The sequence below is a fragment of the Pantherophis guttatus genome, chromosome 2 (assembly GCF_059756535.1).
Source record: "Pantherophis guttatus breed Tessera chromosome 2, ASM5975653v1, whole genome shotgun sequence".
Classification (NCBI taxonomy): Eukaryota; Metazoa; Chordata; class Lepidosauria; order Squamata; family Colubridae; genus Pantherophis; species Pantherophis guttatus.
The window spans coordinates 100,587,480-100,731,658 of NC_142064.1; the positions used below are offsets into that span (position 1 = coordinate 100,587,480).

The 144,179-nt window shown below is 40.4% G+C and overlaps 1 protein-coding gene, 2 long non-coding RNA genes and 1 pseudogene across 4 annotated transcripts; 2 read left to right on the forward strand and 2 right to left on the reverse strand.

Moving 5' to 3' along the window:
* The first annotated feature begins 44,366 nt into the window (after window positions 1–44,366).
* On the forward strand, window positions 44,367–51,596 carry LOC148115220 (uncharacterized). The gene is made up of 2 exons (XR_015732326.1): window positions 44,367–44,601; window positions 50,133–51,596. It is a non-coding gene; the product is annotated as an uncharacterized LOC148115220 (long non-coding RNA).
* A 1,450-nt stretch (window positions 51,597–53,046) lies between these two features.
* KEL (Kell metallo-endopeptidase (Kell blood group)) lies at window positions 53,047–105,890 on the reverse strand. Its single transcript, XM_034410902.3, has 18 exons — window positions 105,465–105,890; window positions 94,581–94,713; window positions 90,888–91,091; window positions 88,420–88,544; window positions 79,458–79,604; window positions 78,484–78,549; window positions 66,578–66,766; window positions 65,318–65,463; window positions 64,481–64,604; window positions 63,445–63,555; window positions 62,916–63,014; window positions 62,317–62,394; window positions 61,303–61,406; window positions 60,076–60,186; window positions 59,340–59,407; window positions 56,949–57,115; window positions 54,794–54,889; window positions 53,047–54,083 (listed from the first exon to the last, which is right to left on the reverse strand). The coding sequence occupies exons 1-18, from the start codon at window positions 105,480–105,482 to the stop codon at window positions 53,907–53,909; spliced, it is 2,163 nt and encodes a 720-aa protein (XP_034266793.2). The 5' UTR covers window positions 105,483–105,890; the 3' UTR covers window positions 53,047–53,906.
* Window positions 105,891–119,086: 13,196 nt separating this feature from the next.
* LOC117661778 (large ribosomal subunit protein eL21 pseudogene) lies at window positions 119,087–119,651 on the forward strand (annotated as a pseudogene). The gene has a single exon (XR_015732327.1). The product of XR_015732327.1 is annotated as a large ribosomal subunit protein eL21 pseudogene (transcript).
* Window positions 119,652–122,572: 2,921 nt separating this feature from the next.
* Window positions 122,573–126,025, reverse strand: LOC148115221 (uncharacterized). Its single transcript, XR_015732328.1, has 2 exons — window positions 123,296–126,025; window positions 122,573–123,017 (listed from the first exon to the last, which is right to left on the reverse strand). It is a non-coding gene; the product is annotated as an uncharacterized LOC148115221 (long non-coding RNA).
* Between the last annotated feature and the right edge of the window lie 18,154 nt (window positions 126,026–144,179).

Genomic DNA, 144,179 nt, shown 5'->3' on the forward strand with positions numbered 1-144,179 from the left:
ATATTTCCCCAATCCAGAAACCATCAATTTGATCTTTTCGCCTTTCAACAAAAAGTTTTCCAGTCTTTAAAAAACAAAATCTCTCCCTCGCTGCAGACTGGTCAGTCATTTCTGCATGTTCACTTAATTTTATAATCCAATCTTCCACAGTAACAGAAGATGCTGTTGATAACTAAAGAATGAGCAGGAGGTAGAAATAGTTCTTGGTTAGGCAATTGCAAAGTTTGAAGATAAGATAAGTTGTTGCTAATGAAGGTTAACCTGCCAGGTGAATTTATCTCTTTTTGAACAACCTAAATATGGTCTCTCTCTCTTTCTTGTCTTTTGTTTTGCTGTCTATTTAGGTCTTCTCTTGCCTCATTTCTTTCCCCTTCTTTTTCTTTTCCAGTCAACACTCCATTTTCCCCATCTCATCTTCAGCGTGTCCTTTTTTTCTTTCCTGCTGTTTTTGTTGGAACAGAGGACAAAAATGGACAAGGGTACCTTACTGTACTTCTGTGTAAGAGTAAGAATGGTTGTATATGTGGATAGATGATCAAATAAATATTGACAGAACCTTATTTTACAGCCAATTAGACTGGTTTCACCTAAAACTGGAATGCTAGGTAGACAAAGTGCAGAAAGTAGACCTTACACAGGACTATTGCCTATTTAGAAAATTATAATTATATACACAGTGATGTGAAAATAACAGTTCTTTAACTGGTGTTGGCCTTCATCTCCATTGCGTTCTTCCCAAGAACCTAGGATGTCATAATGCATTGGCACAGTACATTTGCAGATCCAAGTTCTGTGACCTTTTGTAGTTGGCAGATGGAAATTTTGTCAATGCTTATGACATTTTTTCGTATGGCATCCAGTGTGCTGATGGAACCACCACAGCTGGTTTATGCCATAATCTTCCAACTTCACTGTTCAGTTCTTGATCCTTTGTGATCTTCACCAATTCTTTGTCTTCTAATCTACCACATCAATCTTCTAATCCTGCCACATCAATTTTGCACACTTTCTTCTTTTCAACCATAGTTAAAGTTGATGTATTACAAGCCAAGACATTAGCAGTTTGTATTTGGAAATCCCACAATATTTTAACATGGTTATTCTCAAATACTTTTTCAACTATAAGTTCCTACCAATTTTTTACTACTGACACGTAATTATTTTAGGGATGTTCCAGTGAATCATTATGGTCACTGTGTTATATTATTGTTTATAATCAGTTTGTGCAATCGCATGGGGAGTGCCGCAAGGGTCGGTCCTCTCGCCCCTTCTGTTCAACATTTATGTGAAGCCGCTGGGTGAGATCATCCGTGGTTTTGGGGTGAAGTGTCATCTGTACGCTGATGATACTCAGCTGTACATCTCTACCCCAGACCACCCCAACGATGCCCTTGATGTGATGTCTCACTGCCTGGAGGCCGTGCGGGTCTGGATGGGGAGGAACAGTCTCAGACTCAACCCTTCCAAGACCGAGTGAGTGTGGCTTCCGGCGTCCCGATATAGTCAGCAGGTGCCATTGCTAACTATTGGGGGTGAATCTTTGCCCCCCACAGAGAGGGCTCGCAATCTGGGTGTCCTCCTGGATGCACGGCTGTCTTTAGAAGAGCATATGACGGCCATGGCCAGGGGGGCCTTTTATCAGGTTCGCCTGATTCGCCAGTTGCAGCCCTTTCTGGACCGGGACGCCTTGCACACGGTCACTCACGCCCTTGTCACCTCCCGGCTGGACTATTGTAATGCTCTCTACCTGGGGCTCCCCTTGAAGAGCACTCGGAGGCTCCAACTGGTCCCGAATGCGGCTGCGCGGGTGGTTATGGGTGCAACTTGTGCCCACGTGACACCCCTCCTGCGCGAGCTACACTGGCTCCCAGTGGTCTTCCGAGTGCAATTCAAGGTGTTGGTCACCACCTTTAAAGCGCTCCATGGCATAGGACCCGGGTACCTTCGAGACCGACTTCTGCCACCAATAGCCTCCCACCGGCCAGTTCGCTCCCACAGAGAGGGTCTCCTAGGGTGCCATCGGCCAAGTTATGTCGGCTGGCGACACCCAGCGGGAGGGCCTTCTTTGTGGGAGCCCCAGCCCTGTGGAATGAACTGCCCCCGGAAATACATAAGATCTCTGACCTCCGGGTATTTCGCTGTGCATTGAAGACCCTGTTGTTCCGCCAGGCCGGGCTATCAATGTAATATTTTAAATTGGGGTATTTTAAATTTTTTGGGGTTTTAAATTGAGCCGAATTTATTTAATAATTTTAAATTTTTAATTGATGTTTGTCTTGTGTTTTTAAATAGGCTGTACACCACCCTGAGTCCTTCGGGAGAAGGGCGGTATAGAAATAAAATTTTATATATATATATATATATATATATATATATATATATATATATGTATATGTATATGTATATGTATATGTATATGTATATGTATATGTATATATATATATATATATATATATGTAGGTCTCTGGTTATTCGGGTCTTCTCCCACGTAAAATTGGAAGTGTCTTGGCGACGTTTCGACGAAGTCTCATTCGTCATCTTCAGGCTGGTGTTCTCGGCTTCGTGCTTCCAGGAGCAATGTGAGATTGCAGCCGAGAACACCAGCCTGAAGATGACGAATGAGACTTCGTCGAAACGTCGCCAAGACACTTCCAATTTTACGTGGGAGAAGACCCGAATAACCAGAGACCTACATACAAACACCCGCGAAAACCTGAGAAAACATATATATATATATATATATATATATATATATATATATATATGTGTGTGTGTGTGTGTGTGTGTGTGTGTGTGTGTGTGTGTGTGTGTATATATATATATATATATATATATATTATTGCACAAGCTGAGGGTACAAGCTATAATTTCCATTTTCCCTCTGATCATTGGTAGAAAGTGACCATATAATGCTTACGATTATTATGATTTGTTGCACAGTTAGCCAGATGTTTAGGCTGGATTTGGCATTTTTATCCACCTATCAAGTTCTTCCAAAGGACTTGAGTGGTATATAGACAAATGTTATTTGATGGTGTTAAAGGTGTTGTCACAGAATGTAAACTGTTCTAAGTATTGCTGCCTTTTGCAATTGACTGATGATGATTTTGTCAATGCCAAAGGTGTTCAAGTGATTGCCCCTAAGGCACCTATTGCTATTGGCACTATATCTGCTTTCTTTTGTCACAGTTCTATTTCTATTTGCAGGTTTTGTATTTTGTGATTTTCTCTAGTTTTTTTCTATTTATTATGGATTGCTTAAATTTGAAATTGCACTTCTTTTGAAATAAATAAGACAATGTTTAAATTGTTTTCATTGTTTAAATTGGAAGGACATGATAAGCCAATCAGAATCAAGCTGTCATCAAAAATGGCAATTTCCCATATTTTTTGTGGAAGATATTTTTTAAAAAATGATAAAGAAAATCTATTGTGATCAAAAGAGATATAATGGCATTAATGTGCCTATGTGTTTTTCTAGGATAATTTGAGCCTGCGATAATGGTGCATACACTTAAAGGAATAAAATCAACCCTGAGTGTTCATTCAAGGCACACATGATCAGGGTCAAATGTTCCTCTTTTGGTCACTTTATCTGAAATCCTTGTTTTCTGGAGAAGACTCTAATGCTGGGAAAAGGGCAAGGAAAGAAAAGAATAGGATGACCAAAAGCAAGGTGGCTGGACTCAATTACAATGGCAATGAGTGTGCTGTGGAAAGAGTTGAAAGACCATGTTAGGGATAGATTGTCATAGGTAAAATCCACCTACATGGCCACTAAGGTTCTACAATGACTGATGATGGTGCATAATCATCATCATAAAGGACTTTTTTAAAAAAGTTGACTCATATTATTGAAAGATCTATTTACTGAATATTTATAAGGCTACTTTAAGGACCATCTCCAGACTACTTGAAGGGTATCATCCCCTGGGATTGGCCTTCCCCAATGTGCCAGTAGAGGATGCATGCTTTGGGTCCTATCGGCCAGGGTATTCTGGCTGGAGGGGGGCCCAGGAGAAGACCCTTCTCTGCCATTGCACTTACTCTTTAGAACATTTTATCCTCCCCCTCCCGAGTGAGGTCGGCTCCAGTCCTCCTTACCTTTAGTAAGTCCTGGTTCTGTCAGTTGGCTTAGGGCTCCAACAGCGGGATTTCACATTGGGGGTAGTTGATAAAGTAAGAACAGATCCCATCCCTCCCCTTCTCATTATAGTCCCTCCATCCCTCTCCAACTTTTTAGCTGGGTTGATGTTTATAGTACTGCATTTACTGCATACCATTAGGTTTTGTACAGTTTTATCTTTTAATATTGTAAGTCACTCAGCATTACCGTGTGGTAATATGGGCGACTAATAAATTTTAGAAGAGATTGGACAACCTTTTTTTTAAGTTTCCTGCTTAAGTAAGGTTAGACTAGAAGACCTCCAAGGTCCCTTCCAATTCTGTTATTTTGTTAAAAACCCACTCAGCAAAAATCAAACAATAGGTTTATGCTTAAACTACACATGTTTCATTTATGGGAGATTATAGGAAAATTTCTATATAATGATAGGTCATGTACAATTAAAGCACAATATTATGTTGAAAATTCTTTGCCTGAGGACACATAGACTGTGCTCTATTGCACTTTCTTGCTATAACAGTACAGCAGAGATGGTTCAGCCATTCCTAATGTGCAGCTATTAACATTATTATATGTTATGTGTAATTTAATCATGTCCAGTATGCCACTCATCATGTCACCTTGCCCTCATTATTATGAGACTGCTGGTAAACTTTGTTTATATTGTCTCATTCAGTCTTCATCCATAGCACACATTCTGTCAAGTTAAAAATGTATAGCTGCAATAAAACAAGACATTTGCAATTGGGCCTAAAGCAGTGTTTGGTTCTTGAGATCAGTCTTTCCTTAAGCTCCTTCCAAAGACCCATCCAAATAATCAATGAGGCCTCACTGCCCACAACTTTACCAACAGGATCACTTGTTATGAATTGCAAATTATGCCACAAAGGAAAAACATAACAGAAAATGTAGTAAGTACTCACTGTCAGCCTGACCCTGGGCTGTGTGGATTAAACTTTGAGCTTCTCAGCCCTAAGGTGGATTTTTAAATTATTTTGTCACTTCACATTTGTACTTCAACATCATGAATTCCTCAAAAGAAGAGCAAGAGCCATAAGTACATGTTACCCAGAAGTCATTCATGTTTCCTTTTTTGGATAGATTAATAAATCCTTTGCCCTTTACAAAATAGGAATATAATTTAATGAAATTTTTGCTGTGTTTCTAGCTATATGTCAGAAATACAATGTTTTGGTTTCATTTGATTCTGGACAAATAGTATGAGAAACTGTATTAGCCTTTTCAATGTACAATTGGTCAAAATTGGCAGTCCATTTGTCATTTTCTTTAATTATAATTTCTTCTGACATTTCTCCTGTTTATCTGATCTTCGGTATTCTGCAACTTAAGTCATTTAAAGAGCCTTGGTGGTGCAGCAGACTAAAGCACTGTTAAGTAATACCAGCTGCCTGCAATTACTGCAAGTTTAAATCTCACCAGGCTCAAGGTTGACTCAGCCTTCCATCCTTTCGAGGTAGGTAAAATGAGGACCCGGTTTGTGGGGGCAATAAGCTGACTTTGTATAAAAAAGAACACTGCTTAGGGGGGGCCCGAAAGCCCTACTAAGCAGGTATATACATGAAGGCTATTGTTTAACACATTGTAAGCCGCCCTGAGTCTCCAGAAAAGGGCGGCATATAAATCGAACCAAATAAATAAATAAATTTATCTGAGAAGGACAGACAGGAAAGAAAGAGTTATTAGATCACACTTTTTGTCCAAAATTTGCCTTAGGGACGACTTCATATTTCTTTTTTTTTTATTAAAAAGTTTTATTAGGTATTACAACAGTTTTTCCCATCCCTCGTCCCCCCCCATCCCTCCTCCACCTTCCCTCCTCCACCCACCCCCCATCCCTCATCCCCCCTCTCCCTCCAACCCCCCTCCCCCCACCCCCACCCCGGACTTCCCAGAGCAAATACAGGGTATAACATTTAACAGACATAAACTAAAATATGCTAACTTTCTGTAGACTGCAAACTCCCTCTTGCTCTTTAACTCCCCTTTCAACTAGCAAAACATAATTCAAAAAGAAAATTTTTGTTTCATTCATAAGCTATGAAACTTTTTAGTCCAATATTTGTTTTGAATATAGTCAATCCATCTTCTTCATTCCGATATATATCTTTCATTTAAATGGTCCTTCAAGTATGGCAAAATTTTTGCCATCTCTGCTAAATTCACTACTTTTAATGTCCATTCTTCAATAGTAGGTAAGTCTTCCTTCTTCCAATACTACACCACCAAAGTCTGGCTGCTGTTATTAAATTTAAAATCAATTTAGTCTCTATGACCATACAATCTGTAATTATACCCAACAGAAAGAACTGTGGAATAAATTTTATCTTCTTTTTGAGAATGTTTTGGATAATCCACCATATTTTTATCCAAAATGCCTTAATTTTTTTACATGTCCACCATATATGATAACATGTGGCATCATCACATTCGCATCTCCAACACTTAGGTTGCAAACTTGGATACATACAGGCTAGCTTTTTAGGATCCAGATGCCATCTATAAAACATTTTATAAAAATTCTCTCTTTAAGTTTTGGGCTTGCGTAAACTTTACATTTCTAACCCGTATTTTTTCCCACGTTTCCATCATTATTGGTTCTTCAATATTTTGTGCCCACTTTATCATACAGTCCTTAACTAATTCTGTTTCTGAATCTATTTCTACCAATGCATTATACAACCTTTTTATATGCATTTGACTTTGGTCTCTAATTTGTTTTACCAAGTTCTCCTCATTTTGCAAGATACCAATTTTCTGATCTTCTCTCCATCTAGCTTGCAGCTGTCCATACTGAAACCATGTTCGAATTATCCTTTCTTCTCTTAATTGATTCAAAGATTTTAGTTGTAGTATACCTCTTTCCTTGTTAAGAAGCTCTTTATAAGTAGTCACATCTTGTTTTTGCTCTACACTTATATTCTCTATCGCGTGTCTGGGTATTGCCCACATTGGTAACTTATCGTTTAATTTATACTGATACTTTTTCCAGACACGCAGTAAAGCATTCCTTAATATGTGACTTTTAAAAGTCTTATCCACTTTCTTATCATATAATAAATAAGCATGCCAACCGTAAACCAAATCATATCCCTCAATATTCAATATTCTTTCTTCTGTTGAATTCATCCAGTCACTAATTGCTGATAGAGCAGCTGCCTCATAATATAATCTTAAATTGGGTATTTTGAGACCTCCTCTTTCACGTATATCCTGCATTATTTTTTGCTTTATTCTCGGTCTCTTTCCTGCCCAGACAAAATTATTAATACCCTTCTGCCATATCTTCAAATTTTCATCTTTTTAAAGTATTGGTATCATTTGAAAAAAAAATAAAAACTTAGGCAAAACATTCATTTTTACTGCTGCTATTCTTCCCAACAGATAATTGTAATATTTTCCAATTTTCCCTCTCTCTCTGTATTTTTTGCCACAACGGATCATAATTATGCTTAAATAATTTCGCATTTGATACAAGAAATGGATGGCCTAAAAATTTTATCCTTAAATGTTAATGGCTTAAACGATCATAAAAAAAGAAAGATAATTTTATCAAAACTGGTAAAACAGAACCCAGACATAATTTGTTTACAGGAGGTTCATATAAAAAAAGATGAGGCAAATTGTCTAGAATTTATTAAATTTGGCAAACTATTTGTGTCATTAGCAGAGAAAAAGAAAAGGGGTGTGGTGATATATGTGAAAAAAGGAATTGAGGCAGAATTAAAGTACAAAGATACTAAAGGGAGAATTCTAATGGTAGAAATTAGGAGAGGAAATGCAAAAATGATGTTGGTGGGAGTATATGCCCCGAATGAGAAACAGGGACAATTTTACAAAAAATTACACGAACAATTAGGGAGTCGGGCCCATGCTGAAATATGTATGTTAGGCGATTTTAATGGTATTGTTAACCCAGAGAAAGATTATAAAAGTGGGAGAGAAAAAGAAATAAAAGATTACCTCTGCCAAAAAGCTTCTTTGATCTGGTGGACGAAATTAACCTAATTGATATGTGGCGTACTTTACACCCGCACGACTCCCAATACACCTTTTTCTCAAATCCACAGAATTCTTGGTCCAGAATTGACATGGTATGGACTACTAGAAAATTAGGTCTAGAAATTAAGAAAGTGGATATAAGTTTAAATACTTGGACAGATCATAAACTTCTCGAAGTAAATTGGCACTATATTAACAAGAGAAGGCAACAAAGATGGAGTCTAAGGTCCAACCTCTTGAATGAAAAAGAGTTTATAATAAAATTAAATGAAGAAATTAAGCGCTTCTTCATCGAGAATGGCAAGCAAGGCACGGCGAAGGAAATTGTATGGGATACCATGAAAGCGTATTTGAGAGGAGTAGCGATATCGTACACGGCGTTCAAAAATAAGGAAGAAAGGAAAGTTAGAGAGGATTATAATAGGAAACTAGAAGAAGCGGATAGCAAATTACAACAAAACCCGGGAGACGAGATGGCCAAACAAAAGTGGATGATGGCAAGGCATAATCTTAACATTCTGGATCAGGAAGAGTTGGCGCAAAAAATCAAGAGAACAAAACACTACCACTTTGAGAACGCCAACAAGTCGGGAAGATGGCCGGAATACAGATTAAAAAAAGAACAGGAAAAAAATCAAATTCTCACACTAGAAGACTCCAATGGTGATATCTTGACAAAAGAAGTGGATAAGTTAGAAAGAGCGAGAGAATTTTACGAACCTTTATATAAAGAGGAAGCGATTGATCCAGATAAAATTGTACAATATCTGATGGAAGCTAACTTGCCACAGATAACGGAAGAAGAGAGAGAAATGTTAAACAACAAAATCACAGTGAAAGAACTCAAATTGGCTCTTGCCAAAATCAAAAAAAAAACAAAACACCAGGCCCAGATGGTCTCCCAGGGGAAATTTATGCAAAATTTGAGGAAGAATTACAATTAGAACTGTTACATATATTTAATGAGGTATTAGTTGGTATAAGAATCCCAGATTCCTGGAAAGAAACTTATATTACACTCATATTGAAAGAAGGTGCTGACCCGAAACAGATAGCAAATTATAGGCCGATTTCTTTGTTAAATTCAGATTACAAATTATTTACAAGTATAATTGTGGAAAGACTAAAAAAAATCCTAAATGGCTGGATCCACAATGATCAGAAAGGATTCCTCCCAGGGAGGCAAATGAGGGATAACGTGAGGACTGTAATAAATGTCATAGAATATTATGAACAGCACCCGGAAAAACAGCTGGCGTTAGTGTTCTTGGACGCCCAAAAGGCGTTCGACAACTTAAATTGGAAATTTATGATCAACCAAATTGATTTAATGGGATTTGGGACAAATTTTAGAAAGATGATTGAAAATATTTACCATAAACAGAGGGCAAGCATTTTAATAAATGGGGACAAGACGCGGATATTTTGGATACAAAAGGGAGTTAGACAGGGATGCCCCCTGTCCCCTCTACTCTTTATAATGGCGCTGGAAATCCTACTCAGAAAGATCAGAGATAACAAAGAAATCAAAGGACTACAAATTAAGAAAGAAATTTTTAAAACACAAGCCTTCGCAGATGACGTGGCCGTAATAATGGAAGATCCCTTGAAATCTGGCCCCAAATTACTCCAGGAAGTACAACAGTATGGAGAAGTCGCTGGCTTCAAGCTTAATAAAACCGAAACTAAAATTTTAGCAAGAAATATGACAGAGACAAACAAGAAAGAGCTAGAAAAGTCCTTAGAACTTCAGATAGCGAAGAAAATAAAATATTTGGGAATATGGATCACTGCAAGATATTCCTCTTTAAAGGAGGATAACTACAGTCCACTACTACAAAAAATAAAGCAGGATATAGACAGATGGAAGAAGTTAAAATTGTCTTTTACAGATAAGATCTCAGCAATTAAAATGAATATTCTCTCCAAGATTATATTTTTATTCCAAACTATACCAGTGAATATTGATAAAAAATATTTCCTAGATCTGGAAAAGAAGGTGCGAGAATTTTTATGGGAAGGGAAGAAGGCAAGGATTGCATATAAAACACTGCAAGGGAAAAGAAACATGGGTGGCTTTGGATTACCCGATTGGGAAGCATATCAGAAGGCGGCCAAATTAGTATGGATCAAAGAATGGGTTACATTACAAAACAAGAGAATTCTGACGTTAGAAGGCCACGATCTACAGGCAGGCTGGCACGCTTATTTATGGGGCCTAAAGAATAAAAATAACTCATATTTCCACAAACACAAATTAAGGGAGACCCTGATTCAAACATGGGAAGAAATTAGACAAAGATTTTACACTAAAGTACCAATCTGGCTCTCAATTATGGAGGCTCTGACTGCCTCTAATAAAAGGGATATCTTGAAATTTGGCACGTACAAAGACATATTAAATGATAATGGTATTCTTAAATCACGAGAAATATTAAGTAATCAAGGTTTCAATTTAGATTGGTGGAGCTGCCTACAGATAAGCTCAAGATATCAAAAAGATAGGGATAGGGAAAGGAGGTTGGCACTTTCTTTCATATGTGGTGGTCCTGCCCGGAGACAAAAAAGTTTTGGACAAAAATACGAATCTGGCTACGAAAAATAGTGGAAGAAGATATAAAACTTTCCCCCGAAATCTTCTTATTAGGAATGATGGGAGATGGACTCTCTAAGGACAAGATACAATTAATTATACATGTTATAACAGCGGCCAGATTAACCTTTGCAAAATACTGGAAGGACAAACAAACCCCTCCAGAGATGACAATAATAAATAAAATCCTAGAATGCGCAGAAATGGCAAAATTAACAAGTGCTCTTAAAGATGATGAAAATTCAAAATTTAAGGCAGTATGGGAAAGGTAGTACAAATGGTGGAATAATAGAACGAGATTATAAGGATATGTCTATTTCTAATAATGGTAGATTTGAAGATACTTGATATGTACATAATGTAAATATGTAACCGCACGACACCTCAGATGTTAATGGAGATTTGATGTTTTCTTTTTTAAAATTTTTTTTTAAAAAATCAATAAAGTATTATTAAAAAAAAAATTCGCATTTGATGTCGTAATATAAACCCCTAAATACTTAACTTTTTTTACTATTTCAAATCCTGTTAGTCTTTCTAATTCTTCTTTTTGATTTGTAGTCATGTTTTTAGTTATTATCTTCGTTTTCCCTGCATTTATTTTAAATCCAGATACTTGCCCATATTGATTAATTATATCCATTAAACCTACAACCGACTCTAATGGTTGGGTTAAAGTAACAACCAAGTCGTCTGCAAATGCTCATAAACTGTAGTCATACTGCCTAATTTTAATTCCATTTATTTTATCCGACCCACGTATTTTACTCAACAAAAATTCCAAAGTCAAAATAAACAATAATGGAGACAAGGGACATCCTTGTCTTGTTCCTTTTTCTATATTAAAAGTATCTGTTAAACTACCATTATTTATTATTTGCGCTGTTTGTTTCTGATATATTGCCTTAATAGATTGTGTAAAATATTCTCCAAACTGCATCTTTTCTATTATTTGCAATAAGAAATGCCAATTCAATCGATCGAATGCTTTCTCCGCATCAAGAAATATTAGCACCGCAGGGATTTGGTTGTTTTTCCCCAAATACTCTATTAGGTTAACAACTTGCCTTACATTACTCTTCATTTGTCTACCATTTATAAAACCAGTTTGATCATTATGAATCATTTGTTGCATGATTGTCATTAACCTATTTGCTAGTATTTTAGCAAAAATCTTATAATTTGTATTTAAAAGTGATATAGGCCTATAATTTTTTGGCTGGGTGTGGTCTTGATCCTCCTTTGGAATCACAGAAATAAAAGCTGTCCTCCAGGATGGGGGTACGTCTCCTCCAGATCGTATATTAGTAAATAATTCCTTAAGTGGTCCCACCATTTCTAACTGCAAGTGTTTATAATAACAGCTGTCAAACCATCCGTCCCAGGGGCTTTACCCACTTTCAACTGCTTAATTGCAAACATAATTTCCTCAGAGGTTATCGGTTGATTTAAACCCTCCCTTTGCTCTTTTGTAATTATAGGAATATTCTCTTTCTGTAAATATCTATCTATATCTAAACTTTGAATTTTATCACTAGCATACAACCTCGTATAAAATTCTAAGAATGCTTTTTTAATCATATTTTGCTGATAAACCGCTTTACCTTTATATTCTATTTTCTCTATAGTCCGTGACTTTTGTTTTTTCCTTAACAGATATGCTAACTATCTCTCTGGTTTGTTAGCATTGCAAAAAGTATTGTGTTTAGCATATTGCAAGTTAGTTGCAACTTGGTCTGCCATTAACATATTAAATTGCCCTCGCAGTAAGTTAATTGCCTCTTTTATTTTCTTGCCTGCTGGGTTCAATATCAAAGCTTGTTCTTTTTTTTTAATTTCCTCTTCTAAGTCCTTCCTTTTTTTTTCCTGTTTATGTCTATGTTTATTATTCAAATATATCAAAATACCTCTCATATATGCTTTACTTGCATCCCAAACCATTTCCATAGATGTATCCTTATGCATATTCATAATGAAAAATTCTTTCATAAATTTTTTACATTCTTTTACATTTTCCTCATATCTAAACAGATTTTCATTTAACCTCCAAGACCTCTTAAATCCCTTTCCATACTCTAATTCCATCCAAACTGGACTATGATCCATTAAAACTCTTGGACAGATCTTGGTCTTCTTCACCCTAGAAAAGAGATCATTAGTAATTAATATGAAATCAATCCTAGAGAAAGATTGATGTTTATCAGAAAAAAAAGTAAAATCTTTTCCTCAGAGTTCCTCTCTCGCCAGATATCTCTCAACTCCATATCATCCATCATTTCAAAAAACGATTTTGGCAATCTGGCACGCGTTGAGATATTTTGCAAGAGCCCCTTCTTATCTTTTTTAGTGTCCAAAACTCCATTCCAATCACCCAATAAAATGCATGATTTATAATCTCATTGTAGTAACTTGGAATGTAAAAGCTTGTAAAATTTTTCCTGTTGTTGGTTCGGTGCATATACTCCAATTAAAAGTATTTTTCCCCTTTTATTAAAAGTTCAATTGCTATGAATCTTCCTTGATCATCTGCTTCAATTAGTTAGCAATTAAGTCTTTTTTTAGGTATATAACTATACCATTCTTCTTCTCAGGAGCAGATGCAACAAAATGTGTACCTAACCTTGCATTTATTAAATATTTTTGATCTTTCCTTCTAATATGAGTCTCTTGTAGACAAATTACTTCATTTTTAAACTGTTTCAGATAATGAAATATTTTTCTCCTCTTTTGTGGTGAATTTAGGCCATTAACATTCCAAGTCAGAAATCTAGTTGCCATTCTTGGCACCCTGAAGCTTCCGGAGCATCTGCTAGAAATCTCCATGCATTTTGCTTTTTGGCCTTGCTCCTCCCACTGCTTCTGTTTTTGTAGTTTCTTGAGTTGTCATCTGGAGTTGCTGCACTCTTAATTCTTCTTGACGCTTGGCTGCCGCACGGGTCTGTCTTTGATCCTTAGGTTCTTCTATTTTTTTGAATACCTCCAAAGCTTGAGCAGTAGTCGAAAGCTGTATTAAATCTTCTTGAATAATCAAAGCTCCCCTTTGGGCCTGTACCAACGATTCTTCCTTCTCCCCCTTTCTTGCCCCCTCTGCTTCCATCTTCCTTCTAGCTTCTGGGGACTGTGGGCATCCAGCCTTTAGTACATTGGTGTAAAAATCTCTTGCCTTCCACACCGAATTAAGATGATATCTTTCTCCTGAATAATTCACCACTAGTCCAGCTGTTTATTTTTAAAAGTGGCTTGTAAAATTTCATTGCATATTCTCCTTGTAATAAAATAGACTACAATGTCTCTTGGTAAATGTTTCTGTCTGGTGACCCATGAATTGACACGGTAAATTTTGTCAATTTGCCATTCAAGATTTGCTTTTTGTTCTCCCATTATCTGTGCAAATGCTTCTGAAAAAATCTCTCTCAAATTCTGTTGCTTATTTTCCTTCAGGCCTCTTATTCTCAAAGCAAATTCCATATGTCTATATTGTATCATTGTTACATCGGCCTCTGCTCTTTCCATCTTATTCTGAACCTCTCCCATTTTATTTTCCAAATTCACATTAGACTGCTTAATTTCTTCCACTTTTTCATCTAATGATTCAATATGGCCTGCCAGACCTTGGACTGCCATAACAATATCTTCTCTAATTTCCTGATTTTGAATTTGAATAAACTCTTTAATTTGAGCCATCTCATCAGCGACATCTCGAATTTTATCCTCAAACACCAAAGTAATTTTTTTTTCTGTAACAGAGGCTTGTGTTTTAAGGGCTTCCTGCAACATTTCAAGTGTTAATATTGGTGGTTCCGTTGGAACAGAGAGAGATTGCAATTTGGATGTTTGAGCTGGCGAGCTCCCAGCGCTTTTAGAGGCAACAGTCTTTATTTGTTTTGAAGCCATTTTTAGTTTCCAATTTGAATTTATTCAGCAACCAGAACAACAAATCCACCAGGTCCAAAATTTTCCAGTCCTTAAATAATATAAATCATTTTGTAAAAACTATAGTCTTTTTAGCTTTTAATCTTCTTTCTTTCAAAGCAAAGATCTCTAGTTTTATACAGGGGCTGCCAGCGCTAAATGAAACTTTCCTTTTAACTTTCAATTTCACGCCCCATTAGAGCCCAATTGCCATCTTGGTTTCACTTTCTTCCCTTAATAACTCAGAAGGAAGTAATACACATTTAGAGTTAAAGTTTAGTACTTGCAAATCTGATCTCTCCCAGCTTTGCTCAGCCTGCTTCCAAATCCAATGTTTTATTCCAAGCGTTGTTTGCAGGGGTGGTCACGGCATCTTGTTCTGCTTATAGCAGAAACATCCCGGATCCAGAGCTCTGTCGGGCTTCCAGGGAGCTCTCACCCTTCGAGCCCCAGAATTGTTCCTGGGGCTTCTTGGGGAGCTCTACCTGCACCCGTTCGCTCTCTTCCTCCCCTTTTTCCAGGGAGAAAGTTTCCAAGCCGCTAGACAGCTGATTTGCGCTGTTCTAGTGGCTTTACACGATCGCGGGGCTGGCGCTCACGAAGGAGCGTCTTCAACGCCTACGGTGCCACCGGAAGTCAAGATCACACTTTTTGTCCAAAATTTGCCTTAGGGATGACTTCATATTTCTTCAAAGTGAAGAGAAATGTTTCATAAGCATTTTGTGGTAAAAAAAATTACAGAGGAGAATCAGTCCTGCTGAATTTTTTTATCCTTGATGGAGGAGATGATCTGTGTTTGATTTTAGGTGAAAACCTTTTACAGGGTTGATAAATAATAGCAATAGCATTTAGACACACATCTACCTCTTAGTGCTTTGCAGCACTCTCTGGGCGGTTTATAAGATCAGCATTATTTGCATATTACTTCCAACAGTCTGGGTCCTTATTTTACCAATTTCGGAAAGATGTAAGGCCAAGTCAACTTTGAGCCCTGGCAGGATTGAACTCTAGGCTAGGGGCAGAGTTTGCCTGTAATACCGCATTCTAACCACTGCACCACCAAGGCTCCTTATGTGATATCAAGATGGCGTTTATTCATAGTGACCATCTGGATACATTTTCTCCAGAAAGATCTATCTCAACTTTCAAGGGTCCTTCCAATGTACTCATCACTGCTACAATTGAGTCTATCCACTTTGCTCTGGGTCATCCACTTATCCTTCCTTGCATCTTTCCCAGCACTTTTTAGGGTTAGGATTTAAAATCTCAAGCAGTAAAAGACATATTCTATAACTAAGAATGTGCCCCCTTTAAAAAAAAAAGACTACTTTATCATTCCAGAAGAATGAAGACAGACGAGATAAATTTTTATGTTGTTTTAAAGTAAAGTGTTTTAATGTTACATAACAAAGGACAGTCCTCTATTACAAAGGCTGTCACGAGACAATTTTTTGTCTTTTCCTCAGTCTCTTTTGATGATGTGCTTGTACCAAAAATATGTTTTTAAAGCAATTAAAATGTTTAACCTTAAAATTAAAATGATTGCATCTATCAATTCTTGCACTATTTATAAACAGTTCAGTAATGAAACATAGTTGAAAAAAGTGAATCTCAAAACCTGAGAGTTAAGCTACTGGTAGTATGTTTGATACCAGGTCTGGCAGCCTGTTTTCTTTCCAAGTAAAAATAGCAAACTTGTATATATGCTCATAAAAAAAAAAAAAACATGCATAAGCTAATAAGCCGTGTGTCTCTTAGATTTTTTATATTCAGTTTTTTCCTCAGCTAGAAAATACAGCAGAAAATCAATCCGTCTAACAACAGTATGCTAAGGGAGTATATATTGGCAGCAAATCTCCTACAATTCACAGAGCACTTAGTACTATTAGAGATGCTAGAAATTCAAACTGGGGCTTCCTGCAGGCAAATATTGCCCTCTAAACCTCAGGCCTTTTCAACAAGGCAAGTAGACTCTACTGCCCATTGTTCCTTTATCAAGAGATCTTCAGAATCAAATGACTATAAAAGAAAATGATGACATCAAGAACCATTCATTGGTTCTTGGTGTCATCACTTCTTGATGAATGTATTTGGTGTCATCACTTCTTGATAAATATATTTTTTCTCCTCTCTTTTTTTCTTTTTTTTTCTTTTATGTACTTTGAGAGCATATGCACCAGTGGTGGGTTGCTCCTGGTTCGGTCCGGTACTTGCGAACTGGTAGTAATGGCGACTGGAGGCTCCGCCCACTCACCCAGACATCATCATGAACGATCTGCGCATGCGCAGAAGCGCACACATGCTCCCATTGTGAACTGGTAGCGGAGGTAAGTAGAATCCACCCCTGATATGCACCCAAGACAAATTCCTTGTGTGTTCAACCACAGTTGGCCAATAAAAAATTCTATTCTATTCTATTCTATTCTATTCTATTCTATTCTATTCTATTCTATTCTATTCTATTCCCAATCCTTCTTTGTTCTCCTGAGTCTAAAAATTTCACTGGGCTCATATAGAACATCCAGGGAGAATGCTAAATTACTTTCCAAAGAGCAAAGCTCCTTGCTTAATGAGAAACTTAAAATCCAAGGTTTTTAAGGAGTTGAATGGAAGAAACATGGATGGGTAAATTTTCTATAGAATTTTGTACAAAATTATGGAATTAATCTAGATATAAGAGATTAGTGAAATATATTAGCATTCTTATGCATCACTTTCTTAAGTAGCTCATGGTTTGGTTCTTGATAGTAAATGAAAACTATTTCTAGGTATTTCCAAGTAAGGAAATAATTTATATTTTCCACTGTCCAAAAATGTATTTCAGCAAATGTCAAACATTTTTTAGAATTATTTCTAAAAGACAGACTGATATAGTTACAATGTTGAGATATACTCTATTTCCAATTAATATTTCTGCTAATTAATTTGTACACATTTAATTGTGTTTATTTTATGACAGTCTATATCCGCTTTTGTCACCCTGTTTTGGTGAACTATACTTTTAGCAGTGTACAAATACCTTTCCTACATTTTCCCAATATTCCTATAGACAACAAAATCATTCTAGCGGTAGATAACTTGAAATCATTGATTTTTCCATTTCAAAATGCAAAAATAACAGCCTGAGGTTTAGGTTACAAAGCACCAAAGAAGTCATTTCCTGCAAAGACTGTATTAGTTGTAGAAATAGAGCACGCAAAATTGAAGCCAGAGCCTGGGGCATTCAAATATATTGAACTGAGATTCCAGGAATGTCACCCAATGTGTTATTATCTGTCTTCCCTTCAAAAATGTGTTATCTTAAAAAGACCTATTGGTTTACTAGATGGGTGCACTGGGGTTATTTGTCCACCAGCGAAAACTCAACTACCTCTGAAAGAGGAAAAGGAATCAAGGAACAGATTGGGTCAACTGTTGTAAATTTAAAATGAGTTTGCAATGGAAGCAGCTTTTTGTTACCTTCCAAAAATGTTATAACTATGTTCCTCACCAGATGGCTATTAAATTGGGACATCTGGAGGGCACCACCCAATATTTGAAGGACACCAGCTTGAAGGAGGCTGGTTTATAAGTAAACGTCTTCATGCTTTAAAAAAAAAAATAATAACCCACAACTACCAAAGTATAACTTGTTCACTAAACTTCAGAATAACAAAATAACAGAGTTGGAAGGGACCTTGGAGTCTTTTAGTCCAACACCCTGAGACCCTATACTATTCTGGAGAAATGGCTTAAGCGGGGGATATTGTTTTTTAATTTATTTATTTTTCCTGGATTTTTTTTTTTTGTTTGTTTGTTTGTAAGATGCCTAGAGTTGCTGTGAGTGAATAGGCAGCTACATAAATTTTCAAAAAAAATAAAATTAAAATAAATAAATAAATAAATAAAAACCTCCAGTGATGGTGCATCCAACAACTTCTGGAGGCAAGTTGTTCCACTGATTAATTGTTCTAACTGACAGGAAATTTCTCCTTAGTTCTAGGTTGCGTCTGTCCTTGATTAGTTTCCATCCATTGCTTCTTGTCCTGCCTTCAGGTGCTTTGGAGAATAGCTTTGACTCTCTCTTCTTTGTCACAGCCCTCAAATATTTGGAACACTATTACCATGTCAGTGTTCAAAATCTCAATGTCTTCTGTGAGTTTTTTAAGCATGTTTATTTTTCATAGGATCAAAGGCATTTTTATCATATACCTTTTACCAAAATAGAAGCAAATTGTTTTATTGACATAATATTGAAAGAACTATACAATCAGACACTGTCTCCAGTTTCAATTTGGGCATTATACAATAAACTCCCAGTCCCACAGTTTGATGCTGATAACATGGATCACATTTTTTATGATCCCCAACCCACACTGGAATAATCATCTCATACTAGTAAGGAATGATCACTTTCTGTAAGATGACATCTGACATTAACCTGGCCCTTTAGATCTTCTAGTAAACCCTTTAATCAAGCCCATCTACCATATTATGGGTCTCTTCTCTTTCTTTCCAACTTTCTCAGCATTACTAGCCTCAAAAAAGCTGGAGCTTTATGTGTCCAAAATATGATACTTTGGGCTTAGTCATGCATGCCTCAAGTAAGAACACTTGATTAATTTGTTTTTTGATAGCTATAACATTTGTTTGTTTTGATAGCTATACATAATATATGGAAGAATCTTCTCCAACACTATAGTTTAAAGGCACTAATACTCTTCCTAGCCTGCTTTTTCAAAGTCTAGCTTCTGCTTCCATAGTGCATCATTACCTATTACTTATATAATTCTGATTTTTGCAGGTATAGACATATAATGACCTCTGAACATATTTTCCAAAGGCTTTTATTACTGCCCTTGCATATGCTAGTCTGCAGTGTATTTCTTAACTGCCAGTTCCTTTAGTACTTTTCTTTTCTTCTGCTCAATCATGTCTGATTCTCAGAGCAACAGACAAGTCCCTGCAGTTTTCTAGGCGAGGTTTTTCAGAATTGATTTGCCATTGCCTCCTTCCTAGGGCTGAGAGAGATGAACCGGCCCAAGATTACCCAGCTGGCTTTGTGTCTAAGGCAGGATTAGAACCCATGGGTCTCCCAGTTTCTAGCCAGATGCCTTAAACACTACACCAAACTGGCTCTCAGTTAAGGACTGATCATCATAAAAGTAAAAGTTATCCACTACCTTATTGTCAACTCAAAGGCTGGTTATTAAATCCGCTATCATTAGATTGGTCCTTTATATTTACTTATAATCCTGTTTTTTTCACTTGCTTGTTGACTTTGATTAGTAGACATTGAAAATTGTTTACAGATATCAAAACAACGTCAACAGCATAGCATGGGTTTTATTGCTTCCTCCTCCAGTTTAAAATACACCTTTCTTCTTCCAATCAGTTTCCTTCAATATAATAATAATTCAGCATACAGTTGAATGAATGAGAGAGCAAACAGCCTTTTCTCAGTCCGTGGCCGTGTTCCACCCAGATTGTGGCATCCTGTCTTGTGCATAGGCTTCACAAATGATCAATGAGATGTTCTGGGGTTCCATTTTCCTAAACACATTCTAAGCCATTTCTACAGTCAATGAAACATTTAATGACTTCTTTAGTTTCTCAATTATCCAGTGTACATCAGCACTAATATATCTTGTTCCTCTACTTTTTTCTAAAAACTACCTTAAACATCTGACATTCACCCCTAATTTTTGTGGATTCTAACCTCCATTGGGTGATTCTAAACAAATATTTTGCCAGCATGTAATATTAAGGCCATTGTGCAATACTTGGAATGCTCTTAAGTCTTCTTTCTTTGGTACCAGCATGTAGATTGATATATTGCATTTTGATGGCCACTGTTTAATTTTCCACATTTACTGACATTGATTAAAATCCCACTGATTCTTCTTTTGCTAGCCATATTTCTATAGATATTCTATTGATTTCTGTACCTTGCAATAATAACCAGAGTGCTAATTAAACAGCATATCAATTAAAGATTAAAATCTTATTCACAGATTTTTTTTGAAACCTTTCTTTGTTTTTCCAGTGCTATTTTCGTCTTCAGCCTCATAATACTGCTTCTTGTTTCTTCTAATACTATTTATTATTCTTTATTAGTTCCTTCTTATGATCTTTGTCTTTTTTTATTTTAATTAATAAGCACAGAAATTTCATACAGGTAGTCCTTGATTTACAACAATTTATTTAGTGACCATTCAAAGTTACAGTGGCACTGAAAAAAGTGAATTATAACCATTGTTCACACTTATGACCATTGCAGGATCTCCAAGCAAAGACAATGAGGAAGTACATTCACTTAACAACCATGTTACTAACTTAACAAGTGCAGTGATTCACTTAAGAACTGTAGCAAGAAAGGTTAAGAAAACTCACGTAACAGCCATTTCACTGAGCAAGAGAAATTTTGGGCTCAATCGTGGTTGTAAATTGAGGATTACCTGTAATTCTGTGAAGAAAGGAGTGTTACTCTTTTGTTCTGGATGACTGAAAATGGCAGAGGTTTTCTTGGAAGCAGTATTAACCTGTAGTTGCAGAAATGTATTTTTCTGGGAACTGAGTTAGTCTGTCTGTCTGCCTGTCTCTATTTATTCACAGTATCTGCTACTTCTAATTAGTGCCTGTAATTCTAATCTAGATATCCTTTAAAGAGGCGGTGGGGAGGCCTCTCCTCAAGAAGCCTTCCCTGGACCTGGCAGTGTTGTCTAATTATCGTCCGGTCTCCAACCTTCGCTTTGTGGCGAAGGTTGTTGAGAGTGTGGTTGCATGACAGCTTCCCCAGCACCTGGATGAAATGGCGTATCTGGATCCGTTCCAGTCGGGCTTCAGGCCTGGGTACAGCATGGAAACGGCATTGGTCGCGTTGGTGGATAATCTCTGGAGGGCTCGGGACAGGGGTTGCTCCTCTGTCCTGGTCCTATTAGATCTCTCAGCGGCTTTTGATACCATCAACCATGGTATCATGCTACACCGGTTGGAAGAGTTGGGGGTGGGAGGCACCGTGTTGCAGTGGTTCTCCTCCTTTCTCTCCAACCGGTCGCAGTCTGTGTTGGCAGGGGGACAGAGGTCGACTCCGAGGCGCCTCATATGTGGGGTGCCACAAGGGTCGGTCCTCTCGTCCCTTCTGTTCAACATTTATGTAAAGCTGCTGGGTGAGATCATCCGTGGTTTCAGGGTGAAGTACCACCAGTACGCTGATGATACTCAGCTGTACATCTCCACCCCAGACCACTCCAACGATGCCCTTGAAGTGATGTCCCGGTGCCTGGAGGCCGTGCGGATCTGGATGGGAAGGAACAGGCTCAGGGTCAACCCATCCAAGACTGAGTGGCTGTGGTTTCTGACGTCCCGATATAGTCAGTTGATGCCATCGCTGACTATTGGGGGCGAATCACTGGCCCCCACGGAGAGGGCTCGCAACTTGGGCGTCCTCCTGGAATCACGGCTGTCTTTAGAAGAGCACTTGAGGGCCGTGACCGGGAGGATTTTCCATCAGGTCCGCCTGATTTGCCAGTTGCGTCCCTTTCTGGATTGGGACTCCTTAAACACGGTCACTCATGCCCTCGTCACTTCCCGCCTGGACTACTATAACACTCTCTACATGGGGCTCCCCTTGAGGAGCATCCGGAGGCGCAGAGTGCGGCCGCGCAGGTGGTTATGGGAGCATCGTGGCGCTCCCATGTAACACCTCTCCTGCGCGAGCTGCAGGTGGTCTTCTGGGTGCGCTTCAAGGTTTTGGTTACTACCTTTAGAGCGCTCCATGGCTTAGGGCCTGGTTATTTACGGGACCGCCTGCTGCCGCAAACGGCCTCCCACCGGCCAGTACACTCTCACAGAGAGGGACTCCTCTGGGTGCCATTGGCCAAACAATGTCGGCTGGCGGCCCCCAGGGGGAGAGCCTTCTCTGTGGGGACACCTACTATCTGGAATGAGCTCCCCCCGGAGATACAGAGGATCCTGGATCTACGCACCTTCCGCTGCGCTCTCAAGACCTTTTTATTTCACCAGGCTGGTCTGGCCTAACCTCTCCCATTCTCTTTTTAATGTACATTTTAATTTGTTCTTAACCTGGGGTTTTAAATTGGTCTTGGGCTAAATTGATTTAATTTGATTTTACTTCTGCTCTTAAATTTTTGTATTCTATGTGTTTTATCTTGTGCCTGTTCACTGCCCTGAGTCCTTCGGGAGTAGGGCGGTATATAAATCAAATAAAATGAAATGAAAAAAAAATCAGCTATCACCTCCATATACCAAAAAGTAGGGGAAATATTGTAGACTTTCCTCTCTGTGTTCTCCTGAAGTTGCTGGCATCAGGTTTGATTTCTACCACCGTGATTTTTTCACTAAGTACATGAAGATGTAATGTTTTCTTGGCAATATGGATGCCCTTCTTGTGAGCTTCTTTTTCAGCTTCTCTGCCTAGTTTATAGGCCTGGAATATCTTGATTTCCTCTCCAACTATCAATCAGCTCTGACTTTGTTTATCTTTTTAAGTTCATCAAGGCTATCTAGGTGATGCTGCTATTTTATGGCTGCTTTCTTGTTACAGTTTTTTCCCGTGCATGTAAAGTTTTGCTAGTTGCCTCTAACAGAAATGTCCCTACTTGACCCTTCTTTGTTATGGGAGCAGATCACAGCCCTAGGTCCTGGGGAGTGAATGGAAAATGCAATAATGTCATGTACCACTGTACAACTGTGCCTAGCCATCTATTTCAATGCATTTTACTAAGTACTGGTGCCCTCTAGTGTAATATGCACTACCTCCTAACCAGCAAATTCAACACCCAGAGAAGCAGGGATTACCACCAGGATTACCACCAGACAAATAATCCAGTAGAAAACAACAACCTAATGAAGAAAGTACCAAGAAGAAAACAACACTCCCACCAACACTTTCAGGGCAAGCTAACAGAGAACAATCTCCACTGCCTTCAAGCACCAAAGATGCTAGGAAGATGCACTACCTAGTCAGGTAACAAAATGTCTGCAAGCAAACAACTAAGCTCAGAGAGCGTCAAGGACTCCATACTGTTTTGTGTGTTTTTTTCACTGAAAGAATCATCAAGAACTCATGAGAATACGAGAGGGCATTTAAGGGGGAGAGGGAGGGAGGATGGTTAGAGAATGAGCACCGATTATCTGAGTTTTGTCTAAGTTTTGTTTTGTTTTACCCTGATCGAACACATAAACTGGGTTATCTATCTGTCTGTCTGTCTGTCTGTCTGTCTGTCTGTCTGTCTGTCTGTCTATCTATCTATCTATCTATCTATCGATCTATCTATCGATCTATCTATCGATCTATCGATCTATCTATCTATCTATCTATCTATCTATCTACTTTTGACAAAGTGGAATTAACAAAGAATCTTTGCTGCTTTGTTTTTAATCATCTTCCAGATAATTAGTTGGCCTTGATTGGCTTGACAGAAAAAGAATGGGTTATGTCGTTATCCTAAACATTGCTGTAATTATCAATAGATTTTAGGAAATGTACATTATCTAGATCAGTGCTTCTCTATCTCAGCAACTTTAAGATATGAGGATGTTCCTTCCCAGAATTCCCCAGCCAGCATTGATGTTCGTACATCTGAGGTTGAGAAACACTAGATTCACTTACTGTAGTATACTAAATAATTGTGGAATAGGTACCAGAAATGGTAAGGGAAGAAAATCATTATCATTTTCTTTTTCTGGCACCCGACCTATGTACTTCCTTGGCAATAACGGTGGGGGGAACGGGACGGGGGGGACTTTACTTGCCAATTTCTATGTATCAGGTAAAAGAATGGGCATTAACAATTTGGTACATCTAATTAAGCTATATATATTAAATTATGCAATTTTACCACAGCTATGGTTTATGTTTTTCTATAAACCATTAAACCATTATTAATACGTATGACTAATAATGGGGGAAATCTTCAAATTATAGAGGATTATCTAGTTTAATGGTATTAAAATGGGGTAACTAAACCATACATAAGGATCCTTGTGGGCCACACATTGACTTAGAAAACCACATGTTTATCTATTTCTTTGGGTGAGTTCCCATTCCTTGCCCCAGCTCCTGCCTACCTAGCAATTTGAAAGCATGCAAATACGAGTAGATAAATAGATATCACTTCAGTGGGTCACTGGCCACATGACCATGGAAATGTTTTCGGACAATGCTGACTCCCTCGGCCAAGAAAGAAGTCGTGTCCCCTAAAGTCGGATATGACTGGATAGGGGGAAACTTTATCTTTACCTTTTGTCTAATAATCCATCAACACATTAAAATAAGATAGGAATAAGATGTAACTAATTCATAAATAAGAAATATTATTATGAATTTGGCTGTTCTTTTTAATATTTATGCATATTTATATTTATTTATTACATATATACAGGAAACTTATAGATAGGAACTAGTTATAGATAAAAAGAAGCATATACCTTTATGTTTTAATACAAAATTCAAAAATTGTTATAAAACATATCACAAGACAATTCCAAGTTAATTTAATATTGTTTGTTAGAAAATTGGCTTCTCTTGCCACAAAGTATTTTATCCAAAACATTATTCAGAAATGTAGATGGATTCACCCCTCTCTTTCATTTCTCTGAACTTATGTAAACTTTTAAATTATCATTAATTTAAAAACTAATAGAGATTGCAATGTACATAGCCTTTAGCAGAATGCCATTAAGCAAATGATACACATATACATACATAAAGTGATCTCGCATTCTCTATTAACAAATATTGTGATACAAGTACAGCGCACTTTTGAACACCAAGGAAAAATTTAACTGTTTTTGAACAATTTGCTGAATTGTATATTGTTATAATTAATTGAGTATTCTTTAAATGTCTGCTTCAGCATGTACATAACAATCTTCACAGAAATGTATAGGATGCCAAAAATATCTCTGACCTTACAATAGCATTTATTAAAGTCCTTATTAAAGCCCTTATTAAAGCAAAAAAAAAAAAGGAGCCATGGTGATGCAGTGGTTAGAATACAGTATGGCAAGCAAACTCTGCCCACTGTCCGAAGTTCAATCCTAATGGAGTTCAAGGTTGATTCAGCCTTCCATCTTTCTGAGGTCAGTAAAATGAGGACCCAGATTGTTGGGGTTAATATGCTGACATTGCCCAGAAAGTTCTGTAAAGCGCTTTGGATTGGTATATAAGTCTAAATGCTATTGCTATTGCTATTGCTATTGCTATTTCTTCTGTGCCACTATTAAAGGGAAGAAGAAGTCATGTTGACTAGCCTTTCATGCAGATGTTCAGTACAAAGCAAGCAGCCCTGCAGAGTCAAGGGAGATTTCTCAGTATGAGTGTTTATTATTTTGTAGATGATGGATGGAAAGTTTGGTTTTTTTTAAAGTTCAGCTAGTTCAGAATAGGAACCAGAAATATATACTATGTCAGCTGATCAACTCATTTTGCATACTTTATGCATGTTCCATAATGTGTAAATCAAAAAAAAAAAAAGTCTCCCAATAGCATTATAAACAAAAAGGTGGATAAGGTCAGGTCAAAACACACTCTATACTTGGAACAATGTTTGCCTCAGTAATAATAGTGTTTTTTTTCCACCTGAACATCCTTGGTTGACCCAAAGGCATTTTCCATGCTAAATCTTTTAATGTCATTGGTTTTATTTTGAGAAACATCACTAGCTGCTTTTATTCAGCCGACCTTCTTCCACCCCCAATATGACCAATTACAAACCTACCATTGTAGGCCACCCAATTGGAAGAATGGAAGAATTAAGAAGAACAGAACTACAAAGCACCAGAAGGCAAGACAAGAAACAATGGATGGAAACTAATCAAGGAGAGAAGCAACCTAGAACTAAGGAGAAATTCCCTGACAGTTAGAACAATTAATCAGTGGAACAACTTGCTTCCAGAAGTTGTGAATGCTCCAACACTGGAAATTTTTAAAAAGAGATTGGACCATCATCTGTCTGAAATGGTATAGGGTTGGACTAGAAGACCATCAAGGTCCCTTCCAACTCTATTTTGAATTGAACTTCACATGAGAATATTACCTAAAACCTCATAGGAAATCAGTGTCTTCTAAACACCATTTTGGGTGGAATGATTGGACATCAATGGTGCAGATACCATTGGTGGGGCTCAGTATGTTTCTTCTGACAAAAAAAGGTCTAAGCCACATTTTCACAAATGTGGAGACAATGAGTACGAATGGATATCATTCCTTCTTGAAATTTCATATTACTTCCAATCATTTGCCCCAAGTGATGGGTTCCTATACAGAGAGCAAAACATATGAGGTGTTTCCAGTTAGTAAGAAAAAAAGCAAGTCTGGTAGCATTTCTCAGAGAGATTGAACATGCCACTGAAAGCCCTGAAGCAATACTTGAGGTAACATTTTTCCCCAAAGGAAGCCCATTTCAATAAGATCAGCAACATTTACCGGTATGGCTTTGCACATCCTTATTGTATCCTTCAGCACTGTTAAAAAGGATATTGAAAGCTGAAGACTAAGAGGAAATCCAGTGTAGCTAATTAACTGACAGGTTCAAGGACAATTGGACAGAAAAATGGGGCTACTTAAGAGAATTGTATGCTGCTGTTATGTTGCACCAAAGTACTCACTCTGAAAGATAATAATTTCTAAAATGTTAAAGAAATTAATATCCTATATCTGTGCATGTTATCATTAGTTGAGCAACAGCTAGGTGAGTTTTCAAATTTATGGGGAGATAAAGAATTCAAACTGGCAATATTTGACTATCAGTTGGGGGATTATCTAAAGACTCACAATCCCAAGAGGTTCAGTGTGGATCTAAGGTGCATTCAACCAAGTATTGGCCATGAACAAAGCTTGCCTGGAAAGCTTAGTTATTAGTAATAAACAAGATGAAACTAATAGATCAGTTCAATTTTATCCTGAAAATATTCCTAGATATTTATTTAACTGAAAAAAGTGAAGGAAGAAAGTTTGTACAGTGATACAGTACAGATAGCAATGTTCTAATATTTGAGGGACTGCCACAAAGAAGAGGAGGTCAAATAGTCAAACTATTTTCCAAAGCACCAGAAAGCAAAACAGGAAACAGTGGATGGAAACTAGTCAAAGAGAGAAGCAACCTAAAGCTAAGGATAAATTTCTTGACAGTGAGAACAATCAACCAGTGGAACAACTTGCCTTCAGAAGTTGTGGGTGCTTCATCACTGGAGGCTTTTAAGAAGAGACTTAAGAAGAGCAGTTTGTCTAAAATGGTATAGGGCAGGGATCTCCAACCGTAGCAACTTTAAGACTTGTGGACTTTCTATCCCAGTGGCTCTTCTGTCATCAATAAATAAGAGGGATCGGCATTCCATATTGATTTGGGGTTTCTATCCCCCCCCCTTTTAAAAAACACTTCTGCACATGCATATTCTATAGCTCTACCAACGTTGTTTGTGTTTGTTTGGCCCTGAAAATTGTTTGGCTTTTAATATCAAATTTAAATGCAATTGTTTTCAAGGGTAGAATTTGTATGAAAGCTTTCAACATTGCAGTCATTTCACTAGGGGATGTGCATTTAAATTTAAAACTATTATCTAGCCATAACATCAGGCAGAGCCTTATATGTTTTCATTCAATTATGAAATATGAATTTCGAAGCTCAGAAAGTGTTACTCTATGAACCTTCTGAAAAGATGACATTCTGGAGAAATTGCTGTTTCTTACGTATAATAGTGGGCTCCTTTTTCCATCTAAAATAACTCCCCAGAATAGAGGTTGAAATAGTGTTCAGCACCTTTGGAAACAGCCTTTCTAAGCCGAAACTGAAACATATCTACATCCAAATAATGAGGGTGAACTAATTGGCACCCAAAAAACATTTGGCCTTGTGGGAAAAGTGCATTAATTCTTTATTATATATGTAGGGAAGTTTGGAGGCCAAAGGACTAGGAAGCACTCACTGAAAATATTGTTTGCTCCCTTCTCTACTAAATTTGAGCCTTCCAGGATTTCTATTGCTGCTATTGGCTAGTTAGAACATAAAATAACAGAGTTGGAAGTTCTCATTCACCCTTGCCATCATCATGGAAATCACTGCTTCTCAAGCACTCCTTTTTGGTCATACTGGTCTCTCGGTATATCGCTGTAAATTGGACGTACAGCAATTTGGCAAACCTACCAGGAACCCAGTTCTAAGTCCTGTAACAGAGAAGCTTCATTCCGCTCCCTTCTGTGGCATGTTTCCTGCTAGGAAGACAGTTTAGATCCCCATCTTTCTGACTTTGCAGAGAGACTCATCCTCTGTGCCACAGGAAAAAATACTGCCCCTTCCACAACCTACAACTACAAGGTGAAAGTTGAACATATCCAGGGAAAAAAGCAGATGTATACCTAATTGAAATGCAGGCTTACGATTGCACTTTTATTAAGTATTTGAATGTGAACATATAACACTTATAAAATATGAGTGTAAACCAATGTTCACGTCTCCAAAAGAGAAAAGATGGAATAGGTGCACTTATGACATGTGATTGTGCCTTTATGCATGCTCACAACATATTCTCCAGTGCATAAGCTTGTGCTCAACTTGTTTATGCCTTCACTGTTATATTTTACTCCTTCTGCTGATGTTTTATTATGATGCCTTCAGAAAGACCAAAACTGTTGCACATGTATATGTATAATTTGCCAGCCTCGACGAATTCATCTGGTAGCAATATTTGGAAAATTTAAGAGAAAGTGACCCAGCTGTCTCTTTGAAGAAAAATGTTGTTTTGCTTGCCAGCATTCAATAGAGGATTTTATGTACTGTAAACCTCAGGTGGATGGATGTGAGAAGACTGGGTTTGGAGCTGTTTCACTGATAAAATAGCTCATTAAAAAAAAAGTTTGATTTTCTGGAATTGTTAATATTTATTATAATATTTAATATTAATATTTGTTAACATCTTGCTCCATGGAACCACAGAGAGAGCTTACTTTCAGAACTTCCACTCTGGATTTCAGGGCCATTTTGGGGGAATTAATGCTTTGATCAAATCAGAGGGGTGGATATAGGACACAAGTTCATGCTCTCCTTCCAGGTTGAATGAGCAAATGCCTGAGCATATCCCGTAAAACAGTATAGCTGTCTGGTGCACTGAAGCACAGAGCCATTAAAGAGTGAAATGTTATCACTTTCTTCATCAGATCGCTGCCCATATCAAGCTCATTAGCAGAAAGTGCAAGGAGACAGGCAAGGTAGGAGCTCATTCCCAGAAGGGGCCTGCAGACCTTCAGGCAAGAAGGAGCAAGTGGAGGGAAGAAGGAAATTGGAATGAAAGATCATAATCAGCGAGGTGGCTGTGCTCAGAATTGGCTCCTCATTGAACAGGAGGGAGTTGGGCCAAGAAAGGGTCTTTCCACTGTCCAGAGAAGAAGGGCAAAGGAAGGACAACGCTGCTACAAATGAGTCACACACAAGCACCATTCACCTGATCTTCTTCTGCTGTTTGAGTGAGAAGGGTAACTTAAGATGGAGCTCTTACTAATCAGATATTCATATAATGCAGAACTCATACACTCCTCTACCATATTACTACAATGGACTGGTTGCAGCTTTTGTGGAATGCCTGAAAAGCTCTGATTGTTATTGTTGCTTCTGTGGGGGTATCATATACCATTTATGGAGAAATTGCATAATGTTGCAATAATGTTAAATCTTGTGTTTATTGCTTCTTCTATTTTTCTCCACATTGGACAATCTCTCAATTTGTTACATGGGCTTTTTCATTTACTGTTACATACCAGATTGGCTCAAATTAAAGCTCATACATATAACTTAATCCTATAGAACAGAGTTGATCAGATATGCCTACTGAAGCTTGGAAGAGTGAACAGCTAAAATTACTGAAGTATTCTGTCTTCCATCAGCATAATATTTCATTGCACTGTAAGCTGCCCAGAGTTGCTTTTGATGGTGAGATGGGCGTCATATAAATTAAATAAATATATAAGTAAACAAATAAATAAATAATCTTGACATTACTGGTGACAGTGGAGCATTGTTTCAACTTCTAAATTTCTTCTCCCTTTCTAGACTATAAGAGTGTCAACATTAAAAATTTGTATTGAGTGTTGGATGTCAGATAGACTAGTGAAAGATTCTGGTATTGTATGTTTTATCTTGTTTCTTGGCCATTTCCCTAAGGGCTTCAAATCTGGAACTGAAGACTCCCAGAATGTGTCATCCCACATACAGTAGGTAAACCAGACAGGAAACAGGTCTAGATGAACTAATTTTACTTTAGGCTACATTAGCAGAATCCTGCAAATCTGAAGGCACAAACTTCCCACTGCCACTTTTAACTGCTTGATCCATTAGGGCAGGTCCTCCTAACTTCCTTTGTCTGACTATTAAGCCACTGGGGGCTCCTGCCTCTCTTGTCTGATTGTTTCCTAGGCATTTTCCCCCTCTTTCTCCATTCACACATTCAATTAAAGAATGTTAGTCCTGGTGAAACTCCTGCTAGGGCCATTGGCCATCCAAGTATGCCTCAAGATTACATGGATGCAGTAATAAATAGGGAATTATCAGTCATTCATTGCAGTCATTAACCAAAGACTAGTAACAGCATATCATCTGAGTTTGGGGTCTTCTTAGTTTTCTTAGTTGGGAAAGCAGCTAATAATCTGTAAGTGGGAGCAGGGCTCATATGTGAACCCTCACTCATTTGAATAATCTTTTTCTTCAAATCCTGGTCTCAAAAGAGTTTTTTAGCATATACTGTTTGGTATTGTTCCTTGATTTATTATTGTCACTGGAAGTAGAATTGCCCTCCTCATCTCAATTCAACAATCTAATCTAGACCGAGATAAAGTGCCATTTACACCTTCTGTGCTAATCCCTAGTTTGGGCAATATATTATTTTGTTCCTGGGGCTAACTCTGAAGAAGGTGTGGAATCTTCTTATTTTAAATTAGAACTATCAAGTTAATTATCAGGGCTAGCCAATAAGATGTCTTAATGTCTAAATGACATAATCTTCAAGAACATTCACTCTATTTACAAACCCACTTCCAAGGAGTTTTATGTATATATTGTATCTGTATATGTATCTGTTGCAATATTATCTTCAGATTCTCTCCTTTTGGTGCCCTTAAATTACCTTACTGACATGGAACAGCTTATTGGAAAGAATGCATACGTCTATGCCATGACTCTTGATGTAAGAGACGTGCAAAAATGATTCAGCAATGAAAAAAATATGTATCTTCATATCAGTCCCTATCCATTCAGCCTGCAACAGCATATATGTCGTTAAAGTCTGTAAATGGACATTATGGAGATAGGTATAGTATGTATAGAAGTCAAAACTGCGCAAATAGCTCTGTACTTCCTCATCTTTTCTCTCATCAACTAGTCAAGGTAGGCCAGATTGAGCAAAAAGCAACTGGCTTAAGATCATCCAGTGAGCTTCAGGATTAATAAAGGATTTGAATCAAGATTTTCCAGATGTACAGGTAGTCCTCACATAACAACCAGATTTTTTTACAAATGTTCAAAATTACAACACCCAGGGAACAGGTGCTTTAATCCTAGCCCCAAATAGCACCCCCAGCCATAAAAAATGTCATACCCTGCCCTCTCAAGATCATGTGACTACTTGTCGACAGGTTAGCTTTATGACCTGTTTTGGTATTCCACAGTCAGGTGACTGCAATTCACATTCATTTGAACTCCCTTTCAAATGAATGGGTTCACTTAACGACTTCAGCATTCATTTAACAATCATGGCATTCACTTAATGACCAATACTAAACATACTGGAGAACCGCTTAGAGAGGGCTATAAAAGCACTATGAAGCGGTATATAAGTCTAAGTGCTATTGGTATTGCCACTGGAAAGCTACTTCATGTGAGTTCCTCGACCTATGACCACAATGACTTACAACTGTAATTCTAGGCTCAGTTACGGTTGTAAGTTAAGGACTGCCTGTATTGTGATTTTCACTTGTGGCAGCTATTCAAAAAATGTCCTTGTCAGAGGTGGGATGTTTCTGGAAGGTAAAAAAGGACAAAACATACCAGGACATTATTTGCAATTGACACCAAAGTTACCACCAAAGTGTACAGGAAGAATAGCACAAAATAATTATAAACTATGATGGATGCAACAGCCTGAAGCAATACAACTGTTTCCATGTCACCAAGTGCACGATGAGGTCTTTGCGTCCATTCCTCCTGAGGCAAGCAGTCCCTCACATTTCTTTGTGTTGCATATTATTGAAGAGTTACATATTCTGTACTATTTTAATGCCTGCCGTGAGCCTTTTATGCCTCACCAAACATGTTGCCTTCTCCTTGTTGCCTTCAAGAGAGAACTTGGCTTTCTCCAGGCCATTTCAACATTAATGGGTTCCTTAAAGAAGGTTGAGTGGCTGTTTGATAGCCATGCCTCATTTATTTTATTTTGGAAATGTCCAATGTCCACATCCCTACTGAACACTCATCTAAATAATGATTTGAGGGATAAGAATGGTTATCCCTCAAATCATTATCTAGATTATCTGGAACTATGTAGTTTTAAAATACAACATAATAATACACACTCACACCTTCATGATTCAAGTAGCTAATGATCTGCCATGGTCAATTCAAGTTTTAATGCCTCTCTTCCTTCCTCTTACTACTTCTGGATCACCTCCATGTGCTTCTTTTCTTGAAAATTTTCATATCTGGGGATATTGACTCCTATAGAGGATTGTCCTTACTTCTTGTTGCCCTATTTCACTTAAATGATATTTTTCCTGATTTTTAGATTATTCCAAATCCTCTTTTTACATCTGTGTTTCAATTTGTTTAGTGCAATGGTGAATGCATCAGGCTAGAAACAAGGGGACCATGAGTTCAGAATGGGACAACTTGCCACAGACAACTTGCTGTGGCCAACTCATTATGGCCAGCTCACCACAACCAACTTGAAATGGCCATCTCACCATGGCCAACTCACTGCAGGACACCTCACCATGGCCAACTTGCTGTGGGACAACTCACTGTAGGACAATATAACAATTCTATTTAATTATTTAAAATAAATTTTAAAACATTTTAATTTTTGCCATTCACGTTTCATTCTATCCCTCCTTTTTTATTTTTTTTAATGATTCTATTCTACTATTTCTTTGATATAGTGTAACTCTTGCCCCATAGTGAATTGTCCTGTGGCAAGCTAGCTGTGGCGAGTTGTCCCACAGCAAGTTGGCCACAGCAAGTTGGCCATGACAAGTTGGCCATGGAGAATTGTTGTAGACCCCCATGAGTTCTAGTCCTGTTTTAGGCACAAAGTCAGCAGAGTGACCTTGGGCAAGTCCCTCTCTCTCAACTAGCTACTCTATGCATTCGAGGAGGTGAGCTACATTATGGAAGCTTAGGCATTAAAAAAAGTTTGTTAGTTGGAATCTGCTACCAGATTCATGATTTTTTATTACCATAGATGAATTGAGTGTCTCCTACTACAATGTGTTCAGGACTTATTTAGAAAATATTGCTATTTCCTGCCTAATAGTTTTCAGCTGCACTAATAAAACTCTGGCCCTTCCAAATTGGCAAATCAGAGGGCTGTGAATAATTCTATGTTGTTGCTTCACTATTTATCAGTGCTATTCCTCCAGAATCATGCCATTATTTTAATATTTAATGTTGGCATTTATTGTTTGTTCCTGGAAAGGCTGCCTTAAGATTTTATGTCTTAAAATAATCCTGAATTTAAAGTACTTCTCTACCCCTCCAGAGTAAGAGTAGACACACAGAAAAATCAATAAACAAAAATCCTGTTCAATGCCCACTGTCTTTACCTTGTTAATCTAGAATTGCCACCTCTAGCTGAAACCAAAACTCCTTTTTTTTATTCTAGATCAGAAGAAACCTTCTAAAAAAGGACATGGCCAAGACCATAACAAGAAAGAGTTAAACTTCTAGCTATGCTTTACTTCTTCTATAGCTTTTTCTTCCTCAGATATAGTCTTTGCAAAATTGTGAACTCTGTTGACATTTCTTTTCATTTTAGTTGGGCCTTTTCCAGAACTGAGTGTAACATTCAGTGATTTGTTTGATAAAGCATAAGCAGCACTAATGGAATAGCTTTCAGGCAATAATAAGTGCTTGGCTGATCAACAGCAAAAAATGCAAAGTTTAAAATGGATGGCAGGGAGAAAAGTGATAGGGGGCTTATATGCTTTTGAATTTGCTCCTGTGAATCACAAAATAGAGTGATCATCAAGTCAAAACTTATTTAAAAGACCAACATTCAACAACTATAAAAAGATATTCTAAAATATCAAATTATCAACTAACAATTCATTGTAAAAGGGAAGAAGCAGGTGGCTTCTTTGATATTGATCTTTGAAGCTTTCTTAAAGGTTTTTGAAAAGTGGTCACACAAGAAAAGAGTAATGGCAATCGGAGTTATTAACAATTGGAGGCATCAAACCAGATCTTGTTGGGTATATAATGGACATTTTAATAAGCAGGCAGATTCTGCTTCTGAGTTTGAACAGAAACAATTCCGGCTTTCATATGTGATGTTTATATATCTACTAAAGTTATTGTCCTAATAGGTGGTGCTTTAACTCAAGCCAAAATAAATAATCTCCAATTAAGAACATATGAGATGTTATAGAACAGTGATGGTGAACCTTTTCAACATGGAGTGCTGAAAAGGGAGCGTGCGCGGGGGTCACCAAGTGCCAAAAAGGAAGCACAATATACCAAGTACCAAAAGGGGGGCACTTCGTGCTTGTGCTTGTCAGGGCCGGTTTCTGCTGTGCATGCCTTCCGGTTACTGCCATGCATGCGCACGCACTGATCACCTGGCCGGCGTGCATGCTCACGCCGGAAAACGGAAGACCATGGTTTCCGGCACTGCTGCATGCACAAAGGCCAGCTGCTCATTGCGCATGCATGCATGCCAGAAACCCAGAAGAGGAATGGGCAACACTGCATGTGCCAGGCGACATGGCTTTGTGTGCCACTTTGGGCACGCATGCCATTGGTTCGCCATCACGGTTATAGAAATACAGTATGTAGGGACAGATCACGAAAAAAGAATAATTGTGCAAGGTCAGCCTCTCTGGGACAGAAGCCAGCTTTTTATCAGTATCTTTACCACCAAAGATATGCTTGGCAGAGGACCCAGATTCAAAAGGTAGCAGCAGAGGCTTAATTGTCATATCTTTGAAAACCTGATTAAGAGAGATCTGTAAGGTAGCCAAGTAGTTCCTCATCTTAATCAGGACTGATAGAATTAGGCAAGTGTTAAATTATAAAGATCCTATTGGCATCCCTATCACTTGGAAAGATATTCCATTGAATCCATGTCCACCTGGGAAATCGGGATATGTAGCAGCAAAATCAAGGAGAGTGCTATTTTCTTGAAAGTATCCCCTTTATGAATAATCATGATATTGTAAATGGTAACCATCAGATTAGCTGATTGTATAATATATTATAAAGTTTTTGAGGTTGCTTCAAGATTCATCCCAAGACAGGTTATTTGGTCTGGTAAAGAACCTTTTGAGAAATATTTTTTTCTCAAATATTTAAATCTGTGGTGGAGAGTCCCATTTTTCACTGTTGTTTAATCCTGAACCGATCTGCAACAATTAAACATTGATTTGCCATTAACACACTCTGAGAGGGGCCAATTAGTACAGGAGATATAGCTATTGTTATTTTTTAGGCCTTCTGTTTGCTGTTTTGACAAGGGAGATTCCTGTAGAATATAGTGTAGTAAGTAGTACGCTGACATGTCCTGGTTGCTCACAACATCTGCCTCTGCCTCTGAAATTGTCTCCCATCATGGGTCAGTCAAGGAACTGAAGGGATTACTTAGAATAAATACATCTGTAACACTTTTTGGCATGCAGTCAAGTTCATTGACCAGCTCATCAATTCTTAGCTGCTTCGAGGATTTTCTTGGACTTTTATGTCTCACATTTAATCGAGTCCTCTTCTTCTTTCTCCCCATTAAGATTAAAAGAAGGTACTCAGATAAAAGAAAACCAAACAAAGCTGGACACACACGTTAATAAGATAAAAACTGGGAATTAAAAAAGTTAAAGTTAAAGAAAGTTAAATAAATGAGTAAAAAGTTAGGGGAGCTAAAAGAAATACATTAACATTAAAAAATGTTGTAGTTTAGAGTGATTTAATAACAAGATAACAGAGTTAGAAAGGACCATAGAACTCTTCTGGTGCAACCCCCTATTCAAGCCTATACCATTCCAGACAAGTGGCTGTCCAGTCTCTTCTTAAAAACCTCCAGTGATGAAGCATCCAAAGCTTCTGAAGGCAAGCCATTCCATTGGTTAATTGTTCTCGCTGTTAGGAAATTTCTCCTTAGTTTTAGGTTGCTTCTCTCCTTGATTAGTTTTCATCCACTGTTTCTTGTCTTGCCTTCTAGTGTTTTAGAAAATAAGTTTGACCCCCCTCTTCTTTGTGGCAGCCTCTCAAAAGTCGTAACAATTCATAACAAAGAATGAATGTATTGAAAAAAAACAACACTTCCCAAAATCCGAGTCTTTCAGAAGAATCTTACTTCTACCATGAGCTTCTTTATATTATAATCAGGCTGGTCTCTTGACCTCGACATTTCTGGTAATGCAAATGCAATTGTATTTTATGCTGTGAAAAGGGCATTGGGGCATTGTTTCCAAGGCATCACTTGTGATAGGCAAGGAAATCATTGTTGTGGCCTGCCAGTGGCCTGCGCAGATTGTGGCTGATCCCAACGATGAGGAGGCTGGTGTGGTGTCGCGCCAGCAGCCTGTGCAGCCGGCACTCGAGTCAGACAGTGAGGAGGCTGAAGAGGATGTGGTGCCAGAGACTCAGCCAGGGCCTTCAGAACCTCCAGAGGCTCCTTCAAGTGAAGAGAGTGAAGTGGAGGAGCCTCTTCTCAATGCTCGAGCACGCAGGGCTGCCAAAAGGCGGGAGTGGCTACTCAGGAGGAGGTCTCCTCGAGAGTAAGGCTTGGGGTTAATTAGCCACTCCCTTAGATTATTTAAGTTCGCACACAGATAGCAAATGTTGCTGGAAACAATGTTTGGTCCTATGCAGAGCATTTTGAGAATGAGTTTTTTGTTACAACTTGGTTTCTGGGCTGATTGCCAACCCTCGTTGGACTTTGTTTAATCTCTGTAATTCATAGCAGGCTGATAAGGACATTTGTGGTTAAAGCCTGCATTTTGAAAGGGGTCTGTTTGTATTAAACAGAGTTTTTGGAGCGCTGTGTGTGTGCTACACTTCTTGGGACCCGTAGCTGGCCAGAACTATCATGCCAGGACATGAAAGGGAAGTCTTTCACTAGGTAAATAAACTATGATTTTCTATCTGTATAGCATAGTGCTCTCATTCACATTCTGAATAAGTAGACATGCCATATTCAAAATAGCCCTTCCCTGTGACCCTAATATGGCTTATGCTTATGGAAAGGTAGGAAATACAGCCACTCCAGCTCTTCAGAAGGCCTTTCAGGATAAAAAGCAGTGGTGAAATTCATTTTTTTTTTACTAGCGGTTCTGTGGGTGTGGCTTGGTGGGTGTGGTGTAGCTTGGTGGGCGTGGCTTGGTGGGCGTGGCAGGGGAAGGATACTGCAAAATCACCATTCCCTCTCCACTCTGGGGCCAGCCAGAGGTGGCATTTGCCAGTTCTCCGAACTGCTCAAAATTTCCGCTACCAGTTCTCCAGAACCTGTCAGAACCTGCTGGATTTCACCCCTGGTAAAATGGTATTTGTTAAGCCAAATACCTATACATTATAGGACTGGATTTTGGACGCCTCACGTAGCAGGCACAGAATCCACTTGATTTCATGAGAAACTGCCAGCATATGAGTTCAACCACAACCGTATCTGATCCCATTCTCTTCTATTGACTAAATCAGCCCAGAATATAAAAAGAAAATATAATTGTTTCAACCTTAATGTACCTTTAAAGCAAATGGCTTCTTATAAAAGTTTATATCTGAATGTAAGTTAGAGAGCTATGTTTATGAAATTCAGCAATATTTCAAACACTGTTGTGTAGTAAGGCCATTGACCATTGTCCCCTTTGCAACCATTGCTCTCTGTTTAACCTGACTGACCCTTCTGAGAAATGTAATACTGATACTTCATAATAATCCTTCGGTGAAGTCGTCTGCAGAGTTCACTTTCCTGAAATTCTTGCTCCGGGAGACTGAAAATTGTTTTGCTGCTGTTTCGTTCCAAAGATGACAGAACCAAATATGTAAAGATGATTTGGAAAATCAGAGGTCAGCTAGTTCTTAACACGGTTAGACTTTTCTACCATATCACCGAGCAACATCTTCAATAGCTCAAGTAAAAGATGTTGAGAAAATAACGTTTTATTTATTCATTCATTCACTTACTTGCTGGGACTTACATGGGACATACTGTATAACCAACCAAGAGAGATTCTGAGCAGCTTGCACTTCCTTCTTTCAAGCGAGAAGAGTAAAATAGTAAAATAAGATACTAAAAGAAGAAACTAACAATAGTAAAAACAAACAAACAAAACCCACAAACCACAACCAAAGACTATTTTAGCCCCAGAGAAATAATAAATATCCAAGCACAACCCAACATTTACCACACTCGGAGTACTAAATTCTTTCTATACCTTTCCTAACTATAAAAGTAATCCCATTACATCTTTGTTTTACATATCCTGAATAAGAAATAGTGTGATCTTGCAACTGAAATTTTCCAATCCCAGTCCATCTCAATTTGTTAGTACCTAAGCTGTCAATTCGTAGTTGTTTCATTTCATCTTTTTACTATGCTGAGCTTTTCCATGTTCACACTTCTTAAGTTCCATGTTCACACTGTAATTCTGTCTTTCCAGATTCTGATTTTCTTTTCCAGTATGGCAACATTAGCAACTTGACACTCCAAAGGTATATCTATATCTAGCTATATCATAAACATCATTAGTACTCAAGAGTTCCCTGGCTCTTCCTCAGTAGCCTGGGGAGTGCCATTCGACTTGAGGAGCCCACCATTCAACCCTCTATCATCAATCATTTTCTATTTTTTATCCACATGGTTTTCTTGATAAAAAATACAGTAGTGGTTTATCACTGCCTTCTCCTGGGCTGTATCAATGATGTTTTTGCCATTTTCACTAAAGTGATCATTTGCCTCCAGCATCTTCCTATATTGCTGCTGTTCAATACAGTTGCCTATTTGCTTTAGCTGAAGAGCTGGGAAGACCTTCACACCTTGAATGACCCTGTTGAGAGTCATGACATACACCCCCAATATTCCTTGCTCATCCCTCCTAGGAACACACATACCACCATGGTGAGGGAGCACTGTATGACCTGGGATTAGGAGGGAATGCTAGTTAATGTCCAAAATAAAAGCAGATTGTTTATCCACCACAGAAAGTTACTCTCTGCAGTTTCAGAAACATGTAACAAAATCTCTTAGATTATCTGTGGTTTTTAGTATTAACCAAGTCACAATCAGACATAATTTCAGTGTTTTATTGGTAATTATGCTGTGCTCTTTCATAAAAAGATTTCCAAAGCAGTTGAGAATTAAAACCAAGTGTCAGCGTTCCAGAAAAACCCCAACTCCAAGTAAAGACACGGAAGCAAGCATTTTCCAAAGTTCTCTTTACTAGAATAGGCAAACTGGCACATCTGGGAAATCCCGAATCTGAAAAGCCCAGGTTTTCCTTCAGTTACTCAAAGCTCCCCAAACCACCCCCTTTCTCCCCAATCAATCACATGCTCCAATCAACGTCCGTTCCATCTCGATCCAGCCCCCCCGACCACTCCTTCTCCAGATGCTGGATGCCCTGACCTTGACCGACAGGAAGAATGCTATTATGTCTACTAACCCCCACTCCTAAATCCCCCCTCCTACTTTCCCACACATGAGGAGGTGGCAGCATTGAAGCTTCCGGCCTAATATGGCTTCCAAAGCTGACACCAAGTGATTAAAACAGCAATCATAATCGTAACACAGACACAGGACCATATGCAACGAATATTGAAACAATTTGAAAGTGTAGAAAACACTACACTAGAGGATAGAAGTGCATTAATCTATGCTGGCAAAAAATCAGGAGGAATATACACTAGCACCTTTTCTGACTAACCAATTTTATTCGAGGCATGGACTTTCTTGAGCGGTAGCTCACTTCTTCAGATGCATCTGATGAGATCTAATGACTCTGCATAAAATTGGTGGTGAAATCTAAAAACTTGGTGGTCAAAACAGGTGCCACCAAACCCTCCTCATTTAAAAGTGTGTTCCAGATTTTTAAAAAATGTAAAACTGTCTCCCACCCTTTTTTTAAAATCCAAAAGCATTTTCAGAAACCTGTAGAAAGAGGAAAAACCAGTGTAAACCTTTCCTATTCATCATCAATCAAACTTTCCTTTCCGAACACCATCCCACTTCTTTCCCACCAGTTGCCTTTCTACTCTTAAGGAGATAATTGGTTCAGGGTAGTGGTCACCATTTTCAACAATAAGAAATATGAAATGCTTTCTATTTATTGTATATGTTGTAATTGCGCTGATACTTCCTGTTCTAAACATTGTATACTATTTATCTCATTCATTTTCCTGGAGAAATCTGGGGACAAAATATACCCCTTTTATCTTCCCCACAGGAGGTCTTTGAAATGTAAGTAATAATTCTGGGGAGATAATATTTTTCAGAATAATGGCATAGAGAGAAAAAGTTAAATTTCTTCAACGTATATCTCATAGTTCCAAAATTGCATACATCTCTCAAGGCTTGCTCTTTATATTAAAAAAAAACTGTGCACTTTGGGGATGTTAATAGCATCAATAATGTATTTACTGTAGCTTGACTGAAGGTCAAAAGGCTCAGTGATATATAGATCCCTTCCTCCTTCATTTTTTTCCTACCAAAAATGTTTCTTCCAGATACTATTTGTCAATGAACTAGGGCAGTGGTTTCCAACCCCTCTGACTCAGCTGACTGGTGGAGGTGGTATGATGGTGATGGTGGGGAAAAGGATGGTTTTTAACACATGTGCATGCACCACTTTTACAAATGCAGCTTGGTGCACGCATGCATGCACACACACACTCAACACTTCGGCGGCCCAGTTCTGAATGAGCTGAGGCCTAGCACCGGACCGGGGGTTGGAGACCCCTGAACCAAAGTACCACATTTGGGCTGCAAAAATCCAGGTGAACACTAAATGGCAGAAAAAATGTTACCTTTTTTTTTTCACAGCTGAAATATCAGAATCCTGCGTGAAACTTCAGAAACATTTTAATCAAGAGAGTCTTCCTTCCCTAACCCTAATCCCAACCCACCAGTACAATCCACCAGCAATTAGTATTCAGTAGTACTCTCCCAGTACTTTTCTAAGATCCTTTAATAAGTTATGAATATGTTCTTTGGGGCTACTGAGTCTCACAAACACAAGGAGTTTATGATTCTGAATATTAAAATGCACATTACAAGAATAGAAATTTTATGCATCTGCATAGAAAATCGTTTTGAATTCTGATCATGTTCTGCGCCTTATGAGTTTTTAAACTTAGAACCATTGGAAGATGAAATGTTTGTCAAGGGTACCCTACTAAAGCTTCTACAGCAGGCATACAAAGCAGAATTATAATTTATAATTTAAAATTCATTGGCCTCTTCAGATCCAGCATACTTTCCAAGCTGTGATCACTGTGCCAGATCACCATCTGGTGGCCATGTGGAGAATAAATGCTATTTTTTTTAAAAAAAAAAATCCCATTGAGCACTGGGAAATTCCCTTTACAAATCCTATTGAAATGAAAAATTTATTGCTACCTAGTTCATTCTGCAAACTGGCATTTCTATAGGAATGAACTGGAGTTATTAGGATGTGTAAAGCAACATAGTTCAGGTAACATGAAAAGCAGAATGAGTATATTTAAATTCCTTATGATTAAAAGGAACACATTTTAAGTTAGGAGAATACATACTTTTTTATTTAGTTATACAAGTAGTCATCAATTTATGACCACAACTGAGTCCAAAATTTCTGTTGTTAAGTAAGACATTTGTTAAGTGAGTTTTACCCCATTTTTACGACCTTTCTTGCCACAGTTGTTAAGTGATCACTGCAGTTGATAAGAAAGCAACCCAGTTGTTAAGTGAATCTGGCTTCCCCATTGACTTTGCTTGTCAGAAGGTCGCAAAAGGTGATCACATGCCCGTGGGACACAGCGGTGGTCATAAATATGAATTAGTTGCCAAGCATCTGAATTTTGATCACATGATCATGGGGATGCTACAAAGGTCACAACTGTGAAAAACAGTCATACGTCACATTTTTCAGTGCCATTGTAACTTTGAGCAGTCACTAAATGCACTGTTGTAAGTCGAGAACTACCTGTATTTACTTAATTATATTTCCAGATCTTATGTGAACTTACTAACCATACCATCATGCAATTTTACAATGTCAATCCAAGAAGTGGTGGTGAAAGAAAGTAGGAAAATTTTCTAATTTTCTTTTTTGCCTGCCTGCCTGCCTGCCTGTAAGTTTTTTTCCCCTTTGGGAGCTTTAAAAAAATAGTTAATTGGGGTTTTTTTTAGTTGTTCTTTTTTTAGACCTAGCCATTTAAAGTTTAGGAAGTTTTAAATTTAGCTGCTTTTATATAAAAATAAAAATAAAATAAAATAAAATATTTGTGCAGCTTTCTGAGATTTTGTGTGTTTCTGTAGTGTTTCACTCTAACTACACAATCACACAAAATCTCACAAAGCTGTATGTGGAATTTTGTGTATATAAAGTGTGAAAGTTGGTTTTTTGGACTTTTTGGGGCTGTGTGAGGTTCCTGCTTGTTGCAGGGGCCATTTTGGATCTAGCACAGCTGCTTTTACATTGTGGGTGAGCCAGTTGTCTTGTGTTGTGCTGTGTGTGTGTATAAAGTGTGAAAGTTGGTTTTTTGGGCTTTTTGGGGCTGTGTGAGGTTCCTGCTTGTTGCAGGGGCCATTTTGGGTCTAGAACAGCTGCTTTTATATTGTGGATGAGCCAGTTGTGTTGTGTTGTGTTGTGTTTTGTAGGTTAAAAAAGGGCAAAGAAGTGACGTCAACTTGGCCACACCCACCTGACCAACAAGCCATACCCACCCAGTCACCTGACCACCAAGCCATGCCCACTAATTAAGCCACACCCACAGAACCGGTAGCGAAAACTTTTAGATTTCACCCCTGTTTGGGAGGCTATAGGTCACTCCTGCTCCGAAATCAACTTCCAAAGAAATTTGTGGTAGAAGACTTTCACAGCACTAATTCACTTCAAATAAATCGTAAAATTACCCACATGTCTTTTTGGTTCAAGTTCTAGTCCTATAGGAAAAGTGCAGGTAGAGCTGGGGACAGAGTTAAACATCGTTGCATTCCCATGCATTCCCATTCTCGTTGCACCAAATTGATGCCGATAAGGGCCCACGTCCAATCCTTCCTGAATTCCGTGGACCCTTATCTGACATCAATTTGGTGTTGACCTTGACTTGACCATATTCTTCTGTATAGGCTTGAATAAATGTTCTATGGTGCAATCTAATGGATGGTCTTGATTCTTGGTACCTGACAAGTCCATCTCAATTTTTCCACTCAAAGATAACTTCCTTATTATTATTCTTCCCTCTTTTTCTTCAGGATCCTACTGTCTGATGAGATGCATAAGAGAGTATGAACTAATATGAGGTCACAAAAGACTGGTGATGTCACAGGCCCATTTCAGAAGTGAGAGACCTGATTCAGTCCTTCATTCACTCAGGGGAGTCATGAGGAGCAGAGGCTCCTATCAAATAGTAAAGGTGGAGAAGGGGTGACCTAATCCCAATGGTGTCCCTGGGGTGTACCATCTGCCTGTTGGCTGCGCTCTTTACAACACATCTCCTTGTTTACTCTGATGGCTTCAGAGCTGCCTTTCAAGCAACCACTAACAAATGGCAGGAAAAAGGTAAGTGATATGCTAAGAGATATGGGAATCCTGAGACAGAAAGAAGAAAAGCATTAGACATCCAATCATCTGAAGAATGATTAAAGATGATTAACCAGACACAGCTATCTCCAGTAGCAGAGGCTAACTATTACAGTGGTACCTCGATACTCATCATTAATTGGTTCCAGGAGGTGTGACAGGTACTAAAAATGACAAATACCAAACAAACCACATGACTTAATCAGTGACCCTTTGTTTTGGCTGGAAATGGTCGTGAGCCTTGAGGCAGCCGATACCGACAAGTTCTACCTTGCGCGTCAAGTACCAAATGATGCGTACCGGGACAACATTTTCGCATCAAACTGCATTGAGTAACAAATTCAATGAGTTTTAAAGCAGTCGAGTACAGAGGTATCAGAGTTACAAGTGCTTCAAAAATTATTCAGAAGCGGTTCCAGCTCAGCATACAACTTGACATACAACAGGATGACCTTGAAAAAAGGTGTCACTGCTTTAAGAAATCAACTTAAAGTTATGGCATTTACTGCTGTAACATTTTTGTTTCAAGGATTGCAAAACAGTCTGAAAAATGTTGAATGATCTTAAAAAATAGCAGTGAAGTGAAGTGTTCCGAAAAGGGCTGGAATTCATTTTCAGATTATTTTTTAAAGCACATACTGTCCTAATTTTTATTTAGAAAAGAATCAGTCCTGAATTCAAGATGACCCCTCCTCAAAAGAAAGATTAGACAGGAAAAATTATAAACAGATGAAATGGTATAGTCCCATCATGCACATCAAGGATGCGCCAATTCAGGGTTTACCATTCCAGCTGAAATGGCCCCTAAATGTTTTCTTCTCATCAGTAAGTGCTTACCTGGGCCATACATGTATATATCTGCCACATTCTGTTCTACCGGTAGAACAGGGGTGTCAAACTCAATTTCATTGAGGGCCGCATCAGGGTTGTGTTTGACCTTGGGGGGGCCAGGGTGGGTGTGGCCAGGGTGGGTGTCAGCTCAACGTCACTCGTGTTGAAGGCACCTGTGGTGGCCCAAGCATTCTGCCAGCAAAAACAGGCTCCCGAGCTCTGTTTTCAGCTGCGACGGCTTCCTGCAACACTACCAGCGAAAACAGAGCTCGGGAGGGCCTCTCCCGAGCTCCATTTTTGCTGGCAGAGGCACTGCGGGCCGGTCCTTCGGTGTTTCCACGGCGGTCCCACGGGCCTGATCTAAGCACCCTGTGGCCAGATCTGACCCCTGGCCCTTGATTTTGGCACCCCTGTTCTAGAATATGTGGTCATATATCTGTATAACTGCCAGAATCCAAACATGCAGAGCCAAGAAAGTAAGCCGATTAACAACCAAGCACTGGTTTACAATCAATTGCTTGTAAAATGAGATATACCCATCTATATACCAACTAGTCTTGTCTTACACCAAACCATTTTAACAGAGGGAAACATAAAAGCATAATTTCAGCAGAGCTTGGTACTAGAGAAAGGGTTAAATTCACCAGGCAAACAGCAACAACTCCTTCCTAAGTAACAGCTGATGGATGCCTTTGAACAGGCAGAAGAATAATACCTCTTGCCCATTCTTTTGTTTTCAATATTGTCTTATCTCAGGGGTCCCCAACCCCTGGGCCAAGGCCCACTAACAGGCCTTGAGCTGATTGGAACTGGGCCGCAGAATTGGTGGGCAAGCACATACATGCACATCCCCACTTCTGCAAGCAGCAGGCGAGCACGTGTGCATACACACTCTCCATTTGCATGAATGGTGGATGCGCGTACCTGCTGCTCGTGCAAATGGAGCTGCGTGCACGCTTTCCAGCCACTCGCACAGAACAATCCCCTCTCTTCTCCCCTGCCAGTCCACAAAGCCAGAAAGGTTTGGGAACTCTGTCTTATGGTAATCAATGAATATGATTATATTCAATTGAAAGACAATTATTGGATGAAAAATGATTAGTATATGGATAGCACCTCTTCAGTTATTTCAAGTGGCTCAGCTATTTTCTGCTGTGTTTTCCACAAAGTTTCCCCCATTAAACTAGCTGCTACACTCAGTTTTGACCAAGAATCTGTCAGCCTCATGAGGTAGTCCAGATAAGAAGCATATCCAGCAATATTAGCTCTGGCTTTATTGCAAGGTTATGTTAAAAGATTCTTGCAAGTCTGAATGTACATCTCTCACCCCAATCCTTTACAGCCCAAGGACCTAGGAATGGTCTCTTTTGAGATGTTTGCCATGTCCTCGGTCCTTCTGAGGGTTCAGCTGCCTTTTATCTAATCCCAGGTAACTCCCACATACCATTACAGGCTCTGTCTCTTCACCAGTAAGATTCGACTGCTATGCCAGTGATATAGTATCAGGAGCACAGGAGGAGAGAATACAGTGCTTCTTCTGCAGGAGCCAAATGCCTTGGACCAGCCTGGGTATTGCTTAATTAATTGTTATTTTTATTATTATTTAAAGACAAGCCCACATGAATTACAAATAAGAAGCTTCATCTCCAAGCCTAGGGATAAAATAGAATTGGAGAACTTCCAGGGACAGAAAGTATCAGAAAGTAGAGTTTCAACATCTTAGAAAGTGATTAAGGTTGATTTATAGGCAAAGCATTAATTTTCCCACTTCCTCCTTTTCATTCATATTAGAATAGAAAACATTGCTTTAAGTTTAAGTGATAGGGAACTTAAAGTGGGGTTTCCTATTCTAATGTGAATTAAATCTACTTGTAGATCTTCACCAACTGACAAACATCTGAGATTTACAACTGTAAACTGCAACTGTACATGTAATTTGTATCAACAGAAGTAGCTAAGCAAGAAAATGCTAGGCTCTGTACATGTTAACAAATACTATGGCTGAAAATTGTAGAAGTTCCCCAAGCAAACAAGCTCAACACAATGACTAGGGGGAGATTCAGGCACAGAAGTTGGCTTGATAGAATATACTGACAGTAAGAATATAGAAGACTTAAAAAGAAATAGATCTAGTAATCAGGATTTCCAGAAGATTAGCTGCATTTATTAATCCAAAAGATGGTTGCAATACATTTATTAGTTAGATAGACAGACAGACAGACAGACAGACAGACCAGATCATTATTGTTCCTGAGTTCAACAAAAATACCCCCTGCTTCCTTAACTGAAAGATCAATGACATTCAGTTGGTGATGTATTCTTATGAATGATGAGTGTGATGTATTCTCATCAATGATGCCAAATGATTGCATATCTCAGGTTTGTCCCTACTGCTATTAACAAGCAGTCACTTCAGGCAGTGGATCAAGATGGATGCAAATTGAGATCAAGTCTGCATTTGCTACCTTTCCAACCCACTGCTTGATGTGTCCTCTTGTTAAAGAGCGCAGCTGATTTACCACATTACAGACATTCCATATGTACCTTACATGCATCATCCAGAGGAGTCTTTTAAGGACTGTGTTGTGAATTGGTCATGATCTCTGCCTGCACAGTCAATAGCTCTTACAATGGGTCATGGTAAATATTTCAAAATGAAGTCTAAAAGATAAATGGTTAATTAGACTGCTAGAACAGAAGTAGATAAGCTGGTACTACCAGGGAAGGGGGCATATTTGGCAGCACAATGTAAGGATTATTAGAAGACAGGTTGGCATTTCCTCTTATCACACAGAGCAATGAGGAAGCGTTCCTTGTTAATGGGAAATCTGCAGCTCACTTCTATACACCGAAAGAGGAAAAATAAATCCTCCTTTCCCCCTCAATCCCAAAATTTAAATTATTGACAAGAAAATTAGACAGGAAGAAAAGAAGCATATTCTTAGTTTGGCTCTCCATTTAGGGGGTCACTTGTATATACTGCTTTGCTATTAATAGGGCACCCATTCAACTGCCTGTTTTCATATGCAGCCAATCTTGCCTCAATTAGATACACATAACTGTGCATGACTATAAATATGTTGTGCAGAAAGTCTATGCAGCAAGCAACTTGTAGCTTCTCATATCACCATCATGCCTTAACAACTGTAATCTTATTCCTTGATTGTACAACATAATTCTCCCTTAAAAGAAGAAATGATATTTTGGCTACAAATTAGCACTATTAGAAGATCTGTGTTATTTTAGATGGGGAAGGAGAAGGGGGTTATTTGCACAATTGTGTTTCCATAATGTGCTTAAACTGGGATCTTTAGCTGTTTTTCTGAAAATAATTAAAGGCATCAAATCAGGCTACTGTGAATTGTTTACCAGTTTTGGTAAATTTGATCAGTTTCTATCCGTCACTTCTCCTCCCCACAATGCAGTACAATGGAAGAGAGATTGCCCTAACTGGGTACACAATCATGGCAGAATCTGACTTACCTTCTCCAGGGCTATGACTTCCCACCTGCTTCATTATTTCCTATTACTTTAAATGTCCAAATGAGAAGAAGCAGGCAAAGACAGGCAAAGTTCTGAAGACCCAACCTATTTCTGCCATAGTGCCCTGAATACTGGAAGCTTTCCCTGCTGGCTAGTGATGTGCTGAAGGAAAAGAACAACAAAGCCAGAGGAGAAACCCAGTCACTTTGCTTAAAGCAAGTAGAACACTTGCCAGGGTTAACATCAATTGGCAATTACTTTGAACAGATGCAACAAAGGCAGGATAAAGATTGATAATAGGAATACCTGATCATTGTTTTGTATCAGCTCAATGAGATATGGATATCAGATTAATTTAATATTGGTTAAAGGCTCATATCAGAATCTTTCTTCTCAAAGGCTGGTAGGAAAACAGCGAGACGTGCTGGCATAAATGTTATTTTCTAGTTTATTATAGAGGTAGTCCTCGATTTATGACCACAATTGCGCCCAAAGTTTCAGTTGCTAGGCAAGACAGCTGTTAAGTGAGTTTTGCCCCATTATGCAACCTTTCTTGCCACAGTCGTTAAGTGAACCACTGCAGTTGTTAAGTTAATGACACAGTTGTTAAGTGAATCTGGCTTCCACATTGACTTTGCTTGTTAGAAAGTCAGAAAAGGTCATCATGTAACCTCAGGACACTGCAACCATCATAAATACATGGCAGTTCCAAGCATCTGAGTTTTGATTATGTGACCGTAGGATGCTGCAATGGTCAAATATGTGAAAAATGGTCATAAATCACCTTTTTTCAATGCTTCGAATGGTCACTAAACAAATGCTTATAAATTGAGCTCCTCATTTGGGCATTTAAAGTAATGTGGTAAGATTAAGATGATAATTACCTACAATAAAAGTTGTTAATAAACAACTTGAACAATAAATCAAGAAGCTTATAGCAATTACAGTAAGTCCTAGGCTTCTTTTGATTTTCTTCAAACATTTCCACTTATTTAACCATCTAATAAAAACATTCAGTAGAGCTCTGAGGGAAGGCAGTCAGGCTAAAAAGCACCACAGAATGATTGACTCAGGAGAAACAAAAGGGCAGCTATGGTGAATTAAAGAATGAAAGTCACAGAAAAGAGACGGTTGATTCCTGATTTGTATTTAAGGTGAGGGAAAGATGGAAGAAACATTTGTGGCTTCATCAACAGGGGAAGGCATGGAGGTGATCAACATGGCTGAGAGTGAGGACTCCCAACAGCTTGGGAATACAGCAGTAAAGGACATCTTGCTGGACTTAATCATCTCTCTGAACACTGCCAGTGTCATGCTCTTTTTTTTATGCGTGACATAGAGCCAGAAGTCTTAGCAATGGTAATGGATGAAGACAACCTGAACATCTACTTCTGCTTCATGATTGCCTACTAAGCTGTGACCATCACTCAGACCCAGGGACCTCAATACCAACTAAGCATGTCTCCACACCATGGCCCCTGAAAGGAGCAATAAACCTTCTAACCAAAGCTTGTAGGATGTGTTCTAAGCCAGAAATATGAATTCTGATCCTCACTGTTTTGCTCATTCTTAGATGTGGGTCCCTTTAGGTCTTCTTGGGCTTTAGAAGCTTTTTAGGTAAACAGATAATCCCTCTGTAATTTTTCTTCCTGGTGCCCAGGACCATCAAATCAACAACTGTGAATAGAAAACTCTGTATCAGAGAGTAAAAAGAAATCAATCTGGACATTTCCTACATATCTTAGTTTTCTATGCATAATTCCTTTTCAGAAGAGGACCTCAGTCATTCCTTCTTTAATTTGAAATGGTGTCCACAAAAGACATAAGAGCCCTTGTTTTTCACACCTGAAAAATAACTTGGTTTTATTTTTAGAATTATCCTCCAGCTGAGGAAAACTGGAGAGGTTTTCCTCAGCATGGTTACAGGTGTTTAATCTTCTCTTAGGCTTCACCTCCCAGCTGATTATCTAGCAGCCTACCAGCAGGCACATAGTTCCTCCCTTTGTAAGATTTTAAACAGCCAGCAATCCCCTGTCTGAATTCTGGCCATTTAAGGTCAGGCTGTATGGAGAAGATGAGCAGCATCAGAGAGGTAGGTTTCACTGGCACTATGCTATGGAGAAAAACCTGATCCTTTCCGCCTGCACGGCAATGAGACCTCTATGTGCTGTTTTTAAAGCGTGTGTTAGGAGGGAGACACATGTGAACTACAACTGCATATTTAATGTATCATTGTGCAAGCATTTTTAACATACCACAGAGGCAACATTTTTTACAGGATGTTGCCGCTTCCTACGCTTAATCCTTGGAAGCACCAAATGAACCTTAGAGAAATTGTGATCTCCTTCACAGGGGGCTCTGATTCGTGTTATGCTTCATGGCACTATTGGGGGACGGGACCCAGAGCTGTTTTTCTACCTTGTTATGATGTGGTGAATACACGTAAGATTCTGAACTTTAAATGTTCAGAATCTTTAAATGCAAATGGTCTCCCAGTGTTTGCTGTTCTGCTGCTTTAGTTATTTCTCTGTTTTCTCTGAAAAGCATAGTGTCTGTTGTATAGATTGGCAACACTATTTTTTTTTCATATTATGCTGTACTGCTCTTAGACTTCAATAAAGAGAAAGAGATATTGTACTATTAAAACAACGTCAATTTAATTGTGATTCAGTCTTGTGCTTTTACAAGTACACATTGGTCTGTTAAACTGGAAGAAAACTTTTCAGTGCTTTTGTTTCAATAGTCAAATTTAATAAGGAGCAAGAGGCACTTAACTGTGAAGTTCTGCATTAATATATTGAAATAATCGGGAAGTGTGTTTAAAAATGTTCCTGTTTCTTTGTGTGGCCAATGGGCAAGCTAACTTCCCAGGAGATTGAAATGTGCTTTTGACATCTAGGAGAAACATTCACATTCTCTGTGATTGGGTGGGGAGTGTTCCAATCACCTAGAATTTTAATAATTTTTCAATGGAAGTCACATGCATCGTAATGGGCTTTCTCGCCCATGAATCAATATTAATTATGCTTCTCTCTGTAGTAATATTGCAGTAATACTACTGAGTTGTAAAGAGAAGTGCATTACACTTCTGATTAATTAATTAGCTTTCAAGAACCATCTTGATATAAATTTCATTTTTTTAAAAAAAGAAATCTTGTTGATAGAAAATCAATAAAGCGCACCAAGTAACAATAGCTGTGACATTTAAGCAGTTATGCTAGAACAAAGGATGTGTTCTAATATATTCTGCTATAATAAGCAACTCATTCCTCATGTTCTACTGGATATCCATTTAAATCAGAAATGGTCAAATGTCTATGCTTTTAGGGCATCAGTGTCAAACTCACGGCGTCATGTTGCCGTCATGTGATGTTTTGTGACCTTTTTTTTCTCTTCGTGGTGCTGGGGTGGGCGTGGCCTGTGCGTGATGCATTCAGCCCATGGGCCACCAGTTTGACACCTCTGTAGGGCTGCACTCATCTGAAGAATGGCACATCAGTGCCTAATTTACACAGCCTGTTCTGTAAAATAGTATCATCTTCGTGTAAAAAGCCAAAGAGACAAGCTATTTCATTTTTGGCTCTTTGTTCCATTCTGTGTCTCTCAGGCTCTGCTTCTGTTGTTGCAGACATAACAAATCCCTTTGCGACTTTCAACCGTTGTTGGCTCTGCTCTTATGCACTACACTGATTTTGTTATTTCTAGCCCAAAAGTATGGTCCTCATAATAGTATGTACACATCTGTAAATGTTAAGTTAAATAGGATTTTACTTGGAAGAATGAGCAAAAAATTCTTAAAATATGGCTATGAAAAACACATTAGCAGTTGCCATATTCCTTTTCTCAGAAAAGGTCTGAGGTAGCAATCAACAGTATTAATATGAAATATGTATGATCTTTTTAAGTGATGAAAAATTAGTAGATCTTCAATGGGCCAAGTATATTGACATCAGAGTGTTTAGCCTAATTCATCAAGCTATTACTTAGTAACCTCAGTGTTTGGCCTTCAAGTGAAAGAATGATGAGAAAAACCATATTTTTCTATGGCTGCAGGTAGATAAAGCAAATATCAGATTATATTGTGTAATATAAATAATAAAGGAAAATAACTTATAATCAATATGTACATTTATTTAAGATTAATTCAGGTTTTAAAAAAGCATAACTTACAGCATGAACTGAAGCATCAACTGATTGATAAACTATGGTTTTATAGCTGGGAGTCAGAATTAGAAATTGTAATCTAAAAATCACAATTGGAAGTGGTTTTTGCAATCTAGGAAGTATACAAACTATATTGTGATATGTTTTATGAACTAAAACATAGCTGCTTTGTCTTCGGGGGCTACATCATGAAGAAAAACAACATGTTTACTTATGGTTATTTGGGGACCATTTAGAACATCAAGCTATGACTTTGATAGCCATATTCTCTGTACAAAAAGCTCTTGAATTAATAGGAAATTATCATGTAAAGGAGCAAGAATGGATTTTTCTTGCACAATTATGTTTGTTTAGTTTTGCATGGCAAGTCAGCCATTATCTTCATTCTGAATTGGTTCAACCCAAACACAAATTTCTCACATTGATCACAGATTGACTTTTGACTGACATGCGTGCTTTGGCAGATATTGAATATTTAGGTTTCTCATCTCAGAGCTTCAAGTTTCGCTTTTCCAATTCTCAGATAGAGTCTTTCTTTTGTCTAATTACAAAATGCTTTTTACAAAATGTTTTTAAAAAGTAGTAGGGAAGTTCCAGAGTGTGGAATGTTCTCTCCTTTTCCATCTTGATAAATGGATGGAACCTTCTTTCACGTTGACAACTGGAGAGTAGGGGAAGAAGCACTGTATCATGAAGGAATGGAATATAGCCTTGCAACAAGCATGATCAACATACTGAGTCATGACTTTATAGCTCCAATCTCTGTGTCTTCTGCATTAACTGTCCCATGTGCTCTTGAGGTCATCTCACCAGATGTGGCACTTAAGAGCTGGATTCATTGGCGATTCGCTTGGACATTGGAAATGTCTAGAGAAATCCTGGCTGTTGCTTAAAGAACCAAGCACACGAATAGGAGAGGGGCTGTGAGGATCCCTCTGTAAGAAGGCTTGCAGACTTTCCAGGCTCTGGTGCCCACACATTGCCTGTGGAAAACATGCAGTTGTAAATATTGAGTAGCAAGATTAAAGCAAGTCATTTTCCATATAGTCTCTTACACCTCTGTTTCCAAACATTCAGTTCCAGGTTGGAGAAGAAAGTTAGCATAGAGAAGCAGCAAACCAAATAACTGCATCCTAATACAAATATTGAGAGAAAAAGCCACTCATGTTGGAGAACTTTTGAGAACAGAGAAAAGGTATGCAGAGAAAAAAAAATGGCATATATTCCCTCATAATATTTATGGCCACAAAGTAGATGGCATTATTACTTATCATCATTATGATCATCATTAGTATCAATCACTAATACAGATTTCCTTCTATGGGTACTTAACTCCTGTCTGATTCAATAACATGGATACATGAACCCCCCAATTTGGCCCAGTTTGTGTACATCACATGACATGCTATTAGATCGTTCTCAAGCCAAATTTGCAGCTTGTTGATCTGTGTGGTTCAAACAGAAGAAGATCCTTTGAAAGCAAAGAGGAAGAGCACTGGTATTCTTCTCCTGTAACTAGCATCATATTTTCATGGTACAGTTATTGAGCTACAGATGTTCCTGATATCACTTAAGGGAAAAGAGCTACACAATATTCCAAGAAAATGTAAAAGCAGTCGGTAAGGTTGTAAAAATATAAAGAACTGAGTAGCAAACTAAAATCATCGGGCAAAAAAAATGAAGGATGAATTACATGGGCAAAGCTGACAAAGAAGAGTTGATGGTGTGAGAGTCCAAGCTTAGGTAAATTTGTTACCCCTCTGTGCTTTGCAAACCAGTTTTCATAAGCCTGTGAGGGAAAGAAAGAAAATAAATAAATGCATTTTATACTTTGGGATATGATGTTAAATGAGAAAATAATAATGCAGGCATGGCAACTTTTGGAGGGTAGGATCTTGCTTTTTTTAAAAAAAGGAACCGTAGTTAGGGGAAGAATCCCTCTGACCATCTTCAAAAGTTGGAAGTGAGGGGACACTTTTGCAGTGGTTCGCCTCCTTTTTCCAGAACCGTTTTTAATCTGATATCAGAGTCCCTGTTATGAAGCGTACCAAGACTCAATTCTCTCTCCCCTCCTATTTGCTGGGGAAGGTCATTCATCCACATGGTGCTGGTAATATCCTTATGGTACTCAGGTGTATATCTCAAGCCTGGCCTGAACAGGAGATGCGGTGAAGGTGTTATTTAAGTGTTTGGAGGCTGTAAGGATCTGGATTGGAAAGAACAAACTCAAGCTTAATCTCAGCAGGTTGAAATGGCTTCCTTTGAGTTCAGAAACCAACTCGGTTTGGAAACATCTCTGCCTTGTTTCTAGTTAGGGTGACACCTGAACACCGAGAGTTGAGTTCTTACTCCACTGTAAGATTGATATTATTTTGGCTTGATTTTTCCTTGATGTGATACAAATGATTTATACATTTATTGTTCTATTTATAACTACATTTTGTTACCTGGGTTGCTGGGTAAACTGCTTAGAGGTGATTTATGACAAAAGTGGCATATAAGCATATGAAACAAATATATAACATGTGAATAAATACATTAAAATACTTGTCCTTTGTGTTTCTATTTTATTGGATTTCTTGCCCCAAATGGAAGTAATACTCCTGTTATTTAATATTTTATTATTACAATTTCAGTGGCATGATCTTGGCTAACATCTAAGGTTCCCAAATAAAATCTGGGGGCTGTAATGAAACATTGCAATATATTGTATCCCCAATGGTTAGGTTAATCATGTAATGAGAGGTTAAACAATAGTGGCTCTAGGTTATTCTTTCCTTGGTGTTTCTGCTAATATGACTCATGTACATTGCTTTGTTTCATGGTCTAGCTCTTAGCTGACCCTTTGATAACAAATAGATAATCATTCCAGAGATCTTTGCATACTGCAAAAATATCTGTTATGATTTCTCCTTCTCCTTAAATAATCCAGTGGCTGAGTGAGCCTTTTATGGCATTTTAAAATTAGCAACATGGTTCCTATGAGTCTGGGGAAGAGAACAGTTTGTACAAAGTGGTTGTCACTTTGGCCAAAAGGCCTCTACACAACTTTCTTGTCTTGATACTTTGTTCCTCACTGAGTCTTGAGGGAAGCAACATCGCTGAGCAAGAAAGGAAAACTTTGCTGGGATTTTTGCAAAAATATACAGTCATCAAGGTTACAGGGTCAGTTGCAGCACTTAACCAAATGCACATCTAGCAGCAAAATCATATGGGTTTTTTGCACATTATGTGTGAAATACATTCTATTGCTCATTTAAATGTATTGCATATAAACCTAATCAATCTGCTGGTCAAATCAACTTTTTAAAAATGTAATTACTACGCATTGCTTTGTGCAATGTATTTTTCTATAGTTATTGCAGTTTGCCTTTCCATAATTAGTTTCAATTAAAATCTCAGAAATGCTGTCCCTAGCTATTTCTTCTTTTAAAAAAAAAAAGGGGGGGGATTTTGGCATTATTCCTTCATGTGGATTTTGTATTGAGTTCCCATGGACACTACAGATAGTCCTCAACTTACAATCGTAACGGAGCATGCTCATTATGGTCGTAAGTCATGACGATCAAAAAAATGGGTCACCAATAACCCGGACCCATCATTAGGCAAACCAAATGTTTGCTATGGACCAGTTTTACCGAAAACTGGAAGTAAGTGTTCATTTTCAGCAAAAACATCATAAAATGTGATCATCTGACTGCAGGACACTGCAAATGGTCATAAGGACTACCTGTATAAAGTTCAGTTCATTATGCTAGGATCGGTACTAATTTGTCAATTGCAAATGAAGTCAGTTTGTTTGAAAGGGAAGCCCTAGTCAATTTCTCTATATGATTTGATTCAGATACCTGGTAAGCAATGGCAAGCCCTTCAGTGTCAGCTAAATTCTCCAGGAGTGTGAAGGAGCCATTGATGCTATGGCCCTTTAGGGAGTAGTTCCCATATTGTTTCACCAGACAATCTTTATCTTCTGCTGGTATATTCATGCCACAAGTAGAACAGTTCTCGGGTGACACTGTAAACAAAAGGAAAGAAACTCCAGAAAGAAAGTCATGTGTGATAATGGATCTCATCAGCCACTGTAACTCTCTTATGTTTATAGAGTTCCATTAAACAAAATTTCCCTCCTCAAAGCCCTCCTTGAAGCTGTAATGACTAAATATTGCTTCAGTTGGTAGCACTTGATTGTTGTGAAAGTATGTGCAGATGTCTAGAATTATGGGGGTTATATTATAGGTTATGGGGTTAAGATGGTCTTCTAATCTACTTTTTACCATTCTGAAACAATTATAGAATATTTCATAACATTTATATTTTCGTGCCATGCCATATGCCGAGGCTTGTATCCATTTCTCCCTAAATTAAATCAGCATTAATATAAATTGCTCACAGATTTTCCTTCAACATAAGGAAAAAAATACCTTTAGCTCCAATACATTTTGTGATATAGGCTTCATGGAATCTTTCTGTCAGATGTAAATGCCTTATTCTCTAATGTGTAAATAGTATATGAACGGGGTATCAGGGGTTAACTTATTCTCCACTTCTTAATGTATTCATAATTCACCACTCCCACATATAGCTCCACCCATTGTATATATAAGGAGCTACATGCACCCTTTTCCTTGCTTCTATCTGTGAATATTCAGTGAATATAGAATGCCTATTGTAAATAAAAGGAAATATATTTAAACCTTTAACTCTTACTAATCTTATTGAGTCTGATCCTGAAAATATTGCAACACTTTCTATGAAGATTCTTTAAAAAATGTAATTTATTTTCAGGCCATTTCATGATTTTTTTAACAAGAGGGTAATTCGCCTTTGAATGGAAAAAGGCAAAACTCTACAGGACTCCATGTTAGAATTCAATTGAAAGCAAGAGAAAGCAAAATGCCCAAAGCATTCATAACAAAATTGTAGCAGAATTAATTTACATCTCTAGAGTAGTAGCTCAATCTAATATGAGTTCGGGGCCCTTGGTTCCATTTAATTAAAATGGTTTGCATGCTATGGATAAAGGTACTTTTTCTGTCTGAGTTAACAATGCATACGGGGAAAGGATGAAACAAGCTGAACCCAAGATGTGTTCCTCCTTGAAGAATGGATATACCATATTGTTAAAGAAAAACACTTGAGCCCCGAAAGAACTAGATTTTTCAATGGAGATTTCAATATTGTACTAACCATGTTGTATGCTTAACAATTGGTTTGTTATAGGTAGTCCGTGATGTATGACCATAACTGAGCCTAAGATTTCTGTTGCTAAACAAGACAATTATTAAGTGAATTTTGCTCCATTTTATGACCTTTCTTGCCACAGTTGTTAAGTAAATCACTGTAGTTGTTAAGTTAGTAATACAGGTGTTAAGGGAATCTACCCATTTATTTTGCTTGTCAGGAAATCGTAACAGGTGATCACATGACCCCAGGACACTGCAACCGTCATGAATACATGCCAGTTGCCAAGCACCCAATTTCGTGACTGTGACAATGCTGCAGTTGTCATAAGTGTGAAAAGCTGTCATAAGTAATTTTTTTTCAGTGTTATAAGTTGAAAGGATTACTAAACAAATAGTTGTAAATCAGGGACTATCTGTACTCTTTTAAACTGAAATTATTCATGTCACATCTATCCCATGTATTCAGTCACTGTTTCTTCTCAGCAAACCAACCTTGAATGTGCCAAAGGAAAGAAACGGAAGAAAAGCCCTCTTTCCCCCAACTCCAAAACCTGATCCCAAAACTAGATACTTGTGATTTAAAAAAAAAAAAAAAAGTATGTGTCTGTAATTCTGTAGAGAAAAAAGGGATGGGATGGGGGAGTATCAGAGAAAAGGGGACAGAATTAAAAATGAGTGGCCAACAAAACATTTGCCATTAAAAAAAAATCATACCTCCCACCAGTGGTGAAATTCAGCTGGTTCTATCCGGCTCGGGCGAACCAGTAGCGCTGGTGGTGGGAGGCTCCGCCCACCTGCCCAGATATCATCATGTCCTGTTTTTGACCCTCTGCGCATGTGTGGAGGAGGTGCCCGCTCGCTATGCTCACGCACACGCTCACATTTGCGAACCGGTAGCGAAGATAAGTGAATTTCATCCCTGCCTCCCACCCACTAAGCCATTTGTGAAAGGCTTACAGCACCTGAATTTTCGATTCTGGTCTTACCAATTAAGGCCCTATAAATGCAGATAACAGGATGGTCAACATATTACTCATAATTTCTCAGAATACATACCATAATTATACAAGGAATGCAGTAGTTCATGTGCCATGAAAAAACCCATGACTCCAAAGTTGACAGCACTGGAAAAAAGACATGGGAGATCTTTTAAATTTCCATAGACTTGTTTTTATATAGATTTTTAGATATAAAATGTACCAAATAGGCTAGAGACTGTCAGCATCTGGATGGGGGAGAGGACAGACTGAACCCTGGCAAATCAGGGCTGTGGCTGATATAGCAAGGTTTTCTTGGCCATCAGAGCTACTCCTTGATGGGCTAGTACTACCCATCAGGGGCAGATTCAAGACTTGGGAATCCTGATGGGCTCACAACTCATGTTAGATCATGTTAGATCAACAGTTGGAAGCCAAAGCAAGTAGGGCTTCTACTCAACTCTGATCGGTGTACCAACTGTGTCCTATGACCACCCATAATAGACTACTGTAATGTGCTCTACTTGTGGCTGCCCTTAAAGAATATTCAGAAACTGCAGTTGGTTTAAAATGCAGCAGCCCACATAATTTTGACAGACAGAGCACATAACACTGATTTTATGATTTTTTATTTTATTTTATGATTTTATGAAGTCTGCATTGTTTGCAAGTTGGTTTCTGGTCCACATTAAGGTGCTGGTTTTGACCTATAATGCCCTTCATGGTTTGGCACCCAGAGGCTTCAGGACCATGTTCTTCAGCCAGCTTTGGGAAAGTATCAATGGTTTTTATAGCTGTTTTGCCATTTTCCTTACCTGGGAAATTCAGTATGGAAGAAAGGATTACGAAACATCCCAGCAGGAAATACTACAGCATGGCGCCGCAGTGAGTAGTAGGAATGGACAGTCCAAGGAAACACTTCCCAACTGAAATGGAGGGAAAAATCACAGCAAAGGAAGGAAATAATTGCTTTCGTTGGAACTCTCTCATTTTTGCTGGTATATGTTCTCACATTTATAGCAATGCCAACTTCTTCACAGTTTTAGGCTTCCAAATTACTTGACCTTTTCATCAGAGTGGCACCAATGTGTTAGCAATCTGCTGATTCAAATGTATTTCTTGAGTCTGGTTTGTCTTCAGACAGAAACAACTTACATTTTTAGTCTCTATCTTTTTTTTTAACTTTATCATTTACATATGTATATTATGCTGGTGTGCGGTACATATTATTATTATTATTATCATCCTCTGGCTGAATCGATCCATTGTAGAATGAAGGCCTGCTCAATGAATTTATGGGACGTAATCAACCACATCTGTCCAGTGCAAATTGGCAAATCTACATTTACTGAGATGAAGTGGTTGTCCCAAAGTCATCCAGCTGGCTTCTGTACCCAAGAAAAGACTAGAACTTTAGTCTCCCCATTCTTAGTACACAGAGAGAGAGAGACAGAGACAGAGACAGACAGACAGAGAATACATAGATGAAGGCAAGTTTCAAAAATAAGTCTTCATTCAATTGTTGTATACAGGGGTACATCCAGTGGTGAAATCCATTTTTTTTTACTACCGGTTCTGTGGACGTGGCTTTGTGGGTGTGGCAGGGGAAGGGTACTGCAAAATCTCCATTCACACCCCACTCCAGGGGAAGGATACTGCAAAATCTCCATTCCTTCCCCACTCTGGGGCCATCCAGAAGTGGTATGTACTGCCCGTTCTCCAAACTGCTTAAAATTTCCACTACGAGTTCTCCAGAACCTGCCAGGACCTGCTGGTTTTCACCCCTGGGTACATCAATAGTCTATTGAGAGAGCGCTATAAAAGCACTATGAAGCAGTATATGTCTAAGTGCTATTGCTTTTGCTATAAAGAAAAAAAAAAGAGTTCAAGTAATAGTAATAGTAAGCAATTCTGAACTTTTCTAAAATGTCTGATCATATAGATCAAACTGGAAGCCAAGGAGAGCAAACCTGTACAACAACAGCAGAAGAGGATGTAGGAAACCAAGATATTAGTTTATTCATTTGGTAAGAAAAACATACCTATCGTGCAGATGGGGATTGACAAGTCTGAGCAAGACCTTCTTCTTTGGAGAGTTTAGGCAGGCAACCACATTGTGGAAAAAATTATTCTCATCAATCTTCAGCTGAACAAAGTAGCAAACAATAATTTTAGGAATGGGAGTTCAATGACAATTAATGTTTGGCAAAGACAATAAATATTATTTTTCATTTTGTTCTCTTGATTCTACCTAGGTTTCACTCTGTTAAATAATTAAGTATAAATTATGTTGGGTATTTAATTCTTCCGACTCTCCCCTGAAATTCTAAGCTTCTATCAACAGGTCATAAATCTGTAGCTCTACAAAGGCACAATCATTTGGCAGATGAGAGTTTCATTATATACTGCCTGCCTATTAAATAATATTTGTCGCTCCCCCATCACTTTCATGGAACTGCTGCAGGAAATAAGCCAATTACTCCTTTCCTCTGCAGCTGCAATTTGACAAAAAAATTACTGTGTCCTCCTTTCCCATATGCTGCCCTTCCACACAAGCAAGCGTAACTATGAATTATTAAGACAAAACAAAGAAACAGATGACAACCCATAGGTGTAACACATTTAACGTGCAGTAGATTTACGGATGACTATTCAATCTATTGCTGATAGTTTAAAAGTTACTAACTTTATTTGTAAAATTGAAAACTGGGCAGTTTTATTTCAAGAGCTACCTGAGATAGGAGTATTTATGAGCAGAGATCAGCTGTGTCAAACTGGGAGGCATAGAGCAGGATCGTCAAACCCTCATTCCTTTTTAGATGCCTACAAGAGCAAGGACCTGGCCATCCTTGCTGTTTTGATATTGTTGACTCTCTTGGCAGTGTCTTGTGATCTGGGGAGAGCCCATGAGGTAGTGTCCATATCTTTGATTCAATCCCTAGTATTTGAAACTGTAGGAGAGCAACAAATACACTTTTCTGTGTCTTAAGACCCATCCTTCAGTGGAAGAAATAAAGACATTTGAAGCCAAATCACAAATGGTGCTTAACTTTTACCTCTTGGTACTCATTGTCAATTTTGTTTGTTTGGAGCATGGTTTCTGGATAGCCAATCTCCACTTGGAGGCTATAAATCTAAAAATAGGAAAATAAAGATTAGTTGTTTACTCTGGACCTATGACATGATGGAAAAAGGACTATTGGAATTGGTACATAAACAAGGGAATCCTTCAGAAAAGACTTGAGTATTACTTACAGTATGATTTCCCCTGCTTATAACTCTTGTATTCATTCACTAATGTAAGTAAACCAAATGTCCTACAAAGCAGGCCACAGTCAAAGGCCATTAAAGATTGAATGGGAAATTTTCTAGTCTATGCCTGGAATTAGACTGATAAATTTCATGACTATATAACCTTAATCTTGAAGGTAAAGGTTGCATTGACAATATTACCAAGTGTTACAGAAACAAAGATAAGATTTCTGACTGGTAAGTGCTGGAATAAATACCGACTTCTCAGAAATGCCCAAGCTCTGGCTCGTATACCTGGTTTTGAAGTCTCTGAGCTGGAGAATACATTCCCTAGATATAAATTCAATTATAGTAATCCATTCCCATTCCCTAACCAAACAAGCATCACAATAGATGAACATACTTTCTTCTTGGCTGCTTGACGGGATTGGGAGTCCATCCAATTAACTTGATCCAGATGGCTGTTAATGGCATCCCGTATCTCAGAAAAAATCTCTTCTGCCTGGCCAGAGAAAGGAAAGAGAGTCCCAGAAGTAGGGAAGCATTTCACCTGCTATTTGCCCATAAACCCTAAGACTAAACTGAACTTACTGAACTTTAAAAACAAGAAGTTGCATAGTAGATATGGAAGCATTCTTGAAAGGAATGGTTAAGGAGAAACTAAATCTAGCCACCCGCTGTTTTATTTTGAATAGTAGATAATATTAAGTATGGTAATAGAATGCTGAAGAGCATATTTTATCTGATACTACTTTGTTTCCTTCCTGATGGAGCCCCCCCCCCTTATAACATAACAGTATCTCCTGCCATTTCTAATGAAATCTAAGATTAGCTATGGATAGGCATGAAACATACCACATAAGCATATTAGTTTGAAAAGCACAAGAAAATATGGACTAATAAGTCAGTATCTGGTACTATTGAATACCTACGAGATCCTTGGCCTTCTGGGGGAAAATCTCCTGCACGACCATCTTCCCAAGTACAGGTCCAAAGAATGTGCAAGTGTCAATCAGGCATTTCCTCCATCGCTCAGTTCTTACCTGAAAATAATTAAAATTAAATTAAAACTTGAACAAGTATGAAAAATGAATCCGGAGCAAATGGGAGCATTTGCTCCAGAATATAGCTAAATGTGGTTGTAGATTAAAATCCACCACAAAAAAATTCCAGGATTTAAGGTGAAAAAAAAAATCATGGAAGAAGACAATGCAACCCACATGGGCATATACATGGAGTCCTGCTTGCCCTAAGGGAGGCTATTTCCTTCAATCAAAAAATGTATTTGATCTACAAACAATAATGTACTACTTCTGCCTCCTCCAATATGGCATAAAAACATCACCCGTCCTTCTGTAATGCATGAATCTGGAACAGCATTTCAATTTGGAGATCAAGAGCAGAGGGTTTACGAGGACAAGCCATGGGGGAAGTTTTCCTCCCTTTTGTAAAAATAAAATGTGACTACTAGAAACTGCAACAACAGCCAGAAGTCTGTGTCCCTTTCTGCAGCTTCAATGGTTGCGACAGTATTGCTGAAGAAGCAATGATATTGCATCTGTGGCAATGGCCATGATTGCCATCATGAGCCTATCTCAGGAAGAAGCATTTACAAATCTGAAACATTATCAAGAAATAGAGGGATTCACTAGGCCATCAACAGAAAGTTTTTGTCTAATTGTGGAACAACCCCAAAATGTAGTTGTTATTAGTAGCATTTGTCCTATTTGACTGGAAATCTACCACCAGACCATATTATTTTAAAAAAGAGGGGAAAAAAATGTCCCTATCCTCTGTCCCCAATTTAATATTCGGAGAGGAAGAATCCCAAGGAGGTTATTGATGAGTTATATATTTCTTTTCTTTCATGCATTCTAGCACTCCCAAATTACAATGAAATTTGGATTAATTGTGTTGTGTTGATTCTTAATGCAATAGAAAAAGAGAGTATAAAAAAAGCATTCTTACCATGTTCCCCGCCCTGCTATCCAGCATGTTTGCTAATTCTTGACGAGCTTTCTGGAATTGGCTGTCCAGGGCTGGGGAGAGTTTTTCAATTAGGCAAAGTATCATGTAGGCCTGCAATACATCTCTAAAATAAGTAAAAAAAAGGAACAAAATGTGATTTTTGTCCCTGTAATGGTATCGATCTTGAAAGGATAGTTCAGATTTTTATTGTATTGTAAATTTGATAAGAATCCTCAGCAGGAAGTTATCTTACCTATATTAAAATCCAAACTATTATACTTCTGAGTATGTAAAAAAAAATACTTGCAGGTGAAAATCCTAAAATTACAGTGGGGACAGTCAGATTTGTAACTATGGCTATAAAAACAAGGTTTTTAGTAACAAATCAATGTTGGCATTTTAAATGCATTATGTAAAAACTATTATAGATTATGTACCTTAATAATTGTTTGGGGCACATTTAAGGCAAATATATATGGTTGTGTTATTGCTAGCCCTTCATGGAAAAAGAAAACATCAGACAAAAAAAGTGTTGTGGACAAAACGGTGAAATGACTTTTAAGTATTTACTGGTTAAGGACTGCAAGAAGATGTTTTAGACTAGAGTATACATGCAAGGCGGCCTACACATGAATTATGCAAAGTTCTATGAATACCAAACAGGAAAATTTCCTCTATGCATTTGGTGCAGAATGTAACTGTGAACATGAAGTAATCAATGTGGCCTCCTTTTTCAACTTCCATATATACAGTCTATTCAAAACAGTTTCTCTAGGTCTTGCTTTCCTAAGATATAGAAGTGAAGTTACAGCATTCCACAAACTAACAATGTCTTACCTCCGTTTTTGCCACTGCTCAATAAGCTGTGACATTCCTTTCAAATAATCCATGTCATGTACAGCAATTGGTTGAGACATGTTCAGCTGCACGGGATGGAAAGCTGCCTGAAGGCATGACAGCCAATCAATAGCAGGAGCCTTTTCCTAAAAATAGAATTGGACAGATGAAATGATGAAATCTCACCAAGAAGAGACACAACAAAATGCTTGCTTGGAAATTGAAGGGCATTCTAGTGTGAAGGCAGCGTAGAAAGGAGGAAAGAAGACACACACATACACACACAAAACATTCCTCAGAAATCAATAAAAAGGCAATGCTATGATTTGGTGGAGGAAGCAAGGCTGTACTACAAGTGGAAATAGGAAAAAGCCTGATTTTATGCATGATTTCGCATATTCATAAATCTCAATTGTTCCCATTTCAGTGCATATGGCATTGGGCCCTGAATAAAAGTAGAATAAGATTCTGGCAAGATAGACACACTGTTGGTATGTGATTTCCAAGCCTAGTAAATGAGAGAATGGCCTATACTGGAAAGTACAGTATTCTCTTTGAAGAAGTAGAAAGAAGTAGATTTCAACTTCTTTCAGTGAAGATGGCTGTCGTGGGTCATCTACTTATTTCTGGCTCCTTATTGCCACAGTTTAGCCTTCTATTCTTTCAACTACGCCATTGCAATGTACTCTGCAGGGAGCCAATGTTAAAGATAATCTGGAGGCTTCAGTGGGTGCAGAATATTACTATTACAACAGGAACATTCAGTGAATCATTGATATTTCAAATTCCCTTTGTGTATTAATTTTAGATCACCTTTAAAAAATAATGGATCCTTTTAAATCAAGAAGAATTTCAAGTCCTCTTGGCACTAAAAAGTCATTTCATTATCCAGAATATCCTGGATTATTATTTTTTGTAATTTTCCAAAACTGTATTTGGAATTTAGACTTGCCCATTGTTTTAAACTTCTGGAAGTTAGTTAAGACTAAGAATTTCTAGAAAATGTTTGATAGTGGTCGTACTTTCTGGTCTTAGAAGAAATTAAATAATCCTTTGCTTTATTACCCTTATTATTTCTGTTACAAGATTTGTGACTATTTTGTATATATACCATGGACATTTTCCATGAATAGATAGATATTTTGATTTCACAGTAATGTTGCAGCATTACTCTTAACCACTGAGTTTTTTTTTTTATTGACTCAGCATTATATACTGTAAAGATCCAAACTACACATTTCTGGAAAGCTATATACAGACCTGTAGCTTCTTGATGGTAGTGTGGTGAAATAGCATCCTCTTCTCATGTCGCTGCTTCATGGGAGTAACAATCTTCTGGAGGTTTGAGATAAAGGAGAATGCCATGGAAATATAGGTAGAAGTAGAATCTGTATGTCCACCCATCAACTCTTCTAGCTTCTTCAGGTACGAGTAATATGAACGTAAGACCTGCAAAATAAACCTTTCTTTCAACCAGAGTCAGTAGTTAAACTTGTTCTGAGCTATTTGCTCAGTTATGAGCTAGCTAAAATAATAATAATTAAAAAATCCACATACCCCACACTTCTACTACTCATAAATACCTGTGAAGCTTCTGTTTAACTAATATATAAGGATTGGCCAGTAAATTTGAATCCATGCAGCAATACAGAGATAATGTATGCATTATATATATGCATACATCAGCAGCACATTTTGGAGACCCCCCCTAGGGTGGTACATGTAACCTCTCTGTTATGCGAGTTGCAATGGCTGCCCGTTCGCTCCCAGTTCAATGTGTTGGTTATCATGTTTTGTTTTGTTGTACTTTAAAAACAAAACCAAAAGAAAAATTTCCATTTTACAACAGTTCCGCATCAGTGTATATCCACAGTTTATGTTTCCCCTCCCCTCCCCCTACATATTCACATATTTATTTTTGTGGTTCCCTTATTACTCATATATTATATATACTACTCCTTACTTATTATACATCCATATGTTACTTTACATATATTATATATTTAATATCATTTTGTTGATGCTTCCTGATTTCTAGATCATCTCTATTATGTATTTTCTTGTTCGTTATTCCTGTCCTCTAACCATTTGTACCATTTTTCCCATATTAAGTAATATTCCGTTTCATCTTTTCCTTTTATTTCTTTCGTCAATTTATCCATCTCCGCACAGTCCAAAATTTTCACCTCTTCGTCTTTTGGTATGACATTATTTTTCCAATTTTTTGCATAGGTTATCCTAGCTGCAGTTATAATATGTAGAATGAGATATTAAATTTCTTTATTATAATTTCTTGTGGGTATGCTCAATAAAAATAGTTCTGGTTTCCAGGCTATATATTGTTCAGTTATCTCTTCAAGCCATTTTTTAATTTTAGTCCAGTATTTTTTTGCTGTCATACAAGTCCACCATAGATGATAATATGTCCTGTATGATTTCTGACATTTCCAACAAATCAGTGATGAGTTTGGGAACATTTTAGCAAGCCTTGCTGGTGGAAGGTGCCATCTATAAAACATTTTGTACTGGTTTTCCTTGTAGGCCACTGACATTGTCAATTTCAAATTTATTTCCCAAAGTTTTTCCCATTTCTCCAAATCTATGCTATATCCAAAAAAATTTGCCCTGCTTATCATTGTTTCTTTAACTGCTTCTTCTTCTATTTTATATCTCAGTAAATATTTTCCTAATCAACTTTTCTTCCGTTCCTTGTAAAATTCTGTCTAGTTCCTGCTGTTCTTTTTGAAATTTGTATAATTTTATATCTTTACTATATCTGTTCTGGATTTGCGTATATGTCCACCAATCTATATCTATACCCTGATTTCAAATTCCCTTGTTCATTTATCAGATCCTTATATCTTATTAATTTATCTATGTCTGTTAGGCATTTCAGTGCTCCCATTGTGGATAACCAGTTTGGTATTTTGGTATAGTGGGATTTTTTTTATTTTTTGCCAGACCTGTAATAAGGCATTCCTAATTAGGTGTCTTTGAAAATAACTGTGGGATTTATTTTTCCCATCCCATATAAATGCATGCCATCCTAATTGTAGGTCATGCCCTTCTAGTGTTAGGATCCTCTTATTTTTTAGTTCAATCCAATCTTTAACCCATGTTAACGCAGTTGCCTGATAATACAATTCCCAATCTGGGAGTGCAAAGCCTCCTTTCTCTTTGCTATCCTGCAATAATTTTAATTTAATCCTTGATTTTTTTCCCCTTGCCAAATGTATTTTGTGGTTAATTTATTTAAATCTTAAAAAAAAAGTTTTTCCTGATTTTATTGGTGTAACTTGGAATAGAAATAGTACTCTCAGTAATATGTTCATTTTAATAGAGGCTATCCTTCCAGTGAGTGACAGTTGAAGATTTTTCCAATTTTCTAAGTCTTTTTTTATTTGCTGTATTAATTTATCATAATTATCTTCCTTGATTGAGGAGCATTTAGCCGATAGCCAAATTCCTAAATATTTTACTTTCTTTTATTAATTTTGATGTTATCATGTTTAAAGCCCTTCATGGCATGGGACCAAGTTATCTGAGGAATCATCTTCCTGCAATGGGATTGACCCCACCCTACTCACTATGACAGAGAGGCCTTCTTTGATCCTGTCAACCAAGGAATTTCAGCTAGTGGAGTCAAAGAGCCTTCTCTGCCATGGGCCTCACTCTGGAACATCTTGCCTCCAAAGATGAAAACCATCTCCATCTTCCGGGCCTTCTGGAAGGGTCTTAAAACTGCCTCTGTCAATTGGCTTAGGGTTCCAACAGGGGCACATTCTATTGGAAGTGGTTGATTGAGTGAGTGAGAGACAAAAGTACATCCTTTATTGTCTGTGCTCCTGATATTTAATCTTTTATTTTAGCAATTTCTAATTTCAATGCTTTTTCAATGCTTTTTCAATGTTTTTTTTTTATGTTTTTATATTTAGGCTTTTATGCCACTGTAAGCCACCCAAAGTTACTCTGGCTAGTAAAACAGGTAACATATAAATTTAATAAATAGTAATATGCCTGCATTATCAAAACTCATTGGAGTTCCTGTATCTCATTCTTTCTGTCTTGCCAAATCCTTGTCATCTTAAAATATTTTTTTTAATAAAATTTAATAAAAAAATTATTATAAAATAATAAACAATAACATAAAATAATAAAAACAAAACCACAAAATAAAATATGAAATATTATCTTTATTTAAAAAGGGAGGTATGTGAAAAACAAAAACAAAAGGGACTCCTTTATCTAGCATTTATTATGAAGGCCTGGAAAAAGACATCAGTCTTCCAAAAGTAAGGTTCTACATTTAGACAAGGAAAGCAAAATGCACAGGTACAGTATAAATGGTACCTTGCTCAATAGTAGCAACTGTGAGAGGAATCTTGGAGTTCTAGTGGACAATCACTTAAATAAGAGCCAGCAGTGTGCTGCAGTGGCCAAAAAAGCCAATACAATTCTAGGCTGCATAATGAAAAGGATAGAATCAAGATCACATGAAGTGTTAATACCACTTTATAATGCCTTGGTAAGGGCACACTTGGAATACTGCATCCAGTTTTGACTGCCACAATGTAAAAAAGATGTTGAGACTCTAGAAAAAGTGCAGATAAGAGCAACAAAGATGATTAGGGGACTGGAGGCTAAAACATATGAAGAACGGTTGCAGGAACTGGGTATGTCTAGTTTAATGAAAAGAAGGACTAGGGGAGACATGATAGCCATGTTCCAATATCTCAGGGGCTGCCACAAAGAAGAAGGAATCAAGCTATTCTCCAAAGCACCTGAGGGCAGGACAAGAAGCAATGGGTGGAAACTAATCAAGGAGAGAGGCAACTTAGAACTAAGGAGAAATTTCCTGACAGTTAGAACAATTAATCAGTGGAACAGCTTGCCTCCAGAAGTTGTGAATGCTCCAACACTGGAAGTTTTTTAGAAGAGATTGGATAACCATTTCTCTGAAATGGTGTAGGGTATCCTGCCTAAGCAGGGGGTTGGACTAGAAAACCTCCAAGATCCCTTCCAACTCTGTTATTGTATTCTATTCCAGAGACTTAAAAGACATTGTTAAGTCGTGGGCGCAAGAAAAGGACAGGACACGCAGTAGAATCTAACACTTTTATTAGCTCCGTAAATCGCAATGGCAATGCTAGCCACAGCAGCTCCTTTTATAGCTAGGAGCTGTCCGCGACTTTAGCCACTGACGGTCCTATGAATTTCCCGCTCTTGTCCCTGATTGGTCCGTTCAAATCTGCCATTCAATACTCAACACCCCTCCCCTCTAATTAGAATAACCAATTCTGAAGTCCCTAGGCAACATAGTCACGCAGGTAGGTGGGTCGTTTCGATTTGCGACTTCACCTGCACAGTTCAGTCATTTCGGTGTTCTTGGAGTGAGAGGTCGAGTCCCGTGGCTCTGCCAGCTCCGCCTCTGGAACTCTCATTCGCTGGAGTGGAATTATTTTCTTGGGTGTTACTCCCTTCCTCCCCCGGACAACATGGTGGATTGTCGCTGACGTTCGGTTCCTTCTCCTGGACTTCAGGTAAGTGTCCACTGCCTCTATTCGGGGTTGAGTCTCTTCTCATGGTATTTGGTGCTTGTGCCTGTAGTAGGGTCTGGTCTCTGTCTGGTGGGCCGAGTTCGTTCCTTGTCACTCTGCCCCTGAGCTGGTTGATGTGGTGTTTCCACTGTCGGCCGTCCTCGGTCTGCAACCTGTACGACAGTGCCCCTGTGATTTGGGTTATTTCTCCCGGTATCCAGAGGGGGTTGCTGCTGAAATTTTTAGCGTAAACTTTGTCCCCCACTTGGAATTTACGGATCTTGTTTCGTGGAGTCTGTGGGTTTCTCGGTGCTGTACTGAGGGTGCAATCTATCTAATGGAGATCACAGCTTTCTTTCCATCAGCAATTCCGCTGGGCTTTGGTGAGTGGATGCGCTCAGCGTGATGTGCTGGATCATGAGCAGCTTGTCTATTTTGGCTTGCATGTCCCCGGGCTCCAGCTGTGCCAACGTTTCTTTGGTCGTTCTCACCATTCGTTCGGCAAGCCTGTTAGTGGATGGCTTTCCCAGCGCTGGCTTGCATGTCCCCGGGCTCCAGCTGTGCCAACGTTTCTTTGGTCGTTCTCACCATTCGTTCGGCAAGCCTGTTAGTGGATGGCTTTCCCAGCGCTGATAATGTGTGTCAGACTCCCTGGTTGGCTAGGAACATCTTGAATGCGTTAGCGGTAATTGGGGCCCATTATCAGATACCAGCAAGTCGTGCATTGCAAACAGTCTTCTCAATGTTCGGATAACGGCTTCCATGGTTGTTGAAGGCATCAGGAATACTTCTAACCATTTTGAAAATGCGTCCACTATTATTAGGAACATGTTGCCCTGGTATGGCCCTGCAAAGTCTATGTGTATCCTTGCCCAGGGTGTTCCCGGGTTCTCCCAATCGTGTGTGGGTGCAGTGTGTGGTGCCGGTCATGATTCTTGGCAGGGTGTGCATGTTGCTACCCAGGCCTCTATCTCTTTATCCATTCCAGGCCACCATACATAGCTTCTTGCCAACGCCTTCATCTTCACTATTCCCGGGTGCCTCTCATGTAATAAGTTAGGATGTCCTGCCTCAGCATCTCGGGAATTATGATTCTGTCCCCTCACAAAATGCACCCCTTGAGTCCCGACAGTTCGGTTCATCTGGATTTGAATGGTTGAAATTCTGTGTCCACATTCGCTTCTGCCCAGCCCTTCCAGACCCAATTTAAAACCCGTGCCAGGGTTTTGTCTTTCGCGGTGGCTCTCGCGATGTCTGCAGCAGAGATTTGAGCACTTTCCATAGTCTCAATGAGCAGTGTGGTTGATACTGGGGCTGGATCTTCCTCTATTACTGGAAGCGGGCATCTGCTGAGGGCGTCAGCGTGGTTGATTGTTTTGCCAGGCTTGTATTTCAGCTGGTCATAGGCTGTTAAAAACTCTATCCAGCGAAGCATTCTTGACGATAGAATGGGGGGTGTGGGTTTGTCTCCAGCGATGATGCCCAGTAATGGTTTATGGTCGGTGATGAGTTTGAATCTCCGGCCATACAAATACTCATGGAATCTTTTTATTCCAGCTACTGCAGCCAATGCCTCTTTATCTAGCTGGCTGTAGTTCCTCTCTGGCTTGGACAACGTTCTGGAGTAAAATGCTATGGGGGCCTCTCTTCCATTTGGCATGCAATGGCTTAGTACAGCTCCGATGTCAAAAGGCGATGCGTCACAAGTCAAATGGATTGGCAGCGTTCCGCTGTACTGGACTAATACTCTGTCCAATGTTAGCAGTTTTTTTATTTCTTCGAATGCCGTTCCTTCCTTCTTCCCCCACTTCCATTCCGTTGTCTTATCCAGTAGCCAGTGGAGCCGTTCAGCAGTTGTAGCTTTCTGTGGTAGGAAGATATTATAAAAGTTCAGTAATCCTAAGAAAGCTTGCAGCTCCATTTTGTTTTTTGGTGTGGGTGCCTCTTTAATTGCCCTCAACTTTCCAGGAGTGGGTCTTATTCCTGATTCATCAATTAAGTACCCCAGGAATTCTACTTGCTTTTCTGCCAAGTTGCATTTATTCTTTTTTACTTTGAGCCCCACCTCTCGGAATCTAGATAGCACTTCTCTTAGCGTTGCTTCAGCTGGTCTAAATTCCTTGCTGAGATGAGTATGTTGTCGAAATATGGGACAACTCCCTCAATCCCTTGTAGTAATCATTTTATCAGGCTTTGGAACAATCCTGGGGCTACACTGACTCCAAATTGTAATCGCTTGCACTTGAAGGCACCCCTGTGCGTTACAATTGTTTGGGCTTTGGCTGTGGCATCATCTACAGGCAGCTGCTGATATGTCTGTGCCAGATATAGTTTAGCGAATATCTTTCCGCGGCCCAACGAGTGAAGCAGATGTTGCACCACTGGTATCAGGTAAGCGCTCTGTTGTAGGGCTTTATTTACTGTACTTTCGTAGTCACCACAGATGCGCACTGACCCATCTGGCTTAACTGGGGTGACGATGGGTGTCTCCCACTTCGCATGGTCTGTAGGCTCTAATACTCCTTGAGGAACTAGCTTGTCTATTTGCTCATCTATTTTGGGCCTTAGAGCAAAAGGGACCCTCCTGGGTTTAATCCGGACAGGGGCAACTTGGGGGTCTAGGTTAAAGGATATTGGGGACCCCGTGTACTTGCCTAATTCACCGTTGAATACTTCTGCGAATTCTGTCATCAGGTCTTCTTCCCAGCCGCAGTTGTTGATGTGGTCGATACCTGTTACCGCCAGTCCTAACGGCTCGAACCACTCCAGGCCCAATAGACTAGGTCTGTCCCAGTCCACGATGGTGAGGGGTAACTTTGCCTTGAAGGTTTTGTAGGCAACATTGAATCTTCCCATGCCAACTACTGGGATTCGGTTTCCTTTGGTAGTCTACGAGAGTCAATCTTTGTTGCTTGAGTGCGTTGGATTTGATGCCTGGAACCAGCTGTTGTATCGTTGTCCAGGAAACCATGGATAGGCAGAACCCCGAGTTGACCTCCATTTTGCAGGGTCTCCCCTCGATGAGTACAGTCGCCGCCATCTTATTGGACTTTCCCGCACTCACATGACCCACTATTAACATTTGGTGGGTCTCGCCTTGCTCCAATCCAGAGTCCTTGCTTCTGTGACTTCTTCCAAATGATTGCTTTTTTCCGCTTGGTTTGAATGAACGGTTGGGTGGCGGTGAGCTTGGCAGGCGGTTCGGGTGGCTTCTTCGGGCTGCTGGTTGAGACGCCCTGCAGGGTCTCATTATATGCCCTTTTCGGTCGCATCGTTGGCATATGACATCACGGAACCTGCACTCTGCCCTGGGGTGATTTCCCTCGCAGCCTGCGCACTGGAATTCTAGCCTCCCTTTTCTTCGTGGCTTGCCTCTCTGGTCCGTTTGTAGGTGGTGGACCTCATCCTCTTCCTCTTCTTCTGATTCTGTTTGTATGTCCTCATAGTGAACCCCGGATTCCTCTTTCACCATATACTTGTTTATTACAATTTCCATGGTTCGGGCAGGTGGCCGATAAGTGGAAGTGCCGAGGTTGTCAATCCATTTCTCCAGATCTGGGGGTGGCTCTGGGCAAAATACCGGGATCTCTGAAGCTGGTTTGTAGCAAACAGCTGATGACAAAAAAGAAGAGGATGCCAGCAATGATAGGAATGGCCATGGTCAAGTTATGAGCCAGGAATGGACAGTCGAAGGCAAAGAAGAGGCCGCTGGTGACCACAATGAGGCCAACCGTGAGGAGAAAGACGCTGCTGTGCCGCGCCAGCATGAGGTGCCCGCCACAATAGAACCGGTTGCGCCCGGGGAAAACGTCCCATTTGCAGCGGGGCTGCGAAGCCAGAGTCGTGGGAGTGGTGCTGGTGGCTACGGAGCTCAGGGGTCCAGATGCGGTGGGGGCAGCCGGGGTGCCCGGCGGGATCTGCCGATACTCGCAGTCCTTCAGGCGGTGATGGTGATGGTGATGGCAATGGTGGCAGCGGCCTCCACCGCATCTGGACCCCCACGGGCAGCGCTACCAGAGTGCCGGGATGGCAGAAACCAGGCCACTTTGCCTCTCCGATACAGAGAGAAGGTGGGAGGGAGGACCAGCAGCCAAGCACACACACGCTCACCACACCCGCCTTCCCAACGTGAGCCTCCCGGCGCAGCGCCCCCTCAAGCCGGCCGGGAGCCCACACTAATTCCTCTTTCCCTTGTGGCCCTTTGTTCACTTTTTTCATGGCTGCCGCGGATTTCTGGGATGCCTCTGATGCTGTGGCTTCTTCCAGCGCCTCCTTGAAGGTTATCTGAAGCTTGGCTAGCAGTCTGCTTTGCAATGTAAGGTCTTTTAGTCTCAATACTAGCCGATCCCTCATAGCCTCTTCTAAGTTTAAAAAATTGCAGGCTGCGGCTATCTCCCTCAAGGTTGCGACAAATTCACTGATCGACTCGCCTTCCCTCTGGTCCCTCCGGTAAAACTCATCTCTTCTTACCAGGGAAGAGGCTTGGGGAGCGTAGTGCGCCTTGAGGATGCTTTGTAGGTCTGTCCAGGACATCGTTCTCAATTCTGTAAGGACTGCGAGTCCTTTTGCCATTTTGAACCCTGCGGCTCCACAGTGTGTGAGGAATATGGCTGTCTTCCTCTGCTCCGACAGGCTTAAGAGGTCATTCCCTTCCATGTACATATGGAATCTTTCCATATAAGATTCCCAGTCTTCTCCAGCCGGGTTGAATGGTGCGGGTGGGCTGATTGAAGGCATAGTGATAGTCGATGATCTGACCGATCTCGTGGCCATTGATTGGGGTAGCTGGTGATTGCTGTGGAGGTTTAGTACTTCGTTTTCTGTCCTAGGATCCCACCTTCGTCGCCAGTGTTAAGTCATGAGCACAAGAAAAGGACAGGACACGCAGTAGAATCTAACACTTTTATTAGCTCCGTAAATCACAATGGCAATGCTAGCCACAGCAGCTCCTTTTATAGCTAGGAGCTGTCCGCGGCTTCAGCCACTGACGGTCCTATGAATTTCCTGCTCTTGTCCCTGATTGGTCCATTCAAATCTGCCATTCAATACTCAACAGACATAATAGTAGGCACCTCATGAATTTCAAAAGAGAGAGGATTCTAGAGTATAGGTGCCACTACAAAGAAGGTCCATTTGGGAATAACCACAAGACAATACCCTGTTAATCCTGTCTCATGAAACAGAACCTCCCTAGATGACCTTAGCAACTGACAGATCTGTAATGATGAAGGTATATTTTCAGCTGTTGTGGTCTCAAGTTGTTAAGTCAAGTCAAAAATGAAAATCTGAACGTGGATTGGTAGCTAACTAGCAGCCAGTGCAAATGCTTTGGCAGAGGTATAACATTGTGGATATGCAACTGCCCCTTGTGGCTCTCAGATTATGTACCAACTGCAGTTTCCACACCAAGCACAACAGCAGCCCTATATAGACCATACTAGAGGTCTAAATATGTGGTTTCCATTTCAAGAATGACCCTGTATTTAGATGTCCTTGTTCAAGAAAGCATATCAACTAAAGTTGACAATAAATTCTCTTAAACAGAAATCACATGGCTACAAAGACAATGATACCTTTTGGAATCATCTGCCAAAAACATAATCACTTTGCCAGGATTCAATCTAACAATTTAATTTATCCAGCTATCTTACCACTACATCCAGGCAGAGACTCTCCGAACTCAGATTCTATGGAATAGTAAGCCTTAGTGTGATTTGCATGCTGAAAATAACAGAGCCAACATTTATGACAGCCACAGTTTAATATAAATGATAGATAGCATTGGAATAAAATGACTATGGAGATTTTCAGTCATCCAGGTCATGGTTGTCCCAAAGGTGCTTTTTCAAAAGGCAACTGGACTTTGCTTTTCCTTGAAGACATTTTGCTTCTCATCCAAGAAGCTTCTTAACTTCTGACTGAATGGTGGAGAATGGAATATAAATCCTTCCATCTGTCACCATTCAGTCAGAAGAAGCTTCTTGGATGAGAAGCGAAATGTCTTCAAGGAAAAACAGTCTAGTTGCCTTTTGAAAAAGCACCTTTGGGGTGGGAATGAATTACTATTTACAAGATCCCACAACACAACTTTTGGAGAGCACGGGCACAGTCAGCAATTGCTATTTTCTGAGATGATCACTGAATAAGGTAATATGGTCAAGTGAACAAGACATCTTATCATAACTACAGGCATCAGGAGGTACAAGGTACAGTTCAGTAGATTTGAAATCAAAACTGTGTTCACATTAGCATGAAGATGAGCAATTTTATCCTCAGTGCCTTCTAAATCTGTCAAGCAAGTAATTGAAAACTGTAAATTCAGTTTATTTGAGGCAATGGCAATAAATTCTTTAATAATAGTAAACCCACTTTTAAAAGATAAGCTGAACAATTATTTAAAGATGTGAAGAAGTCTTCTTTACAACTTTTTATGCCACCCAACAAGCAGGACTGTGTGCACTGCCATTGTAAATACCATGCCACTTATACTTCAGTTATCTCCTGACCTGCTCCATGGCCAGAGATTTCAGGAGAACTAGAGAGAAGGTTTTTTTATCTACAATCCTAAATAAAACAATTTAGAGCAATTGCCTCAATATCTTTTGTTTTCCTCTTGTACAGAATAGATCAAAAACATTCAAAGCAGTTGAATATACTTTTGTCCTGTATACCGGTAGTAGATTAAAACAAGATTATTAACTCTGGCTTCTGCAAAAACCCCAGAGCAGCCAAGAATCCACTAGATTCCAACAGTTGTCAAGGGTGGATGCCCTTAATGCTTCCTTTTACTTTTTTTGATGGGGAATGAAGTTCTGAGCATCATATTGGAATAACTATTATCTCTTCCTCCAGTATCAAATTCATTCTACCCATATCCCAGGCCAGAATTAATGTGAGAGCATGTCCTACCCTATACTAAGACAGTTTAATGTCATAATTATAGTTTTGTCTAGATATAGTTTTAGAATGATTTACAGTTAACATAGAAGGCATAAAGTGTCAGCTTCAGCATAAATTGAATTGTTGAATTTTTGTAGGATCATTATCCTGGAGTTCTTTAATAGCATACTTCACATCATCTCAGCTAGTTCATTCAGGAAGGCTATTAGGATAGATAAACCAAGTTTCTTCAAAGTGTCCCACTGATTCAATGCCATATAAAGACCATAGTATATTTCAATTTGGACAAATTACCGGGTGATTAAGGTGATTACAATGGAGACTTCCAATCCCCACCAGAGGTGGTATTCAGCCAGTTCGGACTGGTTCAGGCAAACCGGTAGCGGAAATCGCAGGTGGGCCCAGCTGTATGCATCCTATTTAGGCACGTTTTTGAGGCAGGACGCATGAGCGGAAGGCAGGCCCGCATGGCGCGAACCAGTAGTAACAAAATGTGAAACCTACCACTGATCCCCACCATGAGTTGATGCCACTGTAAAACCACAGACAAGCAATATCATCCATTTAAATTTCTCAGTACAGTACAGTAATACACATCATAGATGAATGAGACCTTGTGACCCACCTCACAATATATTGTCAGTTTCACACAACAAGCACAAGATATAGAGACTGACTTGAGAAATGACTAAACCAGAAACAGTAAATTAATCATTTAACACAGCTTACCTGGGGATAATTCACATTTCTTTCAAAATAGTATTCTAGTCGCAAGTCAAATTCTGGATGGTCAATCTGAAAAAAGAAAACAAGGATAGATAGTAATATCAGCTATATTATAAACAGGGTAAGAATAATCAAAAAGTAATTGTAAGGGAAAGAAAGGAAAGAAGGAAAGAAGGAAAGGGAGGGAGAAAGGTGTTGAGAGAATACTGACTTCTGCAAAATTGCTGACAAGAAGAGAGCATTGTAAACAGAAGAGTTTACATTGTCAAGTTGTTATCAGCAATGGCACAAATTTGCATTAATTTTGCATGTGATAATCTATCAGATGTAATTTTCAAAGAGGAAAACAATACATTCTGAGTTGTTTTTGTTGATAATAAATCATCTATTCTATCATGGATTTTGTTTGGGACCAATAAGCATTTCTAATTCCACTAGACAGAGCAATGATGCCAATGCAAGTATGGTATCAGATCTAGCTACTATCTTACCTTAACTTAAAAAAAGCTATGTAATCCTTCACACTCTAAACCTCAGTATGAAAATTTACTGAATGTTGTGAACAGTGGTAGATGCATTTTTCAGAAGAGCTTAGCGCGCTCTCTCTCTCCCTCCCTCCCTCTCTCCCTCCCTCTCTCTTTCTCTTTCCTGACCTCCAAAAATTGCACTAAAGAAGCATGTTCACATATCTATGTAGGAGTACATGAAAATATATAAAAAACAAAAATGCTCAAATTTCCATTGATTTTTTTTTTATGGGGGGATCATTAAACCTGAATCCTGATATAACATGGAAAGGAAAGAGATTTATCATATGTGTTTTGAGAACTGAATGTTCATAGCCGCTGATGGTCATATTCTGTGTGCTAATTCCGTTGTTCCGACTCTGCATAAGGTAACTTCATACAGGAAAATGCATATATTTGAATTAAACATTTTCACTGCATTGCCTAAACGTTGTCTTCTAGTAATCCTACCTGGATAATATTGGTGCTTGGATCAGATGAACTGGGTTTCACGTATGCTTTGAAGAATGGAAAAGTACTGTATTTTTCCATGAGTATCTGAAGAGTTTGGTTAAAATCTGTTTGTTTCCAGGAACCGGTGATATTCCAACCACCAATCTGAACAAAGAAAATTTGAACATTGTTACTGTAGGAAGCCCCCTTCCTCAGAGAATGAAATAATTTGGGGAAGATTAAAAAAGAGGCAGAATATTATATTTCCCCAAAGGAGAAATGGAGAAAACATGTTCTTAAAGACAACCCCAGTCTTCTGGCAAAACAGCCTCCAGCAGATACTTAAAGTCTTTAGAGATGGATATTTTGTGTCCATTAAGAAAGACTGGGTCAATCTATTCACAAACAAAGCTCCTGCTGATGGGATTAAGAAGGACAGGACATGACTTTTAGGACATATTAGTATTAACTCCCCCCCCTTCCCATTAGAATAGCAAAAGAGATAAAGTTTACTACATTGCACAACCCCCTGGAGCATTTAAAACACAAAACCTGAAAGAATGTATAAAAGCCCACCTATCCTAACCCCAGTTTGTCAGCTATCCCAGAACTGCATGCTGTTGTTGCTTCTGCTCATCAATAAACAGAGTCCTTCTTTCCAACCAGCCTCTGAGTTGTATAAGTTCTGAATCGGAAAATGCTCAGTTCAAATTTGATTTCAGAAATGGACTCAACTAAGACTCCTTTTAAAATAAATGAAACCATAATAATAATAAGCACCATCACCATCATATGTAAGGACAGGTTTCATTCTTTTCTTTCCTCATTTGCCATCCTGATAAATGTCCGGCTACACTGTACTTACCTTAAAACAATAATCCCTGTAACGGAATGCATGGATTACCCTGAGGAAAAGAGAGAGGCAATGCTGCCTTGGAAGCCATCATACAAGAGAGAGAAGAAAGAAAGAAAGAAAGAAAGAAAGAAAGAAAGAAAGGAAGGAAGGAAGGAAGGAAGGAAGGAAGGAAGGAAGGAAGGAAGGAAGGAAGGAAGGAAGGAAGATAGGAAGGAGCTTCCCTAATGGGTCAAGCAGTTAAAAATGGCAGGCAGGAAATTTGTACTTTCAGACTTGCAAGATTCTAATAATGTAGCCTTACACCAAAGTAGATTTAGCTCATCTAGTTGTATTCCTCAGTCCACATGTCATCATTAAAACTAATGCAAAATTTTGACACCCCCCCTCCCCGAAATAAGAGTATTAATATTTCTGTCAAAATTGTGTTATGGGACAAAAGAGGTTTTTTTTTCCCTACCAGAATGCTATCGTTTCACTCCACTATTATTTGAACTTATTGATGGACTTACAGCCCTCCCTCAGATGATGAACCCTAACAGCACAATTTTCCTGCTCCCTCCTTTTTTAACACATTTCTTGTAGTTATATAGTACCCAATATAGACAGAAGAAACAGTGAGTAAACAGAATTATAAAGTGAAAATGCTGACATCGAGATACCACCTAATATCATTGAGGAGGTAAGTCATTAGATAATAAGACTTATCTGAAGCAACTTTTTGCCTATCTGAAAATGAAAAAAATTATCAAAATGAATCATGGCCTTGATAAGATACTGCAGCATTCCATGTATCTTTCATTCACTTTACCTCAGTAATTTTTGCAAAGAAACCTTCTAATGGAGGGACATTTACTGAGGGAAATATTATATAAATAAAAATAATTTGACATGTTGCTCATAATAACTCTCAAAGCAAAAAGATTTTTTAATGTCTAATACTTTTACCAAGTACTCTGTAGATCTTTTAAAATCTGAATCTGCATACCAAAGAACTTGAATAATTGTTTGATTAAGCTCTACCAAGTCAGCGGTGAATCTTAGTAAATCATATACATAAATTTCCTCCAGGATGATCAGTCCCCAAGCTGACCCTTCAGGCTTTCAGTGATTAACTCATTTTCCAGTGTAATTGAATCCTCCCGCTTTGCTGCTTGAAACTCTTCTATTTCTTCCAAGTGAGAAATCTGGTTTGATTTCTGCTATGATTCATTTGTTTGTTTTCTTAGCTGTCTCTAATATTATCAAGGGCCTTCTCTAGCAACAACATTCAAAGTCATCAATACTCTTTCTACCCTGTTTCTTCCCCAGAGGGTCACAAAGAAAGCTATTTCATACACGTCGTGGCATCTACCATGTTTCCCTGAAAATAAGACCCTGTCTTATATTTTTTTGAACCCTGAAATAAGCGCTTGGCCATATTGCCATGCACTCAAAAGCATGATTGGTCTTATCAGGGGATGTCTCATTTTGGGGGAAACAGGGTAAATATCTTTACTGCCCCCATATTGTATGCTAGCCTGAAAAATGTCTTGATTGCTATATCTTTACTCTGATACTTGATTCTAAAAGGCAGAAGTTATCTATCATTTCAATGTCTTTATAATCAGTTTTAAAACTCCTTGCAGTACATGTTGATATTAGTTTGATTTTCTTTACATTTAATCATAGTCTCATGGGTTTTCACAGTGCTTCTTGACTTTCGTTATTAGAGTTTACAGATAATTTGCATTTTCAGTTATCTGTATTCAAAAATAACAGAATAACAGAATTGGAAGGGACCTAAGAGGTTTTCTAGTCCAACCCCCTGCTCAAGCAGGAGACCCTATACAGTGATGGCTAACCTTTGTGCAATCATGTGCCAAAAGTGGGGGAAGTGTGTGTGTGTGGGGGGGTCACGCGCATGCGTGACCACACCTATAATTCTATGTGCCCTGCCCTCCATGCATGCGTGCGCGACCCCCCCTTGCACTCCCACCGCTTTTGGCATGCGATGGCACAGTGGGCCAGTAGGACTGTTTTTTGCTCTCCTCAGGCTCCAGAACCTCTCTAGGAGCCTGGGTGGGCAAAAACGGCCTCCCTCCCCCCCCCGGAGGCCCTCCAGAGGCCGGATATGGCCTGTTTGCCAACTTCTGGTGAGCCGGTAGGCCTGTTTTTTTGCTCTCCCCAGGGTCCAGAGCCTCTCTAGGAGCCTGGGGAGGGAGAAAACGGCCTTCCCCACTCCCCAGAGGTCCTCCGGAGGTAGGAAACAGCCCGTTTGCTGACTTCTGGTCACAAATGGGCCATTTCCAGCCTCCAGAGGGCCTCCGGGGGGTGGGGAAGGCATTTTCGCCCTCCCCAGGCTCCTAGAGAGGCTCTGGACCCTGGGGAGAGCAAAAAATGGGCCTTCCCTACCCCCCCCAGGCCCTTCAGATGCAGGAACAGTCTGTTTCCCAACTTCTGGTGGGCCGAGAAGACACGAAAATCAGCTGGCCGGCTCACGCATGTGCGCTGGAGCTAAGCTCACATGCCCACCGATATGGCTCCACATGCCACCTATGGCACACAGGCCATAAATTTGCCATCATGGCCTTATACTATTTCAGACAAGTGGTTGTCCAATCTCTTCTTAAAAATCTCCAGTGGTGGAGCACCCAGAACTTCTAATGGCAAGTTGGTCCACTGATTAATTGTTCTAACTGTCAGGAGACTTTTCCTTATTTCTAGGTTGATTCTCTCCTTGATTAGTTTCCATACATTGCTTCTTGTTCTTCCTTCAGATGCTTTGGAAAATAGGTTGACCAACACCCCCCACCCCTTCTTCCACAGCTCTGGAAAATTCCACAGCTTCTTGTGGCTGGCAAGGTGAAAGTTTTTTTATAGTCAATGAAGCACATATTGATTTTTTCCCCCCCTCTTCGGCTTTCTTTTCTATTCATTATGCTCCAGCAATAATAAACTCATGATGCCTTTTTGCCTTTTTAAAAACCAGTTTAAATTTCTGGCATCTCCTTCTCCATGTAAGGAAACAAATATAAGGAAATGATTATTTCCATGTAAGGAAATAAATATGTGTTGCATGATCATCAGCATTATTTTGCTATTATGTGGAACGCTTCCTCTCTTTTTTTTGGTTACTGGTATGTAGAAGACTCCTTTCAATCTGTTGCACAATGTATTGTTCTCCAGATTTGCTAACATAGTTTCACTGGAATTTTTACTGATTCTTCTTCTGTTGCATGTTATATTTCTATAATTATTCCATAAGTTCTTATATTCTTCCAACTTGATGACCAAAGGGGTGCCGTTCTAACTTCATCTAGTAGTACTAGGGATTCTTGTAAATAGGAAATCATTTCTAAGGTATCAGTTACTTGGTGTCCTCCCACATACCATTTCAAAATTGGAAACTCCTTCTGACTTCAGAGATCTTTTGAAAAACTGTTCCTGTTTTTCTATTATTGTTTCCATATCCTACATTCTTACAGATGTATTATAGCTTCTTGTCTCTTCTAGAAGAACTGTAAAATACCTCCTTCCTGAGGTATTTGTCTTTCATGACTTTAGCTTCTCTTCTCTTCGTTGCAATTTTCCTTGTTCTGACATCTAGTTTGCTTCCTTCTGTTTTTTTGGTCTTTGACAGGGTTTTTTTCCACATCTGTACTTAACATTTTGTTTGATTTCATTCCATGGTTTCTCTATTAATGAGGTTCAGGATTTCAAAGTGATCCTTGATGTTCTCATTGAAAATGGAGGCTATATGCTAATATAGTAGAAATTAGTTGGCTTTGTTCTTCTGCACATTGTTGTAACTTTCACATTAACTGTTTCATATTTTTGCTGCTATAGCTGAGGTTTTCTACCTTCTTGTATCAATTATAACATTGATTTGATTTCTATGTACTCCATCTTGTGTTGTCAATGTACACAGGTGTCATGCATAGGTTGTTTGAATAATATATTAGAAAAGAAGAAATCACTGGATTGGCAGAAACTGGTAAGTAATTCTCCTGCTTAATTTCTATTTTCAAAACCATACAATCCAAACTAAATTTTCTCCTCTAAGTTCTCTTTCAGGCATCTGCTCTTTAAAACTCTAGTTGCTCATTTGCTTAGTCCACCCTGGTTTTCCTTCCCTAGAATATTTAATTCATTTCCTTTGTTGTTACCAGAAAACCATTTCTGAGTTTCTGTCCTGCAATGTTCCTTCTGCCTGTCTTGTTCTTGTTGTCACTCCCTTTCAATTTGCTTCTTTGTTTGATTCTCTTCCCTTTGGAAAGTTGCTTCCACTCCTGACTCCTGTTGTAATGTGCCTTTATTTAATCTAATAATTTTGTTTTATCTTCTTAACAGTTGTTAGTCCCTTGCTCATCCAACTGCAGTATTTCTTCCATTAGTGCCATTTGCTTGCACTAGTTGCAAACGTATCTCCCAATTGTTGCAAGTCACAGCAGCAAAGTTAGGTCCATTCACCTTCATTTCACCATAAATGGAAAAATAATTTATTTCTATTTGTTACCTTCTCAGATGTCAAACTTCCAGAGGAAGAGAGAGGAACCTGCCCCACTTTACATTGAGGGGGGCTGTGTAGAGAGAGTTTCCTCCTTTAAATTCCTGGGAGTCCATCACAGCGAAGACCTCACCTGGAAAAACAACATGATCCAGGTGGCCAGGAAGGCCCAACAGAAATTCTATTTCCTGAGTGTCTTGCATAAAAACAGGGTGGAACAACAACTGATGACCTCCTTTTACCGGTCCACAATAGAAAGTGTCCTTACTTATTGCATCATGGTATGGCATGCTGGTCTGACAGCCATGGATAGAAAAACATTACAGAGGATGGTGAGCAGTGGTGGGATTCAGCCAGTTCGCACCACTTCGGGAGAACTGGATGTTAACTGTCTGAGCAGTTTGGCAAACTGGTTGTTGGAAGAAATCATTAGGGCAGAGAACCAGTTGTTAAATTACTTGAATCCCACCACTGGTGGTGAGTACAGCACAAAACACCGTGGGCTGTCCCCTGATACTACTAGATGAGATTGCTAGGGCTTGTTGCCTTAGAAGAGTGAGGGAAATTCTCAGGGACAACTCTCACCCTGGTCATCACTTCTTTACCCTCCTACCATCGGGAAGGAGATATAGAAGTATAGCCAGCCGCACAAACAGGTTGAAGAACAGTTTTTATCCGTGGACTGTCAGAATCCTGAATGAGAAATAACAGCATAACTATGTAGTATGATGGACTGCAGGGCTGGCTCAATGTGTAACATGTTCACACTGGTGCAATAGGCCTGGGTGTTTTGTTAATATGATTTATTGGGTTAGGGATTTTCTGTCTTCACTGTGAGTTGTATTGTGTTGGGGGGTGCATTGAAGGAGCTCAACCAATCTCATTGTACATATGTTGTGCACTGACAATAAAGTATAATAATAATAATTAATTTATATGAATTCCACAGCAAACGCCTATTGGTTCTCCCTGTTCACTTGATCAATGCTTATAGCTATATTGGCACCCAGAAAGTAATATGAAAACCAAGGAGAAGTTCCTATGGGATGATTCATATATGCATTTTTCCCTGCCCTGAAATTGCCTTATTTGAAGAATGGGAGCTGAATATGGAAATTAAGATGACTTTTCTGGGGGAAAAAATATTGCCTTTAAGGAACTATGAAAACTCTGTAGTATTAGATCTGTGATTGGCCTATTAATAGTAATTAACCTTTAAGAAAGGTTCAGAAAAATAGATTTGGAAAGAACTTTATGTCCAAGGCTACATCATCACAGTAATCTGTCCAACAACTAGCCACAAAAGAAAACAAATAATAAAAGTGAGCCCTGAGAAAACCCTGTCTGATATGCTGCTGCCGGCAGGTCTACGGACCTATCCTGTCCTGAAGGGACAGGGGGAAAGAGAGGGACCCCCTCGGTCGGCCGAGAGGAACGGGAAGGTTCCTCGGGGCCGGAGGATTACCCTCTGCGTCGGCGGTGGCTCAGCGGCAGCCATGGCGGCTGCCTCGAGGCTGTGACAACCGGGAAAAGCGATGTGCAGGAGGAAGAAGCGAAGAAATAGAGCAAACTGTTTGGAAGCCGGGTGAGTGATTTAACCCAGGCGGGAGCAGCACTTAAAAAATGGATTTTAACAAGAGAGCCCCTAGCCTTAAACAGTGGCTACAGATTGTGAGGGCAAGAAGATTTAGGAAAGTTATTTGCCAGAGGAAGAGACCCATTTATGAATTATCTTTATTATTGTTGGAAATTGTAAAACTTTGAAACTCTTTGTTATTGAACTGGATTACTTCTGGAGAGACAAAGAGGGAAGAGGTGGTAAGCAGAAATTTTTTGAAGCAACCAGGAAAGCCTATCGGAGAATTACAGAATGGTTAAAATGGAGTCATGTCGTGGAGAAGTGAAAGTTTAAATTTGTGGATTACTTTTGAATTAACTCAGACACAATGTATCTTGCTACCTAAATTGGTCTGTTATGGAAACAATCAAGGAGGTCCAACTTTGGGGATTCCTAATTTGTTTAAGGTTTCAAGGAAAGAAATAAGATGGAACAATTTAAACTAAGCAGACGTGGCAGAGGAAGCTAAAATGGTTGCCTGTCAAGAAGAAGTTAATTGGACAATTAAAACTGATTAAAGGCATGGCAGCAAAAGGAAAGGGCGTAGAAACGGAAGAAGATATGACAATACCATATTGGGAATAAAAAAGAACTAAACTTCTTAGTCTTTATAATTTTATTGACATTTGGAATTGAAAAGGGAAAAAAATTGTAGCAAGATGAAAAATACTATAGTCTAATTAAAAGGGATGTAAATGTTTTTTATGTAATTGAGGTTTAAATGATGTAAGGAGGAGATTTCCTCTTCTTTTACTCTCTTTGTTACCTCTTCTTTTTTTTATTTTTCTTTTTTTTATTTACTTTATTACTCTTTTATTTTATTCCTCTCTTCTCTATTTTTGTTTTTTTGGTGAAATTCTTTTTTTTAATTCTCTTTGCCATACTCTTATCTTTTTATTTTATTTTTTTTCTTATTTTTTTTCTCTTTTTTATTTTTTTCTTCTCCCTTTCTCTTCCCTTTTTTATCTTTTATTATTGTTATTAAGAGAAGTGATTTTTAAGATCGGAAAAAGGTGATTCTAGAAAAACTATTAGAAACATGAAGAGTATGAATGAATTTTTGATTATTAATAAGAATTGCTGATAGATTTAATGATTATAGAAACTGGCTTCTTTAAAAGGGTTTAAAATATTGTTTTTTATAGAAAAAAAGAAAATGTGAATGAAGCCTTTACCGATGAGAATTGTTTATAGATTTTATATGTTGCTTTACATAAAAACAAGGAACAAATATGAAATGGATGAAATTTAAATAAAAATAATAGTGTAGGAGAGAGTAGAAGAAAAAATATATATTAAAATGCATTATTATTTTATTTTGACAAGGAAGTGTGATTTATCCTTAATTAGAAATATAGGCTTACCACTTTTTGTCAGCCTTGTGAGTTAGTCCAGACAAGAAGTGCGCCCAGATGAACTAATTCTACTTTGTTGTAAGGTTACACTAACAGAATTTTACCAGTGTGAAAGTAGATTTCTCCCCATTGCCGTTCAGTCTGAGAAATTAGGGAGGATTCCTTCTGAGATGTTTGCAACACCCACTTATCCAACTATTTCTCTGGCTGTGGCTCTTCTCCCTGTCTCTCAAGGTCATTCCCACATATCATTACATTTTTAAATTTAAATCTTTCAGATTGAGTACATTTTAAAAATGGATTCCAGCTATTAAGTTCCGAGAGTTGACATTTTAAAAATGATGAAACTATCCACCTAAGAATAGCAAATAAGGGAGAAATAATGGCAATGAGAAATGAATCTAAGTAGATACAGAATTTAAAAAGCAACAGAAAATAAGGGCAGAAATATAGGCTGGACAGTATAGAATCTTTATATTTTATAGATATATGTCAATAAGAAATAGGAACATCATAACCAACCATCAATTATTTGAGTTTCTGGGCCAAAAAGTAAATGATCACGCTTGTTATGTTCAATGCCAATATGAAGGAGATGGAACCTATAATAGAATACATCTATGCCTGGGCAAAATCAGACATACACATTAATGTACAGTGATCACCTCATTTATGAGCTTCTTCAAAGGTTCAGCACCTTGAGCTTCAATCTGATCTGTATTCATGCAAGAGGTATAAAACCGCACAGCTTTCTCCTTTGCTGAGCTGTTAGTCCCAAGTTGTGGTTCCTCTGAACAAGAGAAAGAGTTAAAATCAACAAAATCATTGGGAGATTAATATTTTTTAAATGTGACCCAACCCAAATTCCTTTCAATATGACAAGCTATAAAATACATAGTTAAACAAAGCTAAAATTCCTTCATTCTCATAACAGTGTTTTCTATTTCTGTATGTGCTTCTTTAGCATGTTAAAGTATTTGTAATCAACTTTAAGAGGTGCTATTTGAAAATCTGAGTGAAACCAATACATTGGTTTGGCTGGCTAGCAGAAATAACCCTAAATACTAACTTTAAATCATATTAAGTTTATTAAATCAAATCATATTAAGATTATATCCATGAGTTCAACAGAGAACAGATGAGCATCCCCATATGCTTTGGCATTCATATGTTTGCTTTACTGCATTAAGACATAATGTACAATACTTTTACCCAACCACTTCCTTCAGATGTGTTAGATTCCCATTGCCTTTTATTGGTCAGGGAATGGACCCTTTCTCCATGGAAGCGGTTCCATCTGTAGTATATTTCTACATTCAGAAATATAAGATGCCTTGATATTCAAGGCAGAAAAATGTGTCAATTAAAATTAAGGCGATGAGGTATTTCAGGTTTCTTTTTCTTGAGGCTACTTATTTCAATAGAATAAATAAATAAAATTAGGAAAAAAATAGAGCAAAGAAGAACACAGCAAGAAAGAAGAATACATGTGCGAAGAAGCACCATAAAGACATTATGGCTGCAGAAATCAAAGTTTGATCGTCAAATTAATTTGGTTCCATTGTGTTTACATAATTATCTTTCTTTTGAATATGGCTAATGATGACATATTGAATTCCTCCAAAAAGAGCTCCAAAAATGTTATCTGAATATATTATGCATTGTATGCTTTTGTATTAATTGGAAAGTTGATATGATACCATAGAGAAATGCAGTTGCTCTGGGATTTATTAAGTAGCATCCTTCTGAGAGAAAAATTATTTGGCTGGATTTAAAAACTCACATGAGGGATCTATTTTGAGTTGTTATTGTCCCTGTTCTCTCGAGGGGTGTTTGGTGCTCTCTGAGCTTGATTGTTTTCTTGCAGATGTTTCATTATCCAAACTAGGTAACAAGGTAACATCATGAGATTTTGCCTACTTTGAGTAATGAAACGTCTACAAGAAAACAACCAAGCTCAGAGAGCATCAAGAACGCCTTATTTCAAGCTTGAGCTACAGATATTCTTCTTTATTGGTCTGTTCTCTCTACATTCAAAAAGAGTATCAAATGGACCTTTTTGAATTTGACGTTTGGAATTCCTTATGTTTTAATGGGAGGCCTTTTCCCATTTGAAACTTTTGTTTTTGATTGTATTGAATTTTTTTTTATAATGTTAGGTGACTTGGCTATCATTTTTCTTTAGCATAAAGGAGCAAGAGAAACAGAAGCAGTAGAGATGTTAGATATGCAGAATTGAGAAAGGAAAAGTCAAGAAGAAAGTAGGCAACTAATAGGGGAGAATATATATTTCTAAATGTTATATGGAAACTATGGCTTACTAGGGTCTTTACAAATGGCTAAGAATGAGGGGACAGTACAATCAAGGGGTTTCAAACCTGTTCATGCCACAAAACCTATTCATTAAAATCACGATCATCTTCATAATCACCATCCCAGAATCCCAAGAGGACAAACTCTAGTGATAAAATTTGAATTTATTTTTTTTTATCAAGAATCTCTAACAGAATCCGATCAATTTTTTTAACAGTCAGAAGAAAGCATATAGCACTGCAAGCAGCAGTGATTTTTGGTAATTGTACTACAATTGGGATGAACAAATGAATCATACTTCGTGCATCAAACTGAACAACACTTGATGAAATAATCTAATCAAAAAGAAATCCCTAAAATTATGGGTTCACAGTGGAATATGAATAAAAATAAACCAATAATAAATAATAGGTTCAAAAGAATAAACAGATTTAAAAGGAATGCATAAAGAAATGGTTAGCTAAAGACTCTACTTACCCCTCCAATTGGATACATTTAGGAAAAAAATGCTCTTTATATCAAAAGAGTAGGAAATGTTATCTAGTGATACTCTTGCCAAATAAAAAATTACCATCTGAATTGGTTTTAAATTTGTTCTGTTGCAACTGGGAATAGATGTAGATTTTCTGATAACAGGGAGTTGGCGTCAAGAATCTTTGTACTAATGAATCTATGTCTGTTACATGGTATATGTGCATTAATGGTATAACTACTAGCAGTCCTATTTAGAATATATTCCTGGTTTTTGTTCCCCACCCTCACCCTAGATATCTGCATAGGATTCTGACCATAGAAGTAACCATATGTATTGTCCCTCTACCTAAAAGTTTCTTCATGATGAGATAGTTTTCTTCCAAAAGAACATCAAACATATTCATTGAGGGCATATCAATGTCCCATGTGTTATTAGCCTCCCAGTTGCCGCATGCATAATTGAAGAAGTCTTCACAAGGATCAATGGTGCCGTTCTGAGCCTTCTGCAGTCTACCCAAGAGCACAAGGCAGGACGCAGTATTGCAGCTTTCTGGAAAAACATAGGAGGAATTGTAAATTATCTTGCCTTTACTGAAAAGTATAGATTGCTTTATACTATAACTGCAGGAAAACCCATAGCATATATCCATTTCTTTGCACAACTTTCTAAATCAGGAAAAATAAAATTCCTTAGAGCAAGTAAGGGGTGTATAAATGAGCCAGCTTAGAATCTCTGCCTGCAAGGCAGAACAGAGGAGATTTCTTGGTCTAGAATCTTAGATAAAGGAGGGGGAGGGGGAGAGAATAGAATAGAATAGAATAGAATAGAATAGAATAGAATAGAATAGAATAGAATAGAATAGAATAGAATAACAGAGTTGGAAGGGATCTTGGAGGTCTTTTAGTCCAACCCCTTGCCCAGGCAGGAAACCCTACACCACTTCAGACAAATGGTTATCCAACACCTTCTTAAAAATTTCCAGTGTTGGAGCATTCACAACTTCTGCAGGCAAGTTGTTCCACTTATTAATTCTTCTAACTGTCAGGAAATTTCTCCTTAGTTCTAAGTTGCTTCCTTCCTTGATTAGTTTCTACCCATTGCTTCTTGTTCTACTCTCAGGTGCTTTGGAGAATAGTTTTACTCCCTCTTCTTTGTGGCAACCCTTGAGATATTGGAACACTGCTATCATGTCTCCCCTAATCCTTCTTTTCATTAAACTAGACATACCCAGTCCCTGCAACCGTTCAACATATGTTTTAGCCTCCAGTCCCCTAATCATCTTTGTTGCTCTTCTCCACACTCTTCACTCTTTCTAGAGTCTCAACATCTTTTTTACATCGTGGCGACCAAAACCGAATGTAATATTTCAAGTGTGACCTTACCAAGGCATTAAAAAGTGGTATTAACACTTCACATGATCTTGATTCTATCCCTCTGTTTATGCAGCCCAGAACTGTGTTGGCTTTTTTGGCAGCTGCTGCACCACTGCTGGCTCATATCTAAATGATTGTCCACTAGGACTCCAAGATCCTTCACACAGTTACTACTATTGAGCAAGGTACCACATATATGGTACCTGTGCATTTTGTTTTTCTTCCCTAAATGTAGAACCTTACTTTTTTCATTGTTGAATTTCATTTTTTTAAATAGCGCCCAATGTTCAAGTCTGTCAAGATCCTTCTGTATCTTGAGCCTATCTTCTGGAGTGTTGGCTATTCCTGCCAGCTTGGTGTCATCTGCAAATTTGTTGAGTTCCCTATCTATCCCCTTGTCCAAGTCATTGATGAAGAAGTTGAAGAGTATTGGGCCTAAAACAGAGCCTTGGGGTACTCCACTGCATACTTCCCTCCATGTAGATGCAGTTCCATTGAGGACTACACATTGAGTGCAGTTGGTCAGCCAGTTATGAATCCATCTGGTGGTGATGCTGTTTAACCCACATTTTTCTACTTTATCTAGTAGTAGATTACGGTCTACTTTATCAAATGCTTTACTGAAGTCCAAGTGCATTATATCTACAGTGTTCCTCTGGTCCACTAATTTTGTCACTTGATCAAAGAATGCAATAAGATTAGTCTGGCATGATCTGTTTTTGACAAACCCATGTTGGCTTTTGGTTATTACTTTGTTTGCTTCTAGGTGTTTGGTGATTTGTTGCTTGATTATCTTTTCCAGAATCTTCCCTGGTATTGAGGTCAGGCTGATAGGTCTGTATTTCCTGGATCTGTTGAAGAATGGATCTATTGAAGAATGGAATTAAGATTTTGTTGAAATTCTTCCCTGCCTTCTAGGATGCAATCTTTGGAGTTGTGGGTGGTGGTGGTGATGGAAACTACTGAGGACTTCCATAAGAAGCAATTTGATTAATGGATGTTTTCCATCTAATTTTTCCTTTGAATTTTTTTGTTCTTTCAAAATAAGTTCCACATTGCTCAGGAAAATGTAAGTAACCGATTCCTTTGGAATGTGCTTCCCAGAATTCCTTGAAAGTCACATGACATAAATCAGGCTAGATCACTTACCTATATATCTTACACTGTATCATTAATGGTAATATAAATGACCAAGCACAATCTACAATAGAATTTGTTATCATCTGTCTACTCCCTCCTCAAGGTCTTTCTTTTGGCCATATATATTTAAGCTTCAGTAATGTTGTTTGGTCAATGAAGCATCAGAGAAATGGTACCTTCTAAAAGGTGGAAGCCAAACTGAATATCTAGAGTTAAACGAAGGAGAAATATTTACACTGAATATGTCATGAATATTTTAATGCTATTAAAATATTCATATTTTTCAACATAAACATATGTTGATGCTATGTTTTAGAATGACAATGCATTGTACAATAGCTAACTGTATTTTTAAAATTCAGTCTGTGCCCATTGCAGAGTGTCTGAGTGTAGGAAATAGTTCTTCTCAGGATGAGGTTCCTGTGGCTAAATCTACTGAACCTCAGTGCCAAACTGTGTGAGCTGAGAGTATATCACCAAGTATCTTGCAGATACTTAGAGCAGAGGTGTCAAACTCATGTCGTCACGGCAGCATCATGCGACATATCAGGACTTTTCTCCCCTTCACTAAAATGAGTGTGGGCGTGGCCAGTGCATGATGGGCTGGGAGTTTGACAACCCTGACTTAGAGTATTACAGGAAAATATGACTAATAGTCAGTGGTGGGATTCAAATAATTTAACAACTGGTTCCCTGCCCTAATGATTTCTTCCAACAACCAGTTCACCAAACTGTTCAGAAAGTTAACAACCGGTTCTCCCGAAGTGGTGCAAACTGGCTGAATCCCACCACTGCTAATAGTGTATTAAATGCTTTCTACAAATGTATTTTGATTTTACTGCTATCTTCACTGAGAAACTATGATAAATGAGGGGGTCTTGAGATTTTCAAGAAGCAGTTTAAACATTAAGATGTAAAGATCTTTTAAGAGTTTTCTGGGAGTACAGAAATGTGAGATGAGATTTCCATAACACAATAATCACACTTTGCGAAAATATGTGCAACTTTTCTGATAATTCTGTGGTGATCTTAGTTGGTAAAGATCTTTATCAATACAAATTATTATTCTGGTAAGTAAACATTAAAGCTCTGAAACTTGATTCCCTCATTTTCCTTCTTATGCTGTCATGCTGCTCTGAATATAGCCCAAAGGAAAGGTTCTTTCAGTTTTTTGCTAGCATTTCATCCAAATACGCTCTGTAAGATATACATACAAAGAGCATCTATACACTACCAGGAACAACTGACCCTCTTTTAAAAGCAGATCACTTCTAGAATCCCAACAAGCTCCTGAACAGAATTCTGTGTAGGATTGCAATTTCCATACTTTTTAGTCATCATAACCACCCTAAAGCAACTTTATGAAGCAACTTCAGATTTAATTAAGCATTTTTGATTCCCTCAATCTGACAAAATGGTTTTGTCACTCATTTTTTTATGCTTAACCTGGAGAGAACTAGTGATAAGAGAGAGCCTTCAAATGAGCAAACACAGAATAAGTCATAAAAAAGAAAAGCTCTAATACCTAGATCACGTGTAATGATGGAGAAGACAATGACCAACACAAGACCAATAACAGCACTGAAGAGTAGAACATAAAGGAATAGGGATTTTCTTCGATGACATCTTTGCACAGTCCCTCTTGGGCCTTCATCACTCTGGAATCAGAGAAACACAGCAACAAATTATTTTCTTAGGTAGACAGGACTACAATAATTTTTATCCAGGAACCAAAATCAGGAGAAGTGTGAAGTCAGGTGAAAATCAGGGAACAAGTATCAAAACACTCCATTAATTAATGAATTAATGGAGGAGGCTAAGAGTGGTAGTTCAGCATGAATTCTCTACACTCAATCTAAAATATAAGAAGTACAGTTATACAATAATCCTTCATTGGATGCTATTTTCTATTGTAAAATATTGTTTTACATTATTTTATTTGTTTAAAATAATTGTTTAATTGTTTAAAAACACTAATATTGCATTGATATTTAGTTTAGTTTAGTTTAGTTTAGTTTAGTTTAGTTTAGTTTAGTTTAGTTTAGTTTAGTTTAGTTTAGTTTAGTTTAGTTTATTTGATTTGTATACCGCCCTACTCCCAAAGGACTCAGGGCGGTGAACAGCCAAACAATAAAATACATAAATACAAAAAATTTAAAAACCAGATAAAATCAAATTAAATCATTTTGGCCCAGACAAATTAAAACACCCCAATAATTTAAAAACAGATTAAAATTTACATATTAAAAGAGGGAGGAGATTAGGCCAAGACCGCTTGATGGAATAGAAAAGTCTTCACAGCGCGGCGGAAGGTGCACAGATCCGGGACCCTCCGTATCTCTGGGGGGAGCTCATTCTGGACGGTAGGTGCCCCCACAGAGAAGGCTCTCCCCCTAGGAGTCGCCAGCCAACACTGTTTGGCTGACGGCACCCGGAGGAGTCCCTCTCTATGAGAGCGTACTGGCCGGTGGGAGGCTATTGGTGGTAGTAGGCGGTCCCGTAGATAACCAGGTCCTAAGCCATGGAGCGCTTTAAAGGTGGTAACCAAAACCTTGAAGCGCACCCGGAAGACCACCGGGAGCCAGTGCAGCTCGCGCAGGAGAGGTGTCACATGGGAGTGCCATGACACTCCCATTACCACCCGCGTGGCCGCACTCTGCGCCACTTGGAGCCTCCAGGTGCTCCTCAAGGGGAGCCCCATGTAGAGAGCATTACAATAGTCCAGGCGGGAGGTGATGAGGGCATGAGTGACCGTGCGTAACGAGTCCCGATCCAGAAAGGGACGCAACTGGCGAATCAGGCGAACCTGATAAAAAAATCCTCCCAGTCACGGCCGTCAAGTGCTCTTCTAAAGACAGCCGTGAATCCAGGAGGACGCCCAAGTTGCGAGCCCTCTCCATGGGGGCCAGTGATTCGCCCCCAATAGTCAGTGATGGTGTCAACTGACTATATCGGGACGTCGGAAACCACAGCCACTCGGTCTTGGATGGGTTGAGCCTGAGCCTGTTCCTCCCCATCCAGATCCGTACGGCCTCCAGGCACCGGGACATCACTTCAAGGGCATCGTTGAGGTGATCCGGGGTGGAGATGTACAGCTGGGTGTCGTCAGCGTACTGATGGTACTCCACCCCGAAACCACGGATGATCTCGCCCAGCGGCTTCACATAAATGTTGAACAGGAGAGGCGAGAGGACCGACCCTTGCGGCACCCCACATATGAGGCGCCTCGGGGTCAACCTCTGTCCCCCTGTCAACACAGACTGTGACCGGTCAGAGAGAAAGGAGGAGAACCACCGCAACACAGTGCCTCCCACCCCTAACTCTTCCAACCAGTGCAGCATGATACCATGGTCGATGGTATCAAAAGCCGCTGAGAGATCTAACAGGACCAGGACAGAGGAGCACCCCCTGTCCCGAGCCCTCCAGAGATCATCAACCAACGCGACCAATGCCGTTTCTGTGCTGTACCCGGGCCTGAAGCCCAACTGGAACGGATCCAGATACGTCGTTTCATCCAGGTGCTGGGGGAGCTGTTGCGCGACCACACTCTCAACAACCTTCACCACAAAACGAAGGTTGGAGACCGGACGATAATTTGCCAACATTGCCTGTTCCAGGGAAGGCTTCTTGAGGAGAGGCCTCACCACCGCCTCTTTCAAGGTGGCAGGAAAGACACCCTCACCCAACGAAGCATTTATAATCCCCTGGAATCAGCCTCGTGTCACCTCCCGAGAAGCCAGCACTAACCAGGAGGGACACGGGTCCAATAAACAAGTGGTCGCGTTCAGTCTACCCAGAATTCTGTCCATGTCCTCAGGGGTCACAGGATCAAACTCATCCCAGATAACATTCTCAAGACCTGCCCCAGTCCCTCCCCCTGAGACTACCCAGTCGGAGTCCAGATCTTCCCGAATCTGAGTGATTTTGTCATACAGATATTGAACAAAATCCTTGGCTCTACCCTCAAAGGGGTCCTCCCGCGCTTCCTGGTGGAGCAGGGAGCGGGTCACCCTAAACAGGGCGGCTGGGCGATTATCTGATGATGCAATAAGAGCAGCAAAATAGCTACATTTCGCTGCTTTTATCGCCACTAGGTAATTCCTAATATGAGATCTTACCAGTGTCCGGTCAGATTCAGAACGGCTGGCCCTCCAACTACTCTCTAGGCGTCTTTTCCGGCACTTCAACTTCCTCAGCTCCTCAGTGAACCAAGGAGCTAAATGAGATCGGCGCCGAGTCAGAGGCCGCAAAGGCACGACCCGGTCCAGAGCTCCAGTGGCCGCCCTATCCCAGGCGGCCACTAGGTCTCCAGTCGAGGCGTGTGCCAGAGCCTCAGGGAATGGCCCAAGCTCCATCTGGAACCTGTCAGGTTCCATCAGGCGCCTGGGGCGGAACCGTCTTACCGGCTCCGCCTCCCTGTGGCAGGGTGTAGCGGTTCGAAGGTCGAGACGAAGGAGAGAGTGATCAGACCATGACAAGGGCTCGGTGACTATATCCCCTATCTCGAGATCACTCAACCACTGTCCAGAGACAAAAACCAGATCCAGCGTGTTTCCCCCCCGTGTGGGTAGGGCCATGAATTAACTGGGTCAGGTCCATAGCTTTCATGGAAGCCATGAACTCCCGAGCCACCTCAGACGCCTCGCCCACGGACAGTAGGTTGAAATCCCCCATGACCATAAGCCTGGGGGTATCAACCGCCACCTCGGCGATGACGTTGAGTAGCTCGGGCAGGGCTGCTGCCATGTGGCAGGGAGCCAGGTATGTGATCAGCAAACCCATCTGAACCCCGTGGCCCCATTTCACAAGGAGGGATTCACAGTCGGTCGTCTGAGGGACAGTGGCCTCCCTCGGTTTCAGACCTTCCTTAATGATAACCGCTACCCCCCCTCCCCTCCCCTGTGACCTCGGCTGATGGAAGGCAAGGAAACCTGGAGGGCACATTTCAATGAGGGGAACCCCCCCCTCCTGGCCCAACCAGGTCTCTGTAACACCTGCCAGGTCCGCACCCCCCTCCTGAATAAGATCACAAATGAGGGGGGCTTTATTTACTACGGACCTGGCATTGCACAGCATCAGCCGAAGGCCCGGGCCCTGAGGGTCTGTGCAACCTGGGAGACGGGTGGAGCTTTGGGGGCCGGAACACGCCATTGCTCGTAAACAGCGAGTGTGCACTCCCCTAACACGATATGGCCCCCTGCTCCCGCCATATCTACCCCTCCCACCCACAGTATTGATATTCAAAACACTATCCGGATGAGCTCTAACCCTCCCCTCGATCCCGGGCCCACCCACTCCACTGTGCTTCGTGGCCAGACCCGACTCCGACCCTCCCCCTTGTGGGTTTTCCCCCAAACCCACAACCTGAGTTCTAATTTGACCCTCCCCCTCCCTGAGACCCCTTAAAAATTTAACTAAAAAATTTGATAAAAAAGCCCTCAACCCCCTAGTTTTCACACGCCACCTCTCTGGATCCCAAAGCCCGTCATTGAGGTGGGCCCTCGATAACGATGAGGGTCACATCTGTGAGAGGGGGGAATCTCGCAGCGCAAGAAGATCTGCATATTTGAATATAACCAATAGCAAGCTTAACAAAAATGATTAATATTTCACTGAAACATACAATTAGTATTTTCTATGAATACTTCAGATTTTCTAAGCAGAATAACTTTATTATTTTTGTGAATCTTATACGATTATTAATACTCAGGACTTAGAATGTCACTTTTTAATTAAATGAGGCCTTTTATGTTCCTAATAAACATACAAAATTTATCAACAAATGGGATATATTCCAAGGTATTCAAAACTGAGGTTATTTAATATGAAATATTTTGGGTAAATAGGAGTATGTGTAGAAACAGAAATGGAAGTGAACAATTTGCCAGAATGAAACAGTTTAGGTAGGACGTAAAATAGTAAGTCAACAGAACTAAAGTGTCATAATATGGATATACATGGGAAATACATTTGTGGATTTTAAAATCCCATTCCTTTCTCTTTTTTTTAACTCTTTCATATACTTCCTGGTCTCTAAAAATTGAATGATTGGGTACCCTGTAAGCTCTTACTTGTGTACTTAAAAATTAATACAACCTTGGGCATCAGGAGCTTCAGTTAGTATATGCACATCTGTCATATCAAATACTCCAGATAGAACTTGCATAACAATTTTCGTAATTAAACTTTCATAACATTACCTCAAATCAATTTGTACCTACTACTGAGAGTCTTCATTCATTGATCATTTTTAGAGAAGCAACCCTGTCAAATTTGTTGCCACAAAAGTGACAATCTACATTTATTAAAGTGGAGAGTTCAAAAACATGTGTCATAATCAATTAGTTGATCTCTAAGATGCAATCCTAGCAAGTATTAACACCTGGACAATCATGTCTGGGCTCAGAAATTAAGCAGAAACAGACTTGGTTGATTTTTAAGTAACTGACCTCCAGGGAATACCAAGGCTTTAAGCTAGACTGGGAAGCAGCTAGCCCTGATTTGCTTTGATGGCAGCCTGCCATAATGTATGGGGAGGAGGGAATACAGGGAGGGGGAATGAAAAGAATCAAAAGGGCCAACCAGAGACTATAGTTGAATGATCCAAGGCCACAGGCATGGGAACGGAATGTGAACACCCACCAAAGAGGCACCAAACTTTAGAACTGTTACCAAAACAGCTAATTTCAACTTTATTGAACACTCACAAGATAAACATGGGGGAGGGCCTGGGGGAAGGGAAAATTACTGACTTTACACAGAATCCTCAGATATGGGTTTGCTTACACTGTAACCACTTGGCTTTAGTAAACATATACCTTTCACTGAAAATGGAGTCGACGGTCTTTCTTTCCTAAATGCCCAAGCTGGGACAGGCCTTACAGAGAAGTCCAAATCATCATAATTATCATCATCATCTTCATCACAGAAGAAAAACCAAACAAATATCACCCAGACAGATCTATGAAGTTATCAAATATTGCATTCTCCTTTAAAAAGGGTATTATTGGCATAGTCTTGAAAATGATTAACTAAACTATGGTATATATCTATACCAGTGGTGGGTTGCCCCTGGTTCGCACTGGTTCTATAGAACCGGTAGTAAAACCAGCAGGAGGCTCTGCCCACCGATCCTGACGTCATCAAAACGCTTCTGTGCTTGTGCAGAAGAGCATGCGGCCCCGCTGCGAACCGGTAGTAAAGGTAAGTAGAACCCACCCCCGATCTATACACACATATGCACACAGTACTCCCATAGTTCTAACAAACAAAATGGATGTCTCCATAAAATCACTGGGAACTGAGCTTAATTTGATGGAGACTTTACTTTTTCAAGTCTTGATTAGCCATGAAAAGAAATTAAATGGCAGACATGCACTTGGAAAAGTTGCTGCAAATGCATCAGTGTTTTTCAACATTAGCAACTTCAAGATGTGTGGGCGTTCCCCAGCCATCATGCTGGCTGGGGAATTCTGGGAGTGGAAGTCCATACATCCTGAAGTTGCTGAGGTTGAGAACAACAGTTTACAACATTAAGTAAAGGAAAAACAACATGTACAGAATGATGAAAGTGCAACAAAGGATATGCTGGCTCAAATTTGCCAAAAACAAATATACCTCAGTCATATCTGTTGTGTTCGGCGGCACCCGGCAACTGGGGAGGCCGCCCAGGGATTGGCTAAGAGGCGTGGCCTCTTAAACACAGGATTAATGGTGTTTCCTGATTGGTAGCCCTCTGAAAGCGGGGCAGTATTTAAGAGCTGTCTGGTTTCCTCAGGGTTGTTCGCAGTTACCATGTCTGTTCTGTTGTTAAATAAAGAATTCTGTTGATACGCAACCTCATCTAATTCATGCCACGCTAAGAATTTAATAATCTCTATGAATCACTGCTATATAATAAGGAAGTTAGAATGAAGTACTTGAATCTTATAGACCTGACTCTTTTTCAATCTGTCCTACCACACATAATGCCTGTCATTTTTAAAAGAATGAAATAAATAATGAAATCATTTTGCCATTCAGGCAATTGCCTCAAACCCACGGCAACTCTTCCAAGTCAGAAACTCACAGTACTTTCATTAATATTTTGAACTGAAAGTGATAGAATACTTGATTTTCAGCACAATTTTCTGCAAGAGAGCCAAGTTAGATGTAGTGTTTAAGGTGCTGGCTTAGAAACCAGGACACCATGAATTTTAGTCCTTCCCTAATCCTGAAAGCCTTCTGGGTGACTATGGGACAGTTACCCTCTCTCAGTTCAATTTACCTCACAGGATTGTTGTGGGTTAAACAGAAAGAAATATTATGTATGTTTACTGCCTTGAGTTATTTATTAAAAAAATATTTTTCATACAGAACTAAATTAACAGCCTGAATATTTTAGGGCAGAAAATGCAGTCTTACCCCTTTTCTTTCTAACAATTTTTCTATGAAGTGGCAAAGAGCTGAACTTTTTCATAGGTAATGGAGAAACTTTCTGTTTACCAAACCATCTCCTGAACATTTGTCAGCTCGTCAACCAATTATCATGATTATTTTTATAATTATAATTATAAATTATAATTCTATAATTTTCTAGAGCTGAATTCAGCATGTCGCATTTTGCTACCTATTGTTTCTGTGGATATAAGTCTGTGTGAGATAATCATAGAGAGAGTGGCAGTTGAGGAAGGAGGAAAGCGATTATTGTATGCCGAGAGCAAGCCCAAGACCCACCTAGCACCTTCAGCCATATAATCACTTCCAGGTCATCCTCAACTCTTGCCATTTCTGTATGCAGGCATATAAAGCAAGGATTGCCAAATCCCTGGAATAAAAGATTCAGGGAAAAGATTTGGAAAAACCATTTTCTGAGGTTCTTGGTGTAACCAAGGTTAAAATCAGCAGATGGAAGCAGCATATGATAGTACTTAAGTGACTATTAAATGTTAAGTGAATTTCGTTGTAAGGGTATACGGTGTATACATGTACACTGACAATATTATTATTATTTACTTTATTCATTAAACATGAAACTTAGTCAACTGAACATTCAAAAATGCATCACAAATACCATTGGCTGGTGCTAATGGTTGATACGGGTTGCTGCCAGCATCCTAGGTATCAACCAAGTACCTTCTTAAGATGTACGATGTTCCAAATAGTGGAGGTTTTTGTTGTTGTTGTTGTTGTTGTTGTTGTTGTTGTTGTTATTATTATTATTATGTTCATATATGTATGTATGTATGTATGTATATATATATATATATATATATATATATATATATATATATATATGTAGGTCTTTGGTTATTCGGGTCTTCTCCCACGTAAAATTGGAAGTGTCTTGGCGACGTTTCGACGAAGTCTCATTCGTCATCTTCAGGCTGGTGTTCTCGGCTTCGTGCTTCCAGGAGCAATGTGAGATCGCAGCTGTCTCTTCCTTTTAACTGCTAGTGGGGGTGTGAGCTGATTGGGTGGGAACTTGGCTGTGTTCTGATTGGGTGGAGGTGTGTTCTGATTGGTTAGAGGCTTGGCTGTGCTCTGATTGGATGGGGGGTTGGTTGTGCTCTGATTGGCTGGGTGTGTGTTCTGTTTGGGTGGGGGCTTGGTTGTGCTCAGCTTAGTCTGAGTTGTAGGGGGATTTGAGCTGGTGAGCTGCATTGTTGTTGTTTGGCTAACACGACGAATGACACCAGACCCACACTCACGAGAGCCACACAGGATGTCACCACCACACATCCACGCAGAAAGCAGACTCAAACCCACACTGATAATGAGCCACGACCAAGGACCAGAAGCCAGACCGCAGCTGCATCATTAGCCACTTTAAACCCCTCCAATCCATACATGAAGCAGACTGACACCCACCATGAAGAGCTCGCACGGCCACAAACACGAAGCCAAACAACAACAATGATAATCTTCAATCTAGTGATCTCCATAGGAGTTAGAGCTGAAACATCTGGTATTCCCAACTGGGAAGTTTGGGGCATGTCATTCTAAGAAAAAAAAAACCATTTTATCATACTGAGTTCTAAAACAGTGAGAAAGGTAGTAAGGAGCTATCTTACATTTTCTTATTTGGAGCTAGGCCAAAACAAAACTTAGTTAGTCTCATTAAAGAAAACATGGCAGAATTAGCATAAATCTTTAAGGTGCAAACAATATATAATTATATCTAATTTCCAAGTCAAAGTAACTTTAGAATATGTGTAGCCTTAGGTGTTAATAACAGTTCATCAAAGCCAATCCATTGCACAGAAAAATTATTCACTTTATTGAATATTGTGCAACATTCCCAACGTTCAATTAAAAAAAAAAGAATGTCATACATGTAAATATCAGCTGTTTTCTCATTTTGTGAAGTCTGTATCATTATGTGAAATCTGAACTTTGCATGTATCAGGCAGCTCAGTGCTATTTTTGGTATTCTGTAAAATGACAAGGTTAATTTTTCCTGATACAAAATTCTCCATAAAATTCCACTTTTGATCTGAAATTTAGGAGCTCTGCCCATGCCAAATGTTGTTTTTGCTTGAATAAATCACCTTGGCAGGAAAAGGGTAGAGAGAATGCTGGACTCAATGATGTTAGATTTGCTCTGTAACTGGAATGTCCTTTTCAATCAGATTATCATTGGTTTGTACCTCAGAAATGATGTAAGAAGAGAATTTGAAAAATAAATGTTATTTTAATCATTTATTTGCTTTACTATCTCCCATCTCTCATCAGTAGAAGTTGGGGGATGGGAAGAATATATTTTGTGTCAGGCTTGTTTATATTATAGTTTTAAAGGAGTTTTGTTTTGTTTTGTTTTGGGAACAGATGAATAAATTAATCTCATGTACTCTTCTTCACTGCTTTTTACTCCCAATCATTAGTTCTAATTCCTTGTTACTTCTCCTTTCCTTTCCCCAAAATCCCATTAATGTTGTTCTGAGATTTGCCATATGCATTTCTCATCACATGATCTAGTTTCACTCTCAGTATTATTACATTCTCATAATATTGAGGCATATAAAGAACCTCCAAGAATATTTTTAGAAGACCTATGAATTAAGTTGACAGGCATTTGTCCAAATAGTCACCAGGAACTAAACCTGTTACTGTAATACAATGTTCTGTGAAATTTGGCAAACATGATAGTGTTAATAGTGATCTGGCATATGTTAAAATTTTCTTGCTTTAGCTAAAAAGAAACCAGATACTGAAGTGTGTGATTTATAACTCCCTATTGTGAATCCTATGGTATTTAGTATTTTCTTATGCTCTAGTTCCTGCAAATTTCAATCTGTTCTGATTTAAAAGATTTAAAAGTTGTTTATGCTTTTCCGACAGAAGGAAGACAACTATTTTTCCCAGTTTGGCTTCAAAACTGGGAACCAGGTAGAATGGGCTGTCCCCTGGATTAAGACAGACACAGGGGTCTCACTGCAAAGCAAGTGGGATATATGTGATATGTATTTTATCATCAAAAAAGTTTTCATTGCAACATATGTTATTAAATTAAATTGAGCAATTAACATAAAGTGTGACTTATGTTAGTAACAAGCATAAAAATCTCATTGAGTTTGTATTTGTTCGTATATTTCTTATGGACAATCTCTACCGCTTGCAATTGATCTTACTTTAAAATATGTTCAGTTTAAACAAATCCAGCACAGCATATTCAAGAGGTGGGGGTGGAGTGGAGGTCAATTATTGTAAATGAAAATATCTGACAAGCCAACTTCAGTACAGCCAGACCCCCAAAGATGACTCATTACATTACATATCATTACATTTCAAAAGCAGTTGTAGATAACACTTGGAATGTTGTTGTTCAATATTTAGGAAATGACTACACATCTGCAGTGGACTAAGTAGAGAATATTAAAAAATTAATTCCCTAAAAAGACATAATTGTTGCTCGGTGGAGCATGGGGAAATGGGTATCACCACATGGAAGCAGTATCCTGCATTTATTTTCATCAATATATATATATACAAATTTTGTTGCAGAGGAAGCCTTTGAATGAATGTCCTATGTTTAATTTCTAAAAATAGATATATTCCTGCTATACACTGAAAGTTTTTGATGTGTAATTTTGTCTCCCTAATTCTGAGCCTGGCTGTAAATGATCTTCAATCCAAGCTTAAAAAAAAAAAAAAAACCCTCTCTGCTTTCTGAACTGATAATTTCTCTATCTTAGAGCTAAGTCTGGCCCTAAAAATACATATACACAAAAAAACACAAACACAAGTTCCATTTTAGCTGGTAAACGTTTGTGTGGTGGTAGTGATAGAGACAGAGTGTATCTTTTCATTTTTAATATCAGGAGCGAATTAGCAACATGTCTTTTAGTTCTCAAATTAAAGCAACTAATGCCTGAGAAGATAAATGCCTAAAATGAGAGGAGCAAAGAGAGAGAGGTGGGCTCCATCCTACCTGCACAGATGTCCTCATGATTTCACTTTTGAATTCTTTGCAAAACGTCTCTCTTTCTCCGAGTCCTTTACTCCACCTTCTCCTTAGGGGTTAGCAAAGTATATCATTTCAGAGCAGAGACCAAGCTTTCTCTTCCTACTCTGGCTGGAGGCATGACAGAGGAGGAGATGGAGGAGTGGCAGGGAAACTGGTCAAAATAACATCCCTGAAGGAAAAAGAAGCGGATAACTTTCCCACCCACTTCTTCTTTGTATCATGGTTTCCTCCTGGAATGTGCAACTCAAACACACTTTCGACTCCTTGGAATGGAATGTGTATCTTTCCCCCCCAAGTGATTGCACAGTAACTTCATTGCCTGCAATGGTTTTGAGACTGCAGCCTCTGGCTGTCACTTTGCTGCTGTATCCCCCCACCCTCAGGGATATTATCTCTTCCTCACATGCACATGGAGACACACCCAATGTTAGAATCCAACTGCTTAACCACATTTAACATTCAATCCATAGTTTGCCCTCACAATTGTCCTGCTGCTGCCTTTTACCCATTTTGCCATAACTTTGCATGCCTCCTTTGATCCGAGATATGTTCTGCACACTGCCTGTTTCAACTTGCCATGCTGGGCCCTCATTCTGTTAATATGAAGGTACAAATAATGCAAGCTTTGACTTTCATTGATCCTTCTTCTTTTTCTCCCCAGTTTCTAAAACAAGTGATACTATAAATGTATTTCAGTGACTGACACTAGCACAATATTTTCTTTATGTGAATAGAATGTTCATAAACCTCTTTTGAAATATGCAGCCCTCCAAATTTAGAATTTATTATAATATTAGTCTGGTAAGCACCTTCTCATTGGAAAGCACCCTTGGATAGAAGTTTTGAGGCAGGGAAAGTGAATGCTTAATTTTCCTTTTGTCAGCTGCTTTCTTCAAGCTCCTTCTAGATGGAGCACTGAACATGTTATCTAGTCAGGTAATGAAATCTCCACAAGCAAACCGCTAAGCTCAGAGAGCACCAAGGACTCCAAAGCTCTATTTTTTTTTCTTTCTTTCTTGTCATCTCATTTCTTAACCCATGATTACACATACACAAAGTAATGTTAGAAGGGAAGTTATTGTTCTCTGCTCCTAAATGTCTCTCTCTGGAGAACATGGCAATGGAGAACATGCCATCAGACTCTTTTACATATGGCTATAGTATAATTTGCAAATTCAGCCTGCTTAGGTCAGATTTTCTGCCCTCAATGACTGTGCCCAATAATTCTGTATTTAGAAAGAAATTTTGCTTTTTTTTTTTTTAAGGAAAAAAATGTTTGTTTGCTTATGAGATTTAGAAGCCACCAGACTCCAGAACAACTCTGAGAACTTTATTCTATGAAAAATAGAAATCAATAAAAAGGTTGTATGAATTTGGGCAAATAACACTTCCTATATTCTCCTTATAATATTATAAACCCAGACTAGAACACACACCCAGACATTTTATCCTGAATTGCACATTGAGAGTAGCATTCTTACAATGACGAGATAAGGATTACTATGAAATACAGTTGGTTTCCTAGTTGACAGCAGCAGCAGCAGCAGCAGCAGCAGCAGCAGGAGGAGGAGGAGGAGGAGGAGGAGGAGGAGGAGGAGGAGGAGGACGAGGAGAAGTTGTTTCTTGAATATGCTGAGGAGTTTTTTTATTTTCCTCCTTAGCATGGTATTTTTCTGTGAAGTTTTTTCATATATTTCAATTATACAGACTTCCATTTGATGCCAATAGAGATAAGTCCAGGAAAAATGGGATTTTCTATTATTGAATTGGCACGTATATTCTTATATACAGTGCAGGATACACCCACTGCTGAATCTCCAATAAGGGCTTTATACTAACTCAGTATTAGCTTCAAATCTCAACAAATGAATTAAGGGATAAAGACTATTTAGTTCTGATTCTGTGTCATCATCCTTAAATCTATAGGAAAAGCTTTTATAAATGATTCCAAATTGCTCTGAAGCCCTTGTTTCTGCTTCAGGTTTTATTCTGCTTTTTTTTATATAGACAATACTTTTTTGACAGATTCCACCATTGAACTTTCTCCAACCTCACATCTAATACTGATGATGGCACATTATAAGAATGCAAAGCATCAATAATCTTTAAGGCAGTGCTCAATCAAGGTTGACAGAACTGAAAGGGAATCAACAGGCAGAAAAGTACTGCTCAACAAGAACATGTAGGAAGCATGAAAGAGGCAAGAATTTGCAGATTCTGACTATGACTCATTGATGCACCAATTGCTACCAACAAATGCCTTCACAAGAAGCCTTTAAAAGAAAGCACAGATGGTGCAAGGTTGACATTGTTGATGATCTATGATTACCAGTCCACAGCCCAGGTGAACAGATCCATTGGATCAACTGCATCAAGCTCACTATGAAGTTTTTCTTCGAAATGGCTTCTCTCTAACAATTTAAATGGCACAGCAGCAGATTACTTCCCATGCTGTCCATAGCTCTTGCATGATGGAAATCAATACACTGTGGCCTTAGGAGCAGAAATTAGGAAGAACATTTTAGCACCAATACTTGCTTGAGAGGTAAAATAATGCTACATGAAGTATGCTTATGTGTTACTGGTAGTGATGGAACTTCAGAGATACTATTAAGCCAATATTAGATCTTACTCCAAAGGAGGGAAAGATGGGAGAGGGCAGAAGGAGAGTACCACACCACACACTTTGAGTCAGCTTCTGCTTAGTGAAGGCAAAAAAATGAATCTGTTACAACTTGGAGTTGGAACTTGCCCTTGTAAAAAAATGCAATACAGGGCAGGAATCCCAATCTTGTGATACAACATATTCTGAGCATAGTCTGTCCAACTCTGCGTTTAATTCCTGCAGGGTAATCTGGCAAGGCAGCTGTTGGTCCTGCTGACATTGTGCTTGCAATGGCTCAAGAACATGGATTTGAAAGGAATATTTTATGCTTCTGGGTAATTAGTTTTATTGTAACTTACAGCAGGAAAGATGAGGAGGCACCTTCTTTTTTTTCAGGGCAATATATAATAACTGATCAATCTAAATCTAAACTGATCAGCAATTAGAAAATAACTCCAGCAACATTTTTTAAAAAAATTATATAGGCACCCATCTTATTAGAAACTCATGGCAGTTCCCAACATGGATTGTATAAGATAAACCACAAAACCAGTAAGCTGCATGAAGATATCATTTATCATTGTGTTAAACCTGTATGGTAAGTCTGGGTTAGCCACAAGAGATAAAAAGAAATCAGGTATAAGCATAATTCAGGTTGAATATTCAGTTATTATTGCAGCTTTCTTTTGTAGTCCCCAGGCCTGTGCAGAGCCTCCAGTTCTGTAGCAAAGATTTTGAACTGTACAGGTGAAAGGGCCATCTCTGTGTTCTTCTTCCTTGTCTCTGCTCTGTGAGGTAATGAGAGCAAATAAAACACAGTGTGAATGGCTTGTCAAAGGAGCTGAACAGCAGGGACATGGAGTGACCATTTGTGGATATCAAGGCTTTATTTAAATATACAATAACACAGATAATAAAGCATTTGATATTAGCAACTGCAAAACCGGAAGTTTGGGCTCGTATCCCTAATCCATTTCTTTCAAAAGGTTCCTATCATTTCTTTGGTTGCTGGCACCTTGCTGCTCAGGAATGGCAAAACAGATATTCACAGGAAGACTGCAGGTTAAAACGTGCCTTCTCTTCTCCCAAACATTGTTTAAAATATCACTTGTGCTTCTCTCTGGAGCAACAGCTTATTCTGCAACTACTAAGTAACTTCAGAAGATCTTTAGCTATCTAAAGCTACCTACATTCTTACTGTTAGCTTCCTCTGATCCAGATGACCTTTGAAAGATTTCATATACAAGAGAGAAATGGTTGGGTTACTAGGCTCAGAGGTAACACCATCCATAGCCTTTAAAAAGAGAGGACAACTAAACGAAAAAGGTCATGCTTTTTTCTCCACATCCGCACACCTTTATGCTTATAAAGTGATCTGTCAATGATCCCTGGCATGAGGAAAGAAAAAATAATTCTTACAACTCTTATAACCCCATTCTGTGGGTACACAAAAGGAAATGTGGTGGCTATGGCTTTAACTCAGTGCGGAAAGCCTATTCACTCAAAGGCATCCATGATCAGCAGATAAATCAAAATGAAGATGAAAATGCCCAGGAATATTATTGCAGCAACTCATTCTTTAGTATCTACATTTCAGGGCAGGAGGTCTTGGAGCTAATGCTAAGGCAATAGAGCAGCTTTGTTGCTAATCCTTTGCTACTCTGATGGCAAGAGGAAAGTTGTAGCAGCCCATCACTGCTGCCTCCTCATAATACTTGACAAATAAGATGATGGAAATCCTTAAGATTGTTGTCAAAATTCAGATTCCACGCTTGTGCTTCTCTTGAAAGAATCATAGAGTTGGAAGAATGTCTATGGAGATTTCAATCATCCAGGTCATGGTTGTCCCAAAGGTGCTTTTCTAAAAGGCAACTGGACTCTCTTGGGGGGAGGGGTTCCCTTGAAAATGGAAAGCAAAACATTTTCAAATAAAAAAAACTAAGAAAGTCTAGTTTCTTTTTAGAAAAGTACCTTTGGAAATAGAGTTGGAAAGGAATCTAAAGGTCATCTAAATTTCTTGTTCAGTGTGAGGTTCACTAGAGCATATCTGATAGATTATTGTTCTCCTTCCATTTCAAGATCTCTAATAGATAAGGGAGTATTCTTCAAAAACATGCCGGGTTGCTAAATATATGAAGAGTTTATTCTTTAGTTCCTCAGACTGCAGGAACCAGAATCAATAGATTCAAACTCTAAGGAATAAAGGTTAGGCTAGCCATCTTCTGACTATATAAACTTTCAGTCAGTGTAACAGTCATAAAATGATGAGTTGTAGCATCTTCTCAAAATTCTCAAGTTATTTCTTAGCATCCCACATCATGAGATCTTTCTATCAGTTTGTACATCAAAGATAAACTCACAGCACTTTGGAGACAGGGCACAACTGGCAAAGCTAAAATCACCTTTTTCTCAATCCCCAAATTCAATTCAACAGGACTTAAATGGCCAGATTTAAATGGGAGAATAAAAGGATACAACTTGGAAAAGTGACAGATTAAAAAGAATCTCCCATCATTGTTTTCTACTGTACCCTGCTATACTAAAATCATTTTCCCCATGGAAATTTTTAATAGAAATGTCTGGGGAGAAAAATAACAGGAAGGGCAGAAAGATAAAACTCTTCCAACTGTTACTGCTCTCTTTCCCCCTAAATAATGCATTATTTTTGTCACTTTTTGAAACTTAAAGATCTGAAGTTCCATTGTAGTTGGATCAGCACTATTATATAAGTTTTCAGACAGATGGTTTTCTTATAACTCTAAACTATATGGAGGTCATCATACTGAAGGCTATTAGGGAAATTGGGTGACAAGGGGCTCCCCATTGCCATGGCTAGTTGTCAAGGCATTCAGTGCAGCAGATTTGTTTTATTATTTAATTATCATGGGGAAACAGAGATGTTATCAACTTAGAAAACATTGGAGAATAAAATAACTCACGGTGATGTTTCAGAAATTCTCACCTCTCACACTTTCATTTGTGAATACATTGCCTTCAAATATGCAGGGCAACTATAGCTAGTTCTGGTTTCCTTCTTTCCTTCCTTCCTTCCTTCCTTCTTCCTGTCAATTTTCGAGTTCTGATAACTGCCAGAACTAGTCCCAGCAGTTTCCTTGACAATTTTTTTCAGAAGTGATTTGCCTCCTTCATAGGATTGAGTGAATGACTAGCCCAATGTCACCTACCCCATTGTGGCTAATGTGGGACTAGGATTTATAGTCTCCTGGTTTCTAGACTGGTGCTTTAACCACTACACCAAACTGGCCCTCTTAGTCCCAAATAGGTTCCATTAAAATCAACAGAAATGTGCTGTAACTAAAAGTTCTATTGCTTCTTCCGTTCCATTAATTATGACTAACGTTAGCTGAATTTATGGATGACTGGGTTTTTTTAATATGGCTGTGATAGCCTCTGGGTAATATATATCAAAAGAGAAAAACAGCCATATATAACTTTTTGGCACAAGCTCACATCCCCTTAGTGGGTTTGTTCATGTTCTTATTAAAGTTATCTCCTTTTGTAATCATGCCAAAGTAATTAAAGGTGTTAAGCATGTTGCACCAGCTGTGTTTAGTGGAAACCAAACATTTTACAAGTATATCTTCTTGCTATGAATTTGCTATGTAATGTGCATATGCAAGCTGAGAGACCTTTTTTTTCTTCACCCAAATTACATGGCTGGTTTTCTGTCTAGCTACTTTTATAAGAGAAGTATATGTGGTTAAGTTAACTCATTTAGACATTTCAGTAAACCCCTTTCCTAATATATATACTTTGTAATATTAACACAAAATAGTCCACATTAGCCTACTCCTTCTTTTGTTCATCACCCAGAATTGCAATTGCAAGTTGGATGGCTTTACAAATTGATATAGTAATAGCACTTAGACTTATATACCATTTCATAGTGCTTTAAACACTCTATAAGCGGTTTAGAGTCAACATCTTTCCCCCAACAATCTGGATTCCTATTTAACTAACTTCAGAAGGATGGAAGGCTGAATCAACCTCAGGATCGAACTCCTGAGTTAGCCTGCAATACTGCATTTCTAATCACTGCACCACCACAGCCAGTGGCTATATATAGGTGGAACAATAATAAGAAAGCAAATAAATATGAGTGAGTAAATTAAAAAAAATTATAAAAAGGGATTCTAGAAAGCCTTTAAGTTTTGGCTTTGTTCTTAGGGCTGAGGTTAATGTATTTTGGAGTTGTTTGTTGTAGTTGTTTGTTATTGTTAGCCCAGTCTATCTATGTTGCTATATATATTTTTAACTGTTTTTTTTTACTTTTGGATTATGTAAACTGCCCAAAGTCTACTGCAGTAGAAGAAGGGGGGAGGGAGGGAGGGAGGGAGGGAGGGAGAGAGAGAGGGGGGGGAGAGAGAATCACATTAATTTATTTCATAAAATGTACAAATGTTAATCATCTCAGCAAGGAGTGCTCCATTTCTCGGGGTAACTTATATGGACAAACCTCAAGTGCTACCAATCAAAGTCATTCTGCAGTAATATCTATACTTCATGGTAAGAAGAGATAGAAAGGTATGATAATTACAAATGGAAAAAAACTTTATCTGAATTCATTCATGAATTCTATGAATGAAGGAGCAAGAGCTTCTCAATTCCAATTCTAAATTCTTAAAGCAGTCAGTTTAGACTAGTGACGAAGGCACCAGACCAGAAATCAGGAGACGGCAAGTTCTAGTCACACCTTAGCCATGAAAGCTAGCTGGGTGACCTTGGGCCAGTTACTTTTTCTCATCCCTATTCACCTGACAGGGTTGTTGTTGTGGGGGAAATAGGAGAAGGAAGGTGTGTTGAATATACGTTGGCTGCCTTGAATTAAAAATAATAATGGCAGGATACAAATAAAATAAATAAATAAATAAACATTTTTATATTAAAAATTACATCTAGATGCAGCTTGCACATAGGTAGTAAGAAAGTTACTTCTTTGTGAATCGTGATTTGGTTCCTATAAAGTTCTTCAAATTGCCTGGAAACAAAGGAGCTAGTAATGACAAAAAAGAAGTGATGAGAACTTTTTAAAAGAATAGCAGGAGATTACCCCTGCAAAACTGTTGCAATTCAAAAAAAAAAAACACCAAACAACTAGCAACCTAGATTCTACTCTTGAAATCAGTTTTCTGCCAAACATCTAATTATTTTGTTCTACAATTTTCTTGCTGAGAAAGCACAATTCTCAGAGTTGAGATATTAAAGCTTTATTACTTGAAACCTTAGACAATAGCGCAAGCCAGCATGATACCAAAGGGGGGATTTTTTCTCTTTCTCATTAGTGGACAGTAGCCCAAAGCCTTTCAGAAAAGAATTCACACTTTCCCCAAAGACCATTCAAAATAATTCACGCTAAACTTCAACTCTGAGATCATTTAACAGAGCAATTGCTCAAAGTTGTAATACACAGAATATTTGAGGAATGTAATCAAATCACACAGTTCCTATTTCCTAGAACACATCATTTTTTCCCATTTTCAGATTATGTATCTGCACAAGAAATGACATCACTCCTAGTGTTTTGATTCTCTCCTCTTCTGGTTTATTTAACCTGGTGTCTGATAAGGAATTGTGCAAATCACCCAGACTTGTTTCTTGTAAGAGCCGTATCTGTTAAACAGGAAAAGAGACAGTAAGCATTTTTGTTGCTTTTACTGAAACAGGCTGTGGAACTGCAAGATACTTGCATGCCTAGGTCATTATGCAGTGCTGATTAATAAGATTCCCGGTCTTCTGTATGATAACAATGGGTGGTGAGATAAGCAAAGCCTGCAGCCCAAAATAAGTAATTGATTAAAAGCTTCTTTTTCCCTGGGAATTGCTATTACTCACTGAGCAGGTTAGAGTGAGGGTAGTGATAAGGAAGTAACAAGAGCTATCAGCTGGCTTCTACCTTATCATTCAACTGCAGATGACAGCTGTATACTGAGGAGCCTAACAGTTTTTCAGGATCCCAGGATCAGCTAAGACTGGACAGATCATCCCTCAAGATGAAAAAAAGTCACTGGGTAGTATACTACATGGGAGAGATTGTGCAGGAGAACCTGTGAAAAAGAAAGAATTGGCGCAGTGACTTTTCAGAACAGCCTGGGCTAAGAACACTTCAGGATAAGTAACTCCCTACACTAACCAATCATTACTTTTTAGTTATAGAGAGAATTGCACTCAACTTTCCACTTTTATGCAGGCAGTGAACTGCATTTGGGCTGATGTCTCTCATAAGGCCTGCATCTAGTTTTGATATACACAAAACAATAGATGTGGCATTACCATGAGGACAGTTTTAATTAATCCCGACTCTCCCTCTCTTGCTTTAATTTCCAAAACATTTATTTTCGAATTAACCATTTCCTAAATCATTAATCATTAACCATTAACCAATTAACCATTTCCTAAATCAGGGATCTCCAACCCCCGGGCCACGGCCCACTACCAGGCTGCAGCCCCTTTGAAACCAGGCCATGCAAGTGGTGGGTGAGCATGCACTTGCACTCACACACAAAGCTTCACTTGCCATTCGTGCAAGCATGCACCACCGCCCACTCAGAATCAACCTCTCCTCCCTCCACCACTGGTCCACCAAGCCGGAAAGGTTGGGGACCATTGTCCTAAAGTGTCCCCTCAAAGGCAGAAGGAAGGCAGTGTCCAATGGACAAGCTCTATGAACAATTTCATATTTGTATCCTATCTTTTATAATAATGGTTTTTTTATGTGATGGGGCAATTAAGACATTAATTAGGAATATGGAAAACCCAAGATTAAATTTATCTTCACTCATAGAAGATCACTGTGTAACTCTGGGCCATGTCTTTCTCTCAGGTAAACTACTTCATACGGTTTTTATTGTGGAGAAAAATTAAAGGATGGAATACTACATACTCCACCTTGAACTTTTGTGGCGAAAGCTGAATATTACAAGGAATGAATACATAAATGAATAAATAAATATATCTAAGCTTGTTGTTTAGTTAATTTCTTTTAGAAGTATTTCCTTCATCTCTAGTCAGATTTTAACTCTGTGTTTCACACTAATGGTTTATACATTCATCTGTAAAATGTACCTATATAGATGCATATAGACACGGTTTTGCACTCTTTTATTAAATAAAATTACCAAAATATAAAATATAGTTTTAAAATAATTGGATGTCTGCAACAACAAGGAAGAGGACTGAGTGTCTTCCTAATTTCTCCTCTGCTCCTGTGATCTGTGAGAGGAATTGGTTAAGGAAAGGAATTGCATGACTATTATGTTTTTCTTTAATAATTGAAGCATTAGAGCTGTTTATATGCAATAGCAGTCAAGGAAGGAGGTTTTCTTCGCTAAGAACCCAATGAACCTTTCACAGGTTTTTTTCCCTCACATCCTAGATTTTTTTGCAGCAAAGTAGAGAATATTTAGAGTCAAGCGTGCTCCATCACTGGTGTTTTTCAAAGAAAGATTGAACAGCTGTTTTTCTGAGAAGCTCTGTGGATTGCTCATGTCATCAAGGGGTTAGACTAGTCTAGAAGTCCTCTAAAGTTACTTGATTCTGTTATACTATGATTTTCATAGGTTTTCACAACTATGACAGATCATCCCCAAATCTCACCTCTGAGCTCTAGGTGGTTTTGTACTCCTCAGTGACACTTTTCTGTCAGTGTCTTTTCTGTCAGTGTTTGTTTATTGCTCCTATGGCAACTTCAAAGGCCAGATCATTTCATGCCATTAAACCACCCAAGTCACTTCCCAAAAGCAATATATAGTGTTTTCTAGAATCACCCAACCATAGGCATGCCAAAATAATAGCAATGGGCTGCTCCTCACAGCCAGTTTAACAAATATTCCTCCAGTCTCTGAGTCAGCAGAAAAGAAGGCCAGAATAAACTGTGCTGTCTTGACAGTCCAACTCTAATTTGCCTAAGAATCAGGCTTGTGAGTGGTGTTCAGGCATAACAAACTTAAAGAAGTAATAGGTAGATTCCCCATGCCTTTGTCCACCCCACCCAAATGTGACCAGCTGGGGAGGGGAGAATCCATCAATCATTTCTGTTAATTTTGGATGGGTATGAAGTGAGTTTTGACCAATGGCAAGACCAGCATGTTTAGCATCTGTGAATACTTGCTCTGGTTTTCTGAGATTGGAAAAATGCATGATTGTGTATGACTAAGGTCTTTTTTGTATCTGAAAGCTATTTCATCCTTTCTTTTTTGTTAGTTTCATTTTTGAGTACTTTTTCAAGTGAATTCTGAATCTTTTTTGTTAAATCTACTGCTTAATTTAAATTCACATCTTATGCTGGCTGCAATATATGTTCCTTTAGAGTTGTTTCCATTTAAAACACCTTAATGTCACATATGCTTTAAATAACAAAATATGTTATTTAAAGTATTATAAGAACATGTTTATGATAACCCAATTTGGTGTATTTTTTTTTCTCAGAAATAAGTTTCACTGAATTCAGGGAGATGTACCTCCTCTTAATTTTCTTGGTTGGCAGTTTAAAGCTATAATTTATAGTTTGCTATAAGCTATAGCACATAGTTTGGAATACTATAGTTTATAAAGTGCAATATATTTGCTTTTAAATGAAGATCATCATCAATTTTTTTGTGTGCCACTTGTGAAAATACCTCTGAACAATGTTAGTGCAATCCAGAATTTGTCAAGGAAAACTTCCAGCGAAATATCCAAAGGGAAAGTAACCATTTCAACTAATTAAAATGTGCATCTTTATCTCATGCAGATGTTAACTTTCCACAAAAATGTAAGTTAATTGAGCTATTATCCTGCAGGCAAGTTTCAAATGTTTGGCATTTGTTTCCAGTTTAATCATGTGCCATCCTGCTAAATCTTTACATGCATGCTCAATGATAGGAAAAATTACGGTCCCAAAGGCAATTTCTGACATAGAAGAAATAAGATTATCTCAAAAGAGTATTTTAGAGAACACTATTTCAGTTTTCCCTGTACCCTAAAGGGATTATTTAATCAGGTGTTAAAACTATGCTTTGATTCTAGACATAACTCCAACATATTATATCGTAACAAACTACAAAACTCAAACCAAATAATTGAGCTTAACCTGGGCCCTTTTATGGAGCAAGAAAAGCATTTGTAGATATAAATATGGACAATGCACTTATCCTGGGTTCAGAACATTAGCATTATTCTTTTTTATACTTATTTATTTATTATTTTTATTATTTATTTATTATTTAAATTTTTATACCGCCCTTCTCCCGAGGTACTCAGGGCGGTGCACAGCCACAATAAACTACAATAAAATACATATATTTTAAAATACTTAAAATACTTATGCACTTTTTATTTTGCTCCTGTGATTTTGGCAAGAACATCATTTCATTTTTAGGGGGGAAAAAATCTGCCACTTAATTCTCTCCATAACATCATAATAATCCAATGTATGCTAATAATATTGTACTTCATCTATTGAACACAAGTATTGTAGCATCTCTTGATCTCATTATCTGCTTAAATAATTTTTGATACTTTAGATACTCTACTTTTGGACACCAACAAAACGTGTTCAGTGGATTAAACTTTTATAAATTTTCATGGAACATGATTTGAAATGGTTATGACATCTATGTGATATGCTCTCATTTGAAATATCAAAGGCTTCGAAATAAAATCTTAAATAGTCTAAGCTAATAAATTGTTATTCCAATCAGAAATAGAGGATCTACCATATAATTCAAAGAAAGCTCAGGATATTGATCTTGATAATCCTATATAGGAGACAAATTGTCAGAAATTCTGGAAACCAGACAGACTTACTTCAGCTTTGATGCAAAAATGCAATAGAAGATTATACATCTCAGGTATTTAACTCCTATTAGGTTGGCACATGTATCACAGTTATTCTTCCAACCTGTTGGAAAGGTTGTCAAAACTGTCATTTTTTAAATTTGGGATAGTCATCAATATAATCTTTTGGCATAAATTTCTTGATGAGATAGTCAACTACTAATCAAAGATGTCCAGCATGAATAACATCTGGAAGAGTAAAAATTTCAGCCTCCTGATCAAATGTAGATTAGTCAACACAGTTTTGTGTTGAAATGCTTTTGTGGGTGAAATGCTCCCGGTTCAGTAGCGATGGTGGTGGGTGGTTCGGAGAACCGGTAGCAAAAATCCCTGCGCCCCCCCCCATGCCCAGTTGAGCTGCACAATCATCAAAGGCTGTTTTTTTTTTTACTTTTAAAAGCATTTTTTCTACAACCTCTTCGGCCAAAAAGATGCTTTTAAAAGTAAAAAAAAAAAAGCCTCTGATGATCGCGCAGCTCAGCTGGAATCGTTAGAGGCTTCTAAAAGCATTTTTTTCTTCAATCTCTTCAGCCGAAAAGGTTATAGGAAAAAAAAATGCCTTTAAAAGCCTCTGGCGATCCCAGCTGAGTTGCCTGATCGTCAGAGGCTTCTAAAAGCATTTTTTTCTGCAATCTCTTAAAGTTGTAGAAAAAATGCTTTTAAAAGTAAAAAAAAAAAAGTTGGCCACACCCACCCAGTCACATTACCCCCACCACCAAGCCACCCCCACAGAACCGGTAGTAACAAATTTTAGATTTCACCCCTGAATTTTTCCTATTGCTACTTATGGCTGCAAAATTTGGATTCTGAAAAAGGCAGATAGAAAAAGGGTGGAAGCCTTCAAACTATGGTGTTGAAGATGACTATTCTGCCTCCCATGGACTGCAGAAATTACAAACAAAGAAGATCAAACCTCGCCAAAATATCTCAGAGCCAAGATCGTCAAACAAAGGCTATCATATGTCATGCGAGCTGACTCACCCAAAAAATCAATCATGCTGGAAATGATCAGTGGAAAAAGGAGAAGGGACCAGGTTAGTACCAATTGGCTGGACACTATAAAGGAAGACCTAAAGTATACCTTAAATCTATTGTTATTGACATCAACTATTACATCTTTTCAAGTTTGAAAAATTTGTGGTTCCTTTTTGGCCTGTGGATGCCATCTTGCAGTGATCTGTCAAGATGACAAACACAAAGGTAAAGAGGAGAGGGACACGTTATATGTTCTCAAGACCCTTTCGCAAACATGGTGTTGTCCCTCATGCTACCTACAAGCAAATCTACAAGAAGGGCGATATTGTTGATATTAAGGGCACAGGAACAGTTCAAAAAGGCATGCCCCACAAATGTTACCATGGCAAGACTGGAAGAGTATATAACATTACTCAGCATGCTGTGGGCATTATTGTGAACAAGAAGGTTAAAGGCAAGATCCTTGCTAAGAGAATCAACGTGCGCATTGAGCACATTAAGCATTCTAAGAGCAGAGACAGTTTTTTGCAGCGTGTGAAGGAAAATGAAAGGAAGAAAAAGGAAGCAAAGGAAAAGGGCACTTGGTTTGAGTTAAAACGCCAGCCTGCACCTCCAAGAGAAGCTCACTTTGTTAGAACCAATGGCAAAGAGCCAGAGTTGCTGGAACCAATTCCTTATGAATTCATGGCATAGTGTGTATGAACAAAATAAAATACCTTTGAAGTAAAAAAAAAAAATTGTGGTTCCTGCCTCTGATATTTCCTTAATTTAACTTTATATTTTTTTTTCTAATGTAACTGAAGTGAGCTTATTGTTTAATTACCTAATTTCTGAATGATGCACAATTATTAATTTGGCTGCTAAGATTAAATAAATCCACCAATGCAATTTTTCCATTTTCAAATTCAGATGCAATCTTCATAGAGTTCCATAAGCAAATCATATATAGTAAGTAAGTAAGCTTTTTATTGCAGTCAGAGACCAAATTAAAATACACATAGAAGGGGAGTATATTTTACAAATATAGATAGATCATGTGACAGTACACCATCTACTGCCTCAGATACAATCCGTACTGTCAATACTAGTGATCCTCTGCCGTAGGGGTTACCCGTCTCTTCCCTTGTTTTTCTTTCAGCCATGACTGCAGCAAAAATTTTTGCCACCTTTGGAGTTATATTGGGGTCTGTGTCCTGAAGTAGGAAATAAAGGCTGAAAAGATCAGGTGACCCAGGGAATCACTGGGAAATAGGAGAAATGAATCTTGATCTTATGTCTCGGTAGTGGGGCCATACGAATGTAATGTGGAACAGAGATTCCGGGGATCGGCCATCACATGTACAATAGATGGATTTTACTCCCCCCAAAAGCCTACTGTCGAGGACATTTGTGGGGTTCACATTAAATCGTGCCTTCATAAATGCAAGCCTATGTTTGATAGAGTGTAACGCAGAGAGATAAGGCGGAGGGTGAGGCAAGGGAACAATACCAAGGGAAAACGGTGAGCATGTTCCCGATCCGTTTGCCAGATTTAATTGTCTATCAATGTCGTCCAGCCATTGAAAAATCAACGATTTGGCAGCATCAGGGCCTAAAATGAAAGCTTCAATGGGGGAAATCCCGATCTTCAAAAGTTTTGTATAGATATTATGGGCCCAGGGACTGATCTGTCCCCGTCCACACACACACACAAACACAGCCAGCCGAGGGTTAAGGAAACACTTTGGCACAAACCCAGGTCTTTATCTCCAACTTGGCAGCGATTTACACACCATCTGCCAAGTGCATTTATTTTCACAAAACAGAAAGATAAGATACTTAGCGTACAAAAGTCCAATCAGAATAATATTTCTCTCAGCAGTTTCCGGACGAGGCTTTAGTGACTATCCAAGGTTTACTTTTGTTTGTCACAGGGATCGCTGGCCACCACCCTCTATTATATAGTCTCTGGGGTGTGGTCCAGTGACTCAGTTCTAATCCCTAGCACGCCTCCTGAGCTGCTGCAATAGTTTATCACGCCTTCGGAGGTGTGCATCCAGGAATGATGTCTCTTCCTCGCTCTCATCTGAGCCACCTGTCTCCCTGCTAATCTCCTCTCCCTCGGCCGGCACCTGAGACAGTGCCAGAGGGGAGGGGCCTGGAGAGGGAGGCCTGGCTGACTCCTCTTCCTCATGCTCAGAGCTTTCTTCCTCCGATGGGACAGGCTCAGAGGGCGGGGCCACAACAGGGACTATAAAAAGGGTCCCGCCATAGGCATTGGCCTAGGTAATAGCCTGGGAGTCTAGTTCACAGGGACAACCAATAGCCAATTGCACGTTTCCACAAGATTGTAGCAAGTGAGGATATGCCCAGTTCCAAACGAATTGCGGCATTACTTACACAGGGAGGGACTCCCATCAAACGGCATAGGAACTGGCTGTGGACAGACTCAAGAGAGGAGATGTTGGATTGGACCCAGAGGGGGGCGCCATAGGTGATAGCAGCTATCACCTTTGCCCTGTAGACTTTTATTGCTGAGGGGATGTGATGGGCTCCCTCAGTATGAAAAAAGTGCAAGAGGACATGGGTGGAAATCTTAGCCTTATTATAGAGAGACTTAACCTGCGCAGGCCACTTGGTATTGCATTGAAAGAGGATACCTAGATCTGTAGACCTGTTCCACTGGGATGCCATCAAGGATCCAATGATAAATTTTCCTGCTTCTTGCAAAAACCATGATTTTAGACTTAGAGTGGTTTATATGCAGTTGGTTAGCAGAGCAATAAGCAGAAAGGATTTTTAAGGCTCTACGTAGGCCCACCCGGGAAAATGAAAGTATTGTGGCATCGTCAGCGTAGAGCAGGAGCGGACATCTATAATCAGCTAATCTAGGGGCATGGATGTAGACCATGTGATCTGAAAATGCCTTTCTCCAGTCACTGATCATATATATGTATTTTAATATTTTTCCAATTATATCATTTGCTTCTATACCCTGACCATTTTGCAACTTGTTCATAGAATGGGTGCTTCTTTTCCATTAATTTTGCCTTGGGCTCGAACGCTTATCAGCTTCATTCCATTCTACTTATCATTGCATCACAATTATTCCTATGCTAATCTAAAATACTCTTTTCAGGAATCAGTTTTGTCACTTTTTTTCAGTGATGTTGTATCTTTGGTCACTAAATGAACTGTTGTAAGTTGAGGACTACCCGTAGTCTTTATCCATGTCAATATTTTGGCTGATTTGTAGTTCCACTTTACTTATTTCTCTGTATTATGTCCCATAATTCTCTTTATTTTCCAATACTAAACTTACTGTGTAGCTTTTCAAACTTCTTGTTTTGAAGACTCTTATATACTTAAAGTAGCGGAATAGGTGATTTCTGAAACTGAATCGAAAGTGAAAGTCTCCACATGGTTGAAATCATGAGGCTTCCCTTTGGCTCCCATTGCTCAAACCCATGGGAAACCGTGGTCCTGTCGGAGAGCTTTTTTAACATTAGGGCTTTCAGAAGAGAGTGCAGCTTCCCAAAGGCAGTGTTCTGGGGAAAGGGTAGCAGTTCCTCAATGGTTCAACTGAAAATAGGGTACCTCTTTGAATTAAGAGTGGTATACCAGGCATCCTCTTCCAGCCTAAGGTATCTGTTACATTGGATGATTGAAGAGGCAGGACTTAGAGTTCCACAAACAGCTCTTTATTTAACATCCCAGTATCATGCAGCCTTTGCCTGTGCGACAGCTCCCTTTAAATAAAAAATTAAATAATATTCAACCTATTTTCCCACCTGAAAAACAGACCCAATGAATTTAAACTATTATTTCCTGCCTGGAAAGCAGACCTGAATGAAGCCTACGTTCCTTGGCTTCACTCCTTATTAGCATATGTAACAGTATTTTTGCCTTTCTCTGGGAGAATTTTGTGAATGGAGTGGTTCCTCTTTAGCCACCAGGGGGAAAGAGACTCAGAATTTCTATTTCCATGAACTTGGGGGGTTCAAAATAAAAAGACGGTTTATTGAACGGGGATGCCTGACCAGAAAAATGCTTCTGTTGCAGGATGCATTTCTGGAGTTGGAGGAATCCCATGCACCAACCATCTCCCCTGGACAGTAGACTTTCTGGAAAGGATGAAAAAAAGAAAATAAAAAGCATCAGTAGGAGCATTACACCCATTTAGGACACCAGTCTGCTGCAGTGGGCTCTTCTTTGCTGCTTTATGGTAAATTAGTCAATGACACCAGAGCTTGGGTGCATATATTTAGCCTTGTGTAAGTTGCTCCAATGGCCAGGAGTCATCTCACTCCAGCACCCAGAGCACTCCAGCGCAATTCATTCAGGTTGGGAGAACTGAATAGAGGGCCTCCATCCCTCCCCAACAGAAAACAATTTGTCTTACCCATAGAATGCCTCTGCAGCCTGTTCCCCACTTTCATTTGACTCTACATCCAAAATATGTCTCTTGGCATATCAACAAACCCGCAGAAACAAAGCTTCTGCCATTACAAGTCAATATCTTCCAGGCTGTGGGTCCTGGAGGCCCTCTGCACTTCCACCAAATCCTGCAAATGGCAGTATCAAGCATAAATCCAAAGCTATCTGAATCCCAATAAGACGGCTAAAGCATAGGGTGCATACAGGCCCAGTGCTAAGAACAAGACAGCATTTGGATGCCTTAACATTAGGAGGATCTATAACATAGTTTTTCCTTTCCCCAATCAGGACTTGCAGCATGACCTCCATCAATCCAGTTATCAAATCTTTTTTTACCTCTGAGATAGGAGCTGTGTCCCCATCAGGAGAGTTCTTATCTTCCTTGGCTTTATCTTCTGTCATTTCAGTCCTTTCCAGAGGAAGAAAATGACATGTGCAAAGACAGAAAACTGACCAGCTTACCAGCCAATGGGGTTGGACTGCCAATGGAATCACTCTGAGACATTATTCCTTTATCAAAAGCAGAAGTAGAGTGCAATTGCCTTCTTGGAAGCTTCAGAATCCATCAGCTGAGAGCATGTACCTTGGCAAATTGAGAAGGGGCTTAACATCTTCCATCCTGGGGTTCTGGGTAGTCACTTGAACACCCATCAAAATGTGAGAGTAACAATTGTTCATTTGAAGGTATAAATCAAAATTCTCTCTGTGTGGTGGAATGTTGTCTGGATTTCCAGGAGGGAGGGCTGCATTCCAGAGGGCAAAGAGACTGCAGAAATTGAAAAATGTGGCCAACAAGCTCAAAATGACTCCTCCCTAACACTTTCCAATATTTTGCCCTCCAAGCTATCAAGATCTTTCTAGGAAACCAAGAGGATCTTCTTGACTTTCCTAGGCTGGCTGGGTTCCCCCAAATGAGAATTCCTCCTCTCCCCCATCTAGTCTTTAGCCATGAACACTCACTGGCCACGTTGCAAAACCATCCTTACCCCTGGGGATGGAAAGCTCTCCTTCTATTCAATTGGTTCCTGGGCCTCTTCAGTTATGAATATTATTTTTCCAGGGGTTCTGTGAAGAGAGAAGAGAAATAGACTTGAGGCAAGCAGAAGAGATGGGAAGCATGACTTTCTCCCCTACACACACACACCCAGTTTCTTGGCCACTGAGATGGCCAAGTTTGACCATACTTACTCTAGAAACCCTTTGTACTGGCATAGCCAAGCTAGATGTTGGCATTTCAGGCCATGAAGAAAGTGACTGACTGCTGGCTTTTCAGGCAAACTCACAACCTTGATCCCTTGGCAACCAAGGAAAGAATGGCCATTTTTTGAACCTACAGAATTATGGCAGCTCACTTGGGAGTAGGAGTGGCTAGGCAGCTCAGTAGAGTTAACTCTCTTTTGCCTTTCATGAGGGAAGCTGTCTGTTCAAGAGCAACAGAAAAGCACAATTGTGTGGCACAAAGCATAGAGGGAATCATAGGGTTGGAAGGGACTATGGTGGTCTACTAGTCCAACCCCCTACCCAAGACAGAAGTCTTCATACCATTTCAAATAATTGTCCAATCTGTTTTTGAAAATCTCCAGCAATGGAGCACACACAATTCTAGGAGGCAAATTGCTCCACTGCTTAACAGTTCTCACCGTAAGGAAATTCTTTCTTATTTCCAGGGTTGGATCTGTCTGAGGAGCTTCCACCCGCAGCTTCTTGTCCTACCCTCAGCTACTATGGAGAATCAATACCCTCTTCCCTGTGGCAGCCCTTCATGTATAGGGAATACTTTTATCATGCCTCACCTCCTTCTTCTTTCCAAGGGGCTCTGCTTCTCTGCTGGTCCTCTTGGGCATTTAACCTTCCTTTCCCCTTTGGGCCAGCACAACCTGGCATCTTTTGACCACCTGTTAGTGGGTGCAAATCCTGTGTACTCAGAGGAAAAATTCCGCTTTTTTTTTTTTTTTTTTTGCTAACATAAATTTTCAGAGCTAACTAGTTGAGCTGTTGAAAAGGAATAAGACATATGAAACTGAATCTATAACACATGGAACAAACAAAATGGTAAAAGTTATATTTATGTATATTTATGTAGTTACTTACCATGCACATCTAAATTATATTAAAGTAAAACATCTTCACAATCCCCAAGGCATGTCACAACTTTTGAGCACCCCTAACATTTGGAAATTGAAAGTTGAAAAATTTGACACGCCCTACATTCAAATCATATGAAATATTTGTGACCTAATTGATGGACTATAGCATGGGTCGGCAACCTACGGCTCTGGAACTGCATGCAGCTCTTTAGGCCCTCTGCCGCAGCTCCCTGTCCCATCACTGCTTGGCCCTGTCTCTCGCCCCTCTTATTTCTTTTTTGGACTCCAGCCTGAAGCGGCAGGAAGCGAAGGCTGCCTTATGCACAAATGTGGCGCGAAGGCAGGTACAGGGCAGCTTCGCTCCTGCACTCTCCTCCCTCCCTGAGCCAGGAGCGTGTGTACGTGTGGGGAGACCAGGGGTGAAATGCTCCCGGTTCGGACCGGCTAAGGCGAAAAGGTAGAGGAGATTGAGGCTAGTTCGTCGAACCGGGAGCAATGGCTGGCTGGCCATGTCCCCGAACCGGTCCACGGCCCGCAGTCCTGCCATGCTTACCTGCCTTCCATGCTGCCTTCCTGGCATCCCAGTGGCCAGCTTGCGAAGACAGGCAAACAGAAGCCCACGTGGAAGGCAGGCAAGCATGGCAGGGCTGCAGGGAAGGAGCTAGCATCTTACTCGTTCCCCCCCCCCCCAGTCAAGCAGTAACTTCCCTGCTCAGCCCTGACAAGCTATGCATCCATAGCAATGGGGTTGTTTTGTTCGTCGCGGTGGTGCTTCGGGAGGGCAGGTGGACATATTCATTATAGTTATCAGCTGCAGATGTCCACCTGTCCTCCCGAAGTACCACCACAGCGAACAAAGCAACCCTATTGCACTGCGCCTCCTTCTGTAGTCAAATGTGCCCAGCCATGCGTGCCCTTTCCTCAAATCCTCTGTGCATGTCCAAGATGGCGCTTCATTGCTAGGTCGCTGACCTTCAGGGTGATGTCCTGGTCTAGGGGGCCTTCGGGGGGGCCAGTCTGATCATCTATGGCCCCCTGCCCGGGAAGAGGAGTGCCCGCTGAGCATTTTGAGAGCTTTTTCAGCTCTCCGCGACACCCCAGCTCTGAAGAGGATGGCGTCTGGTGGAGACAGCAGGAGATGGTGTGAAACGGTGGGCTCGGCCTGTGGGGCGGCTGTGGCTGTTTTCCGTCCTTACCAGCAGCCGGTGGGGCGATGGCGGTGACGTCCGATGATGGCAGCACCAGAGCACTCCTGCTGAGTTTCCCATGCCCCTGGATGCCTCGGGAAAGATCTTTGGAGGCTAGGGGAGGCTGCGGACGACGGCGAGAGGGCCAGTGGCGGCGGTCTCATCAGCGGCGATGGTGGCCACGATGAAGGTCACGGGGACGGCGGTTGGAGCTAGGGCAGCTACCTAAAGACCTTGTAGACTGAATGAGATGGCATGGGATACTTGGCAGTCTTCAAACAGGATTTTCCTGGACGGCTGAAGGGTGCTTGGCCCTTAGGGGGAAGGGCTGCCCCTGTGTGGACCCAGAGACCTCCATGGTGAGCTGGAGGGGGCAGAGTTGGGGTGCATTGTCATCAATTGGAAGTTCTGAGGGGGTGAGGGCTGCTGGAAAATGACTATGGACATTTTGCTGCTTGTACTCCCCCCCCTTCCTCTCTTTTGATCAAATTTAGGCCTATTGGGCCTTATTGTGGCCATGGCTGCCCCACCTATCCTGGCCTGCTGAGTTACTCCTACTTCCCCCAATTCCATCATGTCCTCTCTGAATTTCTGCCGCTGCAAGATTCTTCCTGAACTAAATCCTGCCTATGAGCTGGAGGATTAGGCTTTTTGGACTCTCCTAACCCGTATGGGGAATAGGATTGAGGCCACAAGTCCGGAGGGAGTCGATGCATGGCTGCCCTTCACTACCGGTTTCCATCAATCTTAAGATTATTTCAACTGGTCGGCCTTTGTGAGAGGACGGTTGGGCCAAGAAATTTCTGGGTGTCAAACGGCATGTATCTCCCCTCCACTGCTGTGAGAGGGCAATGGAGTCCGGTTGCTTGTGCCATGGATTGGAACTTTTCCCCTGTGAATTTATAACATCATGGTGGCCCCCTGACCATGGACTATTTTTATCCTAATGATCAGATGTACTCGGTGTTTGAGCTCCTTGACCTGCGAGACTCCCCCCTCTCGCAGGTTTGGCCCTCCATCCTATCGAGGGCCTATCTTGATGATGGATTTTGGAATCCTGAGAGATGGCATGTTGCGAGGAGGGGGCTGTGGGGTTTTTTGGAGAAGTTTTTTAACAAGATTTTAAAGGGTTCTGGGAGGGGAGTGATTTGTGTGGGTATGGGGGAGAACCCACAGGAGAGGGGGCCTGGTCCGGCTGATGAGCGTGGCATGGGAGGTGCGGGAATCGGGGTCAAGGAGGGGGTTAGAGCTTGTGTTGTTGATGGACATTATATCAGTACTGTGGGTGGGAGGGGCAGATATGGTGGGAGCAGGGGGCCATACCATGTTATGGGAGTGTGCGCTCACTGTCTTCGAGTGGTGGCGCGCTCCAGCCTCCAATGCTCCTCTTGTTCCCCAGGCTGATGCTATGCAATGCCAGGTCCATGGTTAATAAAGCCCCCCTCATTTGTGATCTAGTTCAGGAGGGGGGAGCAGACCTGGCGGGTATTACGGACACCTGGTTGGGCCAGGAAGCGGAGGTCCCCCTCGTTGAAATGTGCCCACCCGGTTTTCATGCATTTCATCAGCCGAGGTCACAGGGGAGGGGCGGGGGGAGGTGGTTGTTATTAAAGAGGTCTTGGTCCGAGGGAGGCTACTGTTCCTCAGATGGCCAGATGTGAGTCCCTCCTTGTGAAGTGGGATCATGGGGCGCAGATGGGCTTGCTGGTTACGTACCTGGCTCCCTGCCACGTGGCAGTGGCCCTGCCCGAGCTGCTCAACGTTATAGCCGCGGTGGCGGTTGATACCCCCAGGCTTATGGTCATGGGGGATTTTAACCTGCCATCCATCAGTGAGGCATCTGAGATGGCTCGGGAGTTCATGGCTTCCATATGGCCATGGACCTGACCCAGTTAATTCATGGCCCTACTCACACGGGGGGAAACACGCTGGACCTGGTTCTTGTCTCTGGTCAGTGGTTAAGTGATCTTGAGATAGGGGATATAGTGATCGAGCCCCTGTCATGGTCAGATCACTCCTTCCTTCGCTTTGACCTTCTAACCACCACACGCTGCCTCAGGGAGGCGGAACCAATGAGGTGGTTCCGCCCCAGGCACCTGATGGATCCGGATAGGTTCCAGATGGAGCTTGGGCCATTTCCTGAGGCTCTGGCTCACGGCTCGACTGAAGACCTAGGAGCCGCCTGGGATAGGGCAGCCGCTGGAGCTTTGGACCGGGTCGTGCCTTTGCGGCCTCTGACCTGGCACCAGTCTCACCTGGCTCCTTGGTTTACTGAGGAGTTGAGGGGGATGAAGCATCGGAAAAGAGGCCTGGAGAGCAGTTGGAGGGCCAGCCATTCTGAATCCGACCAAACACTGGTAAGGTCTTATATTAAGATCTACCTGGTGGCGATAAAAGCGGCAAAATGTAATTATTTTTCCGCTCTTATTCCATCATCAGATAATCGCCCGGCCGCCCTGTTTAGGGTGACCCACTCCCTGCTCCACCAGGAAGCGCAGGAGGACCCCTTGGAGGGTAGATCCGAGGATTTGTACAGTATCTGTATGACAAAATCGCTCAGATTCGGGAACACCTGGACTCTGACTGGGTAGATTCAGGGCGGATAATGGAGGCAGGTCTTGAGAATATTACCTGGGAAGAGTTTGATTCCGTGACTCGGAATGTGGACAGGATACTGGGTAGACTGAGCGCGGCCACATGTTTATTGGATCCGTGTCCCTCCTGGTTGATGCTGGCCTCCTGGAAGTTTACGCGAGACTGGCTCCAGGGGATTATTAATGCTTCCTTGAGTGAGGGTGTCTTCCCCGCCACCTTGAAAGAGGTGAAACGGAAATGGCATTGGTCATGTTGGTTGATGATCTCTGGAGGGCTCGGAACAGGGGTTGTTCCTCTGTCCTGGTCCTATTAGACCTCTCAGCGGCTTTTGATACCATCGACCATGGTATCATGCTGCACCGGCTAGAGGAGTTAGGGATGGGGGGCACCGTCCTACGGTGGTTCTCCTCCTTTCTCTCTGACCGGTCGCAGTCCATGTTGACAGGGGGGCAGAGGTCGACCCCAAGGCCCCTTGTATGTGGGGTGCCACAAGGGTCGGTCCTCTCGCCCCTTCTGTTCAACATTTATGTGAAGCCGCTGGGTGAGATCATCCATGGTTTCGAGATGAAGTACCAGCAGTACGCTGACGACACTCAGCTGTACATCTCCACCCCGGACCATCCCAATGATGCCCTTGAAGTGATGTCCCGGTGCCTGGAGGCTGTATGAATCTGGATGGGGAGAAACAGGCTCAGGCTCAACCCATCCAAGACCGAGTGGTTTCCAACATCCCAAATAGTCAGTTGGTGCCATCACTGACTATTGGGGGTGAGTCGTTGGCCCCCACAGAGAGGGCTCGCAACTTGGGTGTCCTCCTGGACTCACAGCTATTTTTAGAAGAGCATTTGACGGCTGTGGCCGGGAGGACTTTTTATCAGGTTCGCCTGATCCGCCAGTTGCGTATCGGGACTTGTTACGCATGGTCACTCATGCCCTCGTCACTTCTCGTCTGGACTATTGACACCTGTTTATCAGGTCCGCCTGATTCACCAGTTGCATCCCTTTCTGGATTGGGACTCGTTAAATACGGTCACTCATGCTCTCGTTACTTCCCGCCTAGACTACTGCAATGCTCTCTACATGGGGCTCCCCTTGAGGAGCACCCGGAGGATCCAGCTGGTCCAGAATGCAGCCGCGTGGGTGGTTATGGGAGTGGCGTGGCACTCCCATGTGACCCCCCCTCCTGCGTGAGCTGCACTGGCTCCCAGTGGTCTTCCGGGTGCACTTCAAGGTTTTGGTTACCACCTTTAGAGTGCTCCATGGCATCGGACCGGGGTATTTACGAGACCGCCTTCTGCTACCAATAGCCTCTCACCGACCACTACGCTCCCATAGAGAGGGGCTTCTCAGGGTGCCGTCGGCCAAACAGTGTTGACTGGCGGCCCCCGGGGGGAGAGCCTTCTCTGTGGGGGCACCTGCCATCTGGAACGAGCTCCTCCCGGAGATACGGAGGATCCCGGATCTGCACACTTTCCGCTGCGCCCTCAAAACAGGCTGACCTAACCTCTCTTTTTAATTGCTTTTAAATTGGTTTTATAATTGGGGTGTTTTAAATATGGCCAAAGTATTTAATGTATTTTAAATGGTTTTTAACGTTTGTATTATGTATATTTTATTTTTTTGGCTGTTCACCGCCCTGAGTCCTTCGGGAGTAGGTATATAAATTTAATTATAAATAAATTATAAATAAATAAATGGGCTGTGCATGGGGCACTTGGAGAGAGACCGAGCAAGAGAGTTCTCCAACCTCTGTTTGTGTGTGTGAGAGAGAGAGAAAGGGAGGGAGGGAGCGATCTGAAGCCGAGGCACCCAAACTTCTGGCAGCGGCAGGGTCGGCTTCTGAGCAGCCCTGAGTCAGCCAGCTCCACCTGACCTACTCGCTGAGTCTTGCCATTCTCCTGCCCCCCCCCCAAGCAGGCTCTGCAGGACAATAGGACCTCTCATTTTTCCCACAGCATGGCATACGCTTGCTACCTCTGCTTGTCTGCTTGCAAGCAATGATCTTCTCTGCTTCTCTCAGGATGTTGGTGCTGGCACCATGGATGCATAGCTTGTTGGGGCTAAGCAGGGAAGCCACTGTTTCAGTGGGGTGGGGGTGGGGGCGAGGAGAACAGTGAGACTCAGTGAGTAGGTCAAGTGGATCTGGCTGACTCAGGGTTGCTCAGAAGGCGTTCCTGCCACTGCCAGAAGTTTGGGTGCCTCGGGTTCAGATCACTCCCTCCCTCCATCACTCACACACACACACACACACACACACACACACACACACACACACACAAACAGAGGTTGGAGAGCTCTCTTGCTCGGTCTCTCTCCAAGTGCCCCATGCACAGCCCATTTGAGGAAAGGGAAAGCAAGTCTGGGCACGTTTGGTTGCAGGAGAAGGCCCAGGTGGAAGGTGGCTTTTTCAGCAGCATCCCCCTCCCCTCTTTGGATTGCCCTGCAAGGGGGAGGCTCTGCCTTTGCAGAAACGGGATGGGCGGTTTGTACGGAGGATTGGGGGGGATGCACGGCCCTCCGGATGAAGAGCAGGGCAAGAGAAGGCTCCGAGGTTCGCCTGGGCAGTCAAGCAAGAGGGAAACGCAAAGCATTGGGGGCTTCAGAAAGGCAGAATGTGCTTTTGTGCAGCTCCTGGCTTCTGTGACATTCTGTGAAAGACAGAATGTGCTTCTGTGTCAGAATGTGGAGCTCCTGGCTCTAATGGTGAGTGACGTGAATGACGTCAAACTGACCACGCCCACCCAGTCACATGACCACCAAGCCATGCCCACCAAGCCACGCCCACAGAACCGGTAGCAAAAAAATTTAGATTTCACCCCTGGGGGAGACCCTCCTCAAGTGAGCACCAAAGCGCAGCAAAGGCACATGCAGGGTGGGCAGCCGCTCACTTAGAAGGGTCTTAGCAGGATGCGGCTTCTCTCCTGCACTAATGATTCGGCCATCACCGGATCTCTTCCTCCCACTCTCATGATGCCCTGGCTGTGGCTGAGCTGGGAGCATGCGCACGCGTGGAGAGACCCTCTTCAAGCAAGTGGCGAAGCTCAGGAAAGGTGCATGTGGGGCGGGCAGCTGCTCACTCAAGGAGGTTCTCCCCAAGCGTGCGCTTGCTCCTGGCTCAGCTACAGCCAGCCAGGGTGTCATGAGAGTGGGAGGAGGAGGAGAGTGCAGGAGTGAAGCTTCCCTGTACCTGCCTCCGTGCCACATTTGCATGTAAGGCAGCCTTCACTTCCTGCCGCTTCGGGCTGGAGTTTGCACCCTCCGCTGTTGGCTGAAGAGCTGCTGGGGGTGGGGGAATGAAATGGCAAGGCGATGGCTGGACCATTAGTGCAGGAGAGAAGCCGCATCCTGTTAAGACCCTCCTAAGCAAGCAACCGCTTTGGCGCTCACTTGGGGTCTCTCCGTATGTGCACACCAGTGGTGGATTGCCCCCGGTTTGCACTGGTTCTATAGAACTGATAGTAAAACCGGCGGGAGGCTCTGCCCACTGACCCTGACATCATGAAAATGCTTCCCTTTGTGAACCAGTAGTAAAGGTAAGTAGAACCAACTCCTGGTGTGCACGCTCCCGGCTCAGCCACAGCTGGCCAGGGCATCACGAGAGGAGTGGGGAGAAGGACGGTCGCCTGAAGGGAGGGTGGAGAGAGACACACACACACATATATATACAAAGAGAGAGAGAGAGAGAGGGAGGGAGGGAGAGAGAAAGAGAGACATAGAGTGATACATAGAGAGGCATGAGAGAGGGGAAGAGAGGGAGAGGAGAGGGAGAGATACAGAGGGAGAGAGACAGGGGGGAAGGAGGGGGAGATAGGGAGAGGAGGAGACAGAATGGTTTTGTGGTTGGATAGGCGTGGCTGGGGGGGTCATGTGACTGGGTGGGAGTGAGTGACATTGAGTTGGCCACGCCCATCCAGGTTTTGTGCCTCCAGTGTGTTTTTTTTCTGTGGGAAATGAGTCCAAGTGGCTCCTTGAGTGTTTAAAGTTGCCAACCCCTGGACTATAAATTAATTGTTGTCTTTTAAATGTGGCTTCATTGCTGGCAACCAGTGATTTCTAGATTATGTTTCTGGGCATATCTCGTGGCAAGTATTTTAAGACTTCCCAGTTTGTGCAGCATAGATCTACACCACTTTTGAGATTCTATGATGAGATATGTGTCAGTCTGTGGCAACCTTAATGAGGAGCCTAGTTAAAGAGCAAAGGCACAGATTTCTACCAATAATAATGAATGGGGTCATCCTTCCAAGGGAAAGTAGGCATTCATCTGATGCATTCTTTTCTACAGAGAGCAAAACAGGGAAATTTTGCATCCTTCTCAGAAGGTAAAGAAGACTGGATTGACACATTGCACTAAACCCCTGATGGCGAACCCATGGCATGTGTGCCAGTGGTGGCACACAGAGCCCTCTCTGTGGGCACACGCACTGTCACCAGCTGCTCTTCCGGGTTCTGTCACAGCCTTGAGACATGAACCTCCACTAGTCAAGTTGCAAAACCATCCTTACCCCTGGGAATGAAGATGTGTCTCCATCACAAGAGCTCTCCTGCTCCTCAATCCGTTCCTGTGCCTCTTCAGTCTTGACCAATCCTGACATGTCAAAGAATATCCACCTAGCTCCGCCTCCCCTTTCTCAGACCAGCTAGTTTTAGAGAGTCATTGAGGCCAACTGGAGGTTTATCTGTGTTTTCAGGGTCACCTGAGTAGTGCAAATGGATGTGCAGCCTTCTTGGAACTGTTGAAAGGATTGGACTTGCTAAAAGAATGCAAATGGCCAGCTGTCTGCAAGGCGTATAAATCTTTCCATTCCCCACCATCCAGTAAGAACTGAAGAAGCTTCTTGGATGAAAAGTGAAACGTCTTCATAAAAAAACAAGTCCAGTTGTCTCTTGAAAAATCACCTTTGGGTCTTGGTATAGATGATATTGAAAGTCATTTAAAGATCAGGGAGATGTAGGCCAATTATTCCACTCATTCCAGGGTGTCCAGAGGCCATCGGCAAGCATAACCAATAATGTGCTATACCATATATCCAGACAGAAAAGAAGGTCTGCTTCATCCAGGGCTATCTGCAGGTGAAAGCCTTCCACCCTCTCAATAATTTTTTTCCAAAAAGGAAAGTTGGAGACTGGATAAAAGTTATCCAACAGGGTTGGGTCCAAGGGAGTGCATCACTACCTTCTTCAAAGCTACTGGGATCATCCCTTTCTGAAAGGCACTAATCATCATGTTAATACTGCACCTTTATAAAATTCTATTTTCTATATACTAATAAAAGCTAGAAAAAAACATGTTACTTTTGTTGGCTGCATATATTTAAAGCTGCATTATACAACAAAGTTTCCAATGAAGACCTTAAAAGGTTTTTAAGACTCAAGCACTAATATTTACTGAACATAATACTGCTCATACTACTATTGTAGCCACAGAAGTATTTCCAATTTATCCTGGTTCTTTAAGGCGAATATTAGAATTGTTATATAATAATGAGATAGAAAGGAAAACTCAGAAAGATATCTGAAATTATTGTACAAATAATCTTTGAGAGCCAGTCCATTATGGTCACATTTTGCAACATTCATTAGGTGAAGTGTCTCATCTAATGACCTGTCTATCCCTATCCTCCCCAATCGTTAAAAGAGTGTTAAATGGAGCACGGGGTGCCTCAAAGTTGGGGGCAGCTCGTGGAGGCCTAGCAAAATCCCAGGCCTACCTGCCCTGGTCCTCTCAAAGACTCCCCCACCCATGAGACACCCCATGGTCTACTTCTTGCCCTTTGGGTCCCCACAGCCATTTCTAATTCCCACTGGGTCCCTCAAGGCTTAGGCCCTCCTTCTCATTTACCTTTTGAAGAGTTACGAGGCTTTCAGAACACTGGAATTGATTGCTTCTTTATGCAGCCACATAGTGCTGTTCCAGAAGCAGCTGCCATTTTGTCCTACCCACAAAATTACACCTATCTTCTGATTGCTGCCATGTGAACCAAGAATAAACAGTTTCATTTTGCTTTGTAAATGTTTCTGCAGCCCTGTGCAGACCCTGTTAAGACAGCCAAATCAAGCAGTTTGTCTGACAGCAGCCATTTTCTCCAAGCCCACAAATGGGCAGGACAAAATGGCCACCACATTCATGTTACTGCCATACAGCCCAGGGAGAAACTGCTTCATTATGCTGCCTTAACAGGGTCTGAATAGTGCTACAGAAGCTTCTGAATGCTCCAGAAAGGTTCTATACCACTGTGCAGGCCTCATTAAGGCAGCAAAATGAAGTAAGTTGTCTAATGGCCGCCATTTTTCCCCCATCCACAAATGGGCAGGAGAAAATGGCAGCTGTGTTAGGGTTCCCTCCATGTGACTGAGGCCTTCCCACCTCTCCCAAGATGACATATGTACAGTTGCTTATATCCTACCAATAAGGAACAACATGGACTTTATAAATCCTTCGGGCACTCAAAGGAGCCAGTTTTCCAGCTAATTCATTTTAAGAAACAGTATAATCTTTTCTACAGTCAGCCTCTTTCGCATCCTGATAGTAAGTATCAAGGTGGGTCTTAGCTAACTGCTGTTCTTAACAATGGCTCTATCACAGGGGTGAAATCTAAAAAATTTTGCTACCAGTTCTGCGGGCGTGGCTTAATTAGTGGGTGGGGCTTGGTGGAAAGGTGACTGGGAGGGCAGGTTGGTCAGGTGGGCGTGGCCAAGTCAATGTCACTTCTTTGCCCTTTCTTAACCTACAAAACACAACACAACTGGCTCATCCACAATGTAAAAGCAGCTGTGCTAGACCCAAAATGGCCCCTGCAACAAGCAGGAACCTCACACAGCCACAAAAAGCCCAAAAAAAAAACAACTTTCACACTTTACACAAACACAACACAACACAACATAACTGGCTCACCCACAATGTAAAAGCAGCTGTGCTAGACCCAAAATGGCCCCTGCAACAAGCAGGAACCTCACACAGCCACAAAAAGCCCAAAAAAACAACTTTCACACTTTACAGATACAAAATTCCACATACAGCTTTGTGAGATTTTGTGTGTTTGTTTAGTTAGAGTGAAACACTACAGAAACACACTAAATCTCAGAAAGCTGCACAAATATTATTTTATTTTTATTTTTATATAAAAGCAGCTAAATTTAAAACTTCCTAAACTTTAAATGGCTAGGTCTAAAAAAGAACAACTAAAAAAAACCCAATTAATTATTTTTTTTAAAGCTCCCAAAGGGGAAAAAAACTTACCCAATAGAACAGGGGTCTCCAAATTTGGCAACTTTAAGCAAAACTGGCTGAGGAATTCTGGGAGTTGAAATCCACAAGTCTTAAAGTTGCCAAGGTTGGAGACCCCTGCAATAGAAGGTATAAGGCAGGCAGGAAGGCAGGCAGGCAGATAGAGCTGCTCACCCATGAGCTTGATTGCAGGCAGGGAGATTCAGTTGCTTGCTGATGCAATGGATTGCAGGGATTACAGCAAGGCGTTGCAACCAGCAGCTAAGGTAAGCAAGCTGGAAGCTGGAAGCTGGAGGCTGGAGGGGGGGAGGGAGGGATTTTTGCAACCAGTTAGCAGGCAACTCAGCTGGGATCATCAGAGCTTGGATCGTCAGAGCCATTTAAAAGAAAAAACTTTTTTTCTTTTAAATGGCTCTGACGATCCAAGCTGAGTTGCCTGATTAGCAGGCAACTCAGCTGGGATCATCAGAGCTTGGCTCGTCAGAGCCATTTAAAAGAAAAAAAAGGCTCTGATGATTGCGCAGCTCAGCTGGGCATGGGGGGCGGGGACAGGGATTTTTGCTACCGGTTCTCTGAACTGCCTGCCGCAATCGCTACCTACTTGCTTGAGTCGGTCCGAACCGGGAGCATTTCACCCCTGTTCTAACAGGCAAAAGCATAGACAACGTGATTCAAATGAACTAGCTCTTCTTAAAGCTCATTCAGGGTTCATTCAGGGCACAAAAGGCTCTTAAGAGTTTTCCAATAAATTAATAGGCCAGGCCCCTTATGTGAAGGCAACCAGTTTATTATTTTTCAAATCTCATCTCCAAGCCAAATCAAAACAACTGTTAGTGACATCACTTACTCCTTTCAAGCTCATTGGCTGGAGGTTACCATGGCAGGCATCCACATTTCCAGAATCATCCATTAATCTGAACCACAGTTCTGGGAGGCTCTGTTCAAAAATAAGTGGAAAGCGAGTGGATTGGATGGTTGGCATTGTCTGCATAGAAAGAATATCCCTCATTTGGGGATTCGGGTTTAAATTGCTGCCACAGGCTGCCAATCCAAACCCTGAAGGGAAATATATGTTATTCTGTTATTTGCTCATACTTGCTTTGATCGTAACTTCCATACCTGTGACTGAATCTCATCATCCACCATGTTGAAGATGCACATCTCTGGGAGAAGGCTGGTGGGGAGGTGTGCTAAGAAAAACGTGCCAAAAAAGTGGCTTCAGGATGGCCCAGTTTGAGGAGCATTGTGACCAAAAAGGTAAAAAATGACTTGGCTTGAAATTTCAGGAAGTTAACTAAAAAGAGATTCCATTGGATAGATATACTTCCAGTCCCACTGTTGTACATTAATCAGAATCAAACCTAGAGACTCTGGTGTCCTAACAAATAGTCAATGTTGTTTCCGAAACACACACAGTCTGGTGACTGAAGTAACTTTTTATTTTTATTTTTTTAGATTTTTTTATCACACTTTTATTAAATAACTCAAGGCAGTGGATATACCTAAGACTTCTTCATCCTCTTATTTTCTCCACAACAACAACCCTGTGAAGTACAACCATCTTCTTCTCTTTTCCTCCACCTTTCCAGACTTCTCCAGGGAGTTTCATCTGTATTGATGAAAATCAGTGTGGACTGTTAGTGACCACATAGATCAATTTTCTCCTAGATGAACTGCCCCAATGTAGTCTTTCAGGTCTTCCAACAGGGCACCTGTTATGTATGTATCTATTTTGTGCGGGAAATTCAAATGCAGCAATGCTTGTGATTGGTTAACGGGTATTTCAGAACTGTATATAAGGAGGGCTGTTGCCTGTGTTTCTTTGCTGAAGTCTCACCCTGAATTGAAGAGCTGTTGTCACTAGTTTGCTTGTGGCTCTCGTTATTTCCGCACTACAACATTGGCAACTAAGGTGGGATCGAGGCCACAAGAAGCAAATCAAAAAGAGCTCTGAGTTTCAGCCAGGGTGACGAGCGGACTAAGGAGACATACTGCGATGTCTGCCTATGTTCCACCAAACGTAGGCAGACCTTCGACCCGACCCGAGAGAAGTGGGGGTCGTATCTGACCAGGTTCAGTGTTCCCTGGAAGCAAGTGAAATGCAAGGGCTCTCTGCGAATCGAAAAAGAGCTCTCTTCTTGAGCCACTGCGGGCCAGACGTTTTCAAAATGGCCGAGTCCCTCTGCGAGCCAACTCCAGTCCAGATGGTCCCCTGGGATGTCCTACAAGCAAACCTGAGAGCCCACTACGCTCCCGTTCCTTCGAAGTTTGTACAACGTTACGAGCTCCGGCAACGAGTACAAAGAGAAGGAGAACCGGTCAGCGCATATGTGGCTGCCCTTCGAAAAGCCGCAACGCATTGCGCTCCTCGAACAGTTGATTTGTGGCGTGAGAGACACTCGATTACAGAGGCGCCTACTAGTGAAGCCAGATTTGACATTAGCTGGCACGTTAGATGAAGCAAGAGCGCACGAAGCGTCCACGAATGCTCCTGAAGCGCTAGAACGTCCACAGCCGAGCAAAGACAGCCCAAAGTCAGCACCTGTTCATCGAGAGGAGGCGCGAACCAGTACAGAGGAAGAGTCAGATGAGGACATCTTCCACACTGACAAAAAGAAGGGCGAGCAAGGTCGTCGCCGAGAAAACTGCTCAAGCTGTGGTGGAGCTCACGAGAGACAATCCTGCAAATACCGAGATGCCATTTGCAGGCGTTGCGAAAAGAAGGGCCATTTGGCCAGAGTCTGTAGAGCTCAATTTCCTCGAAATAACAAGTCACGTGACTATCACGACCAACCAGAACCGACACGTTCAAACCAGCTAACCAGAGATGGCGGCACGAGAAAACGGTGCAAGAATCAAAAGCGAGAAACCTACAGCACGATAATCGGCCAAGCCAGCACGTCTGTAGAGGAAAAGGTCTACACGAGAGTAGAAATTGAAGGGAGACCATGCGACATGGAAATCAACACCGGGTCTACCCTGTCAATCATGTCCTGGGCTACGCTTAAATCACTTCTACCGAAGTTCCAGAGAAACCAGCTTTCTCGGCTGGTTCACCTCCTCGACTATTAAGGAAACCGAGTTCCTGTGGAAGGTGTGGGCACGTTCTGGGTCACCTACAGCGAGTTCCAGAAAGAGCTTCCCCTGACCATCATCAGCAAGCCGCTGCCAAGTCTCCTGGCCCTAGCTTGGTTTCGAGCCCTTGGCATGGGCTTCACGGGTGTCCACAGCATCGGCGGACCATTTCTAAAAGAAAGCCTCCTGCACGAATTCCAGGACGTTTTTGAAGAGACACTAAGCAAGTACGTGGGGACCCCTATCTCTTTTAATTTAGACCCTAATGTAGCCCAGATTAGGTTAAAGGCAAGACGAGTACCATTTGCCCTAAAACCAAAAATACACGCAGAACTTGACAAATTAATCAAACAAGGGGGCTAGTTCCTGTAGATCACGCTAAGTGGGAAACCCCCATAGTCACGCCAGTAAAGTCAGACGGATCAATCAGAATCTGCGCTCTTTATAAATGCACGATCAATAAAGCGTTGCAACAGAGCACCTATCCAGTTCCAATCGTCCACCATCTACTTCACTCCTTGGGCCCTGGCAAGATATTCGCTAAGTTAGACCTTGCGCAGGCGTACCAGCAGCTGCCGGTAGATGACGCTATGGCAGAATCACAAACTATAGTAACGCACAGAGGTGCATTCATATGCACTAGACTACAGTTTGGGGTTAGCATTGCCCCAGGGCTCTTCCAGAGCACTATGGAGCGCCTTCTACAAGGACTCCTGGGGGTTGTTCCCTATTTTGACGATGTCCTCATTAGTGGCCAGAATGAGGCACAGCTTGGAGATAAAGTTAGATAAGTGCTAGCCAGGTTTAGAGAAGCGGGACTTAAACTCAAAAAGTCCAAATGTAAAATTGCGGTACCCTCCGTAGAATTTTTGGGCTACCGAATTGATGGCACAGGCATTCACCCCACAGAGAGCAAAGTAAGGGCCATCCAAAATGCACCCACGCCAAAGTCGAAGGCCAAACTGCAGGCCTTCCTGGGACTTCTGAACTTCTATACCATGTTCCTCAAAGACAAAGCCACCATTGCAGAACCATTGCATAGATTACTAGGAAAAAACGTTCCCTGGGTTTGGGGCAAGATTGAAGCTGTGTAGAAAAAATGACGGAACTAGGCCAAGCTCTTCAATGCAGGAAAGAGTTTATTGTGCACGGTTCAAACAGTCCAATAGACAAGCAAAGGGTCTGAACAATGATGGCTGCTTTCGGCCAGATATTTATACAGTATAAAGACAAAGTTATTACAAAGAGTGAGACATTTCACACATAGAGGTTACCCTTTATCTCTAGGAAAGACATAACAGCCCTTTTCCCACAGGCTCAGGTCCTCAGCTCCGGAGCTCAAGACATAATAAAACAGGAGATAAGGGGCTCAAAGGCGCCTCAAGAGCAGTAAAGAGGACAGTAAGGAAAGCAGTATTTCTTCTCTAGGAGATACATGACATTTGGGATGTAATAAGCATTAAACAACAGGATGTATCTGTTTAGGGTCAGTTTGCCCTTTTACAATTCTGTACCTACGTCAAATACCGTTTGTCATCTCAGCACCTTGGCACGGAAGAGGCACTTCTGTCTTGACCAAAGATTTGGATTTTTAATATTTGAGTTTTATCCCAATATCGAATCTTAGCCTGGTTCAAAGCGGCCGTGTTTAAGGCTGTTAAAAAACTTTTGTCTGAGGACAGCTTTCTTATACAGTATAACTCAGAATTGCTGCTTGTACTTGTCTGCGATGCGTCCCCTTTTGGTGTGGGCATTGTGTTGAGCCATAGACTACCGAATGGGTTAGAGGCGCCCATTGCTTATTACTTTCGCACTCTGTCCAGTGCAAAAAGAAATTACAGCCAGCTGGACAGGGAGGCTTTAGCGGCTGTAGCGGGGGTCAAAAAGTTTCACGAATATTTGTTTCGCCGGACTTTTGAACTTATAACGGACCATCAGCCATTGTTGGGACTTTTGGCTGGCGACAAACCAACCCCGGCTGCTCTCTCCCCCCGGATGACCAGATGGTCTATTTTCCTGGCTGCTTACTTGTATAGACTAATCCACCGACCGGGCCAGACTCTGGGCCATGCTGACGCCCTCAGCCGATGCCCCTTGCCCGATCTGTTGGAAAACCCGACTCCGGAAGCCCCTGTATTATTGATCGATGTTGTATCCCTGGGGCCCCTCTCATCTGGCGAGGTGGCAAGGGCATCTGCCAAAGACTCTGTTTTACGTACTGTGATGGGTTGGGTCATGCAGGGTTGGCCAACTAAGGTGGACAGTGGGGATTTTCAATTGTTCTTCAACAAAAAGAATGAGTTGTCTATGTTGGGAGGCTGCTTACTGTGGGGCGACAGGGTGGTTATCCCCTCTCGTTTAAGGTATCGGGTGTTGGAGTTGCTACACAAAGGGCATCCTGGTATAGTTAGAATGAAGAGTCTGGCTCGGAGTTATGTGTGGTGGCCACATCTCAACCAAGACGTCACTGAGTGGGTGGGGAAATGCAGGCCCTGCCAGGAGTCCCACCCGGATCCCCCTGTCGCTCCCGTTAGAGAGTGGGAAAAGCCTAAGGGACCATGGGGGAGGATCCATATTGATTTTGCAGGCCCCTTCCATGGCCAGAATTTTCTCATAATTGTAGATGCTTTTTCCAAGTGGCTGGAAATAGCTTTGATGCCTTCAACCACTTCTGAGGCCATAATTAAGGTCCTCAGGAAACTATTCGCAACCCATGGTTTGCCAGACACCCTGGTCTCTGATAACAGGCCCCAATTCACGGCAACTCAATTTGAAAGCTACCTGGCCGAGTTAGGAATACGACACGCATTATCTGCTCCTTTCCATCCGGCTTCGAATGGCCTTGTAGAGAGATTCGTACGAACGACCAAAGAAGCACTGTCCCGACTCGATGCAGGAGACTGGCAAGCTAGGATTGATCAATTCTTAGCAATACAACATGCAACCCCGTGCACTGCCACAGGGCGCAGCCCAGCAGAGCTCTTAATGGGCCGTAAACTCAGGTGCACTCTTGATCACTTACACCCGAACTATTCCACAGATAATTTTAAGGGGGAAGAGGGAGGATTAAGACAATTCCAAATCGGGTCCCCGGTATTTGCAAGGAACTATGCTAGCGGTCCACTGTGGATTGGGGGAATTATTGTTGGAATCACCGGTCCGAAATCATACACAGTGGACGTAGGGCAAGATAAAATTTGGAGAAGGCACATAGATCAATTGCGTAAACGTTTGAATTGTGAAGCCTGTGAAAATTCCAATATTGTAAAACCTAACTTCCAAAGTTTCCCCGAAACAGCTATCTCAAGCCCGAGTAAACCGGATTACTTATCGGGAAAGCCTGAGTTCCAGCACCGCCCCAGCGAGTCGACACTCCCAGCTGGGGATGGCCACGCCTCTGGAGAAATCCAGGAGGTTCCATTGGCGGAGCCAGGAGAGACAGGAGGTCCCTCTGATTGGCTCGACGCCTCACCAGCAACTGAACTGCGCAGGTCAACCAGAGTGAAGTCACGCCCTGGTCACCTGCATGATTTTGTATGTAAATATGTAAATAGATAGGATAAGTGCCTTCTGGGAATGGAGGCGTGTTATGTATGTATCTATTTTGTGCGGGAAATTCAAATGCAGCAATGCTTGTGATTGGTTAACGGGTATTTCAGAACTGTATATAAGGAGGGCTGTTGCCTGTGTTTTTTTGCTGAAGTCTCACCCTGAATTAAAGAGCTGTTGTCACTAGCTTGCTTGTGCCTCTCGTTATTCCCGCGCTACAACAGCACCCATCACCACTATAATCCAATTCATCAACCTTGTCACAAATAATCCTCTTTTCTTTCTCCTCAGCTCTCTCAGCAGTATGGCATTCTCCAGAAAGCTTGGTCTTAGCATGAGGTTGTTTTCAACACTCGGAATCCCTGATGTTGTGTGGGCAAGAGGCTTGGAGTTCAGTTTCTAGTCTTGCCATGGGTGGTGGTTCTCCTGGTAAGAACAGGGCATGTCTGACTCACATGTGGTAAGTAATCCCCCCACATCATTCCAAATGTTCCTCTCATCATTCCTCTCTTCCAAATCTCACTCCACTTGTGACTGGGAATCTCTGGTTGACCATCTACTACTACTCTCCATCTTGGTCCATCTCTTTTTAAGGAGAAGGATCCAAGGCAAGAGGGAGCACCCTCTTGGTGCAGGAGGCCCCAATCCAAGCAGCTGAGCAGAGGAGCCTCCATTCTGCAGGAAACAAAGTCATCATGGCTGCCAGAGGGGCAGGCCCCTGCTACAGAGCCTGGGTCAAAGCATGCCCCTGACCCTCTATGGGGCTTCAGGTTTGGCTTAGCACTGACCCGCTTGAGCCAAGACCTAAAGAGAGAAAGGGAAGGGATTGTTTGTGCTGCCCCACCTCCCCCCATTCAGCTTCAGAGTGACCTTCCTTGTTGCTTTGCAACAAATGATCTTGTCACATCAGAGCTTCAGTACATATATTAAGTCCCATGTACCAGGTGTCTCTTCATTCCACTACATGAGAGTACTCCAGTCAGTACTCTCAGATCAGGAGAACTGAATTTAAGGTCTCCATCTTTTCCCAACAGGAAAATCCCTGGATCTTCCCAGGATTGGAAGAGATACTGGATTCCAATGCTTCTGCAGCCTGTTGCTCACTCTTCTGGGTCTGATCTGACAGAT

What these genes read in the sequence shown, in the direction of transcription:
- KEL (XM_034410902.3), bottom strand. An exon ending in TTCCATACTGAATTTCCCAG is followed by an intron (nt 59,408 to 60,075) that starts GTAAGGAAAATG and finishes TCTTTTTTCCAG; the next exon opens with TGCTGTCAACTTTGGAGTCA. An exon ending in TCTTTGTCAGCTTTGCCCAT is followed by an intron (nt 54,084 to 54,793) that starts GTAATTCATCCT and finishes TGTTTTCCACAG; the next exon opens with GCAATGTGTGGGCACCAGAG.